Source organism: Pelobates fuscus, chromosome 9, assembly GCF_036172605.1.
Source record: "Pelobates fuscus isolate aPelFus1 chromosome 9, aPelFus1.pri, whole genome shotgun sequence".
NCBI classification, from domain to species: Eukaryota; Metazoa; Chordata; class Amphibia; order Anura; family Pelobatidae; genus Pelobates; species Pelobates fuscus.
The window spans coordinates 22,094,842-22,239,020 of record NC_086325.1 but is presented as its reverse complement, the minus strand read 5'-3'; the positions used below and the strand labels follow the sequence as shown (position 1 = coordinate 22,239,020).

Below are 144,179 nucleotides of genomic sequence, written 5' to 3'. Positions count from 1 at the left end.
GCCGGAGATGGAGTGTTTATGGATGACCAAGGGAATCCACTCTTTGACCCGCGTACCATCCGACACCCGCGGTCTTCCGAATGGAACCTACCAGAACACCTGACAAGATTCATTCACTTCTGGCTGCGCAGACCGCTGGAACGAGAAGTGCGAGCACGCCTCCGGGCCGAATGCCCCAGACCTCTGTTACCCGATAAGGTGGCACTTACGCCTGAATTCGACAATACAGTGATGGTCTTCATGTCCCGCTCAGGCCGAGATCCCCGTAAAGGGGTGGAGAAAGGCATGAAGGCGACACAGGATAAATTGCTGGACTTACTCGGCCCCATTGCAAAAATACTCTGTAGCGGACTGGACCCTGCACCAGAGTCTGCCCCAGTTTCCTGGAGGGGACTGCTTGCTCGCCTCCTGCCCTGTGATTATGGTCCCTGGGAGATATGGCCCTGCAAGTACAATATTTGGGCATAATGGATTATGTATGACCTTACTGGCCCTTTAAGAACCATCTGGGGACATACTGTGGAGTTACTGGGTGACCACCATTTTATGTATCAGAGGCACATGGTGAGAACAATGGATGAAGCACATGTTGAGAACAATGGATGGCGGCCATTTTAACTCACAGACATTGTTGTGACTTTTCTACACGGTGCCATCTCACCGGTATTTGGCACACAAAGACATCGTGCAGTAGTTTTAAACTATACAACAGGGGACACATTATACAGTAATAATTTTTTATATAATCTGTATATGTTCTGCGGAATCTGCATTAAACTGTATCTTCCAAACTACTGAATGGATCTGGAATTTGGGATATGTGGTTCACCCAGATCCCCTGGTTCTGAGGATATACTTTATATGGGGTTATTGCATGTTTTGGGGTCCCTGTGATATTTTTTTATAAAACTGTATTCCTCTGCCTGTGATAATGAGATTACCCATTGTGTTCAGTAATCCTATTACAGGCAGAGGGGAGGATTTTGTGTGGGAGTGTCTGTGTGTATTGTACCGATTGATTGGTTGTTTTGTCCCTCCCTGTGGGCGGACCTGTATTCTCAACAACTGTAATAAAAACCAGGCTGGGAGTGCCAGCCTCAGTTCCTGCTTAACCCTCAAAGTGAAGTGTCGTCTCATTATTGGGGGAGGATTTATTGTATGCTGTTCCAGTTTGACTGCTAGGAGTGTAAACCTATTCGTATGGTTTCCTATTCAACTGTCTACAGCATTCATATGCTTGAGAGGATTTATACGCTTCTCTGATTCGGTGGTTGTGGTGTCTGCTGCAGTGCTTGGAGTCCTCAGGGAGCGCTAGGAGCATCCTTTAACGGAGGTACCCAGTCGGGGTGCCAGGCGATCCGTTACATTGGTGGCAGCGGTGGGATGGCGTCCTAGTGCGAGGTAAAGCAGCTCAGAGACACTGTTTGGATTTACAAATTGAGGGCAACGCTAGCACTCGTGCAGCGCCCCTGGGAGCAGACAAGTATGGAAGGTTCTGGCTCTGGAGATGATTGGCTGGCCGAGGTGAGGCAGCGAGTGGCCGAGTATGGGGATGATATACCCATGGAGACACGCCGGGTGATCTGGAACCAGGTCATGGCCGAGCGAAACACAAGGCTGGCCCGAGAATTCCGGCTGGCGAAAGAGAGGAAGTATGCTCAGCAGCAGGAGCGTTACAGCAGCCGAGTAGAGGCTGCATCCGAGGAGGTTAGCCGTCTTTCCCTGAGGCGGCGGGAGGAACCCGAAGTGGGGGTCCTCATAGACTGGTCCTGTGAGGAACCACAACAGGCAGGTAGAGATGGAACCAAGGTCTCTCCGGCGGCCCAGATCCCCAGCAGCAGCCAGAGTTGCCAGGTGGGGAAGCAGGTGGCCCTTACTCACAAATGTTGAGGGGCCTCACGGATTGGTCCTGGGAAGACCCACAGATGGCAGGTGGAGATGGGACTGCGGTCTCTCTACCGGCCCTACAGGGATGCTGGGCAGTCGGCCCAGATCCCCAGCAGCGGTGTGCGTTACAGGGAGCTGAAGGTGCCATCCTTCCTCCCCAGCGGCAGTGTGTTGTACAGAAAGCTGAAGGTGTCATCCTTCCTCCCCAGCGGCAGTCTACAGTTCAGGGAGAGGAACTTGTTACCCCCTCTCCCCAGCGGCAGTCTACAGTTCAGGGAGAGGAGCTTGTTACCCCCTCTCCCCAGCAGAAGCATAACCCACCAAGGGGAGACACTAAGCCCCTCACCAGCGCAGATGGGACCAGGGTCTCTGCGCCCAAGCTACAGGGAGTACGGATGGTCAGTCCTGCTCCCCAGCGGCCGAATCTTTTACCGGGAGGGAAGGGTCTCGTTCCCCCTCCCCAGCGACAGCCTAGCCCACCAAGGGGAGACAGTAAACCCCACAACAGTGCAGATGGGACCGTAGTCTCTGCACTGGCAGCACAAGGGGTAAGGACGGTCGGTCCTGTCCCCCAGCCACAGAGCTGTGTATCCAGAAGGGAGACAGTCAGTCTCCCCCTCCCACAACCAGGCTCCAACCTGGCTACTTCCGGGGTAGCGCTGGAACCAGGGCAGAGTTCCCCTAGTCTCTGTCCACTCAGCAACCCACCAAGGCAGCCTACCAGTCCCCCACACAGCCGTGGTGAGGCACCTGGACCTGAACAAGTTTCTCCTTCATCCAGGTGCAGTAACTATTTATTGTGGGTGGGCTGTACTGCTGTTTGTGCTTCGTGGGTGGGTTGCTGGACTAACCAGGGCACTGACCGGCAGGAGGTCAGATACCCTGTTAGTCTAGTTGGTAAAGGGGAGAAATGTAGCGGACTGGACCCTGCACCAGAGTCTGCCCCAGTTTCCTGGAGGGGACTGCTTGCTCGCCTCCTGCCCTGTGATTATGGTCCCTGGGAGATATGGCCCTGCAAGTACAATATTTGGGCATAATGGATTATGTATGACCTTACTGGCCCTTTAAGAACCATCTGGTGACATACTGTGGAGTTACTGGGTGACCACCATTTTATGTATCAGAGGCACATGGTGAGAACAATGGATGAAGCACATGTTGAGAACAATGGATGGCGGCCATTTTAACTCACAGACATTGTTGTGACTTTTCTACACGGTGCCATCTCACCGGTATTTGGCACACAAAGACATCGTGCAGTAGTTTTAAACTATACAACAGGGGACACATTATACAGTAATAATTTTTTATATAATCTGTATATGTTCTGCGGAATCTGCATTAAACTGTATCTTCCAAACTACTGAATGGATCTGGAATTTTGGATATGTGGTTCACCCAGATCCCCTGGTTCTGAGGATATACTTTATATGGGGTTATTGCATGTTTTGGGGTCCCTGTGATATTTTTTTTATAAAACTGTATTCCTCTGCCTGTGATAATGAGATTACCCATTGTGTTCAGTAATCCTGCTTGAAGCTGCTTTGTGCGATTGCCGGGATGACCCCCACCGGCAGGGGGGGTGGGAGAAGGTGCTTTAAATAAGCCTCCGGCGCAGCGGGTACCTATCGGCTGGGGGATCGGCCGCCTCCCCCATGCCGCTAGCATAGGCCGCATGCAGGCCTCGGGTCCGTTTTCTGGATGCAGTCGCCGTCGCTGCTCAGTGGAGCGAGATAGCGGTTTCGCCATCGCCTACCACCGTTGCTGAGGCTGGAAAACCGTCTATGAGTGAGTAATTTCAACGTTTTTTGTCGATTTCGGGTTTTTGAGCCAGGAGCTCTACTGCTGTGCGACTGCTTCGTTTGGCTGTCAGGCTCCGCCCCCCCGTGTTCAGTAATCCTATTACAGGCAGAGGGGAGGATTTTGTGTGGGAGTGTCTGTGTGTATTGTACCGATTGATTGGTTGTTTTGTCCCTCCCTGTGGGCGGACCTGTATTCTCAACAACTGTAATAAAAACCAGGCTGGGAGTGCCAGCCTCAGTTCCTGCTTAACCCTCAAAGTGAAGTGTCGTCTCATTATTGGGGGAGGATTTATTGTATGCTGTTCCAGTTTGACTGCTAGGAGTGTAAACCTATTCGTATGGTTTCCTATTCAACTGTCTACAGCATTCGGTGGTTGTGGTGTCTGCTGCAGTGCTTGGAGTCCTCAGGGAGCGCTAGGAGCATCCTTTAACGGAGGTACCCAGTCGGGGTGCCAGGCGATCCGTTACATACTCTATTTCGCAGACCTAGCCCTTAGCCAGGGCTCCCAACTAGATCCCCATATCATACGGGAATGGGCTCAGAGATCGATCTGCCTACTGGGCAACGCTAACACCGCATTATGCACAGAAAGACGCAAATCGGCTTTAATCCGCATCGATAGCAAGCTCCTGGACCTCGGAGCGAAGGAATTTGGGCCGAAAGCCCAAGGACAACTGTTTGGCGATGCCTTCATCGCAGAATTGAAAAAACATGTAAACCTATTCACCACTTTGAATAAAGCCCAAACATCACTCAAACAAGTTTTTCATACTCCAACTACAAGAGGTGTTTTTGGAAGGGCTGGTCGGCAGCGGAACCGTGCCACCAGCCGATTTTGGTCCTCAGGTTCCAGACCATTCACACAATCCCAAAGTTTCTTCCCATCTACGACGCAGAGACCCTATGTGTTCCGAGGAACTGGGAGATCTAGAGGATTTCGAGTCCGAGGACGCGGCCGTTTCTCCAATGGTGAGTTCACATACACCCCAAAATGTTTCACATTTTATTGCAGGCAGCCTGTCCCTTTTCTTTCAGAACTGGGAGTTGATTACCAAGGACCCCTGGGTACTACAGACAGTACGAGGCTTCGTCATAGACTTCTTCGAGGACCCCATTCAAATCGGAACCCCTCCTCCGATCCACATGTCAAAGGAACAAGAACACTTGGTAGACGAGGAGATCCACACACTCTTCAGGAAAGGCGCAGTACAATACGCGCCAGAAGGAGGAGGCTTCATAAGCAACATCTTCCTGGTCAAAAAGAAAACAGGCGACTACAGACCGGTTATCAACCTCCGGCAACTAAACTCATTTGTAGTATACAGGCACTTCAAGATGGAGGGAATCCACCTGCTACAGGACCTCCTCATCAAAGACGACTGGTTTACACGTCTGGACCTCAAAGACGCGTACCTGTCCGTGCCAGTAGACGTACACTACCGACGTTTCCTACGCTTCCTGTGGAGAGGACGGACGTGCCAGTTCACATGTCTGCCATTCGGTCTCAGTTCGGCCCCGTGGTGCTTCACGAAGCTCCTGAGACCGGTGATGGCTCACATTCGAACCCAAGGCATACGATGTCTCGTATATCTGGACGATTTGCTAATTTTCTGCGAATCGGCCTCCAGACTACGATTGCAGACGAAATTTGTCGTTCACTTGCTGGAATCTTTGGGTTTCATAGTGAACAGACAAAAATCGGCGCTCTCTCCTTCCCAGTCAGTTCAATTCCTCGGCTTCGACATAGACTCGAAAGACTGTGTCCTACGCCTCCCCTCAGCAAAGATAGCTTAATAAGGAAAGAGATCAGACGGGTTCTGAGGATGGACACACTACCACTCAGGATGCTCGCCCGGATTGTGGGGCTCCTCTCTTCCTCCATACAGGCGATTTTCCCAGGCCCGCTACACTACAGGGCCATGCAACGGCTGAAGGCGGCATACCTCCGCACCGGACACTCATACGACCACTGGATCCCATTGTCGTCGGAAGTGAGAACGGAACTTCGGTGGTGGTTACTGCACATACAAGCCTGGAATGGCAAGTCGATCTTCGGCTCATCCCCGGATTTCATCGTGGAATCGGACGTCAGCTTGTGGGGATGGGGTGCTCACTGCACAGACGCCTCCACGGGAGGCCCATGGCAGGAGGAGGAGACCAACCTTCATATCAACTGCCTGGAACTGATTGCAGGATCCTTCGCCATCCGCAGCCTGGCCAAGGACAAGTCGAATTGCTGTATCCTGCTCCGCATGGACAACATCTCAGCGGTGCAATACATCAACCACCTGGGAGGAGCGAAGTCTCGAGCATTGACAGAAGCCACAAAGGACATCTACAGCTTCTGCCTGCGACGGAACATCACACTACAGGCGGAATACCTACCAGGAACCTCCAACCTGATGGCGGATTGGTTCTCACGCCACTGGCGAGACACCAGCGATTGGAAACTCAACAAAGAAATGTTCCAAGAGTTACAACGGGGGACATGCCCGCTAACAATAGACTTATTCGCCTCCAGGACCAATCATCAACTACCGAGATACTACAGTTGGCTTCCAGACCCGAAGGGCGAAGCCGCAGACGCATTCTTACAGGACTGGCCCACCCTAGGAGCCTACGCCTTCCCACCTTTCTCCATGATACCACGAGTAATACGATACGTACGCACTCACAGGATTTCTCTCATACTGGTAACCCCCCTTTGGCAGAGCCAACCGTGGTTCCCAGATCTCCTGGAGATGTCCCACGGACACCCCCTACTACTCCCTGTCTTCCCACTACTTCTGACAGGGCCTCGGGGAGAACCACACCCCCTCATCCTGGACGGACAACTAGAACTGGTGGCCTGGACGATTTCAGGGGTGCCTGGTCAGTACACGGCCTATCACAATCGACTAAAGACCTCCTATGGGACTCATGGGCTCCAGGCACCAGGAAATGCTATATATCCCCCTGGGCAGCCTGGAGTGATTGGTGTATGGAACGGTACGCCGATCCCTTTAACGCCCCTATCACGCTGATCCTTAACTACCTAGCCCATCTATTCGCGCTAGGGCGATCCTACCGATCCCTCAACGTGATCAGATCAGCCATATCAGCGGCACACGTCCCGGTACAAGGCAGACCAGTGGGTCAAGATCCACTAGTATGCCGATTACTACGGGGCGCTAAACTAACGAGACCACCAGCACCCAAATACTCTAACCTCTGGCAGGTAAACATGGTGCTGGATTTTCTTAGGACATGGCCAGATAACCCTTATCTGTCTCTGAAGCAACTTTCAGCCAAGCTGACCCTGTTGCTATGCCTCGTCTCGTTCCGACGAGTGTCAGACGTTAGAGCATTCGACGTGGACGGTTTCTCCCTCACTCCAGAAGGAGTTACCTTCTCCATTACAAGACGGACCAAATCGGATTCCACCTCGGTATCTTATCCATACTTTGGATCAGATCCCAAACAATGCGTCGTTAGGACGCTGATGAGATATACGGAAAGCACAGCCCCCCTTCGAAACATTTCGAAGGGTCAACTTTTGATTTCCTACGTAAGACCCCACGGACCGGTGTCTACGACCACACTGGCTAGATGGGTTCGCTGGCTACTATCGCTGGCAGGAGTTGATGCTCATTTCGGCGCACACTCAGTCAGAGGGGCGGCTGCATCCCAAGCCTTCACGGCGGGCGCCTCGCTAACTGACATCATGCGCTGCGCAGACTGGTCACGAGAAAGTACTTTCAGGACGTTCTACTTCCGTCAAACATCTCATGCTTCCTTCACACTAATTAAATCTAAGCTTTAAAAATGCAAATATGAAGCCTCCTGTCATGTGGTAAAATTGAAGATTATATTAACTTTAGTGTACTAATAATCTTAATTTTAGTAATGACAGGAGGCGAATATTTCCCACCCTATAGTATCCCACCCAGGTTATTCTCGGATCTGACAGGATCAGGTATTAGTGCTCAGGTAAGCATACTGACGATTGTCTATATATGTTTTCTGATCTAGACGCTGTTTCTTAACCATGTATGAACTGTATAACCTTCAGACTTCATCAAATAGATGGCGGGTTTGTCATATTGTCTCACGTTGTATTATACAGTACTATATCTAACTGTAGACTAGGCAACCTAATAGTCATTAGTGCTCAGATTAATGTTTTGATATGCGGACATACTGCCACGCCAGAAACCTTTCATTTTTTTCTTTTCCTTTCAGCGTGAAAATCTCTCCTGCGGGATAAAGAATCACCTTCGACACAGCCATATCATGGATCTACCAAAGTTTATCCTATTACCATGTTATTGAATTGTTAACTTGATCTGTTTATATGTTAACTGTTATTTTTTCGCCTCAAAGAAAGAGGAAATGATGTCATAGACAGACCCTTTTATGGGCAGCATATCTTTTTTCTCATTGGTTGTTACTGTTACTATGCTGCTGGAGTTTTCAGTAAAGAAAGATATGCAAATATTCGCCTCCTGTCATTACTAAAATTAAGATTATTAGTACACTAAAGTTAATATAATCTTAAATTTCCCTCCCTGAGGAAACCTGGCAGTGCTGTTTCTCCCCCCCCCCCCCCAAAAAAGACAGAAATTACTTTTACCTTCTACTGGGAGTACAGGATGGCCCACACCCCTGCTTGGTCTATGGAGGTCCTGCTTACCCTATTGCAGGCCTTCCAGAGGACCCATTGGGCTGAATCCTTCAACTCGCTGCTCCACAGTGCCCAGGGCGAGCAGGCTGCTTAGGAGGGGCCGGTGAAGGAAGTGCAGACTAGGAGTGGACTGAACATCCGGCCCACCGTTCCAGACTGCATTCCAGACTGTTCCCTAGTCCAGTGCGGAGGTCCAGGGTCGGAGTACCACAAAAGGGTCCGGGGCCGAGTGAGGCTGGCTCCAGGCGGCAGGATGCGGGCAGCGCAAGGCGGAGGAATGGCAGCAGGTGCTGCAGAAGTCAAGATGGCCGGGATGGGCCTGGGCAGCAAGATAGCGGTCCCCAAGATGGCGCTGGAGGTGAGGTGAGGTCCCACAGTCCTCACCCTTCTCTTCCGGTGGCTGTGGAAGTGACGTCGCATGTGCGGCCGCACGCAGGAAGAGGCAGAGAGCCTCTCGCCGGAACTCGGGGGGCACGTACGTGACGTCTGCAAATCTCGCAACGCAGACGTCACAGGCCCCCGCCGAATCCGGAATTCCCAGAACTCCTTGGACTGGGGAATCGGAGGAGAAGCACAGCTGGCTCCCGGCAAGTGGGGCAGGCCAGCGGGTGGTGACGTGCTGGTGGAGGATCTCACCAGCTTCTGGACCGGAGGCCAAGGAGCACCAGGGAGGGACGCAGGATTCCCCTCCACATGCCTGGCATGGACGGACTGGAACTCCCTGGGGTGTGAGCCTCCGCTCCACTGGCAGAACAGCAGGTAGGCGGACTGCAGAACCCTCACAGCAAGTAGGACCGGAATTATAGCCTGTTATAGAGAGACCCCTTCTCCTGAACCGTGAGTTGGAGTGTGCTTGTGCTTGGCAGGAATTAGGGGGGACTAAGGGCTAGTGGGGGAGGGTCAAGGCGACTTGGTGTAATTGCTGCGCTTAGCGCTTGGCCGGTCGGCACCTGCAGGGACCGTTGGGGCAGCAGACATGCGCAGGGCTCAGCGTTTCCCTCTGGGGCTCCCCCTTTAGGTACAAGTGAGGTGAGTACTTCAGGGGGAACTGTCTGTGACATTGCACCCCTGGGGTTACATGTGTCTTTGGAGGTGAGAGAAAAGATACTTAAGGGTGTGTATGCGGATCTACTATCCTTGGTACCATTCGACAAGGAGTAGGCGGATAGACTGCGTCGGTGTGACGCAGCTGAGGGCGAAAAGGTAAGCAGATCCCCCATACCTCAGGGAATTGGTTGCATCCTATCAGCTAGGTTTCCGGAAAAGGCCCCGTCACGTTTTTTTGCATCTGGACTTGATTTGGGGGGCTTATAAGGTGTACAGGGGGCAATGCTGGTTTAAATATGACCAGCAGTTAAAATAAATAAATATAAAAAAATAAAACACTGCAGTTAGGCCAAACCTATGGTTGCTTCTCATTAATCCCTGTCGTCCGTCGGGTTCTTACTTTCCGTCGTCCGCCGGCACTTCCGGAGGAGCATCGGCGGGTCACAAGAAGGGCATCTGTTGGCTCTTTAACGTTTAAGCATGAGTGCTCCCACTGTGGTGGGGCTCACCCAGCCGTTCGTTGTTTTAAGAGGTGAAAACCCCACCGATGTCGGAGTCCAAGGTTTATGTTCCTTGGGGAGAGGACGCCATTGAGGGCAGAAAGACAGGTGCCATGGCTCTCACTCTGTCTCAGGTGTTCCCATTTACTCCATCGGGGGAGGCGTCGTTGCACCTAGCCTGTCCTCGGTTCGGGGTAAGGAGGGGGTCCTGGCAGCCGATCTAGGGGAGGAGGTGGAGCTGTAGGAAATCTGTCTTATCCGTCGGGGTCCTCGGTTCATGATGGGATTTCACAGGAGGACTGTTGGGTGCGATACGCTTCTTTTGATCGAGCTTTGGATTTGGTTTGTGGAGTAGTACCCGGGGGCCCTGTTGGCGACGTCTGATATCCAGTCGGCTTTTCGGGTGCTGCCAGGTCACCCAGATTGTTTTCATCTGTTGGGGTGTCAGTTTCAGGGTGATTTCTCCTCGACATGTGCCTTCTCATGGGTTGTTCGATTTCTTGTTTTTATATTTTAAGTTTTTCAGTTCCTTGCTGGAATGGATTGTGGCGTAAGTGTCGGGCTGTTCTTCCCTCCTTCACTATCTCAATGACTTCTTGTTTGTCGGTTTTCTAATTGATCACAGTGTAGTGGTTTGTACATCTCTTTCTGCACTAGTCAGGTTCTCAGGTTTGTACGGACTTGTTGTTTCACTTTCATAGGGTTGTGGCGGATTTGGGGGTTCCAACTAGTACGATTTTTCTTCCTGGGGATTTAGATACAGACTAAGCTTCAGGTTGTCATATCTAGGGGGCTCCCTATTGGGCTATTTGAATTCTGCAATCCCAACAGGGCCATTTGATTTTTGGCTGTAAGTCATGCCCATGGGGCGTGCTTTCAGTCACTTACTTTCCTTGACTGTGGTTGGTATTCATCTACCTTTTAACTTTACTTGCCTTTTGGGAGTTTGGAGTTTTGTTCCTCGTGGGTTACAATGGTCAGACATTTTGGCGCAGTAAAACCGTGTCGAACTTGGCCTTTGAGCTGTTTACAGAGGCTGCAACTCAGTTGGTTTTGGTGCTTTTTTCTGAGGGCTATGATGTTGGCATGGTCAGATTCCATTTTGGTGCTATCCCGATTGTAGTGTCGGCCAAGCTCTGGGTCTCAGCTTTGGCAAAGAAGCAGGTTCTTTTCCATGCAAAAAACCTTAGTGTGGTTCATGTCGTTAACCAGTTATCTTTGGGTTCTCTTCTGGGATGGTTTATTGCGACGGTTGGTTCTGCATTGCTTGGAATTTAATATTTGTTTGGGTGCAGGTGCCAGGTGTGTCTAATGTATTGCCGACTCTCTTTCTCGCTTCCAGGAGGATGAATTTCAGGAAGTGACTCCAGAGGCAGAAGCTTGTGGAGGGCCCTGAATTCTTCTGCAACCTCAGTTTTGGAACTTGACTGACTTGATTGAGAGATCCCTGTCTCCTAAGTCTTGGGCAGCATACTTAAAGGTGTGGGATCAATTTGGTTGGTCTTCTTCAGAAAGTAGGTTGTTATCCACTTAGCCTTTCTTTCTGACTTGCGGCATCGAGGGACATCTGTGTCAGTGGAACAGGGTATGTCAGCTCTTTCAATCTTAATGCACTTCATGTGAGGGGAAGATGTGACTAAAGCATTTGTGTTTCAGCGGGTATTGCACTGTTGGAGACGTAAACTGGTGGCGGTCGTTGGGCATCCTGTATTTGTGCACTTTCTGGTAGACATAGGTGGGATCCTGCCTGCTATTTATGTTTTCCCATTGGAGGCAATTCTGTTTCGGGTAGCCTTTTCTGTGTATATAGACAAAAAGTAGACCACCCAGGTGCAGCAGTGAATTAAAAAAAGGGGGGATAGATTACTTCCCTCTGAGTCTAGGCTGTAACAAAGGATTCCTCGGATCCTCACAAATCAATATGTAAAGCAAGATACGCCTAGATAAAATGGAAGCAGAGAACACTCATAGGGTCACACCGTTTAGTGTATATATCCCTACTGCGAATATTATGCACTCACAAAATCAAGGAGTATTTCAAGCCCATCAGATGTCTTTAGATCCTGGAGTATAATTCCTCAGGAGTACATGCAGAAAAGAAAACTGGACATAGTGTGAAATCTTAATTAAATAAAAAATCACATTTAATGGAAAAACTTACAGACAATCAGAAGTAAAAATGCTCATCAAAGATGGTAAATTGAAGAAGCAGGTTACAGGATTTATGAAGCAGCTCTACGCGATTCGTCTAGATACTAGACTTCATCAGGAGCAACAGCAATCAAATGTATAAAAAGCAATAATAAAATACAATACATTAATAACCTTTTCAATAATACAATAATAGCCTTTTCTGTGTGTTTTTATGCAACTCTATGCGTCGGCAGATTGGTGGAGTTCTAGAGCTCAGTCACCCCTTTTTAGGAAGGAGGTTCTTTAGTTTAAAAAGAAGTGAAATTTCTAATTTGGCGATCTAATACTGATCAAGCGGGTAGTGGTAGAGTGATTAGGATTGGAGCGTCCATAATTGGAGATACGTAATGAAATATATTTTATGAACTTTAAATGTATTTAATGTGTTGATATAAATATTATAAGTTTTATTCAGATTGCTTCCAGAACACTGAAATTGAGAAGCCATACCTAGGCCTATAGTATTACAGACTTTCATTGCATAGGAATGGAGACCACATCTGGTTCACTTTAAGAGTGATAGTTGAAGGGCTTGTTTATAGTAACCTTTGACCTAAGCTTTGCAAGATAGACTCCCTGGGATGTCTCACATTTCTAAAGGCATCTATTCATTTACCATGCATATATAACTTCTTTGTGTAGCTTACCGCCAAAAATATAACGTATGGCTTTAATCATAGATTTTAAATTATGCTAAGTAACTCCCCTCTTTCTAAGATAGCCACTTATTTTAAAGTAAGGCAATCTTATGTATACTCCCCTCTGTAACTGAATTTTAAATCCATAAAATTGATTTTAGTTTCGAATTCGTGGCCAATACCTTTAACATCAAAAATGGATAACATCTGGAACATTTCTCTGTATTGGACAAAGACTGTTAATGACTTATGTTGTTACCGGATGATGTGTATGTTTGAATAAACATAAGTTTTTTTTTTATAAATCTTTATTTTTGCAGTGCTTATAGTAGTTACATGCTTACATATGGTACCCCAACGGCATTCCATACGTAGGTTTCAAAACATTTGTTACATTGGGTAGTAGATAGACCAAGCACTTCTTTTTTGGTTTTAACTGTTTTAACTGCAAGATACTTGATTCAATTTGTTAAGAAAACTGGTATGTGACAAACAAAGATCTCACGGAATGCCAATTTCCTACACGTTCCAGTGCATGCATATGGGTTATTATCCATTCACTAGAATGTTTATGTTGGTGTTGCGCTCGTTAGGAGTGGATTATACTGTATTGCGCTTGTTAGGAGTGGACTCCCAAACAAAAATAAAAAATGATAGTGGTTATTCAACTCATTCATTCTGCATCGGTCTGACTCTGCAGGCTAGCAGGTTAGGTCTGTCAGACTCTTCCATTTGGCGGGTGGGTCGGTGGGAATGAGCAGGTTTTCGATTGTATGTTCGGCCTTTAATAGGTGCCTGGGTATGGTTAATGTTCGGTTGATTTCTTTATTGCTAGACATTCTCTATATGTTTGGATCTTTGGGCATTCTTTTATTTATTGGGCAGCTTGTCAGTGTAGCGGAATGCAGTAAGCCTGTCCTGTAACATGCCTGTGTGACTGTATTCGGTATATTTTGCCTGTGTTAATTTTCCTATTTCGTATGTTTTCTGTGTGAATTATATGCTATTCGGTAGTTTCCATCCGTACTATATACATATGGAAACTACCGAACGGAGGGACCACCCCAGAGAGAAGTGTGTTAGCAATTAAGGTTCACATAGATGAAAATCTCAGTGGTGTTTGGTCGTCGAGTGTCTGGAACTCAAATCGGACACTCAAACAACCGAACACCGCTGAGACCTCCAGAGCTCCGTAACTACCGAATGGAGAGTCCTAACGAATCCCCATTCGGTAGAAACAAAGTACCGAATGAGGGAACCAATATCTAGGCAGATGGAAGTATGGATGGCAATTGTAAGCGTATGTTTTAACTGCCGAACGGAGACCGACCGCAGGGCCCAATCTTATGGAACCCTTTTCGGATACCAACTTGTGTGCGGTCGGTCAAACTTTACCTCCACGTAACTACCGAACCACTGGTCCGATCTGGGTGAATTTTGGATATTATAGTCACCCAGATCAGGGCTACCTAGCGGTACCCTAATATTAATGTTATGTGATGGTTTAGGGGTACATCCAGGTTTGGGGTAAATTGCTGTGCCAGTTAAGGGGATTATGAGTCACTCTGAGGGGAGGAGATGTGTGGGAGGTAACAAGCCCTGTATTGGTTACTGTCCTAATTACTGTGAATCCCTCCCTTGCATGGGAGCAGGCTTTATAAGAAACCTTGGAATAAACGATTGTCAGTTCTACTCCTGAAACTGTGTGTCGTCCAGTTATTGGGAGTGTCGTGGGGATATTGCTGTACCTTTTACCTGCTGGAAACTCTGCTGTGGATTTACTAATGACTTGTTCCTGAGCCTCCCTGGGATCTTAAGTGGAGAATAGCTGCGAGAAATCAGCTCTCAGCTACATTCTGCTCCCCCTTGCCCACAAGCCGGCATACACAGTCTGATCCCATACGGATCGGCTTGGGGATGACCGGGGTGCTCACGGATCATTTCTCCAGATCAGTTTGTCGTGACAACCCGTCGGCGTTTCCATTTTGCTTACCCGGGCGGTATTGAATGTTAAAGTCAAAAGGCTGCAGCGCCAAACTCCAGCGCAGCAGCCTGGCATTGTCCCCAGCCACCCGGTTCAGCCAGACTAATGGGTTGTGATCCGTGAGCAGAGAAAAAGCCTGTCCATATAAATAGGGTTGCAACTTCTTCAAGGCCCACACACCAGCCAGGCATTCCTTCTCGATGGCGGCGTAGCTTACTTCCCGGGGTAAAAGTTTGCGACTGATGTAAGCCACGGGATGTTCTCCGCCATCGGCCCCGACTTGGCTCAGTACTGCCCCCAATCCAAACATAGAAGCATCTGTGTGAACAAGAAAACGTTTAGTTGGATTGGGAGCGGCCAAGACAGGGGCATTAACATTAACAAGTGCATCTTTCCTGCTCACACTCCGGGGTCCAGGTTACTTGGCGGGGAAGATTTTTACGTGTCAGGTCAGTGAGGGGTTTGGCCAGGGCACTATAGTTGGGGACAAACTTCCGGTAGTACCCTGCTGTCCCTAGGAAGGCTAACACCTGGGTTTTAGTTTTCGGGGTAGGCCACTGTGCTACCGCCTCTACCTTGGCTGGTTCCGGCTTTTGTTTACCACAGCCCACTCTGTGGCCCAGGTACTGTACCTGGGCCATCCCAATGCTACATTTAGCTGGTTTTAAGGTTAAACCAGCCTCCCTGATCCTGTCTAGAACCGCTCCTATATGGGCCAAGTGCTCCTGCCAGGTATCGCTAAATATGGCAATATCATCGAGATATGCGCAGGTATAGTCTTGGAACCCATCTAGGAGGCGGTCCACCATCCGCTGGAAGGTAGCCGGCGCGTTTTTCATCCCAAAAGTCATGACCTTGAATTGGTACAGGCCGAATGGGGTGACAAAGGCGGACTTAGGGATGGCGTCCGGGGCCAAGGGGATCTGCCAATACCATTTACACAAATCAATCGTGGTAAGGTATTGACCCCTGGCCATCCGGTCCAGTAACTCATCTATCCTAGGCATCGGGTATGCGTCGGATACTGTCTTCTCATTCAATCTCCTGTAGTCTACGCAAAAGCGGGTCGTGCCGTCCCGCTTTGGTACGAGGACCACTGGAGAAGCCCAGGGGCTATCTGAGGGTTCAATTACTCCTAACTGAATCATCTCCTCAATCTCTTTGCGCATATTCTCCCGTACCGCTTCAGGGATGCGGTACAGTGTCTGGCGCATGGGGAGTTGTCCTGGGGTTTCTACTCGGTGGGTAGCCAGAGGAGTGTATCCAGGTATATTAGAAAAGGTTTCCTGCTTTTCGTGCAGTAGTTGTTGTACCTCGATACGCTCCTGTGGGCTCAACCGAACCCCCAATACAACTGCTCCTAAATCCCCAGCCAGCTGTCCGTCTTCTAACAGATCGGGGAGGGGTAGGCTGTCGCCTTCTTCAGAGGTGGGTGCGCAGATAGCTGTCACCTCCTCTGAACGTTCCTGGTAGGGCTTCATCATGTTCACATGGATCATGCGTCGCCCCCCAGTCCCTGCGCAGTGGCCAATTATATAAGTGGTGTCACATCGTTGTTCTACCACTTTATAAGGGCCTTGCCAGGCGGCCTGTAGCTTATCGTGTCGGACAGGTTTTAAAATTAAAACTTTCTGCCCTACCTGAAAGCTACGGTCCCTGGCGCCCCTATCGTACCAGGTGCGCTGACGTGTCTGAGCCGCCTGTAGGTTTTCCTTTACCGTCTTCGTGAGTGCTTCCAGGCGATCTCGGAGGGCCAACACATATGGTACAATAGGGGTGCCGTCGGCGCTACGGTCTCCCTCCCAGTGTTCTCTATGCAAGTCTAGGGGCCCCCTTACCCTCCTCCCGAATAGCGGTTCAAAGGGGGAGAATCCCGTAGATTCCTGCGGCACCTCCCGGTAAGCAAACAGTAGGTGCGGCAGGAATATTTCCCAGTCTCGGTGGGTCTCTGCGAAGGTTCGGAGCATCTGTTTTAAGGTGCCATTGAACCGTTCGCAGAGCCCATTAGTCTGGGGGTGGTAGGGAGCACTAATTATGGGCTTAACTTTACAGAACTTCCAGAGCTGTTGGGTGACTTCTGCCGTGAACTGAGTGCCCTAATCCGAGATGATCTCCCTGGGTAACCCCATCCGGGAGAAAATCTGCATCAGCGCCTCAGCCACCGTCTTTGCATGTATGTTAGTTAGGGCTACCGCCTCGGGGTAGCGAGTGGCGTAGTCCACTACGGTCAAGATATACCGTTTGCCCGATGGGCTAGGCTTCCGGAGGGGGCCTACAATATCTACTGCGACCCTATGAAAGGGTTCTTCGATTATGGGTAGTGGGTGCAGCTTAGCCTTACGTTTATCCCCCCTCTTTCCTACCCTCTGGCACGTATCGCAGGTATTACAATATCTGCGCACCTCCTGGCTAATCCCTGGCCAGAAGAAACTTTGGGTCAGCCGATATCTGGTACGACTGACCCCCAAGTGTCCGGATAGCGGAATATCGTGCGCTATCCGGAGTAATTCGGTTCGGTACCTCTGGGGTACTACCAGCTGCCTTGCAGCAATGGGGTCTGACCCAGCTATCTGTTTACTCGTCTCTCGGTACAATAACTGTCTGTCCCACACAAATCTTTCCCCCTCCACCCCCGGTTGGTTAGAGGTGACCTTGTCTCGGTATACTTGTAGGGTAGGGTCAGTGATCACCTCGGCTACAAACTCGTCAGGAGGGGCCCAAGGGATACACCTCAGCAGGTAATTGTGGCATCAATCCCACTTCTACATTCCCGAACCCCGCACCCCAATGCAAGTGTACCCTGGCTGTGTCTAGCCGATACACGGCTCCCCCTGCAACCCTGACAGCCACAGTCTTATTCAGTTTGGCCTTGTCCGAAACCAAATGACTCTGAACCAAGGTGATGGTGGCTCCCGAGTCTCTGAGCCCCTGCATAGGCTTCCCTTCTAGATACACGGTCTGCCTATGGTGCTGTCGATTGTCCACCTGTGCCTGTAATGGGTTGGCCTCATGCAGCACTTCCCACTGTTCCACAGTCGTGACTGGAACTGCAGAGCTGTAGGGAAGTGGTACCTCATCCTGGTAGTGGTGCGCTGCTGCTCTCGGTGGTGGTGGTGGAGGCCCTGGTCGGATCCAGGTGGTGCGGTCTCTAGACTGCGGACAATCTCGCTGGAAATGTCCCCACTTCTGGCACCGGTGGCATTGCACAGAAGCAGGTGTGCGATATCTCGGTTGCGCTGCTGCTGGTGCTGGTGGAGGGAGTTGTCTTGGTGGGGGCTGAGGGTTAGGGGAGAAGGAATTTCCCCCCAGCGGCCGCATGGCAGGTTTAGTACTCACTGCCTTGGTTTGTCTGCGAGCATCCATAAAATCATCTGCCTTTTTGGCAGCCTCGGTGAGGGAGGTGGGGTTACGATCCCTCACCCATTCCTGCAGTTCTGCGGATATCCCCTCATAAAATTGTTCCAATAGCAACATTTGTAACAAGTCCTCCATGGACCGCGCTTTACTTGACTGCATCCACCCAAGAGCTGCCCTTTCTAGTCGGCAAGCCCACTCTGCGTGCGAGTCTTTGTCAGCTTTTTTCAGTTCCCTGAAGCGCCTCCGGTATGCCTCTGGTGTTATTGCATACCGGGCCAGGATAATTTCTTTTACCCGGCTATAGTTCCTAATTTCAATATCTGGTAGGCTTCAGCTGCCCTCCCTGACAGCCGTCCTGCTAATATGGGTACCCACTCTTCCCTTGGTATGTTATGCAGCGTACATAGTCTTTCAAAGTCTTGGAGGAAGGCATCTATATCCTCCTCTGCTTCCACATACGTTTTAAAAGCTTGATAGGGAATTTTGGGCTTACCCTCTTGTGTCACAGCTCCTGCTGCACTTCTTTCCAGTGTTTGTGGTCTCCTTTTGCTCATCACAAACTCCTGCACCTCTGTCATCGTTTTAGAGATGATCTCTGTTGGTGGGTTTTCTCCATAAAAAGCCAGCCTGAATTGTAATTGTCTTTGGAACTCCTCCTGTTCTGTTTCAGGTCTTTGTTCCGTGGCCTGGACCTCCTCTGCTCTGTATTCTGCCATTACTTCAGTGATAAGTGTCGCTTTAGATTTGCTGCTGGCAGAAACACCTTTCGCTTCCAGAAGGTCTTTCAATGTGGTTCTCTTTAGAGTAGAAAGGTCAATCTCCATTAATCCTTGTTCCTCTGTGAGTCTGGATCCCACCGCTGCCACCAATGTAGCGGAGAGCTGATTTCTCACAGCTATTCTCCACTTAAGATCCCAGGGAGGCTCAGGAACAAGTCATTAGTAAATCCACAGCAGAGTTTCCAGCAGGTAAAAGGTACAGCAATATCCCCACGACACTCCCAATAACTGGACGACACACAGTTTCAGGAGTAGAACTGACAATCGTTTATTCCAAGGTTTCTTATAAAGCCTGCTCCCATGCAAGGGAGGGATTCACAGTAATTAGGGCAGTAACCAATACAGGGCTTGTTACCTCCCACACATCTCCTCCCCTCAGAGTGACTCATAATCCCCTTAACTGGCACAGCAATTTACCCCAAACCTGGATGTACCCCTAAACCATCACATAACATTAATATTAGGGTACCGCTAGGTAGCCCTGATCTGGGTGACTATAATATCCAAAATTCACCCAGATCGGACCAGTGGTTCGGTAGTTACGTGGAGGTAAAGTTTGACCGACTGCACACGAGTTGGTATCCGAAAAGGGTTCCATAAGATTGGGCCCTGCAGTCGGTCTCCGTTTGGCAGTTAAAACATACGCTTACAATTGCCATCCATACTTCCATCCGCCTAGATATTGGTTCCCTCATTCGGTACTTTGTTTCTACCGAATGGGGATTCGTTAGGACTCTCCGTTCGGTAGTTACGGAGCTCTGGAGGTCTCAGCGGTGTTCGGTTGTTTGAGTGTCCGATTTGAGTTCCAGACACTCGACGACCAAACACCGCTGAGATTTTCATGCGTAAGATGGCCGCCGCCATGTGTACGCATGCCGAATGGCGGCCACCCAGATACAGTCCTAACGAGCTTATTAACTTGCGGTTTAGGAAATATGTGAACCTTAATTGCTAACAACACACTTCTCTCTGGGGTGGTCCCTCCGTTCGGTAGTTTCCATATGTATATAGTACGGATGGAAACTACCGAATAGCATATAATTCACACAGAAAACATACGAAATAGGAAAATTAACACAGGCAAAATATACCGAATACAGTCACACAGGCATGTTACAGGACAGGCTTACTGCATTCCGCTACAGTCAGGTAGACCAGAGGTCGTATGACCAGGATCTTGGGATTACTCATCACCAGGTCAATGTTAGGTGGTGTTGGATCAGGGGGTTGCGCTGGCAGCAATTTTATCTGGAGAGATCGCTTCAGCGATATGTGACGGAACCAGTTATACTGCTGATTCTACTGATCCACGCTGGTGGTTATTACCTGGGTCAAGAGCGCGCAACGCAAAAAGGGATATAATGAAGTGGATGTTGCTTCAACATGACAATATCACGATTCGTACAATGCTTGGGTGGATTGGTGATTCCTCATGTTGAACTAGAAGGAGATAACCATAATGCTATGCATACTCATTTGGTACATCTTAATCATGTTGGTTTGGATACATTTAAAATGTGGTTACAAGCAATAATGACACAGGCGCTGGCTTTGGGGGACGCCTCCCCCTCCCTCTAGTAGGGGTGGGGTCTGCGGTGGCGGGTTTCCTGCACCAGCAAGTTTGGTAAATGAATAATGCCCGGACGGGCTTGGGGAGTCGCAGCCTGAATTTGGTTGATGACGAAGGACAGGCTGAAGAGACTCTGGAAGAAGTTTAACGTGAACCTGTCTGCTGGGTAAAACCAGCAGCTGACAGTATTTGGTTATGCTGGTTTAAATAAAGCTGTGGCCGTTGCCCTTACCCACTTAACATGGTGTTGTGTTACTTATTGGGAATGGAAGGGTAACGGGATTTGGTGATCGAAGGAGTCAGCAGTCAAGGCCAACCCCCGCAGCGAATAGGGAGGAGGGAGCATGACTGCTGCCCCGAGGAGTTGGCATAGCAACCAAAAGGATACAGTTGGTTTTACAGTTGAAAGCATGGAATTCTGGGGAAAATTACCAGACTACTGGTGAACAATGCTGAGGGAGCCTGGCAGTGTCTTTCCCCCCCCCCCCCCCCCCCAACAGTTCTGTTCTGGAATTGTTGTTTTGTGTTGTGTTTTCTTTGCTCTCATTTTGTCACAGCTGCGGGTTTCCTGCGCCAGCAAGTTTGGTAAATGAATAATGCCCGGACGGGCTTGGGGAGTCGCAGCCTGAATTTGGTTGATGACGAAGGACAGGCTGAAGAGGCTCTGGAAGAAGTTTAAAGTGTACCTGTCTGCTGGGTAAAACCAGCCGCTGACAGTATTTGGTTATGCTGGTTTAAATAAAGCTGTGGCCGTTGCCCTTACCCACTTAACATGGTGTTGCGTTACTTATTGGGAATGGAAGGGTAACGGGATTTGGTGATCGAAGGAGTCAGCAGTCATGTATTTTATCTACATGATTTCATTCTGTAGAGAACTTACCTGCATTTCCTCATACTGAAAGGCAGTAACCTGCATTACTTCATCCTGAACTTGCCTGAATTACATCTTACCGAAAAAGACTTTCCTTATCAGCTTCCAATAATCCTGATTTGTGGCGTGTTGCCTTAATTGAAGAATCTTAACTGCTTCAATTGCTGCATCACTGCATGATCTCGTAAGCAACCTGCATTATATTATTTTGAAATATACCTACCTGCTTCAACCTCTGCAACTCTGCATGATCCTGTATTGCTTTATCCTAAAAAGGTATTTACCTATAACTAGCTGCATTGCATCCTGGAAATCCTTAACTACTTGGTATAACTTCAAGCCTGCTTGTATACAAAAACTTTATTCATTTACTTTCTAAAGATCTTGTTTGTGGCACATCACCTAAGCCCTGTTTTTTCTCACAAAGTATCCTGTTTGTGGCAGACTGCCCTTTATTCTTTATTTTCAGTAAATTTATGTCTAATACGAGAAATAAAGTTTTAACCAATAACCCTTGCAATCATCTCCTCTCTGACCTGCTCAGGAGCATGACACACACATTTTTTTTTTTAAATTCAATGCCCCCAGCCTCTTTACCTTTGGGAATGCTGAGTGGATTATCACTTTCCCTGGGGTCCAGTGGTGCTGCTGGGCGGCTGGCTGGTCACTGCAGGCGGCGAGGGAGCACTAATCCTCCTGTTCAGCTCGTGATGCCGGAGCCTGAGTGACGTCATATTCCGGCTCCGGCATCACTGCGGTGCACGCGAGGGCGCTGAACAGGAGGATTAGTGCTCCCTCGCCGCCTGCCCAGAAAGTGCTGCCGCTGCCAGCCTGGGGTGGCCACCCAGCCAGCTCCTGGGCCCCCCAGGACAAGAGGCTAGCAATGCATTTGCCAGGGCGATTGAGGGGCGGCTTTTGTTTGCCGCCCCCCAGAAAGTGCCGCCCAAGGCAAATGCCTTGTTTGCCTCGGGGTAAATACACCCCTGCTAGCCACGCCTCCCTGCATGTGACCTACTCAGCCTTCTTAAAAACTTTCTGTAATGAGAGATCTAATGTTTACACTTCCTTTATTGCAAATTCTGTTTCATTTAGAATTAGCGACCCTCCTGTTTGTAATTTTAAGTTTAAATTACAGGGTTATTCATCTAAGTGAGAATTCAAATTTAAGTTCAGAGTAGCTGAATGGAAATAATAGCTGACTTAAAGAATTTTTCTGGTTCAACTATTTTGACCTTCAATTTAAAATCCACTTTGAATTCTCACTTTAGTGATTAACGCTGATAATATTTTTTTTGTTTTGTTTTAAGAGTATAGAACAGTTTATCACAGACTCCGGTGGGAAACGTTCACATTTCCAAAAATATTAGCAACGAGCTAGCACCATTTACTTATACGATAAAACATGGGGGGATAGCATTTTTACTCGCCGGGTATATTCTTATTCCGTAAACTAGGAGTTGTTTATCCCATTGTACAGCGCTACGGAATTTGCAGTCGCTATATAAATGATTAAATAGCCCCCCACCCCCGGTTCCTACACCCATGCATAACATTAGATATGATTCTAATTTTTAATCTATTATGGAAGTAAATAAAATGGTATTGCAAACTTTGCACTTTGTAGGATCTCTTATTCACTTTGTAACCACAAGGAAGTAGGTGATCATTTCTCAACCAATCAGAGCTCTTCCTTGCAAATGTATGAGAAGCAATGAGCATAGTGTTGAGAGAGACACATGCATATGATGTTTGTGAATTCACATGCAATGCACACACATGATTCTTGCAGGGCTATATTTTAACACGGTTATTCACTAAAGTGAGAATTTGAAGTGAATTTAAAATTTGAGGTTAAAATAGCCGAACTGGAAAAAAATCTCTAAGTCAGCTATATGTTCATTTTGGATACTCTGGCCTTAAATTTGAAATGTGTATTGAATTCTCACTTTATTAAATAACTCGGACGGTGTATAATTGTGCGCATGTATTTTAGATAATTGAACTTTAATTACATACAGGAGGCTCCTGTAGGGTCTAGAAGACAATTAACAGAACAGGAGATAAGAAATTCAAAATTAGACCGAATTTGCAATAAAGGAAGTGTAAACATTAGCTCTCAATTTACAGGAAGTGTTGAGGAAGGCTGTGTAAGTCACATTCAGTGGGGTGTGACTAGGGCTGCATGAACATTGAACAAGGTGATTTAAATGGCAGAGAATTTAGCAATCAGACTGTAAGGATATGATCTATACATCAAAACTGCTTCATTAAGCTGACATTGTTTTTGTGACTATAGTGTCCCTTTAATGTCTGAAAAGATCTTCCCAATTGTATTTTCTTAGAGGTAATCTACACACAAAGCTTTGAGGACCCTGAATGGTGATGGCTCTATAAAAAAGATAAATGGGGAAACTGGGGTTTACATTCAGCTCAATGAGTTTATTCCCCAAAACAATGTTTTCATACAATTTTTTTTTAGAATAGAGAAACTGCTAAAAGAGAACGGTTACTATCAGTACAACAGAAAGAAACTGGTATGATAGAAGAAATGGCAGTCCAATCATTGCCATCCAATTGTACAGGCAGCCAAGACTTATTATACTAATGATAGCTAACCATGACACCACCAATCAGGGGTAGGCAACCTTTGGCACTGCAGATGTTGTGGACCACATGTCCCCTGATGCTTTGCCAGCATTATGGATGTAGACGTTTTATGAGAAATGTAGTCCTCAACATCTGGAGAGCCGAAGGTTGCCTACCGTGCCTAGTTTCTAGCTGAGCTTCATGGGAATTGTAGTTCACAAAAATCTAGGGTGCCATCACTGTCACATATAAAGGGCTTCTTTACAATGTATGTCTGCCACTGTGTTTCTCCAAAAATTCCTCCCTCCACCTCTGTTTGTCTCTGATTGTGTAATAAAACATCCACCTCCTGCACAATCACCTGTTGTGAAACCAAAGTGTTTATTTTAGCATTAACGGGAACTGACCTAATCTTCTCTTCCCAAAGTTCATTTCTCCATCCCTCCCCCTCTTTGTAAAAATACATCACCCCTCAGAGGGTGCAGAGACAGTCAAACAGCAGGAGAGAGAAGGTGTGTGTGAAAGTGAGTGCTGGTGAGAGTGTGGACATTATACAGGGAGAATTTCATTTCTATTTGAGAGATTTTTTATTTATTGGAAAAAAAAAAACATATTAATCCAGTATTGGAGAATTGCTGTATAGTCTTCCCAGACATCACGGTCTGCAATGAAGATGCTTCTCATACTCCTTTTCATCCATGTAGCGGGTAAGTAATGGGATTTTCTATCATCTGTAATGCACATCTCTGTCTAACACTCGTAGAGTGTGTGTGTGTGATAGAGATTACCACTCGTAGTGTGCATTATAGTGCTCATAAAGTGTACTACTCATAGGCTGACTATCAGGACTATTCACTAAATTAAGAAGTGAAAGTGAATTTTAAATTTAAGGCCAAAGTAGCTGCACTGAAAGCATAGACAGCTTGGAAAATCTTTCAAGTTCAACTATTTTGACCTTAAAATTGAATTTATTTTGATTTCTCACTTTAGTAAATAAACCCAAATATCTCAATTTTTTTTAATGGGGATCCTCATATAAATCTGCTTACTTACAATGTGCATCTCTCCCATAACCCTGATAATAAAAACCAGCACTTACCACTGCAGCAGAAAACTGAAAATTAGCATACACAAAAAATGGCAAAAAGCTTGTGATGAGACCGAACACAATACTCCCCACAATTTGATCGTTGGTCCTTTTGAGTCAAAACCCATCCCGTAGTTAAGAAAAATGTGTTTCAAACAGTGTTTGCTTGCTAAGTGTGTCTGCAGAACTCCAGCCTGGAGTCGGTATCACGATGTCTGCCGATGTCTGCCTGCGCTCCTTTGCAAGTTAAACTGGGATTATTTGGGATCTCTGTGCTCACGGTCTACATCTCAAAGTCTAAACTGAGATATGCAGGTGAAGCACAACAATAATCTTTATATCTACACAAAAGATCCAAAATAAACTGCAAAATCAGGGAAATAAATATTATTTAATAGCCAGCGCTAAACGAAAAATAATCTAACTCCTCTTATTTCAATTGTGTTAAAAAAAAGATTGAAAGATTGTGTTGAAAATTAGTATTTGTGAGTTAAAAGTGACAATCTGATTTCTCATTGGATCAGCAGCACACTATTTATAATAGCCATACAAATCATTACAGCCCCAAACATTCTAAACATTATGGCAGTGGTTCCCAACCCAGTCCTCAAGTTCTCCCCCACCCCCACCAGTCCAGGATTCAGGGATTACCTTGTTATGTCTAAGGTGTTTTTACATTTTTTTTTCTTTTCTAAAAACATCATGGACTGGTAAGGGGGGCGTGGGGGGAGGTTGGGTAGGGAACCACTGCACTATGGCAATCCTATAGACTGTAAGCTTGTTTGAGCAGTGTCCTCTTCAACCTATCGTTCCTGTAAGTTTTCTTGTAATTGTCCTATTTATAGCTAAATCCCCCCTCTTAGAATATTGTAAAGCGCTACGGAATCTGTTGGTGCTATACAAATGGCAATAATAATAATAATGTTATCCTATTTCCTGATTAGATACATTGATAACGTTAGCAGACAGGTTACATACAGATGAACTCGTTACAATATTTATCCAGATGAAACACTGCCACCTGCAGGCTGATACAGTTCATACACGTAGGAGAGCATCTGAGTGAGAGTCACTACCGGAATTTTGTGTCTAAAGAACAAATCCTGTGCTGCACTGGCCTAGTTTCAAAAGCCATCTGCAAGTAAGAGGCTGAGCTAATTACATGGTGGACCATGCTAGATGGGCACTGGGGTAAAGCTAAATGCGGCCTGAACCCACTACCCGGCTACTGCCGCTCAATGAAGGGTAAGCAGAAAGGAGCCCATGCTTCCCCAACAACTTGACACCAGTGACTGCTGTGACTGTGCATGCCTGGTTTTAAATCTGTGTGTGTGACTGTGTGTGCGACTGCGTATAACTGTGTGTATAAAGAAAAGAGAATTGAGGGGACACCCGGAACATGCATCTTGCAGGAATGGAGCTGTCATAGTGACCGAAATGCATTCATACATAACACAGATTAAGGAAAAGCGTACTTATTTAGCACTAGCACTGTGTGATTTGTCTCCCACGTTGGAATTAATGTAGGAACCACCAATATTGGGGTACTGTGAAGGAGTGGTAGGCTTAACACAATATGGCCACATTGTGGAACTGACTCCCCATATTTGTTTGCTGACATAGACATTTATAAGTAGCCTTATAGAATTAAGAAATTTGTTTTTATGAGTGCTCTGTTCCTTATTATGTCTTACTGTGTGGCTGTCTGTCTGTCTGCCTGTGTGTATGTGACTGTGTGTGTGACTGTATGACTGCATGCCTGTAACTGTGTATGTGACGATCTGCCTGTAACTGTGTGTGTGTGACTGTCCACTTGCCACTGTGACTGTGTGTGACTGTTGACCTGTAACCGTCTGTGTGACTCGCTGCCAGTAACTTTGTGTTTATGACTGACTGCCTGTAACTGCGTGTGTGATTGTGTGCCAGTGCCTATGTGACTGGGGTGTGATTATATTTGACACTATTTGTGTATAACTGTGTACTTCAGATTGTGCATGTGCCACTGCAAAAATACACACCTGCATTCACACATAGACCTTCATGCATTTTTAAAATCTGAATTAAATACCCATCCCAAATATCACAAGTACACCCATAACTGAAGCACAGACCACGTTTCAGCACACTGTACTGCCAGAGATCTGAATGCTCCCTCCCTGCAAGGTAACAGGGAGGGGGAATTATTATATATAAATTGTTAGAATGATTTATGTAATACATTTCTGTGACGAAACCGATCTCGCCACATTGTATTGGAGGAGCCTGGTTGCCCGCCTGCTGCCTTTGGATTATGGACCGGCAGCTAAAGGGTTAATTTTACTGTGCAGAAGGATTTATTTCTCCCTTTCTGCACAGCAGTTCGGTAGATTTCATATACCGAACAAACAGCCGTTCACCAACCTCCCCAGAGCCGTGGGAAGCCGGCCGGCGTTGTTAATTGGCCACCCAGAAGCTGGAGTGTGCCTCCTATTTACCTCCCTGAAGTTGCGGTTAACCGCAGCTTAATTGCTTGTTAACTGTGTGGCCGCTGTTACACTTTGCGGCCGCTAGGTGGCGGTGTTCTGGAGCTTCCCGGGCAGCCAGCGCTTTTCTGCCCGGCTTTCATGCACCAAAATCGGACACTTTTACGTGCAGGCACCGCTGAACCTCCAGCCCCTGGTTCTAATTCGTATGGATTTGGTGAATGCAGGGAAATTCGGTAGTTTGTTGTATGTGAACTGTAGTAACCCAGATAGCCTGCCATGGAGCCTGTTCGTGGAATTAAAGACTTTGGCTCCATGGCAATTAAAATGTATTTGTGTGATCTGGGTGCCATTCACCTAATAATGTGCACCCAGACCTGAGCTATCTGGGGATATGTTACATATCTGTGTTTTGTGTATAAAATGTGTCTGTATATTTTAAAGTGATATACTGTTTCTGTGTCCCCATGTGCATAATGGAGTCTGGCCTTTGTCCTGGGAGATAATTGAATTACTTCATTAATTATCTCCAGGACAGAGAGGAGGAAATCAAGATGCATGGTGGGAAAGTATTGTGGCTGTGTGTACGAAAATGATACATGTCTGTCTGCTGTTTCAGTCTTCCATCTGGTCCCCTAGGGGAGTGTCCATCAGGTGGGAGACCTGCATAAATACAGGGGCAGGTAGCCCTGAATAAACAGACCACTTTTTTTCCCCCTCAACACGGAGCCTTGTCTCGTTCTTGGGGGGATTCACTGTATGCTGCTGGAAGATTGATTGCTAGGAGTGTATGCTGATGTCTGCTTTTCCTGTTCGTCTGCTAGCAGCTATTCGTGAGGTTCCAGTTGGAGTGCTACCTTATTCCCTTGTATGCAGTTCGGGAGTTTGGTGCATTCATTTGTATCTAAATTCGTGAGTTTTGGTGCTTTTACAGTAGCTGTGCCTTTTTGTGAAAAGGGGATTATCGCCTAAACTGATTTTTCCCCTTTTATGCTGAAACGGTCCGTAACAATTGGTGGCAAGCGGCGGGATCGTTCCTACAGCCAGAAGGACAGCTACAGGAGACACCATTGCTTTGGATATTACAATTTGAGGGCAACGCATGTCTCAGTACAGCGACCCTGACAGCACCCGGATGGAACCAGCAGTGGAGTACAGATATTCTGTAGAGGAATTTGACCGTATGATGTGGTTGCGGCTGAACTTCTACGGACCTAATCCAGCTGAGAAATCTGTGAAGTTCGTAAGGGGTCTAGTGTTCAAGACTCTGCTATACCGGGCAGAGGGTGATGGTCAGCTGCCACGTTGGGTGGACCTCCACCGGAAATTACAGTTACGGGACAAAGAGAGCTCAATCTCCAGTCCCCAGCGGCAGTGTGAATTGCAGGGAATTGGGAGCCCAGTTTCCATTCCCCAGCGGCAGGCTGAGTTACAGGGGGCAGAGGTAGTTGTTCCTGCCCCCCAGCAGCAGAGTGATATGCCAGGAGGGCAATGTGAAGTGCAGGGAGAGGAGAGCAGCCTCCTCCCTCCCCAGCGGCAGGCTGAGTTACAGGGGGCAGAGGTAGTTGTTCCTGCCCCCCAGCAGCAGAGTGATATGCCAAGAAGGCAGTGTGAAGTGCAGGGAGAGGAGAGCAGCATCCTCCCTCCCCAGCGGCAGGCTGAGTTACAGGGGGCAGAGGTAGTTGTTCCTGCCCCCCAGCAGCAGAGTGATATGCCAAGAGGGCAGTGTGAAATACAGGGAGAGGAGAGCAGCGTCCTCCCTCCCCAGCGGCAGCGTGATTTTTCGGGAATTGGGAGCCCAGTCTCCATTCCCCAGCGGCAGTGTGATGTGCCGGGAATTGGGAGCCCAGTCTCCATTCTCCAGCGGCAGTGTTATTTGTTGGGAATCGGGAGCCCAGTCTCCGGTCCCCAGCGGCAGAGTATCCAGCAGGGAATAGAGAGCCCAGTCTCCTTTCCCCAGCAGCAGGACTCTGTATTGGGAGGAGAGACAGTCGGTCTCCCTCCGCAAAAACTAGAAGTATGTATGGGAGAGGAGATTGTTACCACCTCTCCCCAGCGGCGGATCATTAATGGGCAGGGAATAAAGAACTCAGTCTCCATTCCCCAGCAGCAGAGTGTTCTATCGGGAGAGGAGCTTGCTACCCCCTCTCCCCAACGACAGCTTAATGTACCAGGGGGAGACTGTAAACCCCCCACCAGTGCAGATGGGACCGTGGTCTCTGCATTCACCACACAGGGGGTAGGGACGGTCGTCCTACCCCCCCACGACAGAGCTGTGTATCCAAGGGGGAGACAGTCCGTCTCCAGCAGCCAGGCTCCAAACAGACTACTCCGGTGGTAGTGCTGGCACCAGGACAGAGTACTGCTGGTCTCTGCCCACTCAGCAACCCACCAAGGCAGCCTACCAGCCCCCTACACAGCCGTGGTGAGGCACCTGGACATGGACAAACTTCTCCTCTACCCAGGTGTAGTAACCATTTATTGTGTACTGTTTTTTCTGCTTTGTGGGTGGGCTGCTGGACTAACAAGGGCACTGACCGGCAGGAGGTCAGGTACTCTGTTAGTCTTTTTGGAAAGGGGGAGAGATGTGACGAAACCAATCTCGCCACATTGTATTGGAGGAGCCTGGTTGCCCGCCTGCTGCCTCTGGATTATGGACCGGCAGCTAAAGGGTTAATTTTACTGCGCAGAAAGCTTTATTTTTCCCTTTCTGCACAGCCGGTCGGTAGATTCTATCTACCGAACAATCCGCTTCGTTTCAGCCTCCCCAGAGCCGTGGGAAGCCGGCCGGCGTTGTTAATGGGCCACCCAGAAGCTGGCGTGTGCCTCCTATTGACCTCCTTGAAGCCGCGGTTAACCGCGGCTTAACAAGCGTGTGCCGGCAATTGACCACCCTGTAGCTTCGGTTAACCGCAGCTTAATTGATTGTTACTGGGTGGTCGCGGTTACACTTAGCCGCCACACAATGGCGGTGTTCTGGAGCTCCCCGGGCAGCCAGCGCTTGTCTGCCCGGCTCTCCTGCACTATAAGTGGACACTTTTGCGTGCAGGCACCGCTGAGCCTCCAGCCCCCTGGTTCTTATTCGGGACTTTGAATTTGTATCGCAATCTATGTGAACTGTAGTAACCCAGATAGCTATGTGTCACGTCTAAACATTTGTTATGAAGGAACACAACTGCAGATTTCTTATAGTTGAATATTTATTATAAAAAGTAAAAGGTATTGACTTTAATTCCAATTTACAGGTACTGTAGCTTTAAGTAATAAACAATAACTGAAGTCCACAATTATATGCACTGTAGCTTTAAGTAGTAAACGATAACTGAAGTCCACAATTATAGGCACTGTAGCTTTAAGTAGTAAACGATAACTGAAGTCCACAATTATAGGCACTGTAGCTTTAAGTAGTAAACGATAACTGAAGTCCACAATTATATGCACTGTAGCTTTAAGTAGTAAACGATAACTGAAGTCCACAATTATAGGCACTGTAGCTTTAAGTAGTAAACGATAACTGAAGTCCACAATTATAGGCACTGAATCAATAAAGAGTCTCTTAGTAGAATTAACGGTTTAGGTGATAAGTAGTTACAATAGCTGTTCCATAGTTTTAACTGAAGCAAGACAGATGCAGCTAACTGATATAAAGTATGAGTTGAAGTTAGCTGTAACGGGTTTGTTTTATCGAAGGACTTTGGAGACAGGAAATAACAGCTTTGAGATGCAACGCTTATCACAGAGGTTTTACTTAGCTTCCGGCACATAGAACACTGGTTCCCGAGATCTCCTCAGAGGCGTATGAAGAGTGTTCAGCTTTAGTCGTGGATGAGGAGAGGTGAAGGGAACTTGCAGAGTCTTTCAGTCCGGTCTGGTAACAGAGGCTTTCACAACGATGTTGCAGCCGGTTCGTGAGTACGGAACGTAGTTCATTAATCCAGCCTCGATCAGCTGGTGCGGTCCGATTAAATAGGGAGACCGTGTCATAAAGAGGTGTGGCTAAGCTCCGTGGAACCAGGAAGTAAGAGGATATCATAATTAAGGCATGACAGTATCCCCTCCTTAATGAGCAACCTCTGGGTGCTATTGACTTGGCTTAGAAGGGTAACGTTTGTGAAATTTGGAAATTAATTTGTCAGCATGAACGACGGAGGAGTTTTCCCATGTATCTTCATCAATTCTATATCCTTTCCATCTGATGAGGTATTGTAAGGAGCCACGATGGATCCTTGAATCCAGTATACTTTGAATTTCGTATTCTTCTTCACCCTGGACCAATATGGGATCAGGAGAAGTAGTGACATTTCTTTGGAAAGGGTCAGGATGATGAGGCTTCAACAAGGACACATGAAAAACAGGATGTAGCTTTAAAGTTGGTGGAAGTTTCAATTTAACAACATTACGGTTGATAACCGATATTATTGGAAAAGGACCAAGAAAAAGAGAACTTAACTTCTTTGATGGACGATTTGTAGAGATGTTCTTTGAGGAAAGCCAGACAAGATCACCTATTTTATAAGAAGGTGAAGGTTGTCTTTTTGTATCAAAAAACTTCTTTTGATTGGAGGAGGCCAATTCTAGATTCTCATGCAATTTCTTGAATAAAGAGGACATATGAGTGATTTGATTCGAATCGGAGAGATTAGATGAAGAAACTGTCTGAGCAGGAAATGAGGAAGGATGAAATCCATAATTGGATAAAAATTGAGTCATTTTACTGCTGGTATGAAAAGAGTTATTGTATGCGAATTCTGCCATAGGTAACCAAGTTATCCAATCGTCTTGTAAGTGAGAGCAATAACATCGTAGATATTGTTCTAAACATTGGTTGACTCTTTCAGTTTGTCCATCTGTTTGAGGATGATATGCAGATGATAGTTTACGTTGGATATGAAGAGTGGCACATAATGCATTCCAAAATTTGGAGGTAAATTGAGTTCCTCGGTCTGAAATGATTTCGTCCGGCAGTCCATGAAGTTTAACTATGTTGTCAAGAAATATTTTCGAAAGTTCAGAGGATGAAGGTAACTTCTTTAAAGGAATGAAATGAGACATTTTCGTGAAGCGGTCTACTACCACTAAAATGGTGGTATGATGATGAGAAGGAGGTAATTCTACCAAAAAATCCATAGAAATGGATTGCCAAGGTCGTTCAGGAATTGGTAAATTCAATAATTGACCAAATGGTTGATGATGGATATGTTTTGATCTTTGGCATACAGAACAAGTTTTGACATAAGATTCAATAGTTTGGTCTTGACGAGGCCACCAATAGTATCTTTTAGACAATTCAAGGGTCTTTTTTATACCTGGATGACCTGCCAGAGGAGAATCATGAATAAATTCGAGTACTTTAATTCTGAAAGAGGGAGGTACGTAAATCCGGTCTTTGAAATAGTAGAGACCGCTTTTCTTGGATAATTTAATTGATTTAGGAAGTTCGAGAGCATCTTCACTGAGATCTTTAATGTCATCAATAAGAGAAGATAAGATTCCAATGACTTTAGGCGAAGGAGGTTCAATTTCAGTGTCTTTATGGATCCTGGAAAGGGCATCAGCCTTTTTGTTTCTAGACCCAGGTCTAAAGACGATTTGGAAGTTGAACCGGGAAAAAAAGAGATTCCATCTTACTTGTCGAGCAGACAGTGTTTTATTGGAGTGAAGATATTCGAGATTTTTATGGTCAGTATATATGATTAAAGAGTTCTGAGCACCTTCAAGAAGGTGTCTCCAGGTTTCTAAAGCCACTTTGATACTTAATAATTCTTTTTCTCCTGTAGGATAATTCTTTTCGGCAGGAGATAATGATCGTGAGAAGAAGGCGACAGGATGAAGAGGTTCTTGAGGAGTTTTTAATACATTTTCTGTAGAAGTTGGCGAACCCTAGAAATCGCTGTAATTCTTTTACTGTAGAGGGAACAGGCCAGTTGATGATACAATCGACTTTTGAATTATCCATACCTATTGAATGAGGGGAGATAACATAACCTAAGAAGGTTAATTCTTTGACGTGAAAAATACATTTTTCGGGTTTAGCGAATAATTTGTGAGTTCGGAGTCTTGATAACACCCATCTGACATGTTTTCTATGTTCCTCAGGAGTGTTGGAGTATATGAGAATATCATCTAAATAAATGATGACACAGACGTCCAATAGGTCTCTAAAGATATCATTTATGAAATGTTGAAAAGTTGCAGGGGCGTTGCAGAGGCCAAAAGGCATCACCAGATATTCGAAGAGGCCATATCTTGTTCGGAAAGCAGTTTTCCATTCATCATTAGCCTTTATCCTGATGAGATTATATGCCCCGCGAAGGTCAAGCTTAGTGTAGATGGTAGCAGTTTTCAATCGTTCAACCAGTTCATTGATGAGGGGAAGAGGATAACGATTTTTAACTGTTATTTTGTTTAAGGCTCTGTAATCAATGATAGGACGTATAGTCTGGTCTTTGTTTCTTACAAAAAACATACTTGAGGCAGCAGGTGAACTAGAGGGTCTAATGAACCCTTTCCGCAGGTTTTCATCTAGATAATCTTTGAGAATTTGTAATTCAGCCTCAGAGAGAGGGTAGATGTGCCCAAAAGGTACTGGGGCACCAGGTATGAGGTCTATAGGACAATCGTAGGAACGATGAGGTGGGAGCGTTTCAGCTTCTTTTTTACTGAAGACATCTGAAAAGTCTGAATAACAAGAAGGTATGGTTGGTTCTTTGGAGATCTGAAGAATAGGAATTTGCTGTAAACATGTTTCTTTACAATAATGTGAGTTAAAGGTGAGAGAGAAAGGAGACCAAGAAATTTGAGGGTTGTGGTTCCTTAACCAGTTGATCCCTATTATGACGGGATAGAGAGGTGATGGAATAACATCAAATACTAGAAATTCAGTATGGATATGATTGGTGGTTACCTTTAGAGGGATGGTTTCATGAAGAATCGGTCCCGAGGAGATAAAGGAGCCGTCAATCACTTTAATAGGAACAGAAATGGCTTTTTGAACACAAGGAATTTTATTCTTTGTTACAAAGGTTGAATCGATGAATACTCCATGTGCACCAGAATCGATGAGAGCTTCAGTCACAATTCTCACCTTATCCCACTGTATTACAAGGGATATAGGTGTGAACGGAGTGGTCGGTGTTGAGGGGAGTGCACTGAAGATCGCAGGGGTATAGGCTCGTCTACCGGCCCTTGTCCGTTTTAATAAGGGACAATCAGAAACCAGATGATCTTGAGAGGCACAATACATGCATAGGTTTAATTGACGTCTTCGGTTCTTCTCTGCAGGAGTGAGAGGACTTCTTATTACCCCTATTTCCATAGGTTCACTTGGTAAGGAAGTCTTTTCTGGAGCTTTTGAGGGAGTAAAAGGTTTACGATCTTTAGAATGAAAAAGGGCTTTTTCTGCCTTTCTTTCTCTTAATCTTCTGTCAATACTGATTGATAAGTGAATTAGAGCGTTCAAAGTAGTAGGGAGTTCTGTTCTAGACAGTTCGTCTTTTACAGCTTCAGATAAACCAATTCGAAATTGGTTGCGCAATGTGATGTCATTCCATTGCGTTTCTACAGCCCATCTTTTAAATTCAGCAATGTAATCTTCAACGGGTCTATTTCTTTGCTGTAGTGTTCTGATTGTTAAATCAGCTGTAGCTTGTTTGTTAGGATCTTCATAGAGAAGAGACATGGCTTCAAAAAATTCATCCAGTGAGTCTAAGATGGGGTCATCGTTTTCCAGAAAGGAATGGGCCCATGACATAGGTTCACCTCTTAGAAAGGAAATAACCGAACAAACTTTAGTTCTTTCTGTAGGATAAGATCGAGGTTTCAAAGCAATTAATAATTTGCAGGTGTTGAGGAACTCCCTGTATTTTGAACGATCTCCAGAGAATTTTTCAGGGTTACATACAGCAGGATCACTAGCCGAGTGCAGAATAGTATGAGGAGTATGAGTTTGTAGATCTCTGACATAAGTGAGAATTCTTTCGTTAGTAACTTGCAGGTCTTGCACACCTTGGGCTAGTGTATCAACTCTTTGATTCAGCGTAGTTATAGTAGAATCGAAATCTGCTGGATCCATTACAATGGCTGGATTAATCTGTCACGTCTAAACATTTGTTATGAAGGAACACAACTGCAGATTTCTTATAGTTGAATATTTATTATAAAAAGTAAAAGGTATTGACTTTAATTCCAATTTACAGGTACTGTAGCTTTAAGTAATAAACAATAACTGAAGTCCACAATTATATGCACTGTAGCTTTAAGTAGTAAACGATAACTGAAGTCCACAATTATAGGCACTGTAGCTTTAAGTAGTAAACGATAACTGAAGTCCACAATTATAGGCACTGTAGCTTTAAGTAGTAAACGATAACTGAAGTCCACAATTATATGCACTGTAGCTTTAAGTAGTAAACGATAACTGAAGTCCACAATTATAGGCACTGTAGCTTTAAGTAGTAAACGATAACTGAAGTCCACAATTATAGGCACTGAATCAATAAAGAGTCTCTTAGTAGAATTAACGGTTTAGGTGATAAGTAGTTACAATAGCTGTTCCATAGTTTTAACTGAAGCAAGACAGATGCAGCTAACTGATATAAAGTATGAGTTGAAGTTAGCTGTAACGGGTTTGTTTTATCGAAGGACTTTGGAGACAGGAAATAACAGCTTTGAGATGCAACGCTTATCACAGAGGTTTTACTTAGCTTCCGGCACATAGAAGAGTAATAACAATAAACCGTGCTTTTAGGCGCTTCGAATATAATGTGGTGAAGAACCTGGTTCCGCTAAGCAGCTCACACACGTGTAGGTACCTCCAAACCTTAACACAATAGCATGCAAAAAAGTGGGGTAATGAAAGTGAGACAGAAGGGTCACAACAAACAGAACCCAGTGGAGCGCTAATTAAATGGACTAAACTCACCCTTAAAATAAAGGGATATGCCAATTGAGAAAATCTAAAAGGAAAAAAATATAAAATGGGAACAATGGTGCAGTATATCTGGACTGGATGTTCTTTACAAAGAGCTGTATATATAACAAACTCACATGGTATAGAGCCAGGCAAAGATAGGCTCAGGTCATAAACGCTGGGGTATTTTAAAGCAAATACCAGGCTTCTTCAATGGCTGAATGGTAGTCCTCAGAGAAAGGGAGAGAAAGGGAACAATGGACCAAAGTCCTAGTGTATTATCCTCACCCAATATGTCAGAAAAACAAATACAAGTACTTGCTCACCTTTTAGAGAGCCAATACAAACTGGGCTCTCAGTGTGATGGATATTGTGCCTTTAAGAGGGCACTGCTCTTCTTTGTTAAGCAGGAAATTAGATGCAGGACGTAGACAGTATAAAATTTATTGTAGTAAAACACTTACATAAAATATAAAATAAAAAGTCCCATAGAATATGGTGAGTCCTCGTCCGAGACGCGTTTCGCCTTGTAGAAAGGCTTTTTCAATCGGTATCCTGCTCAAAAAATCCCGCCGGTTTAAATAGCCCAAACGTCTTTCCCATTGGTGCTTGTCGCCTCCCGAATCAGCCAATGGAGGGAGAGGTGTGCTCGTCATGTGTTGTACATGTTCGTAATTGCGGAAGTGACGTATCGTGCTTGCCGCAACGTCACTTCCGTTTTTCCCATAGCCGCCATTTTGGTCATTGGCAGTTTACTTATATCGCATTTATATGCCCATTGTTCAATGCGTAATGCGAACATAGAAACAAAAAATAGGGAAGAAAGGAGGAATCAAACGTGATGTATTAACTTCATGAACGTTGAAAATTGTAATAAATAAAAAGAAGAAAAGGAAAATCGGAAGAGAGACAAAAGGGTTCATTTCAAGATATATCATAAACGAAATTGTATATTTGCTTTCCTTTAAACAACAGTATTTACTATATAGGGCAACTTACCTTGTTGCCCCCTTGTATAAGGCACATAAATATATATGGGTATAATTATTATCGTTTTTTCCTTAAAGGGATACACATCAAATCTTTGTTTTTGTAAAGTCTGAAATAAACTCAGATTCATGTGGTCCATATATAGAAATTAACCCCATTAACCCTGTACACAGGGTACATAAGTTTAAGAATGAATCTTTAATATACTAGTTGTTTATAAAGGGGTGCACAACCAATTTGTTACATAAATGGATTAAATTGCAGATATTTTATTGGAGACATGTGCAAAGGCTGAGAGGAAAGAAAAAATAAAATAGAATTATAAAAAATGACATGGAATTAAATTAAAATTAAATAAAATAAAATTATAAAAAATGACAAAGTTCAAAATCACAATTGAGACCTCTAGGATGTAGAGTGTCTAATTGAAAAATCCATTTCATCTCAGCCTTGCCCATTTTTTTCACCAAATCGTCACCCCTCCAATCTGTGACAACTTTCTGAATGCCCATAAATGACATACCTTTTGGATCACTATTGTGTACGTTTTTAAAATGGAGTGATACATTATGCTTCGCAAATCCATTTTTTACATTTCTGACATGCTCCTGTATCCTCACCTGTAAAGGGCGTATGGTCCGCCCAATATACAGGAGGCCACATGGGCACCTCAGCATGTAAATTACCCTTTTAGTATAGCAGGTGATAACGTCCTTTATTTTATAATTCTTATTAGGGATGTTGGGATCTGAAAATTCCCTAACTGTTCTCTTATGGTTATTAGTATTCTTACAAGCCCCGCAGACTCCGCATCCATAGAAGCCTTTAGATTCGTTAAAGGGATTCGAAATTTTAGTTCTGGTCGAATTATTGTTAGAAAGGCTATTTCTTAAATTGGATACTCCCCTGTATATGATTTTTGGCCGTTCTGGTAACAGGATGTTTAATGTCTCATCATTTTTGAGAATTGGCCAGTGTTTGTAAATTGCCTTTTTGACTTGTTTACTCTGTACATTAAAGTCACAAATAAAGGCTAATTCTTTATCTGCAGAGGTGGTTGGTTTTGCCTTATATTGCAGAAGGGTTTCTCTCTCCCTAAGGCTTATCTCATCATGAGCGCTGTTTAATAGTTGGTTGTTATAGCCCTTATCTGAGAAATCCGTCTTGATTTTTTGAGCCTGTTTATGAAACATGGCAATGTCAGTACAATTTCGTCTTATTCTCAGCAGTTGCGCCTTTGGTGCATTGAGTAACCAGGGTGAGTAATGACAACTAGTACCTTCGATGTAACTATTTACATCAACCTTTTTGAAGAAGGTGCTAGTCTTGATAGTGTCATTTTCAATAAAGATGTTAAGGTCAAGAAATTCAACAGAATTTTTACTGCTGTTTCTGGTGAGTTTAATCCCCCAATCGTTACTCTCGATATGTGAGAAAAACACATCTAGGGATTCGCTACTGCCCTTCCAAACAAAAAAGATGTCATCAATATCCGGCACATAGAACACTGGTTCCCGAGATCTCCTCAGAGGCGTATGAAGAGTGTTCAGCTTTAGTCGTGGATGAGGAGAGGTGAAGGGAACTTGCAGAGTCTTTCAGTCCGGTCTGGTAACAGAGGCTTTCACAACGATGTTGCAGCCGGTTCGTGAGTACGGAACGTAGTTCATTAATCCAGCCTCGATCAGCTGGTGCGGTCCGATTAAATAGGGAGACCGTGTCATAAAGAGGTGTGGCTAAGCTCCGTGGAACCAGGAAGTAAGAGGATATCATAATTAAGGCATGACACTATGCCATGGAGCCTATTCGTATGATTAAAGACTTTGGCTCCATGGCGATTAAAACTGTATTCGTGTAGTCTGGGTGCCATTCACCTAATAATGTGCACCCAGACCTGAGCTATCTGGGGATATGTTACATGTCTGTGTTCTGTGTATAAAATGTGTCTTTATGTATTTTAAAGTGATAGTCTGTTTTGTGTCCCCATTGTGTAATGGAGTTTTGTCTTTGCCCTGGGAGATAATTGGATTACTTCTCCAATTATCTCCAGGGCAGAAGGGAGGAAACCAAGATGCATTGTGGGGATGTTTTACTTCTGTTTGTCCTAAAATGCTAAGTGTCTGTCTTTTGTTACAGTCTTCCATTTGGTCCCCTAGGGGAGTGTCCACCAGGTGGGAGACCTGCATAAATACAGGGGCAGGTAGCCCTGAATAAACAGACCACTGCTTGACCCTCAACACGGAGCCTTGTCTCGTTCTTGGAGGGGATTCACTGTATGCTGCTGGAGATTGATTGCTAGGAGTGTAAGCTGATGTCTGCTTTTCCTGTTCGTCTGCTAGCAGCTATTCGTGAGGTTCCAGTTTGGAGTGCTATCTTATTCCCTTGTATGCAGTTCGGGAGTTTGATGCATTCACTTATATCCAAATTCGTGTGTTTTGATGTTCTGCAGTAGCTGTGCCTTTCTGAGAAAAGGGGATTATCGCCTAAACGCATTTTTACCCTTTTCTGCTGAAACGGTCCGTAACAATTTCTATACAAACACACACACACACACACTATATATGAATGAGCGACTGTGACCTGGGAGTGGCGCCGTGAAGATTTATTTTGCACAGGGAGCCTGAAGGCCGGCCCTGTTCTTAACACACTCTTTCTTGCTCTGTTTTTGCATTACCTATATTCTGGATGTTTACTTTGACAGGACCACCATTAAAGGACCACTCTAGGCACCCAGACCACTTCAGCTTAATGAAGTGGTCTGGGTGCCAGGTCCAGCTAGGGTTAACCCATTTTTTTTATAAACATAGCAGTTTCAGAGAAACGGCTATGTTTATTAATGGATTAAGCCTTCCCCCTAATCCTCTAGTGGCTGTCTCATTGACAGCCGCTAGAGGCGCTTGCGTGATTCTCACAGTGAGAGCACGCAAGCGTCCATAGGAAAGCATTGTAAATGATTTCCTATGCGACCAGCTGAATGCGCGCGCAGCTCTTGCTGCGCGTGCGCATTCAGCCGACGGGGCGGAGAGGAGGCGGAGAGGAGGAGGAGAGCTCCCCGCCCAGCGCTGGAAAAAGGTAAGTTTTACCCCTTTTCCCCTTTTCAGAGCCGGACGGGAGGGGGTCCCTGAGGGTGGGGACACCCTCAGGGCACTCTAGTGCCAGGAAAACAAGTGTTTTCCTGGCACTAGAGTGGTCCTTTAACTCTCTGGGAGAATGGAATCATCAAAAATAATATTACCGTCCACAAACATAACAGCAGTCCTGACTTCTAGGGTGAGATGGCTCCACCACAGTCTCATTAAGACAACCCATGGGCAGGGGCAGACTGAGAACCCTCAGGGCCCCCGGGCAAAATAAATCAAGGGCTCCCTTACAGGCCCCACCCATACTCCACAGCAAGCGCCACCCATGTCCCGCCTCCATGCACCACCTCCAGCCACACCCTACACAATCTTTAGACAAAAGGAACAAAAGTGCAATAATTCCTTCAAGGCCCCAGTGGAGACTACAATTGAGGGCTAATGGGCCATGGAGGGGGGTCTTTCTAGCAGAGGCTATCTCAGTGTCCTTTAGAGAGTGTGTTAGAAAGAATCCCCTCCAGGCCCTATTAGAGACTACAATGGAGTCTAATAGGCTTGGAAGGGGGTCTTTCTAACAGAGGCCATCTCAGTGTCCCTGCTGGAAACAGTCACCTCCAGGCCCCAGTAGAGACTACAATTGAGGGCTAATGGGCCATGGAGGGGGGGAGTATTCTAGCAGAGGCTATCTCAGTGTCCTTTAGAGAGTGTGTTAGAAAGAATTTCCTCCAGGTCCCATTAGAGACTACAATAGAGTCTAATGGGGCCTGGAGGGGGGTCTCTCCAACACTCTGGTTCCTATTCACAATATAGCAACACAACATAGCTCGCTGATACCTAGGCCAAGTTGGCTCCTCTTACCTTAATTACTGTTGTTGGCTGGCAGTCTGTGGGCTTGCTGGAAGGCTGTGGGCTTACTGGCTGCGGCTGGCAGGCTGTGGGCTTGCTGGCAGGCTGTGGGCTTGCTGGCTACTGCCGGCAGGCTGTGGGCTTGCTGGCTGCAGCTAGCAGGCTGTTGGCTTGCTGGCTGTGGCTTGCTGGCTGGCAGGCTGTGGCTTGCTGGCTGCGGTTGGCAGGCTGTGGGCTTGCTGGCTGTAAGCCTAACTGGTGGCCTGTGGGCTGGCTGGCTGGCTACTGGCCAGCCTGTGGGCTGGCTGGCTGGCCGGCCTGTGGGCTGGCTGGCCGGCCTGTGGGCTGGCTGGCCGGCCTGTGGGCTGGCTGGCTGGCCTGTGGGCTGGCTGGCTTGCTGGCTACTGGGGCACTTGGATATTATTTAAAGAAATAATCCATGTACAATAACTGCTCTGTGTAGTCGTTATGGTGCCAGGAGGGCCGGGCCCCCCTCCCAGAGTAAGTAGTCAAACCGTTTAAGAACAGTTTGACAACTTACCTGGGGTCTGCTGGGATATGAGGCTGTTGTAGGGTATAGGAGCAGTGGTGCAATGTGTAAGGGGTGCAGTGTGTGTGAAAGGTTCAGTGTGTGTGAGGGGGTGTAGTGTGTGAATGTGTAGGGTGTGTGGGGGGGGCTGTGTATGTGTGTGGCAATGTTAGTATGGGGGGCTGTGTGTGTATGGGTGGGCAGTGTATGTGTGTGTGTGTGAGGCAATGTGTGTAAATGTGTATGGTGTGTGTGGGGGCAGTGTGTGTGTATGGGGGCAGTGTGTGAATGTGTATGGTGTGTGGGGGTAGTGTGTTTATGGGGCTAGAGTTCACTCTCACCACTGCAACCACAGTGTTGAGAGTGAACTCTAGCCCGTAGCTCCAGGGCTAGAGTTTACTTTCGCCAGAGCCGTAACGTTGCCGTGATAACCGCGGCAACGATCTGTGCTCGCGCAAGAAGGACCCAGAGGAGATGCAGGCTGAGCTCCCAGGTCCTCTCTTCCTCCCTCCCCTGCCGGCTGGCCGCACGGTGCCTGCGGACAGGGGAAGGGGCAATTGCCCTCCTCTTACTCCCCCCTACCCCTCTTCTTACCCCCCTCCCCCTCTTCTTACTCCCACCTCTTCTTACTCATCCCTCTTCTTACTCCCCCCTCTTCTTACCCCCTCCCCCTCTTCTTACTCCCCCCTCCCCCTCTTCTTACCCCCGCCCCCTCTCTTCTTACCCCCCTCTTCTTACCCCCGCCCCCTCTCTTCTTACCCCCTCCCCCTCTTCTTACCCCCCTCCCCCTCTTCTTACCTCCCTCCCCCTCTTCTTACCCCCCTACCCCCTCTTCTTACCCCCTCCCCCCTCTTCTTACTCCCCCTCCCCCTCTTCTTACCCCCTTCTCTTCTTACTCCCCCCTCCTCTCTTCTTACCCCCCTCTCTCTCTTCTTACCCCCTCTCTCTCTTCTTACTCCCCCTCCCTCTCTTTTTACCCCTTCCCTCTCTTCTTACCCCCCTCCCTCTATCTTCTTACCCCCCTCCCCTTACCCCCTCTCTCTTTTTACCTCCCTTTCTCTTTTTGCCCCCTCCCCTCCCTTTCTCTTTTGCCCCCTCCCCTCCCTTTCTCTTTTTGCCCCCCTCCCCTCCCTTTCTCTTTTTGCCCCCCTCCCCTCCCTTTCTCTTTTCGCCCCCCCTCTTCCCTCCCCTCCCCTCCTTTTCTCTTTTTGCCCCCCTCTCTCCCCTCCCCTCCTTTTCTCTTTTTGCCCCCCCCTTTCTCCTTTTGCCCCCCTCCCTTTCTCCTTTTGCCCCCCATCCCTTTCTCCTTTTGCCCCCCTCCCTTTCTCTTTTTGCCCCCCCTCCCCTCCCTTTCTCTTTTTGCCCCCCTCCCCTCCCCTCCCTTTCTCTTTTTGCCCCCTCCCTTTCTCTTTTTGCCCCCCATCCCTTTCTCTTTTTGCCCCCCTCCCCTCCCTTTCTCTTTTTGACCCCCCTCCCTTACTCTTTCTGTCCCCCCTTTCTCTTTTTGCCCCCCTCCCCTCCCTTTCTCTTTTTGCCCCCCTCCCCTCCCTTTCTCTTTTTGCCCCCCCTCCCCTCCCTTTCTCTTTTTGCCCCCCCCTCCCCTCCCTTTCTCTTTTTGCCCCCCTCCCCTCCTTTTCTCTTTTTGCCCCCCCTCCCCCTCCCTTTCTCTTTTTGCCCCCCCCCCTCTCTTCCCTCCCCTCCTTTTCTCTTTTTGCCCCCCCTCCCCCTCCCTTTCTCTTTTTGCCCCCCCCCCCTCTTCCCTCCCCTCCTTTTCTCTTTTTGCCACCCTCCCTTTCTCTTTTTGCCCCCCCTCCCTTTCTCCTTTTGCCCCCCCTCCCTTTCTCTTTTTGCCCCCCTCCCCTCCCTTTCTCTTTTTGCCCCCCTCCCCTCCCCTCCCTTTCTCTTTTTGCCCCCAACCTGCCCTCCCCTCCCCTTCTCTTTTTGCCCCCCTCCCTTTCTCTTTTTGCCCCCCTTTCTCTTTTTGCCCCCCCTCCCTTTCTCTTTTTGCCCCCCTTTTTCTTTTTGCCCCCCTCTCTTTCTCTTTTTGCCCCCCTCCCTTTCTCTTTTTGCCCCCCCTCCCTTTCTCATTTTGCCCCCCCTCCCCTCCCTTTCTCATTTTGCCCCCCTCCCTTCCCTTTCTCATTTTGCCCCCCTCCCTTCCCTTTCTCATTTTGCCCCCCTCCCTTCCCTTTCTCATTTTGCCCCCCCTCCCTTCCCTTTCTCATTTTGCCCCCCCTCCCTTCCCTTTCTCATTTTGCCCTGCCCTCCCCTCCCTTTCTCATTTTGCCCTCCCCTCCCCTCCCCTCCCTTTCTCATTTTGCCCTCCCCACCCCCCCCTTTCTCATTTTGCCCTCCCCACCCCCCCTTTCTCATTTTGCCACCCCTCCCCTCCCTTTCTCATTTTGCCCCCCCCTCCCCTCCCTTTCTCATTGTGCCCCACCCCCCCACCCCCCCTCCACCTGTAGCGTGGCCGAGCTGCTGTGCGGTACGCGGTGCCCGTCCGGAGTGATAGGAAGGTGCACACTGAGTGTGCACCTTCCTGTCAGTCCGGCCGGGTACAGGAAACAGAAACTCCTGTTCCGCGCAGAACAGGAGTTTCTGTTTCCTGTACCCGGCCGGACTGACAGGAAGGTGCACACTCAGTGTGCACCTTCCTATCACTCCGGACGGCACCGCGGCCACGCTACAGGGGAGGGGAGGTGAGAAGCTGCAGCCGCCTGAGGCTCTTAAGAGAGCGCTCAGGCGGCTGCAGCATTTAAAGGGGCGGCCGGGCCCCCTGATGGCGGGCCCCCATCCCGGCCGGGCGCTCGGACCATGTCCGAAGTGCTCGACCGGTCAGTCTGCCCCTGCCCATGGGCATTAGTTGGCTCATTTCTGATAATGGGAGAGGCTTAGGACAATCTGACATACCAAGCACTGACCTTCATTCCATGTGGGCAGCTACAAACCAGCCCACAATGCACATTAATTAACCCTGACATAGCTGTCTGAGGGGCATCATTCATAAACAGGGCTATACATAGGACATGAGGTCACACATTTAGGCTGGAAGAAAGGAGATTTCATCTAAGGCAAAGAAAAGTTTTTTTTTTTTTTTTACAGTAAGAGCAATAAGGATATGGAATTCTCTGCCTGAAGAGGTGGTTTTGTCAGAGCCTATACAGAGGTTTAAACTGCAATTGGATAAATACGTACAAAAACATACCATACAGGGATATAATTTCCAATTAGTGGGGTAATAGCGGCTTGATCCAAGGAGACATCTGACTGCTATGTTGGGGTCAAGAAGGAATTTTTTCCTAGTTTGTGGCAAAATTGGAAGCGCTTCAGACTGGGTTTTTTGCCTTCTTTTGGATCAACAGCAACAACATATGTGAGGAAAGCTGAACTTGATGGACGCAAGTCTCTTTTCAACTATGTAACTATGTAATTCTGCCATTACCCAACCTCCACCTTGATTTTCTTTTTAAATAACGGTCTCCATGTGTTACACCAAGGGTAGGCAAACCTTCGGCACTCCAGATGTTGTGAACTACATCTCCCCTGATGCTTTGCCAGCATAATGGCTGCCTACCTTCTGCTACACTTCAGATGGAAGTGAGGAAACCGTGTAACAGTGGTAAATCATGTACCTGGAAGAGGAGGGAGCTAGAAACATCTTCTCCCCAGATATTTTATTGAACAAAATACACAAGTAACAACATGTATTAAAACAAAGAGGAAAACAAACTGTTACCAAACTTATAGCATCTAACATAAGCATTCCTTCTCATTATATATATATATATATGTCCTGGTAAAATATTTTATAAATAAATATATATATATTTCACATTTGTAATGTTACAACCTGGAATTAAAATGGATTTTAAAAATATTTTTACTACCTTATTTCCACACAATTTACCTGACAATCTGATGGTGCAAAATTGTGACACAAACTTTATTTATTAACACCATCAAACTGTGCAATACATTTTAATCCCAGCTTGTAACACTACAAAACATGGAAACATCCAAGGGTGTGAATATTTATGCAACACTCTGTTTGTACTTGTAATACCTCCATCTTATCTCACTCAATATCTTCCTTTTTTATCCCCAGCTTCCATTCCTGCTTATAGGGCAAACTGTAATCTCGATAAAATACAAATTTCTGGAGGTAGTTACAGTGTAAATGAAGATGGTAATGTCGTCACATACAGCTGCCCCAGTGGAATGTACCCCCACCCAGGAACCATACGAGAGTGCCTGAGTTATGGATGGACAAAACAGAATGCAAAGTTTGTCTGCAAAAGTAAGTCCCTCCAATGTGACACTGCGGGTCTGAAACTGTTATTGCATTGTAGGGGTCACTGCGGGTATGAAACTATGTTATTGCATTGTAGGGGTCACTGCAGGTACTATGTTATTGCATTGTAGGGGTCACTGCGGGTCTGAAGCCCTGTTACTGCATTGTAGGGGTCACTGCGGGTATGAAGCTCTGTTATTGCATTGTAGGGGTCACTGTGGGTCTGAAGCCATGTTATTGCATTGTAGGGGTCACTGCGGGTCTGAAGCCCTGTTATTGCATTGTAGGGGTCACTGCGGGTATGAAGCCCTGTTATTGCATTGTAGGGGTCACTGTGGGTATGAAGCCCTGTTATTGCATTGTAGGGGTCACTGTGGGTCTGAAGCCCTGTTATTGCATTGTAGGGGTCACTGCGGGTATGAAGCCCTGTTATTGCATTGTAGGGGTCACTGCGGGTATGAAGCCATGTTATTGTATTGTAAGGGTCACTGCAGGTATGAAGCCCTGTTATTGCATTGTAGGGGTCACTGCGGGTATGAAGCCCTGTTATTGCATTGTAGGGGTCACTGTGGGTATGAAGCCCTGTTATTGCATTGTAGGGGTCACTGCGGGTCTGAAGCCATGTTATTGCATTGTAGGGGTCACTGCAGGTATGAAGCCCTGTTATTGCATTGTAGGCGTCACTGCGGGTCTGAAGCCCTGTTATTGCATTGTATGGGTCACTGCAGGTCTGAAGCCCTGTTATTGCATTGTAGGGGTCACTTCGGGTCTGAAACTATGTTATTGCAATGTAGGGGTCACTGTGGGTATGAAGCCATGTTATTGCATTGTAGGGGTCACTGCAGGTATGAAGCCATGTTATTGTATTGTAGGTGTCACTGCGGGTATGAAGCCCTGTTATTGTATTGTAGGGGTCACTGCGGGTCTAAAGCCATGTTATTGTATTGTAGGGGTCATTGCGGGTATGAAGCCCTGTTATTGCATTGTAGGGGGTCACTGCGGGTCTAAAGCCATGTTATTACATGGTAGGGGTCATTGCGGGTATGAAGCCCTGTTATTGCATTGTAGGGGTCACTGCGGGTCTAAAGCCATGTTATTGCATGGTAGGGGTCATTGCGGGTATGAAGCCCTGTTATTGCATTGTAGGGGTCACTGCGGGTATGAAGCCCTGTTATTGCATTGTAGGGGTCACTGTGGGTATGAAGCCCTGTTATTGCATTGTAGGGATCACTGCAGGTCTGAAGCCCTGTTGCCTCAATGAACGGAAACCCATTACTGCTTATATCTGCTTCCAACCTGTTTTTAATTTTAAACATTAAACCAAAATCTAAGGAGCTGAGAAAAGGTGGAAGTATACTGATTTCAGGTTTAGGTCCGACTTACCTCCAGTTAGCCGGTTAAGTACCACTTATCTTCTCATTAGTTCAGCTTAGTAAGTAAAGCACAATTTAATTTTCCCACTTTTCTTCACCGAAGTTCAACATATTGGGTAGAGAATCAAATTCCCATTTTTTTTTTGTATAATTAATGGCAATATATACATGAAATAGTTTTTCCCCTAGTTTGTGTGCCAGCTGTTGAGACAGATTTCAAATTAAACTTATGTGAAAATTACATTTTAAAAAATCTAAATAATATTGTAATAAATGTGTATAATAGTTATAACCTACAGCAAGTAGTACCGAAAGTATTCAGATTTAAAAAAAAATATTTATCCAGTGGTGTATACTGTGCTGGGTAGCTATGGAATCCCATTAGATTGCTCGATTGTTGTGTGTCTGTCCATTACCGTCTGATCTGTCCTCTGTAAAAATTCTTCTTACTATCCAGACATTCGCTGTCCCAGTCCTGCAATGTTTGACAATGGAGAGTATCACCCCAACAAACCTTTATACAATATCGGAGATGTTCTTCAATTTGAGTGCTGGTCAGGATTTGAATTGAAAGGGTCAGTAAACCGTACTTGTCAAGTGAATGGAAAATGGAGTGGAAAAACAGCTATCTGTGAGGACAATGGTAAGACTAAATACCGGAGTGGGGAAGTAGCAAGTGGGGAAAAAAATGCAAACTAGATGAATGAATAGGGGAGGACATGGACAAGTTCCTATGATGAACAATAGACCAGAGGACAGGATGTTGGGCAATTGTCGTAAATGGACATATTGAGATAAACACTCCTTTAGCTTCTTTTTAACTGTGCTTGGTGACACCATTAAACGTTTATGGAGCTTTACTCACAACTATACCTTGAGTTCACAGTAATATCCCTTGACTAGTTGTGGTGGTTAACTATGCAACATTTTACCAAATCAAATTTGGCCAAAAATGGGTCGTCATTTAAGTGCATCCCAAAAGCACGTGTTCACAGTTACATATGGAGCCTGAGAGATTATTCATTCTGTTGCACGACCCTTCACCCCTTAAGGACACAAGTTCTGGAATAAAAGGGAATCATGATGGAATATTTCCGTCATGTGTCCTTAAGGGGTTAAGGAACACTCAACGCTCCCAACCACTTAATCTTAATGTCATTTTAGCCCTGCAATGTTAAAACATTGCCCTTTAGAAGATTGTTTCCAATGTAGAGCTAAACACACCTCTAGTGGCAGTTTTCCTGACAGCTGGCCTCCTCAAATGCTTCTTATAGCATGAATCTGATTGGAGAAGTATGGCGCTGGCTGTGCATGCACTTCTCGTCTCTTCTCTAGGAGGACCACTGGATTGGACAAGAAGACTGAGTACTATACTCTGAAACCATTTTTTAATTTTTGAAAATTATATATTTAGAAGGAGCCTGAATCTTAATGCTGAGGAGAACACTATAGCGTTAGGAATATGGGTTTGTATTCCTAACGCTATAGTGCTCCTTTACCATCTGTTTGTGTGTGGTATAATGGTTTTATTGCAAAAATAAAAATAAAAAAAATTATAAAAATGATCAGCCAACATAATCAACAACATTGGTGTAAATAAAACAAGATATATAGAGAATTATCTAAATAGTGTAATACGCTAATACAGGAATCTTCAACAATAACGGTAAAGGTAGGCTTATAGTTGTTTTTACATTGTTTATTATAACTAACCTTTTTTTGTCACAAAATATACGTGGACAAAGAAGACAGGAGTATAATAATATAACTTGTGGCACATTACTGGGGCAGACAATGTATCAATAACAAATACATTATTAGGTGGATCAACTTATACAGGGTATAGTCATATTACATATTGTAACCTAGAACCATATAACCACACAGTCTTAAAGACCGAAATACTGTCTTTTTTTAATTGGTCTGGCAAATAAATTTAAATAAAATTAAACAAAAAGAAAACCTTGCTTTTCTGAGCACTAACTGAACACTTGCTTCTAACTATAAACAAAACAAACAAAGACAATTGAGCACAGACCTTTTTCCAACTTAAATATTTCTTTTGTCCTTAAGAATACAATATTCCCAGCAGGCACTTTTGAAAAGGCATGCAGTCGCACTCACTGCTTGACCTTCTCATTCTGAATCCCTGACGGGGAAATCTTATATCAGCCTTGTGCTGCTCATTGCCAACAGGTGAGCAACTACCTGGGTGGACTGGATTCCTCACGCGCTGTGCTGACTGCAAACTCTGTAGTGGAACACTGGCCCTCCCTTCACTTCAAATACTCCACCCCAGGAACCCATATTAAATCACAGAATTGCCGTGACAAAAACAAACATCCTTTCTGGGGATATTAGACGATACATTGCATTGCGGCACTTTCACCATCAATAACAATGTACGATGCGCGCTGTCACAATATTAACAACTGGGAACTAAATAGTTAATGAAAACAGGGCAACAAGTGAGAAGTGAAAAGGCATTTAATAAGTGAAACACGGGCTAGCATGTGGCCAGCATAAAGTTTCTAGATTGCAATATAATTTTGGCAAAACTATGACTCTTCATTCTCCTGTGACCATTACCATTTATTTGTTTTAACCTCACTTTTAAGATAATTTTGTCTTTTTTTTTTTCTTTCTTTGCATAGGTGGATACTGTCCTAACCCTGGAGTCCCGATTGGCACCACTAAAACGGGAATTTCTTATGGAGTGGAAAACAAAGTGTTTTACAAGTGTAGTCAAGGATTCGATATGTTTGGGTCAAGTGTGAGAGAATGCACAGAGGACAAGTATTGGTCTGGCACGGAACCTTCATGCAGGGGTAGGAGGATTACAGATCAAAGTGAAACGCTGTCTGAGGCATTGCAACAATAGCACTGGAGAGTGAGGGGTAGTTAATTGCCACTAGTAGAGTTTTAGCATTTTGTTTTTAAATTCTTTATATTCAGCTGACCAATACAGGACAAGGCACATAGACACACTAGTGTCTCAAAGTTTCTAATTAAACTTTAGAAGGGCAAAAGGGACCTCACAAAAGTTATAAGACAAGATAAAGAAGAACAAGGAGAGAAATGAATTGGCAAAGACGGAGAGGAGATCCCCTCAGGAGATGGACGAATAAGACACTCCAGCTATGGCCTCGCTTTAACATTTTTGGATAAGGTTTTCACATTTTTTTTAATTTATTTTTTTACTGAAGTCACCAAATATCAATGGGAATTTTTGTAGATATATAATTTGAAAAGTATTTTTCTAACAGATTGTTAGAGAGCTCAGTGGGCTAATGCGTCATCAGTAGAATCTGTTCAACTCTTGGGTTGCAGGTTTGAATCCCATCAGGGTAATCCCCAGGATGTACTTGAAAACCAGAGTAATCGGAATGTGCTTTTCCTGGTTAAATACTTTGTTATTGATTGAGAAACCTTATCTGAAAATATGAAATCAAGGCCTATGTTTTTATATTCCAACCAGAGACCAAGTCTTTCTATAGCTAGCGGTAGTAGTACGCACTGTTGTGGTCAAGTCACTCGTTAGTCTGGTATCGTCGGTTCTTTGAAGTACTATCTGCATAGTTATGGGAAGTTTTGTAGCCATACCATGGCAAGGGCTTGTCCTGCTGCAAATGCAATTCTGCTATTTTTCATTTTATTTTATTTTAGGCCATTAAAGCCTCTACAAGCTTTAACAGCAAAAAGGAGTAAGGGTTAATGGTTGCTCAAACAACTTGGTTTGTAACTTCTGAATATCGGCCCTATAGAGGACTCCTTTGGGCAATCCTCGTCACATATGTACGTATGTACCTATTTATGTGCATAGTGTCCAGCAATAATCAAGACTCAGCAATTTAAACACACAATTGTGAGAATTAAATAAAACTGAGTAGCCCCATATATACCCAGCTCTACACGGTTTTAATTTAACAAGCGATAGGGAAAACGTTAGTTAGAGCCTGGTGGTCTCAGTAGAACTTATTTAGAGACATTCTGGTGATGACGAGCTTCTTTTATGATGAAAAATCATAAGTGATGAGCAAATTCTCATTTTTTTTCTCTTATCCACAGAGTGGTACACATTTGACACACCAGAGGAAGTGGCCGAGATGTTCTCTGCTACCCTGGCAGCTAATATTGAAGCGGCTGACCCAGATAAAGAAGGGAAAGGTAGGAGAATTAGTATTCAAAGTTTTCTTTTGTTTTTCATTTTCCAAGTTGCCTCATTTCTAACTCTGTATTTGTAAGTCTCAGAGTGTGCGAAAGTACTATTTATCTCCTCTTTTCGTGCAGTTGATCCATACAACCTTATTCCTTCTATTCATATTTTACTCTGAATATCACTAATATTGTAATGTTCCCTCTGCTGACATATATCTTTGCTTTTTGCCAACCTCCCCCAAATTTCTAATGTTCTCATATTCCCCCACCAGATATCAGCAAACGAAAACTTCATGTAAAGAAGGTATATCCCATGAATATATTTATTATCCTGGATGCATCAAAAAGTGTTAAAGAAGAAGACTTTAATACTGCCAAGCAGAGCAGCATAACGTTCATAGAGAAGGTATACTGGCAGAGTAACACTGTATCACAGACTGGGTGTGTTAGTCTCTAACGTTTCTGAAGATTCTATCACTCAGCAATAACCTGCATTTGTGCAGCAGGTGGGAAGTATAAATATGGGAGATTGTGGGATTGCAGTGTCTTTACTTAGAATCAGCAGAAATGGACATTAGGGAACCACCACATACCTGAACCATGTAACCCCAATCCACACATTAAATAGAGTAAACACATATTGCATTCACAGTCGAAGATCACACAATGATACTGCTGGTATGCTATCTGTACCCAGCAAAGCCAGATCATTTATATAATTATAAAGCAATCATTGCTTTCTACCTGGATAGTCTCAGTCTGGTCCACAAATCCACCTACTCAAATCTGGTGATCCAAACCCAACCTGGTGACATGTCATTACATGATGTTAATACGATCACAATCACACGTTAGACATTATTGGATCAGAGAAAATGCACCCTATAGCTTATTGTAACAAACACACAAAATGAAATCCTGCGCTCAAACTCCCATCACTCCTGGGCAGCAGCAGCGGCTATAGTTTCCACCACCCAAATACATAAAACAAAAGAAAAAAAAAGTTACCTGCGCTCTCTATCCCATAGCACTCTATCTCTCTCTTAGCACATTTAAATAATGGGAGGTTTTTAGCGTCACACCAATGGCCATTAAAGTGTAAGCTCACCTGCACCATCAAGGTCAACCTCGTAGGTGAGTGCTACACTAACAATTCAACTTTGCTTTCAGATAAAAGGCAAAATCTGTAATGACACACGGAAAGGGTATTGGGAAAAGTGAATAGTGAATTCCTTCCATTCAGTGTTAAACCAGTTTTAATGTTGTAATGCTAAACAAGAGTCCACAACAGCCAATCCCCTTTATGGGAAACATTAGCCTTAGCTTCAACCTCTGTGAATGGCTGAGAGTGTCAACTGACAAACTACATCCTATACAGAAAATGCACAAACAAGCGTGTGAACAAAACCCAGTGAAAAAATATGAATATTAGCAGACAGGAACTTCCCTGTATTAGGTGAAGAATCCAGATGAATCCCCAAAGACTTCCTCCTGTCTTCAGCAAAACGTATACATACAAAATAGGGGATAATCTGCTAAGTAGAGTATAAATAACATAGCATATAACTGTGTGGAGATGAATCACATAGATGGCGTTAACAAGTGGCCACTCACAGATTTACACTTGTTAAACAGCCTTGAATAAAACTCCTCCTTCTATTCAAATGGATACTTCCATCATCACACTCCCAGAGTAAGGTATAAAATGTATTTAATAACTTACATAGAAGTATAAAACAATCAGCACTGGGCGTCCTACGCGTTTCGTCCTGGATTTGGACTTCCTCAGGGACTTGGTGAGTAGTGAGCACAAAATTCAATAACAATCGTTCCTTACACCCTATCACAGGGCTCATTGCTGGTATGAATTGATATGGCTAGAATAAAGAGTGTAATCTCTGCCTTGCCAGTAGGGGGCACACTGTGAGTGGCCAGGGAACCCTAACTAAACTAGTCAAAAATGGTTTAAAGGAACACTATAGTCACCTAAATTACTTTAGCTAAATAAAGCAGTTTTAGTATATAGATCATTCCCCTGCAATTTCACTGCTCAATTCACTGTCATTTAGGAGTTAAATCACTTTGTTTCTGTTTATGCAGCCCTAGCCACACCTCCCCTGGCTATGATTGACAGAGCCTGCATGAAAAAAAAACTGGTTTCACTTTCAAACAGATGTAATTTACCTTAAATAATTGTATCCCAATCTCTAAATTGAACTTTAATCACATACAGGAGGCTCTTGCAGGGTCTAGAAAGATATTAACATAGCAGGGATAAGAAAATCTTAATTAAACTTAACTTGCAATAAAGAAAGCCTAAAAAGGGCTCTCTTTACAGGAAGTGTTTATGGAAGGCTGTGCAAGTCACATGCAGGGAGGTGTGACTAGGGTTCATAAACAAAGGGATTTAACTCCTAAATGGCAGAGGATTGAGCAGTGAGGCTGCAGGGGCATGTTCTATACACCAAAACTGCTTCATTAAGCTAAAGTTGTTCAGGTGACTATAGTGTCCCTTTAACACTGAATAGAGTGACTGAGCCAGGAGATTCGAGGTACTATAACTAATTCAATGAGATGGTTATAGTGCCTGCAGTGTTTTTTGTACAATCTTTATTGATGTAAAGAGTTTATAAAAAAAAAAAAAAAAATACAAAAAAAATTAGAATAAAGAATCCACTCTGTGCAGGTCTAATATACAGCTTTTGCTGCAGATAAACAGTATATTTCTTCCATGTTATTCATTCACGCCACGATTTGCCCATCAGTTTGTCCAAGCACTTACGGACAGCCGGTGGGTGTAGCTGAACAGGGGCCCGGTCAGAAAGACGGTAAGAGAGCTGCTGCCGACCTCACACACCAGCGGCCAGCCAGCAATTTACGATGCACAATTTTTTATTATTATTATTATTGCCATTTATATAGCGCCAACAGATTCCGTAGCGCTTTACAATATTTTGAGAGGGGGGATGTAACAATAAATAAGACAATTACAAGAAAACTTACAGGAACAATAGGTTGAAGAGGACCCTGCTCAAATGAGCTTACAGTCTTTAGGAGGTGGGGTATTAGAAACATTAGGATAGGAAATATCAAGTAGGAGTGAAGCAGAGCTGGAGGAGAGAGAAAAGCACTATCCCATAGGAGAGAGCAAGAGACAGGTATGTAAGGGAGAGATTACTCTGGGAGGCCATACGCTTTCCTGAAGAGATGGGTTTTAAGGCCCTTCTTAAATGATTGAAGACTAGGGGAGAGTCTGATGGCAGTAGGCAAGTTATTCCAAAGGAGAGGAGCCGCCCGTGAGAGGTCCTGCAAGCGCGAGATGGCCGTACGGGTGCGAGCAGCGGTCAGGAGGTGGTCGCGGGCAGAGCGGAGGGTACGAGGAGGGGCATACCTCTGGATCAGTGAAGAGATATAAGAGGGGCTGGAATTGTTCAGTGCTTTAAATGTATGGGTTAGCACTTTGAATTGACTCCTATAGGATACAGGGAGCCAATGTAAGGACTGGCAGAGGGGCGAGGTGTGAGAGGACCGACTGGATAGGAAAATCAGTCTAGCTGCAGCATTCATTACAGACTGTAGCGGGGCAGTACGGCTTTTGGGGAGACCAATCAGGAGAGGGTTACAGTAATCCATGCGGGAAATTACTAGAGCATGGACAAGCTCCTTGGTAGCATCTTGCGTAAGAATGGGGCGGATGCGGGCTATGTTTTTGAGTTGGAACCTCTATGTCAAAGGGTTCCACTGCAAAAATTAATTGGGAACCCCTGCTCTAGATTAAACAGGGTGTATGTCAGGGTAGTTACTTCTGTAATGACAAAAACACATGTACACGATATCTTAAATATCATTTGAACACCTTAAAGAGACATAAACTGCAATGTCCCTATGGTTAATTGTGTACCTGTCACCTATTAGCAGCATCAATGCATTTGACTGTATATAAATCACTGTATGATTTTATAAATTATTGGCAGGTTTCCAGCTTTGATATCGAACCCCGATACGCAATTATCTCTTATGCTTCTGAGGCAATCCCAGTTGTCCGTCTGTCTGATGAAGAGAGTGTGGAAGCAGATAAAGTGATAGAGAAACTGTATGAGTTTAAGTATGGAGGTTAGTACTGTTCGATTTCCTTTAGTAATGTATAGCATACTGAGTTAGTCCATGTTATACAGAGGTAAATTATATTATACCAGGAACTAAATGAAGAGAGACACTCTACTCAGGGTTGGTGACACAACTTTTGCTACGCAGGCAAAGATGCATTTTTCTGCTCTCCCTTCTGCAAAAAAAGCAAACAAAAACCGTCTTCACCTGTGTGTCTCTTAACCCCCCTTTTAAACTGCTTATTCCCTTTTGTGTTTCTCATCCACTTTTTTGATTGTATTTTCCGCTCTAGTGCATCTTTCCCCCCGATTTTCACCTTTGTGTGTCTTACACCCCCCCCCCGTGTGTGTTTGAAACCCCCTCTTGTGTATCTCTTACTCCAAACCTTTGTGTATCTCTTACTTTCTCTCAGCACCTTTGTTGGTCTCTCTCCCCCCAGCTCCTCTGTGTGTCTCTTCTCCCCTCTAACCCATCTGTGTGTCTCTTTCTCCCTCCAGCCCCTCTGTGTGTCTCTTCTCCCCCCAAACCCCTATGTGTGTCTCTCTCTTACTTATGGACTGGTTTCTAGGTAAAGAGAAAAAAGGTTAACAAGCACAAAATCTAAATACATCCTGTAGAAAAATGTGCATAGTATGGATATGTCACTAAAGAAAATCTCAAGACATATCAACAATCAATAAAAAGAAATCTAAAGGCCAGAGACATGATAACAAAAAATTATGAATCTTTATAGTGCATGTTTTCTTCAAATACAGAATTCACATATCAAAAATTAATTTAAAACTTTAGAGCAAAATTAGGATCCACACTCGCTCATAGACTTACATTAAGATAGACAAACCATACAGTCACCCATAGACTTCCACTGATATAGCAAACACGCTAAATTCACCCATATACTTCTATTGAGATAGCAAACACCCTAAATTCACCAATAGGCTTCCATTGAAACAGCAAACATTCTGCATTCAGTCACAGACGTCCATTGAGGTAGCAAACATCCTACATTCACCCATAGACATCCACTGAGATAGCAAACATCCTACATCCACCCATAGACATCCATTGAGATAGCAAACATCCTACATTCACCCATAGACATCCATTGAGATAGCAAACATCCTACATCCACCCATAGACATCCATTGAGATAGCAAACATCCTACATCCACCCATAGACATCCATTGAGATAGCAAGCATTCTACATTCACCTATAGACATCAATTGAGATAGCAAACATCCTACATTCACCCATAGACTTTCTACATTCACCCATAGACATCCATTGAGATAGCATACATCCTACATTCACCCATAGACTTCTATTGAGATAGCAGACATTCACCCATAGACTTCTATTGAGATAGCAGACATTTTACATTCACTTATAGACAGTGGCGTACACACAACCCATGGGGCCCCGGTGCGAAAACTGATCCGGGCCCCCCCCCCTCCCCCTGCGCAGGCTGGGGCCGCAACACATGGCGGCGGGCACCTGTTCGCAGGGCTGCGACCCGTGCGACCGCGGTATGTATGCCAGTGCATGCATAAACACATACACTTAAAGGACCACTACAGACACCCAGATCACATCAGCTCAATGAAGTGGTCTGGGTGCCAGGTCTCTAGTTTTAACCCTGCAGCTGAAAACATAGCAGTTTCAGAGAAACTGCTATGTTTCACTGAGGGTTAATCCAGCCTCTAGTGGCTGTCTCATTGACAGCCGCTAGAGGATTTTCTGCGATTCTCACTGTGAAAATCACAGTGAGAAGACGCTGAACGTCCATAGGAAAGCATTGAGTAATGCTTTCCTATGGGCGGTTTGAATGCGCGCGTGGCTCTTGCCACGCATGTGCATTCGGAGCTGAGAGGCGGATGGGGATGGAGAGATCCCCAGCGTTAAGGGAGTCCGGAGCTGGAGAAAGGTAAGTGCTTAAGACACACACACACACACACTCTCATGAACAGACGCACACATTTACTGACAGACACACACTCAGTGACAGACGCACACAAACATACTCAGTAACAGACACACTCACTAACACACTCACTCACTAACACACACACACTCTAACACTAACTAACACACTCACTAACACACACACACTCTAACACTAACACACTCACTAACACTAACACACACACTCTAACACTAACACACACACTCTAACACTAACACACACACTCACTAACACTAACACACACACTCACTAACACTAACACACACACTCACTAACACTAACACACACACTCACTAACACTAACACTCACACACTCACTAACACTCACACACTCACTAACACTAACACACACACTAACACTAACACACACACACTCACTCACTCACTAACACTCACTCACTAACACTAACACACACACTCACACACTCACTAACACACACACTCACACACTCACTAACACACACACACACACACACTCTCTAACACACACACACACACTCTCTAACACTAACACACACACACTCTAACACTAACACACACACACTCTAACACTAACACACACACACTCTAACACTAACACACACACACTAACACACACTCACTAACACACACACTCTAACACTAACACACACACTCTAACACTAACACACACACTCTAACACTAACACACACACTCACTAACACACACTCACTAACACTAACACACTCACTAACACTAACACACTCACTAACACACACACTCACTAACACTAACACACACACTCACTAACACTAACACACTCAAATGTTTTTTTTTTTTTTTTTATTTAATCCCCCCAGCCTCCTTACCTGTGGGAGAGCTGGGGGGATTCCCTGGGGTCCAGTCGTGATGCTGGCCAGGCTGTCACCCGGCTGGCTGGCGGGCGCGCGAGGGAGCACTGTCCCCTGGGTCCCTCGCGCGCCGCGTACTGATGCCGGAGCCGGAAGATGACGTCATCTTCCGGCTCCGGTTTCAGTGCAGTGCGCGAGGGAGCTGAAGAGGGGGCACCCAGGGGACAGTGCTCCCTCGCGCGCCCGCCAGCCAGCCGGGTGACAGCAGGGTCAGCCTCGGGGGGCCCGGAGGTGGCCGGCTCCTGGGCCCCCCAGCAGAAGAGGCTGGCCCTGTGGGTACATACCTGGGTCGCAGGGCGGCCGGGCCCCCTGGTATGTACGCCACTGCTTATAGACTTCTATTGAGATAGCAGACATCCTACATTCACCCAAAGACTTCTATTGAGATAGCAGACATCCTACATTCACCCATAGACATCCATTGAGATAGCATACATCCTACATTCACCCATAGACTTCTATTGAGATAGCAGCCATTCTACATTCACCCATATACTTCTATTGAGATAGCAGACATCCTACATTCACCCATATACTTCTATTGAGATAGCAGACATCCTACATTCACCCATAGACATCCATTGAGATAGCATACATCCTACATTCACTCATAGACTTCTATTGAGATAGCAGCCATTCTACATTCACCCATATACTTCTATTGAGATAGCAGACATCCTACATTCACCCATATACTTCTATTGAGATAGCAGACATCCTACATTCACCCATATACTTCTATTGAGATAGCAGACATCCTACATTCACCTATTACCCTAATTATGGTAGCCTACAATAGGCTGTTAAGGAAATTAAAAATATGGGAAAAATAAAAAACTTGTATTTTAGGATTCCAGATTAGAAAGTAGGGTATTGAGCTAGGATTTAACCAAGTCAATTTTTCACTCAGTCCTGTTGCTATAACTCTATATTAGAATCCGATAATAAAAACGAAATTAAAAATAGAACAATGTTTCCAACTGCTCTTATCTGTCTCACCTTTTCAGCCCATGGAGATATGAAGGGAACTAACACCAGATCTGCCTTTCGTAGTCTATATGAGATGTTGGTTTTGCAGGAGCTGAGAGAGAAAGCTCAATTCATGAAGATCCGAAATGTCATTCTGCTCTTGACAGATGGTAACACACCTCCTATAGTTATCAATCAAGTAACGAATGGCTACAGCAGTGTCTGATACAGCATGTTACACCAACACCCACACCAACAATGATTTCCAAACAGTACCATTCACCACTACCTGGCTTTCAATCTTTGAATTTTAAAAGCACATTAACAGGGAATATATACCACAGTTAGACATCAACTCTTACTAACAAGCCTCCACCTAGTTTATATAGATAACCAATAATAAATACTGCACTCTGGGGCCCTTTAAACAATTATCTCAGATCACTTGTCTCCGAGTGAGCAGCTCTGAGTAGAACAAAGCTGGATAAGAGTTCTGGGCTGCTAATATCAGTTCTGTGCATAAAAGACATCCGTCATCAGCACACATAGCCTGCTGGTAATTAACAACCAATGACAGCACACCCCTCACTGTGGGTGCCTTGGTCTTTCCTCAGCCCAGCCTCCAGGACAACCAATCCCCTGTTGCGAGGGACATTTAATTTTAAAAATTATATAGGACAAACTAAATATTTATCTTGGTTACTAGAATAATTCTTGTATTTTACTTAATGCAGAGAGTGCCACAATACATTTTTTGTTCTTTTATATTCAAAGTACCTCACATAATTATTCATTCCCTCCCCACCGATATTTTGTTAAATTCAGCCTGGAATTTAAATAAATATAACTGAAATGTTTACCATTTTATTTGCACACTATAATTAACACTTTAAAGGGGCAAAGCCTGTTTTATTGTAATGAAAACAATAACATGAAATTAACTTGTTTGATGCACAATTCTCTTTACCCACGGGTACTCAACTCAGATCAAACCTCCTCTAAACTCTCAGATGCCTAATTACACCGCTTACTGTTTGTCTTTTCAGGAAAGTATAATATGGGTGGAGATCCTAAGGTGGAGCTAGAGAAAATCAAACTTTTCCTGGAAATTGGAAAATCACGGGAAGACTTTCTGGGTATGAAAAGAATCATGTGCCAACAATCGTATAATACTATGTATTCTATGCGGAATATTATATAAAATCTACCATGTAAGATACAATTGCACAGCCACTATGTGTATAATACAATAACACAAAAACCGTATACTGTACAATAAAATATATAATATAAACTATACCTCATGCAATAAAATATAGTATATAAACTATGCTTCATACAGTAAAATATATTATATAAACTGTGCCTTGTACAAATAAATATATTATATAAACAATACCTCATACAATAAAAGGAAAGACAAATATGTTGATAGGGCCTGATGGAATACACCCAAAGTTATTAAAAGGGGTTAGTGGTGTACTAGCAAAACCGTTAACGGATTTATTTAATCAGTCATTAACAGGAGTAGACCCAGAAGATTGGAAATTAGCAAAGTTGTGCCAATTCACAAGAAAGGTAGTAGGGAGCATCTGGGCAACTATAGGCCAGCGAGCCTTACTTCAGTAGTGGGCAAAGAAATGGAAACCATGTTAACCCCTTAAGGACACATGACATGTGTGACATGTCATGATTCCCTTTTATTCCAGAAGTTTGGTCCTTAAGGGGTTAAAGGATAGGATTGTTGAACATCTAAAATCACATGGATTTCAAGATCAGAGACAACATGGGTTTACTTTAGGGAGATCATGCCAAACTAATCTTATTGATTAGTTTGGGATACAGGGAATCAACACAGTAAAGGAGGAGACTATATTTAAAAGAAGAAAAACTACCACAACAAGAGGACATAGTCTTAAATTAGAGGGACAAAGGTTTAAAAATAATATCAGGAAGTATTACTTTACTGAGAGGGTAGTGGATGCATGGAATAGCCTTCCAGCTGAAGTGGTAGAGATTAACACAGTAAAGGAGTTTAAGCATGCGTGGGATAGGCATAAGGCTATCCTATATATAAGATTAGGCCAAAGACTAATGAAAGTATTTAGAAAATTGGGCAGACTAGATGGGCCGAATGGTTCTTATCTGCCGTCACATTCTATGTTTTTACAATAAAACATATTATATAAACCATGCCTCATAAAATTGTGTAACATAGACACATTGTGTATATTATATAAACCATACCATGTACAATCCAATAGCCCAGGTACACTCTGTATATTGTATGAATCTAATGACCGCCCGAGCGTGTTATGTATATTCAGAGCAGTCTCCTCTCAGATTGTAGTAATGTATAAACACCTCCTGGGGGCACCATATGTATTTTTCATGCCTTGTCAGCCCCGAATACTGGATTCTACTACTAGAAAATATTAAAATAGACCAGTGCAAGGCTGGGGAACATTGAGATGGATAATTCTTCATGCTGCCTCCCTCCTGTAGTATTGTACCAACAGGCATCCCAATGTAACACTTGTTATTTCTACACATTACAGAACGGTGTGAGTCAATTTTGCCACCCCCTTGCAAACCCTCTCATGGCTCACTCTTGTCTGATATTATTTGCTATTTAATTTACAGATGTGTATGTCTTTGGTTTGGGGGACGGTACCGATAACAACGAGTTGAACGTTCTTTCATCAAAGAAGCCTAATGAACAGCACACGTTCCGCCTGCAGAATATAGACCACATGAAGAAGGCGTTTGACAGCATAATAGGTACAAATAATATTGTATTCCAACCTGTTACGTGGCCTGTCTTTCCTGGGATACATTGTCTGAAGTTTCTGTATCTAAGCTCTCTCCTTACTGTGTCTCTCCCATCTCACATGCACACTCCATACAGCCTTAAAGGGACACTCTGACCCCTAAAGCACATTAACTTCAATAGAAATTGGCACTTTTATAAATTAACCTTGTTACAGTCCCCTGGCTTTCAAGCAGAGTACCGGTCCAGTTACTTCCTGGTTTGGTTAGCTCAGTGGAGAGCCAGCAATTGCTCAGACTTCTCATTGAGCTGCATTGGGAAGCCACGGAAAGTCTGGACCGGGTTAAAAGGGAAGGGTTTGCAAAGGCTGCAGACAAGATTTCTGCAGCTTTGTAAACTGTTTTCGATAAAGTCCCAATAAAAGACAGCATACTTAAATGCATGCATGTTTTCATATATTATTATTATTTTTGGAATTTATAAAGCGCCAACTTATTATGCAGAGCTTTACAATATTAAAAAGGCAAAATTTGACAAAAAATGACATAAATATAAAAAAATGTTACAGAAACAACTGGTCAATGAGGGTCCTTCTCCCACGAGCTTACAATCTAGAGGTATATCTACTAAATAGTGATTTTTTTAAAAATGTGGGCAGTGTTGTTTCCTTTTAATATCCCCTATCACCTTTATATATATATAGAAGGCTTGGTCTGGAATTGTGGGAGGTACAACTTGCCCTATATAAACGTAATACTATCCTACTACCTGTCAGCGACGATCCCGGAAGTGCTTAGGTTCTTCCGGTTCACAGCCCGATACTGTTTCCCGCCCGGCAGTCCTCCTGAAAGTTCTCTGCTCTGAGTTTTCGTCAAGCAGCTAAACATCTTTGCATTCAATCGAACGTCTAACAGTGAGTTTTGAGCTGTTCTCAGCTCGATATCGGTCTGTCCTGCCGTGCACATTACCTACATGGGTGGCTTACACTTACACGCTATCGGCTTAAAATTATTTACTTTTCATCAGCTGCTACCAGGCTTACAGCTTACTTTGCAAAACATATACGATACGGACGAACTTAGACATTGCGGGGAGTCGGGCAGCTCCATTTATTCTGACTCGACTGTCAGCACGCATAGTTACAACGGTATTTCCACATTCTAAGTTAAGTATAAACGGCCGGTTAGGTTCTTTGGTTGTTTAGTTACTTCCCGGTTTTAGCTTTTAAATGATAAGCTCGGCATGCTTTAATTCAGGGGCATTAGACCTACCGTCACTCTTTCGTACAATCCTGGTCAGTGGTACAGGGCTGTGTCGGCGAAGTGTTCTATAGCTCTGCTTTTCTCCGCTGGCAGGCTGGTTTCTGTCAGCGTGTATTTCAGTCAGTAAGTTTGGCTGAATATCGCCACCTTGTGGCTATGTTGTATATGGATTAATTTTCATTCTTCTGTAGGCTTGTGTAACTGTATATGCAATTTCCTTGTTATTCATGGTCAAGAACTGTTTTGATTGCCAGTAGGGTTATAAACTGTATTATTTTTAACCTGCTACTCGGGTCACTCGCACGCCAGTAATAATAACGTATTATTAAATCCTGTAAGTTAAACCTTTTAATTGTTATAGGTTAAAATTTTATGTTCAAATCTGGATTACCCTAACTTTCTTTCCCCGCTCTACCGGTAATCAGTTAAGTCATATCATACATGTTACTCGGTTATTAATTCTTAGGTTTAATACTAATACTACTAATAATAATAATATATATTTTAATTACCCCTCTGTTACCGCAAACTATCATTTTCGTGGGGTGTAAACATTCATTGGCTCAAAGGTTTGATACATATGTATATTTATATGCGGGTTTTACTCAGTACCGTTAATCGGGGTACTCAAAGTGCCCATGGTTAACTACGGACAGTCAATTTACAGTCTCGCACTGTTCATATTTATTACTACTTGATACTACTTTATTAAATGACGTTGTTTATATGTGTTTTCCCTCCATTTTTTAAATCAAAATATACGACACAGCGTACAAGCGGAACCTGTCACTAAAAGCATCTAATACTTGGTTAAAGTGCTGGCTTTCTCCTGCCAAGTCTTCGCTAAAGCTTTTACGCATACGGTTAGTATACAACTTTTGTTGGGAATAAATAGTACGTTTCTACAGCTGCTCCCAGGCTTAGGTCATAATTTAAATCTGTAAAATGTTCTAGGTTCAAGTAAGAATTTTGTTAACTACTTCAGGATACTTCAGCCAAGTCATTTATCAGGTATGTATACGGTTCAAACACAAACTAGGTTACCCTTTAATTCCTCGCCAAATTAGGAAATCCCATAGGCCTCTTCGCCTAACAGTCTAGTGGTCCCGCAAGGCATACCGACTACCGCTTCGTTCAGAGGTTCAGGCCAATCGTCCCATTTCATAGTTAGAGCCTTGCATCATCTCATAGTTAGGGCCTCACCAGTCATGGCCATTCGTTATTACTCTATTAACCGTCACCGAGAGGCCAACACCCCGCCACCCACCTCAGTGGCACAAAGGCCCCACGAGCCAAATCATAGGTAGAGCCTCTCATAGCCACTTGGCAAGTAGTCAGGGCCTCACCTGTCACCAATAAATAAGCTAGTTAATATAATTTCGCCAGTAGGCATTAGCATAGTAAGCTGGGTCACTACAGTTCCATACAGTACTATACTAAACTTATCCATCTACCTCACTTCCCAGCATGTCTAACCAGTCTACACAAGGAGATGATTTGTCGGTGGCCAGCACTCCACTCAGATCAGGCTCACAGAGACGTACCGATCCACCAAGTCCAGCTTCCAGCTATCGGTCCTGGACTATCCCCAAGATCACCTCTGAACTTAAAAGAAGGAACATTCCTTTCCCGGCTACAGCCAGGAAAGCTGAACTGTTTAGACTATTAAACATTACTGATGACAACGAGAGGCCAGGCCCTAGTACGGTTTTCAATGTGCAAAATAGCCTGGCAGAATTACACAATATGATGACCTCCCTTGTTTCCTCGGTAGCAACAATTAACAATAGGTTAGATAATCTTGAGGCAAACAGTATCACGACCGTTCCAGAAGTTCCCGTGCCAGCTACTGAGCCCACACCTAACTTAGGTAAAGATAACCCTCTACCAACTAGTAGAGCCACCAATATCATTAACCCTATTCACCTCATTCCTCAGTCCCTAAGACGAGACATTATAGAGGGGAAGGACGTAAATCTAGCATCACTACTGATTGCTTCACAAGACGTGGTAGAAAACAGGGCCTATACCTTCGAGGACCTGTCAGTAGTGATGAAATCTAGAGACCCGAGACTTAATAGGAAACTCAATATCCCCGAGTTTGTCCTCGCATTTGGCTTATACAGAGATGTCATCTGTACAACTTTCCCACTAAGGAGAGAGGAGCTTGACTTGTATCTTCATAAAGTGATTGAATTAGCATACAAGTACGGCGGCTACGCATTTTACGACTATCACAAGTCATTTTCTTCAAGATCCGCTGCTTCTCTCTCCCAATACAATACCATTACTGATTGGGCACAGCTAGACACAGAGTTGTTCCTGATGCATTTTGCAGGTCTTAAAACCCCGTCCTGCGCTATATGCTCATCTGCTGCTCATTCAGTTAACTTCTGTCCAGAGAACGTAGCGACCCCTTCTACCAGTAACGCAAATTCTGGTTATCAATCTAACACTTCACAGAGGGAAGTGAAAGACAAACTGGGTAGGCCTATTGTTTTCCTAGGTAAAGCTCAAGTATGCAACAATTTTAATGCAGGTGGTTGCAGTTATAGTGCGTGTAGGCTGTTACACGTATGCTCAATATGTTTTAGAGCACATGCCAAAACAATGTGCCCCAACAGACTGTACCCTAACAAATCTGCCACGCCAATAAACGTACCTAAGTTGCAACGCTACCTGTCTAAGCATCCTTCTGTTCATTTGGTTAATTTTCTCACGGCAGGATTTACTAATGGGTTCCACACAGGCTTCGTGTCACTCCCCACAGGGGTTTTAGAATGCCCCAACTTGCAGTCGGCACTCACAGACCCAGACAGTATATGCGAACTGTTACACAAAGAAATTTCAAATGGTTTTATGATAGGCCCATTCTCTACTCCTCCTTTCACTTCCTGGAGGACAAACCCACTAGGTATCGCCACAGGCAAATACAACAACAAAAAGCGTTTGATCATTGACTTCTCTGCTCCACACTCGTCCCCAACTCCTAGCCTTAATGCTCTGATTCCTTCAGAGGACTTTTCCCTGCAATACGCCAGGATTGACGATGCCATCCAAGCAATAATTCATGCCGGCAGGGCGGCTTGGTTAAGTAAATCAGACATCACAAACGCCTTTAAACTGCTCCCCATCCACCAGTCACTCTGGCATCTGCATGGAGTTAAGTGGGAAGGAAGCTACTATTTCGCAACAAGACTGACCTTCGGATCTAAAAGTAGCCCCAAGTTATTTGATATATTTGCCGAAACTTTAACCTGGCTCCTACTCAACTCATGCAGATGTCCAGTAGTCATTCACTACCTAGACGACTTCCTAACCATCGAACCTCACCAACACACACCCCACAGCCTACAGCACATGCTCACTCTTTTCAAAGACTTAGGAGTCCCCGTTGCACAAGACAAAACTGAAGGTCCCAACACAACTATCACATTCCTGGGTATTACACTCGATTCAGTTTCTATGCAAGCCAGCCTGCCTCAAGAGAAAGTAGACCGGATACTTTCTTACATAAACACTTGCACGTCACAAGGCACTTGCACTAGGAAACAACTGCAATCACTACTCGGTTCACTAAACTTTGCCATGAGAATTATTCCTCAGGGTAGATCCTTCATATCCAGAATCCTCTCTCTGTTACACGGCCTACCCGACGACGACTCCACGACTTCCCTTAACGATTCGGCTAGAGCCGATCTGCAAATGTGGCAGCTATTCCTATCTTCTTGGAATGGCAGGTCCCTGTTTGTTCCACCCATATCTGACGATTCCCCTGTTATTTGGACCGATACTTCAGGTGCGTTAGGGTATGCAGCCATTTTCGGTGATGAGTGGCTATATGACTCTTGGCCAGTTGAGACCACCTCTCTCGAAAATTTCAATAACACCTCCGCTCTTTTTGAAATTTATCCTATTGTAGCAGCCGCACACGTCTGGGGTAAAGAATGGAGTGGTCAGTCAGTCACGTGTTTTTCAGATAACATAGCTACCTGTGATATAGTGAACAAAGGCCGCTCTCAATCACTAACAATTATGAAATTAATAAGGAGACTAACCTGGCTGGCGGCTAACCTACAATTCTGTATTACTTGTTATCACGTTCCGGGTGTTCAAAATAACGCTGCTGATGCTCTTTCACGTTTAAATTTACAGGAATTTTTCAAGTATCACCCAACAGCAAACCCGCAACCCAGGGCGGCACCAAGCTTCCCAGAACTAATTATGATATAAGTTCTCTCTTACAGCATAGTAAATTTCTCGCTCAGGCAGGCCTGTCAACTAACACAAGGAAAGCCTACTCTAGAGCTTACAAATTGTTTAAAGATTTTGTTCGGGATTATCACATAATAAATGTTTTTTCTGTTGAAACTGTTGTTGCGTTCACATCTTTTTGCCATATTTCTCTTAAATTAGCATACAACACTATCAAACTCTACTTAACAGGCATACAACACTACATGTTAACCAACCATCCCAACAAAACTCCATTTCTTACGTCTTACCCAGTTAAAAGCATATTAAGAGGGGTTCACAGATTATCAGCACACAATCCCATCAAAAGACTTCCCATAGACAGTAAACTTTTTAAAAGTATCTCCGATGTTCTCGACACAACCCCTTTTGAACACACCACAAACTTAATTATAAAATCAGCAGCTTACTTGGCTTTCTACGGCTTTTTTAGACCAAAAGAGTTCTCAGTGGAAAAAGCAACCGATTCTGAGCTTTGCCTCCAAAAGAAACACCTACACAAAGAACAAGACCACTATGTCTTATCCATTTCCCATACTAAAACTAGCCAAACAGGTCCTCCGGTAGAAATTAAATACTATCCTACCTTTACCAAATGGTGTCCTATACCACTTTTAGATAGTCTAGTGAGGTCCCAAATCACTTCCAACCCAGCTAGTCCACTATTGGCCATTCAAGGGAAACCCCTAACAACCAAGCAGTTTATGTATTACATTCGTACTCTATTACTCAGGCTTGGACATAACCCACACGCATTCACGGGTAATTCCTTTCGCATTGGTGCCGCTTCAGCTGCCTCAGGTAACCACGTACCGACACACATCATTAAAAACATGGGAAGATGGAAGTCTTCTGCAAACAATAGGTACATTCCTAACCCTGAAAGTGAAATAAGAATGGCTTTCCATAATATGTCTAAATAAAGTTTGTATTTAAATAAACTTGTATGAATTATCAAGAAATCGCTTCTAATCATTTTTGCCCTCTTTTACAGGACTAACCTCACGGCACACCTTTTACCTTTTACGGCACCTTTTACGGCACACCTCAACTGACTTGCTAGTACTAATACTGCTTCTTTTTATTATCAATGTCTAACGTCCTCGTAATGTGCCGTACACAAATAGAAGGCTTGGCCTGGAATTGTGGGAGGTACAACTTGCCCTATATAAACGTAATACTATCCTACTACCTGTCAGCGACGATCCCGGAAGTGCCCCTCCCACCGCACCCTCAATTTATTATTTCTCCTAGGTGGGCCCTCTTTTACAGGCCTAACCTCACGTCAGTTTCGGCACACCTCAACTGACTTGCTAGTACTAATACTGCTTCTTTTTATTATCATTGTCTATCGTCCTCGTAATGTGCCGTACACAAATATATATATATATATATATTGCCTTTAGACATAATGGTCATTTTATATGTTCGCATAAAGTAACTTAACAAGTTACTATAACCCTTTTGAGAGGGGGATCCTTCCAGTGTAACATGCCCTCCTGGGCACTATGAGGCAGTGGCGGATCCAGAGACTGATCTTGGGAGGGGCACTTGTAGATTATTTAAAGAAATAATCCATGCACTATAACCACTTTAACTATGTGTAGTGGTTATGGTGCCAGAGTAAGTAAGTGTTAAAGACGTTTAAGAACAGTTTGACAAACTTACCTGTCGTCTGCTGTGATATGGGGCTGTAGTAAGGAATAGGAGCAGTGGTGTGTGAGTGGTGCAATGTGTGAGGGGTGCAGTGTGTGTGAAAGGTTCAGTGTATGTGTGTGTGGGAGGTGTAGTGTGTGAATGTGTAGTGTGTGTGTGTAGAGCAATGTGTGTATGGGGGCAATGTGTGTATGGGTCACTGTGTATGTGTGTGGGGGGCAGTGTATGTATGGGTGGGCAGTGTATGTGTGTGTGACAGTGTATGTATATGTGGGGCAATGTGTGTATGGAGGGCAGTGTGTGAATGTGTATGGTGTATGTGTGTGTGGGGCAATTTGTGTATGGGACAGTGTGTGAATGTGTATGGTGTGTTTTGTTTTGTAGCCATACCATGGCAAGGGCTTGTCCTGCTGCAAATGCAATTCTGCTATTTTTTTCATTTTATTTTATTTTAGGCCATTAAAGCCTCTACACGCTTTAACAGCAAAAAGGAGTAAGGGTTAATGGTTGCTCAAACAACTTGGTTTGTAACTTCTGAATATCGGCCCTATAGAGGACTCCTTTGGGCAATCCTCGTCACATTTGTACGTATGTACCTATTTATGTGCACAGTGTCCAGCAATAATCAAGACTCAGCAATTTAAACACACAATTGTGAGAATTAAATAAAACTGAGTAGCCCCATATATACCCAGCTCTACATGGTTTTAATTTAACAAGCGATAGGGAAAACGTTAGTTAGAGCCTGGTGGTCTCAGTAGAACTTATTTAGAGACATTCTGGTGATGACGAGCTTCTTTTATGATGAAAAATCATAAGTGATGAGCAAATTCTCATTTTTTTTCTCTTATCCACAGATAACACACCAGAGGAAGTGGCTGAGATGTTCTCTGCTACCCTGGCAGCTAATATTGAAGCGGCTGACCCAGATAAAAAAGGGGAAGGTAGGAGAATTAGTATTCAAAGTCTCTCTTTTGTTTTTCATTTTCCAAGTTGCCTCATTTCTAACTCTGTATTTGTAAGTCTTAGAGTGTGCGAAAGTACTATTTATCTCCTCTTTTCGTGCAGTTGATCCATACAGTCTTATTCCTTCTATTCATATTTTACTCTGAATATCACTAATATTGTAATGTTCCCTCTGCTGACATATATCTTTGCTTTTTGCCAACCTCCCCCAAATTTCTAATGTTCTCATATTCCCCCACCAGATATCAGCAAACGAAAACTTCGTATAAAGAAGGGAGATCCCATGAATATATTTATTATCCTGGATGCATCAAAAAGTGTTAAAAAAGAAGACTTTAATACTGCCAAGGAGAGCAGCATAACGTTCATAGAGAAGGTATACTGGCAGAGTAACACTGTATCACAGACTGGGTGTGTTAGTCTCTAACGTTTCTGAAGATTCTATCACTCAGCAATAACCTGCATTTGTGCAGCAGGTGGGAAGTATAAATATGGGAGATTGTGGGATTGCAGTGTCTTTACTTAGAATCAGCAGAAATGGACATTAGGGAACCACCACATACCTGAACCATGTAACCCCAATCCACACATTAAATAGAGTAAACACATATTGCATTCACAGTTGAAGATCACACAATGATACTGCTGGTATGCTATCTGTACCCAGCAAAGCCAGATCATTACATGATGTTAATACGATCACAATCACACGTTAGACATTATTGGATCAGAGAAAATGCACCCTATAGCTTATTGTAACAAACACACAAAATGAAATCCTGCGCTCAAACTCCCATCACTCCTGGGCAGCAGCAGTGGCTATAGTTTCCACCACCCAGATACATAAACCCCCCCCTTTGCACTCCATCTCTCTCTTAGCACATTTAAATAATGGGAGGTTTTTAGCGTCACACCAATGGCCATTAAAGTGTAAGCTCACCTGCACCACATGCTACACATGCTACACTAACAATTCAACTTTGCTTTCAGATAAAAGGCAAAATCTGTAATGACACACGGAAAGGGTATTGGGAAAAGTGAATAGTGAATTCCTTCCATTCAGTGTTAAACCAGTTTTAATGTTGTAATGCTAAACAAGAGTCCACAACAGCCAATCCCCTCTATGGGAAACATTAGCCTTCGCTTCAACCTCTGTCAATGGCTGAGAGTGTCAACTGACAAATTACATCCTATACAGAAAATGCACAAACAAGCGTGTGAACAAAACCCAGCGAAAAAATATGAATATTAGCAGACAGGAACTTCCCTGTATTAGGTGAAGAATCCAGATGAATCCCCAAAGACTTCCTCCTGTCTTCAGCAAAACGTATACATACAAAATAGGAGATAATCTGCTAAATAGAGAGTAAATAACATAGCATATAACTGTGTGGAGATGAATCACATAAATGGTGTTAACAAGTGGCCACTCACAGATTTACACTTGTTAAACAGCCTTGAATAAAACTCCTTCTTCTATTCAAATGGATTCTTCCATCATCACACTGCCAGAGTAAGGTATACAATGTATTTAATAACTTACATAGAAGTATAAAACAATCAGCAATCACCACTGGGCGTCCTACGCGTTTCGTCCTGGATTTGGACTTCCTCAGGGACTTGGTGAGTAGTGAGCACAGAATTCAATAACAATCGTTCCTTACACCCTATCACAGGGCTCATTGCTGGTATGAATTGATATGGCTAGAATAAAGAGTGTAATCTCTGCCTTGCCAGTAGGGGGCGCACTGTGAGTGGCCAGGGAACCCTAACTAAACTAGTCAAAAAATGGTTTAAAGGAACCCTATAGTCACCTAAATTACTTTAGCTAAATAAAGCAGTTTTAGTGTATAGATCATTCCCCGCAATTTCACTGCTCAATTCACTGTCATTTAGGAGTTAAATCACTTTGTTTCTGTTTATGCAGCCCTAGCCACACCTCCCCTGGCTATGATTGACAGAGCCTGCATGAAAAAAAAACTGGTTTCACTTTCAAACAGATGTAATTTACCTTAAACAATGGTATCTCAATCTCTAAATTGAACTTTAATCACATACAGGAGGCTCTTGCAGGGTCTAGCAAGCTATTAACATAGCAGGGGATAAGAAAATCTTAATTAAACAGAACTTGCAATAAAGAAAGTCTAAAAAGGGCTCTCTTTACAGGAAGTGTTTATGGAAGGCTGTGCAAGTCACATGCAGGGAGGTGTGACTAGGGTTCATAAACAAAGGGATTTAACTCCTAAATGGCAGAGGTTTGAGCAGTGAGGCTGCAGGGGCATGTTCTATACACCAAAACTGCTTCATTAAGCTAAAGTTGTTCAGGTGACTATAGTGTCCCTTTAACACTGAATAGAGTGACTGAGCCAGGAGATTCGAGGTACTATAACTAATTCAATGAGATGGTTATAGTGCCTGCAGTGTTTTTTTTTTTTTTTTGTACAATCTTGAAGTAAAGAGTTTATAAAAAAAAAAAAAATTAGAATAAAGAATCCACACTGTGCAGGTCTAATTACAGCTTTTGCTGCAGATAAACAGTATATTTCTTCCATGTTATTCATTCACGCCACGATTTGCCCATCAGTTTGTCCAAGCACTTACGGACAGCCGGTGGGTGTAGCTGAACAGGGGCCCGGTCAGAAAGACGGTAAGAGAGCTGCTGCCGACCTCACACACCAGCGGCCAGCCAGCAATTTACGATGCACAATTTTTGTACTCTATGTCAAAGGGTTCCACTGGAAAAGTTAATTGGGAACCCCTGCTCTAGATTAAACAGGGCGTATGTCAGGGTAGTTACTTCTGTAATGACAAAAACACATGTACACGATATCTTAAATATCATTTGAACACCTTAAAGAGACATAAACTGCAATGTCCCTATGGTTAATTGTGTACCTGTCACCTATTAGCAGCATCAATGCATTTGACTGTATATAAATCACTGTCTGATTTTATAAATTATTGGCAGGTTTCCAGCTTTGATATCAAACCCCGATACGCAATTATCTCTTATGCTTCTGAGGCAATCCCAGTTGTCCGTCTGTCTGACGAAGAGAGTCTGGAAGCAGATAAAGTGATAGACAAACTGGATGAGTTTAAGTATGGAGGTTAGTACTGTGCGATTTCCTTTAGTAATGTATAGCATACTGTGTCAGTCCATGTTATACAGAGGTAAATTATATTATACCAGGAACTAAATGAAGAGAGACACTCTACTCAGGGTTGGTGACACAACTTTTGCTACGCAGGCAAAGATGCATTTTTCTGTTCTCCCTTCTGCAAATAAAGCAAACAAAAACCATCTTCACCTGTGTGTCTCTTAACCCCCCTTTTAAACTTCTTACTCCCTTTTGTGTTTCTCATCCACTTTTTTGATTGTATTTGCCGCTCTAGTGTCTTTCCCCCGATTTTCACCTTTGTGTGTCTTACACCCCCCCTCGTGTGTTTGAACCCCCCCCCCCCCTTGTGTATCTCTTACTCCAAACCTTTGTGTATCTCTGACTTTCTCTCAGCCCCTTTGTTGGTCTCTCCCCCCAGCTCCTCTGTGTGTCTCTTCTCCCCTCTAACCCATCTGTGTGTCTCTTTCTCCCTCCAGCCCCTCTGTGTGTCTCTTTCTCCCTCCAGCCCCTCTGTGTGTCTCTTTCTCCCTCCAGCCCCTCTGTGTGTCTCTTCTCCCCCCAAACCCCTATGTGTGTCTCTCTCTTACTTATGGACTGGTTTCTATGTAAAGAGAAAAAAGGTTAACAAGCACAAAATCTCAATACATCCTGTAGAAAAATGTGAATAGTATGGATATGTCACTAAAGAAAATCTCAAGACATCTCAACAATCAATAAAAAGAAATCTAAAGGCCAGAGACATGATAACAAAAAAATATGAATCTTTATATAAGTAAAGTGCATGTTTTCTTCAAATACAGAATTCACATATCAAAAATTAATTTAAAACTTTAGAGCAAAATTAGGATCCACACTCGCTCATAGACTTACATTAAGATAGACACACCATACAGTCAACCATAGACTTCCACTGATATAGCAAACATCCTACATTCACCCATATACTTCTATTGAGATAGCAAACACCCTACATTCACCAATAGGCTTCCATTGAAACAGCAAACATTCTGCATTCACTCACAGACGTCTATTGAGGTAGCAAACATCGTACATTCACCCATAGACTTCCATTGAGATAGCAAACATCCTACATCCACCCATAGACATCCATTGAGATAGCAAACATCCTACATCCACGCATAGACATCCATTGAGATAGCAAACATCCTACATTCACCCATAGACATCCATTGAGATAGCAAACATCCTACATTCACCCACAGACTTCCATTGAGATAGCAAACATCCTACATTCACCCATATACTTCTATTGAGATAGCAGACATTCACCCATAGACTTCTATTGTGAGAGCAGACATTTTACATTCACCCATAGACTTCTAGTGAGATAGCAGACATCCTACATTCACCCATAGACTTCTATTGAGATAGCAGACATTCACCCATAGACTTCTATTGAGATAGCAGACATCCTACATTCACCCATAGACTTCTATTGAGATAGCAGACATTTTACATTCACTTCTATTGAGATAGCAAACATCCTACATTCACCCACAGACTTCTATTGAGATAGCAGACATTCACCCATAGACTTCTATTGTGAGAGCAGACATTCACCCATAGACTTCTATTGAGATAGCAGACATTCACCTATAGACTTCTATTGTGAGAGCAGACATTCACCCATAGACTTCTATTGTGAGAGCAGACATTTTACATTCACCCATAGACTTCTATTGAGATAGCAGACATCCTACATTCACCCATAGACTTCTATTGAGATAGCAGACATTTTACATTCACTTCTATTGAGATAGCAGACATCCTACATTCACCCATAGACTTCTATTGCAATAGCAAACATTATAAATCCACCTATTACCATAATTATGGTAGCCTACAATAGGCTGTTAAGGAAATTAAAAATATAGGAAAAATAAAAAACTTGTATTTTAGGATTCTCGATTAGAAAGAAGGGTACTGAGCTCGGATTTAACCAAGTCAAATTTTCACTCAGTCCTGCTGCTATAACTCTATATTAGAATCCGTTAATAAAAACAAAATTAAAAATAGAACAATGTTTCCAACTGCTCTTATCTGTCTCACCTTTTCAGCCCATGGAGATATGAAGGGAACTAACACCAGATCTGCCTTTCGTAGTCTATATGAGATGTTGGTTTTGCAGGAGCTGAGAGAGAAAGCTCAATTCATGAAGACCCGAAATGTCATTCTGCTCTTTACAGATGGTAACACACCTCCTATAGTTATCAATCAAGTAACGAATGGCTACAGCAGTGTCTGATACAGCATGTTACACCAACACCCACAATGATTTCCAAACCGTACCATTCACCACTACCTGGCTTTCAATCTTTGAATTTTAAAAGCACATTAACAGGGAATATATACCACAGTTAGACATCAACTCTTACTAACAAGCCTCCACCTAGTTTTTATAGATAACCAATAATAAATACTGCACTCCAGGGCCCTTTAAACAATTATCTCAGATCACTTGTCTCCGAGTGAGCAGCTCTGAGTAGAACAAAGCTGGATAAGAGTTCTGGGCTGCTAATATCAGTTCTGTGCATAAAAGACATCCGTCATCAGCACACATAGCCTGCTGGTAATTAACAACCAATGACAGCACACCCCTCACTGTGGGTGCCTTGGTCTTTCCTCAGCCCAGCCTCCAGGACAACCAATCCCCTGTTGCGAGGGAAATTTAATTTTAAAAATTATATAGGACAAACTAAATATTTATCTTGGTTACTAGAATAATTCTTGTATTTTACTTAATGCAGAGAGTGCCACATTACATTTTTTGTTCTTTTTTTATATTCAAAGTACCTCACATAATTATTCATTCCCTCCCCACCGATATTTTGTTAAATTCAGCCTGGAATTTAAATAAATATAACTGAAATGTTTACAATTTTATTTGCACACTATAATTAACACTTTAAAGGGGCAAAGCCTGTTTTATTGTAATGAAAACAATAACATGAAATTAACTTGTTTGATGCACAATTCTCTTTACCCACGGGTACTCAACTCAGATCAAACCTCCTCTAAACTCTCAGATGCCTAATTACACCGCTTACTGTTTGTCTTTTCAGGAAAGTATAATATGGGTGGACATCCTAAGGTGGAGCTAGACAAAATCAAACTTTTCCTGGAAATTGGAAAACCACGGGAAGACTTTCTGGGTATGAAAAGAATCATGTGCCAACAATCGTATAATACTATGTATTCTATGCGGAATATTATATAAAATCTACCATGTAAGATACAATTGCACAGCCACTATGTGTATAATACAATAACACAAAAACCGTATACTGTACAATAAAATATATAATATAAACTATACCTCATGCAATAAAATATAGTATATAAACTATGCTTCATACAGTAAAATATATTATATAAACTGTGCATTGTACAAATAAATATATTATATAAACAATACCTCATACAATAAAAGGAAAGACAAATATGTTGATAGGGCCTGATGGAATACACCCAAAGTTATTAAAAGGGGTTAGTGGTGTACTAGCAAAACCGTTAACGGATTTATTTAATCAGTCATTAACAGGAGTAGACCCAGAAGATTGGAAATTAGCAAAGTTGTGCCAATTCACAAGAAAGGTAGTAGGGAGCATCTGGGCAACTATAGGCCAGCGAGCCTTACTTCAGTAGTGGGCAAAGAAATGAAAACCATGTTAAAGGATAGGATTGTTGAACATCTAAAATCACATGGATTTCAAGATCAGAGACAACATGGGTTTACTTTAGGGAGATCATGTCAAACTAATCTTATTGATTTTTTTTGATTGGGTAACTAAAATTATAGATCAGGGTGGTGCAGTAGACATTGCTTACCTAGATTTCAGTAAGGCTTTTGACACTGTTGCACATAGAAGGCTTATCAATAAACTGCAATCTTTAAGTTTGGATTCCAATATTGTTGAATGGGTAAGGCAGTGGCTAAATGACAGGCAACAGAGGGTTGTAGTCAATGGAGTATATTTGAAGCTTGGGCTTGTCACCAGTGGGGTACCTCAGGGGTATGTACTCATTCTCTTGAATATTTTTATTAGTGATATTGCAGAAGGTCTTGATGGTAAGGTCAAAAGGTAAAATGTCTTTTTGCTGATGATACTAAGATATGTAACAGGGTTGATGTTCCAGGAGGGATAAGCCAAATGGCAAATGATTTAAGAAAACTAGAAAAATGGTCAGAGTTGTGGCAACTGACATTTAATGTCTTAAGGACAGAGTATAGAAATTTTGATAGAGTCCTAACCTCAACATCTGAGCACAAGGATTTAGGAGTAAATATTTTAGATGACCTAAAGGTAGGCAGACAATGTAATAGAGCCAAAGAAAATGCTAGCAGAATGCTTGGTTGTACAAGTAGAGGTATTAGCAGTAGAAAGAGGGAAGTGCTCATGTCAAAACTGATTCATAGATTGCAAGGTAAAATTTACCAGGAAAGGTTAAAGGATCTTAACATGTATAGCTTGGAGGAAAGACGAGACATGGGGGATATGATAGAAACATTTAAATACATAAAGGGAATCAACACAGTAAAGGAGGAGACTATATTTAAAAGAAGAAAAACTACCACAACAAGAGGACAGTCTTAAATTAGAGGGACAAAGGTTTAAAAATAATATCAGGAAGTATTACTTTACTGAGAGGGTAGTGGATGCATGGAATAGCCTTCCAGCTGAAGTGGTAGAGGTTAACACAGTAAAGGAGTTTAAGCATGCGTGGGATAGGCATAAGGCTATCCTATATATAAGATTAGGCCAAAGACTAATGAAAGTATTTAGAAAATTGGGCAGACTAGATGGGCCGAATGGTTCTTATCTGCCGTCACATTCTATGTTTTTACAATAAAACATTATATAAACCATGCCTCATAAAATTGTGTAACATAGACACATTGTGTATATTATATAAACCATACTGTGGTGGAATCTCGGTAAAAATAAATTTAGTAGGCCGAGATTACCACGTGGCATGTGTACGTGCATATGCTGACGTATCGATCAGTTGGTTGCACGAGGCAAGATACGATCAGTAGTGTACGGAGCATGTGCAAGAATACAGGATATAGTATTCCCCCTCCTCCATTGTGCTGGACAAGCCATGCGGTCAAACAGGAAGTTAATTCTTATTGTGTTGATTGGTTAAGAGAATGTGCGGGTGGAGCTTAATATGGGAGGAGTTATATGCCTATATAAGGAGCCTGCACTATTGTCCGGGGCTCAGAACTTGCTGTATTTTGGTGACATTAGTCCCTCTGAGTCCCGATCGGTGATCCAATAAAGAATCTCTTCCTTCCTGAAGAAACCTGTGTCCATCTCTCTGTGCTTGGCTTCCGTCAGTTTCTCCGGTATCATTTGGTGCATTGGCCGGGAAACTCATCGTTCAACGGTAGCTGAGAGGCAGAGGCGTGAGACGGTCTATCTTTGCCCACGTTCTCTACGGCTGCACCCCTGAACTTCTGCGTGGACCTCCCTTCGTCTCGGCGCCACTGGGCCGTTGTCCAGGAGATCATCGGCCTCTACGTGAGAAGTGCTGGGGTGTCCCCGTCGATGAGTGTGAACTCAGGTTCAGGAACGAGGAGGTAAGACAACTGCTGTTTTAGACGGCAGGACCCACTAGGGGTATACCGATTGTGCGGTAGGCCCAAAGGGGTTTTGAATCTGTGTATCTGCCCCCTCTGTCGGAGGGAAGGAGCGAAGGCGCACCGCTCGATCGAACGCTCTTTAGTCAGACCGTTTGATTTGGTTAGTCAGGCGGGGTCCTGGTGTAAATAGCCCTAGCCGGACACCGGTGTCTTGTCTAGACTAGCGTTCTAGGGTGTACATTTTGTTCGCTAGGTCGGAGAGACCGGGAGACTAAGCGGCGCCTGTGTAAATTCGGTTCGCTAGTTCTCATCCTATCTGGGCTAAGTGGGAAGGCGTGTAAATTTGGAACCCACTAGACTTTTGATAGTGCGACTAAGAGGCGCCTGTGTAAATTCGGTTCTCTAGCTCGCTATATATGTGGTGATTGGGCAGTGTGGCTAACCAAAACGGGTGTATATAGTTTTAGGTAGTCCATTCAAGGTACTGGCCAATAGTTTAGTTGGGAATTGTAAATGTGTTAACGATTGTTTTAGTAAAGTGTATATCTTGTTAGATAGCGCGAGCTCAGCCGTCTAGCGAGAGTGTTAATAGTGTGTTGCTGTATTATAGTGCACGGTACCATAACCCTGTATATTTACTGACACTGTATATAAGTACTAATCATTGTCGTCCATTGCATGTTTAACACCATAACCACTAATAATTGTATTGTGACCTTAACTTGTGCTTTGACCTATGCTAACCGTACTGTAACCGCTATTTGTAAAAGACGATGTTACTGGGGTGTGTTATAGACGGGTAATTCGTATATAGAGAATTATAGCGTGGGTGACTGTATAGTTACGCCAAAGGGCATAATATTGATTATATAGTGACTGGTGTAACAGCTGTGTGTGTACGGGAATTCCCTGAGTGTTTATTGTTATTGTGTACGTTTCACTTGGTAACCGTACCACGTGGTGCTGTTGCCAGAGGAAACGGGTGTGATTGGTGAATAGTACGTGTGTATAGTATTCGTTGTCGACGACGTTCCATTGTTAAGTATGGGTGCGTCGCAGTCAACGATTCCGGATCCCTTAGGTTGTATGGTGAAGAATTTTAAAAAGGGATTCAAAACTTGTGATTTTGGGGTTAAGATGTCTCCTGTGCGTTTAGTTACTTTGTGCACTAGGGAGTGGCCTACTTTGGTTGCGGCATGGCCGCCACGTGGCAGTTTGGATCTAACTCTGGTACAGCGCTTACACGTGGCTGTATCAGGTAGGCCTGAACTTTACGGCCAGTTTCCTTATATTGACTGTTGGAGACAGGCCGTAAATGACTCGCCAAAATGGCTCCAGACATGCCACGAGGAGCAGTGTCGCCTCATGGTAGCTAGGACTTGTTCGTCCACTAGGACTGGTGTTAGGCCCATTTTGGACACGCCCCCTGAGTCCGAGATCCCTTTGCCGCCCCCTTACTTTCCGTTAAGAAGAAGTGACGCAAGCGCAGGAAGCCCTGCACCCCTCCCCTCATTACCCCCATCCACTTCCGCTTCCTCCTCCAGTACAGGATCCACCCCCCCTCGTACTAAATCTCCCCTTCCGGAACCAGAACCCACCCCCATTAGAAACGAATATCCTGATTTGGCGCCACTTCAGACTTCCGGTCAAGCTTCATCTAGCTCGGCTCGAAGTGTTTTATTTACAACCTTTTCCCAAAGCCAACCTCCCACATCCCCATACCCTATCTCTCCCCGACCGGAACCCATGACTGACGCCTCTCTACGTAGCCCCATCCAAACCCGACAGTTGACTGGTGCCCAACAATTAAAGCACTATCAGATGCCTCTTCGTCTGAATCCCGGGTCAGCTTATATCGATGCCGCAGGTCAAATGGCACACGCTGACCCAGTCTTCGTATATGTCCCATTTACCACAACCGATCTTTTAAACTGGAAGACCCATAATTCCTCGTATACTGAGAAACCACAAGCTATGACTGATCTGTTCACCTCAATAGTACAGACGCATAATCCGACATGGGCTGATTGCCAGCAGTTACTAATGACTTTATTTAACAATGAGGAAAGGACAAGAATAAATCAAGCAGCCATAAAAGCACTAGAGGATAGAGCCCGTGCTTTGAACCAAGCTAATCCAGCAGCATGGGCCGCAACACATTATCCCAATACTGATCCCGATTGGAACGTAAATGGTGCTGATATGGTTCAACTCAGAGCCTATAGAGACGCTATAATTGCTGGCATGAAAGCAGGAGGAAAGAAAGCCATTAACATGTCGAAGACAGTTGAGGTGATTCAGAAAAGTGATGAAGCGCCCAGTGTCTTTTATGACCGATTATTGGAGGCATACCGCTTGTATACCCCCTTTAATCCGGAAGACGCAGACAATTCCCGAATGGTTAACTCCGCCTTTGTCAGCCAAGCATACGGAGATATTAAGCGCAAGCTACAAAAGTTAGAAGGGTTTGCAGGTATGTCCATCACCCAACTAATGGAGGTAGCAAATAAGGTCTATATGAACAGGGATACAGAAAGTAAGAAAGAGGAAGAGCGCAAGATGCGTAAAAAGGCTGATATGCTAGCGGTAGCGATCGCAGGCGTAGATAAACGGGGCCCAGATAGAGGCAATAATAGATGGAGTAGGGAGCCTTTGAGTAGGGATCAATGCGCGTATTGCAAGGAAGAAGGGCATTGGAGGAACGAATGTCCGCAAAGAGAGCAGTACGAGAGAGACCAACCCAGGGCAGGCTACGGAAACTTTAGAGGCAGAGCGAGAGGTAGAGGAGGCCCCGGAGGGAGTAATGGTTATAGAGGGAGTAATGGGAACAGAGGAAGTGTTAGGGAGGACAGGTATATTCCAGCAGCGCAAAGGTCCCGCGATAGAGAAGGTAGGGACTTCGTAGGATTGGCTGACACGGTCATGGAGGACTATTGATACCGACCGGGCTCCATCCCCCTTGGTCGAGCGGAGCCTATGGTCGATGTATCAATAGGGGGAAAAAGGAGTGCGTTCATGATCGACACTGGTGCTGAACATTCAGTGGTGACTAATCTAGTTGCTCCTCCATCTGGAAGGACTATTACTGTGATAGGAGCAACTGGAAGAAGTGCTGAAAAACCGGTTCTTAAAAGTCGACTCTGTACATTGGGAGGCCACGTAGTAAAACACCAATTCCTTTATATGCCTGAATGTCCAGTCCAATTGCTGGGACGTGATATGCTATCAAAATTACAAGCGCAGATTACGTTCCTACCAAATGGAACAACATCCTTAAAGTTTAATGGACCTTCAGGTATTATGACTTTATCCGTACCAAAGGAAGAAGAGTGGCGACTTTATACAGTGTTGACTAGCCAAAACCCTAGGAGTGATGAGACATTATTTAACATACCAGGAGTTTGGGCAGAGAACAACCCACCAGGACTGGCCCGCAATATTCCACCTATAAAAATTGAACTGAAACTTGGGGTTTATCCAGTAAGCCTAAGACAATACCACATCCCGCAGAAGGCTAAGAAGAACATCCAATCCTATCTGGATAAGTTCATACGGTATGGTATCCTAAAATTCTGTACTTCCCCCTGGAACACCCCATTGCTGCCTGTTCAAAAGCCTGGTACAGATGAGTATCGACCTGTGCAGGACTTGAGAGCAGTCAATGATGCGGTTGTTAGTATACATCCAGTTGTACCCAATCCATATAACCTGCTTGCTTTAATTCCGGGCGGGGCTACTTACTTCACAGTCTTAGATCTCAAAGATGCCTTCTTTTGCCTCCGAATTGCCGCAGAAAGTCAATGTATTTTCGCTTTCCAATGGGAGAATGCTGTAACGGGCTCAAAACGCCAGATGACTTGGACAAGACTGCCCCAAGGGTTTAAAAATTCACCTACCCTATTTGGTTCAGCCCTAAGTCAAGATCTATTGGATTTCGAGTCCATCCCAGGAGAGTGTGTCTTGTTGCAATATGTAGATGACTTGTTGATAGCAGCAGTTACAAAAGAAAAATGTCAGCAAGCAACGCACGATCTACTACATATTCTCTGGAAGGCAGGATACAAGGTGTCCAGAAAGAAGGCTCAGTTGTGTTTGCCAACTGTCAAGTATCTGGGATTCCATATCTCTGAAGGTCAAAGGATTATGGGGCCAGAGAGAAAAGAAGCTGTCTGCCAAATACCAATACCCAAGAATAGAAGACAAGTGCGAGAATTCTTGGGGGCAGCAGGCTTCTGTAGGATATGGATTCCCAGCTATGCGATACTAGCAAAACCTCTGTACGCAGCCATCAAAGGTACAGAGCACTACCCCTTCTTATGGACTCAAGAACAGCAAACGGCTTTTGAAGATGTGAAGAAGGCTTTGATGAGTGCCCCAGCATTAGGTCTACCTGATCACACACGACCATTCTACTTATATGTACACGAGCAAAGAAGAATGGCTGTGGGAGTATTGACACAGTACTTGGGATCATGGCAAAGACCTGTTGCCTACATGTCTAAGCAACTGGATGCAGTGGCCAGCGGACTTCCACCTTGTCTAAGAGCCGTAGCTGCAGCCGCCCTGCTAGTAGCTGAAGCCGATAAACTCACTCTGGGTCAAGAACTTTATGTACGAGTCCCACATGCAGTACAGACGTTGTTGGATTACAAAGGAAATCATTGGTTTAGTAACAGCCGTATGACCAAGTATCAAGCAATGTTGTGTGAAAACCCAAGAGTGCATTTAGAGACTGTAAACACCTTAAATCCAGCTACCCTTTTGCCGCAACCTACTGAAAGTCAACATGATTGTTTGGAAGTAATGGATGAAGTATTTTCAAGTAGACCAGATCTTCGTGATTTTCCCATCCAGAACCCCGATGTTCAATATTATACCGACGGCAGTAGTTATGTGAAAGAAGGGATCCGCTATGCAGGATATGCAGTAACAACAATAGACAAGGTGATAGAAGCTCGGCCACTGGCGAAAGGAACATCAGCACAAAAGGCAGAATTAATAGCACTAACACGAGCGTTACAATTGGCTGAAGGTTTAAGAGTAAATATCTATACGGACTCTAAGTATGCGTTTTTAACCACTCATGCCCACGGAGCTTTGTATAAAGAAAGAGGACTACTGAATTCAGAAGGCAAAGAAATCAAGTACGCAGCCGAAATCCTACAACTATTGGAAGCAGTGTGGGAGCCGAAAGAAGTCGGTATTATACATTGTCGAGCGCATCTGAGAGGGGATGGTGATGTAACCAAAGGAAATCGGATGGCAGATAGTGCAGCTAAGCGTGCTGCTGAATCAGGAAGACAGGAGTATGTGGGGCATATAGCTGCTCTAATACCAACCCCACCGTCTCAATGGACTCCAGTTTATACAACTCAAGAAGAGGAGTGGTTAAAGACTGAACCGGGAAAGTATTTGGAGAACAAGTGGTATCAGCTAGAAGATGGAAGAATAGTTATACCAGCATCACTAGCAGTAGAAATTGTCCAGAACTATCATAACGGGACACATTCTGGGAGAGACAGTACAGAAGAATCTCTCAGGAAACATTTCTACATACCAAGATTGTCCAACTTGACTCAGGGCATTGTACGAAGATGTGTAACGTGTGCTAAGAATAATGCAAGACAAGGACCAGTAAAGCCACCAGGAGTCCAGTTTATGGGGGGACTCCCCATGTCCGATCTACAAATAGACTTTACAGTGATGCCTAAATCGGGTGGACATCGTTACCTGTTGGTAATTGTGTGCACCTATTCAGGCTGGGTAGAAGCATGTCCTACTCGTACAGAGAAAGCAGGAGAAGTTGTGAGATTCCTGCTACGAGAAATAATACCCCGATATGGACTACCCTGTTCTATAGGATCGGACAATGGTCCAGCTTTTGTTCATCAGTGCCTACAACAACTGACTCATATGCTTGGTATAAAGTGGAGGCTTCATACTGCATATAGACCCCAGAGTTCTGGTAAGGTAGAGAGAATGAATAGAACTATTAAGAACCAGTTGGCTAAAATGTGTCAGGAAACCCAACTTAAGTGGAACGTTCTCTTACCTATAGCTCTATTGCGAATCCGCAGTACCCCTACCAGAAGGATGGGCCTCTCTCCTTTTGAAATTATGTATGGGCGACCACCTCCCGTACTTGGTAACTTAAGGGGGGATTTGAGTCAGTTGGGAGAAGGAATTACCCGGCAGCAGGTTGTAGAGTTGGGTAAGACTATGGAGGAGGTACAGAAATGGGTACAAGATAGATTACCTGTGAATATTTATCCCCCTGTTCATAGTTATCATCCAGGAGACCAAGTGTGGATTAAAGAGTGGAATAATGTACCGTTAGGGCCCAAGTGGAGAGGTCCTTATGTTGTTCTTTTGTCTACCCCTACAGCGATAAAAGTAGCCGAAGTGACTCCGTGGATACATCACTCCAGGGTTAAACCAGCAGCAGTCGATTCTTGGCAAGTTACAGCAGATCCAGAGAATCCCTGCAAGATCCGGTTGAAACGCACTACTCAGTCGGAGTAACGAGGAATTATTGTGGATTACAAATTTTATTGTTACAGGTGTGAGTGAGAAGGCCATAATAAAGCCTGTCCGCTTACCAACACATAGTGTATAAGCCAGGAAAGTCTCGAAGGGACACCTGTGAAGACGAGCAGAACTCCATTCCCTGCAGCCCTCACATCCTGGAAGCTGAGGTTCCATCGCACGGACGAAGACTGAGGATGACGGCGAAAGATGTGCTTTTGATTGTGTTTATTTACATGTGTTTTTATATTCAGGAAGGTAGAGGTACCGACACTCCTAGCTGTGAGGTATGCATTAAGACTACGAGAACAGGTAACCATATTTCCCAAACCCTAATTTGGCATTCACAATACGAGTGTAAAGGAGATGTATCGAGATGTAGATACTTAAATATAGACTATAGTGTGTGCCATTTAGGAGTAGGAGAACCTAAGTGCTTCAGTCCGGAGTATCAACCTCGTACAATTTGGTTGACTCTCAGGAATGGAGATCCTCAGGGGACCCTAATTAATAAGACGGTGTTAGAATCCGTACATTCTTCGGGTGTTCTGCTATTTGATGCGTGTAAAGCAATATCGAGTGGTAGAAAACCGTGGAATGTATGTGGGGATCTTAGATGGGAGAGGACGTATGGGTCTAATGATAAATATATTTGTCCCAGTAGTAAAAATAAATATGTAAGTCCTAGATGCCCAAATAAAGACTATAACTTTTGCCCATATTGGTCTTGTGTGGGGTGGGCGACTTGGGGACAGACAGTAGATAAAGACATGATAGTGACTAAGTTGCCGACTAGCCCATATTGTAAGTCTATGGAATGCAACCCAGTCCATATACTTATTAATAACCCCGACAAGTTCTTAGATAAGTATGGAAATTTATTTGGGTTTCAGATATACGGGACGGGTTTAGATCCTGGGACATTATTGTTTATAGGAATAGAGACTGATACGGTATCCTCCCAGACTCATCAAGTATACCATTCCTTTTATGAAGAGATGAGTATAGATAATAAGATCCCCCATAACGCTAAGAACCTGTTCATTGACCTAGCTGAAAGTATTGCCGGTAGTCTTAATGTTACCAACTGCTATGTGTGTGGAGGTACTAACATGGGAGACCAATGGCCTTGGGAAGCAAAGGAGGTAATGTCCGGTTCTGAGGCAGTTGACCAACTAATATCTACACAAGCCGATTATCATATGAGTGTTAGAGGTAAATCTGAGTGGAGATTAAAGACCTCCATCATAGGTTATGTTTGCATAGCAAGGAAAGGAATAATGTATAACACTTCTGTAGGAGAATTAACTTGTCTAGGGCAAAAAGCTTATGATGATGATACAAAGAATACAACTTGGTGGTCAGCTTCAAATGTCTCAGAACCATCTAACCCGTTTGCTAGATACGCCAATTTAAAGGACGTGTGGTTTGATTTATCCATCACATCTACCTGGAGAGCCCCAGCAAATTTGTACTGGATCTGTGGTAAGAAAGCCTATTCGGAGTTGCCACAGGACTGGGAAGGGGCATGTGTGTTGGGTATGCTCAAACCATCTTTCTTCTTGTTACCGATTGAAACAGGTGAGACTTTAGGTGTTAAAGTGTATGATGTGAATCATAGGAAGAAAAGGGGACCCATAGAGATAGGCACCTGGGAAGATAATGAATGGCCTCCCCAGCGTATCATAGACTATTATGGGCCAGCCACATGGGCTGAGGATGGTACCTTTGGTTATAGAACCCCTATTTATATGCTCAACCGTATTATAAGATTACAGGCGGTGGTTGAGATTATCACAAATGAGACATCACAAGCGCTCAATCTTCTAGCGAAGCATAACACCAGGATGAGGACAGCAGTATACCAGAATAGATTAGCCTTGGATTACCTTTTGGCAGTAGAGGGAGGTGTATGTGGGAAGTTTAACCTAAGCAATTGCTGTCTTCAAATAGATGACGAAGGTGTAGCGGTACTTACCTTATCCGGGGGCCGGCCGCGGTCCTCTCTTCAAGCCGCGCGCGGTCCTGCGGCTGCACGAGCCGCGCGCGGCTCATCCGACTGCTCAAACAGGAAGGCGGGCAGTGACCGCGAGAAGCGGTCACGTGTCCCGCCTGCAGCTAAGAGCGCGCCGCGAATCTCGGGCGCGCTCTTAAAGAGACAGTGGGAGCCTAAATTGCAAAAAGGCTCCCATTGGCTCCTGTCACGCCAATCACCCCATACACTTACCTGTTGGGGGAGTGGAAGTGACAGGAGCCAATCACGTTAGTTTGAAGGCTACTTATACTTACCCTTTTCCCTTAGTTCCTTGCCCTATCGTGGTTTCTGCTACAGTTCCCTTTAGTGCTTGTTGTATTCAGTTGTGTTTCTCCGTACTTGACCTTGGCTTTGTATTCTGACTTCGTTTTCGCTTTATCCTTGTCTGTACTGTTTGCCGGCTTGCTGATTCCTGTGTACCAGACCCCGGCTAGTTCTCGTTTACGCTGTCTCTTTGTGCCCTTGACCTCGGATCGCTCCTGACTCTGTACTTCTCCTTTACGTCGAGTCCGGCCACTCTAAGGTCCGGTAGACGTATCTCTCCTCTGTGCTGTCTTCTGTTTTGCTGGATCCTGCGTGTAGGGGTATATACACGTTACATTACGATAGGGCCATGGACCCCGCAGATTTAGCTCAACAGATGGCGACCCATGAGGCTAGATTTGTAGAGCAGGATCACCGTATGGATCAAATAGCTCAGGCTCTCCAGACGCTCTTAGCTAGAACCATTCCAGCAACCGCACCTAACCCTCCTGCACCCCTGCTTCCTGAAGTATCGACTATGCCTAATGCTACAGCACATTTAACGCCTCCTCCTAGGTATGGAGGGGATTCTAAGACATGCAGAGGGTTCATTAACCAAATAGAGTTTCATTTTGAAATGTATCCACGTTCATTTCCCACAGAGAGGTCCAAAGTTGGGTTCTTTATGCACCAACTTACCGACAAAGCACTTGAATGGGCAAACCCTATTTGGGAGGCTAATGGACCTATGGTGCATAACTTTCACAGTTTCCTAACAGCTTTTCGCAGAACTTTTGACACTATGAAAAGGTCTAAGAATGCCGCTAGAGCATTAATGAGGGTTAAACAGGGTTCTAGGTCTGTGGCTGATTACGCTATACAGTTTCGTACCCTTGCCTCACAGGTCGATTGGACCAATAATGGGTTAACTACTGCCTTCATGGAAGGCTTATCAGATTCTATATTGGATGAGGTAGCGGCTAAGGAACTTCCTGTTGCCTTAGAGGACCTTATTGACTACCTCATCGATATAGATAATAGGATTCGGGACAGGCTCTATACCAAGAACAGGAATAGACGTTTTGTTACGCCTATTCACCCCAGAGTTAATCCACCGGAGAGTGTAAAAGTATCTGAAGAGGAGCCAATGCAATTAGGGGTTGCCAAACTCTCTGATAATGAAAAATTACATAGGAGAAGAGAGGGACTCTGCCTATATTGTGGTAGGAGAGAACATATGGTAAAGGAGTGTCCTCTGCTCCCGGAAAACTCTCGCACCTAAGACCTTATAGGGGACTGGCCTTGGGTGTGATTTCTAAGTCTCCTACATTGCCTCCTAACCGACTGCTTCTCCCTGTTTCTTTACATATGGGAGAGAGTTGTATAGTTGAAAACATATACGCCCTGGTTGACTCTGGGGCAGCTGAGAATTTTATAGACTCTGGTTTTGTAAAGAAAAACAATATTCCCATCAGGGAGAAGGAGATACCCTTGGCCGTTGAGGCCATAGATGGTAGACCATTGATATCTCCAGTTGTTACTCACGAGACTGCACCGCTACACATGTACACAGGGGTTCTACACTATGAAACCATTCGGTTCCAGGTCATCACCTCTCCCTCTTCACAGTTGGTATTAGGGTATCCATGGTTACGTGCCCACAATCCCATTTTTGACTGGGAGACAGGGCAGATAAAATCATGGAGTGAAGCCTGCCATGAGTCATGTACTATTGAAGTCACGCCTGTGAATTCTATTAACGTTCCTACTGTTCCTCCTTTATCTACGGCTATACCCTCTCAGTATTTAACTTTAAAGACTGTCTTTGATAAAAGAGAGGCTGACAAATTACCGCCTCACAGACCCTACGATTGTGCTATTGATTTGTTGCCTGGTACTATACCTCCCAAGGGCAGGGTGTACCCCCTATCGGTTCAAGAAAACCGTGTCATGGAGGAGTACATTAAAGAATCATTAGAAAAGGGATTTATTCGGAGATCCTCTTCTCCGGCTGGAGCGGGGTTCTTCTTTGTATCGAAGAAAGAAGGTGATTTAAGACCTTGCATTGATTATAGAGGTCTTAATAAAATCACCATCAAAAATGCTTACCCTATACCGTTAATAACAGAATTGTTTGACAGGCTCAAACATGCTACGGTATTCACCAAATTAGATCTTAGAGGAGCATACAATTTGATACGTATAAAAAAGGACCACGAATGGAAGACAGCCTTTAACACTCGGTCAGGTCATTATGAGTATACCGTCATGCCATTTGGGCTTTGCAATGCCCCAGCAGTGTTCCAAGAATTTATTAATGATGTCTTAAGGGACTTTATTCACTCATTTGTTATTGTGTACTTGGATGACATTTTAATATATTCTACAGACATTCACACTCATCACAGACATGTTACGACAGTTCTGAAGACCCTTCTTGCTAATGGTCTTTATTGCAAATTAGAAAAATGTCTATTCGACCAATCCGAGGTCCAGTTTTTAGGGTATTTGATTTCCGCTGAGGGTTTTCGGATGGATCCCCAGAAGCTCGCTGCGGTCATAGAATGGCCTCTGCCACAAGGTCTGAAAGCCATCCAGCGTTTTCTGGGTTTCTCTAATTATTATAGACGTTTTATCAAAGGTTTTTCGTCTATAGTAGCGCCTATTACTCGTATGACTAAAAAGGATGGCAATACACGTGTCTGGTCTACTGAGGCACTTCAGGCTTTTGACTTTCTTAAGACTACGTTCGCCTCTGCCCCTATTTTACAGCATCCTGTCCCCTCATTGCCATATATACTTGAGGTTGATGCTTCCGATATAGGGGTAGGTGCTGTCTTATCCCAAAGAGAGTCTCCTGACAAGCCATTGCATCCTTGTGGCTTCTTTTCTAAACAAATGTCCAAAGCAGAAAGGAATTATGATGTGGGTAATCGCGAACTCCTTGCTATCATTTTAGCACTCAAAGAATGGAGACATTTGTTAGAAGGCACTAAGGATCCCATCCTCATATTTACGGATCATAAGAACCTGTCCTACCTTAGCGAAGCTAAAAGATTGTCTTCCAGGCAGGCTAGGTGGTCATTGTTCTTGTCTCATTTTAATTATATAATAACCTATAGGCCAGGCGACCGGAACACTAAAGCGGACGCTCTGTCCAGACAATTCGAGACTATTGACAAACAGGAGATTGATGTCACTCCTGTCATTCCCCCAGACAGGATAATAGCAACTACTATATTGTCTATTTCCTCGTCCCTCTTGCAGGCCATACAAGCGAAACAGAGCATGGCACCTGGCGAGAGGCCTAATGATAAATTGTTCGTTGACGTTCCCGAGAGACGGGATATTCTGTCACTGTATCACGATACTAAGACTGCTGGACATCCTGGTATTTCCAAAACAGTGTCAGCCGTTTCTCGGTATTTCTGGTGGGATACCTTACGTAAGGATGTTACTGACTATATAAGTGCTTGTTCTACTTGTGCATGTATGAAAACCTCTCGTAGAGTTCCTTGTGGGCTGTTGCATCCGTTACCCGTTCCCGAGAGACCTTGGTCTAATCTATCAATGGATTTTATTGTTGAATTACCCCCTTCGAATGGTAACACAGTCATCCTAATGATAGTAGATCGGTTTTCCAAAATGGCTCACTTTGTGTCTCTTCGCAAGTTGCCCACTTCCAAGGAACTGGCTCTTATCTTCGCTAAAGAAGTGTTTCGATTACATGGTATTCCCTTATCTATTGTATCCGATAGGGGTAGCCAATTTATTTCCAGGTTCTGGAAAGCCTTTTGTTCGGAGATGGGTATTTCCCTCTCATTTTCTTCCGCTTACCATCCCCAGTCTAATGGAGCTGCTGAACGTGCCAACCAGTCTCTGGAGCAGTACCTCCGTTGTTTTGTGTCTCACCATCAGGACAATTGGTCTGACCTGCTTCCTTGGGCTGAATTTGCTCGGAATAACGCCACTCATGATTCTTCCGGCAAAAGCCCTTTTTACGTTGTCTATGGCCAGCATCCCGTTGTTCTTCCGGCTGCATTCTCCTCACAGGGCATGCCAGTTCTGGATGAGCATTTGGCTGGTTTGCGTAATACTTGGGAGCAGGTTCAGCGTTCTTTGGTGGACTCTGCTGCCCGCCAGAAGGCTCAGGCTGACAAGCATCGCAGAGCGGCTCCTTCCTATGTTGTGGGGGACAGGGTTTTGCTTTCCACACGGAATATTCGCCTCCGGGTGCCTTCTATGAAATTGGCTCCCCGCTTCATTGGTCCTTATCGCATTATACATAAGGTTAATCCCGTTTCTTATGCCTTGGGTCTGCCTAAAAATCTGCGTATACCCAATGTATTTCACACCTCGTTGTTGAAGCCTTACGTACGCAACCGCTATACCCGGAGTACACCCCCTCCCCCTCCTGTCTCTGTGGAGGGTCATGAGGAGTTCGAAGTGTCTGCTGTTATTGACTCTCGTTTCCTCAGGGGTCGGCTTCAGTACTTGGTACATTGGAAGGGTTATGGGCCTGAGGAGCGCAGTTGGATTTCTGCGGATGCTGTTCATGCTCCCCGCCTTGTACGTTCTTTCCATTCGCGTTTTCCTGCCAGACCTGGTCCTGCCCGCCCGGAGGGCGTGTCCTCAGGGGGGGGTACTGTAGCGGTACTTACCTTATCCGGGGGCCGGCCGCGGTCCTCTCTTCAAGCCGCGCGCGGTCCTGCGGCTGCACGAGCCGCGCGCGGCTCATCCGACTGCTCAAACAGGAAGGCGGGCAGTGACCGCGAGAAGCGGTCACGTGTCCCGCCTGCAGCTAAGAGCGCGCCGCGAATCTCGGGCGCGCTCTTAAAGAGACAGTGGGAGCCTAAATTGCAAAAAGGCTCCCATTGGCTCCTGTCACGCCAATCACCCCATACACTTACCTGTTGGGGGAGTGGAAGTGACAGGAGCCAATCACGTTAGTTTGAAGGCTACTTATACTTACCCTTTTCCCTTAGTTCCTTGCCCTATCGTGGTTTCTGCTACAGTTCCCTTTAGTGCTTGTTGTATTCAGTTGTGTTTCTCCGTACTTGACCTTGGCTTTGTATTCTGACTTCGTTTTCGCTTTATCCTTGTCTGTACTGTTTGCCGGCTTGCTGATTCCTGTGTACCAGACCCCGGCTAGTTCTCGTTTACGCTGTCTCTTTGTGCCCTTGACCTCGGATCGCTCCTGACTCTGTACTTCTCCTTTACGTCGAGTCCGGCCACTCTAAGGTCCGGTAGACGTATCTCTCCTCTGTGCTGTCTTCTGTTTTGCTGGATCCTGCGTGTAGGGGTATATACACGTTACAGAAGGGCAAGCAATAGCTGAGCTTACTAGCCATATGGTTAAACTAGCGCATGTGCCTACTCAGGTATGGAAAGGGTATAATCCAAGTAGTTGGTTTGGTAGCTGGTATGAGTGGTTTGGAGGGCTTAAGGCAGTGGTAGGTGGAGTCCTACTGATTTTACTGTTGTGTCTACTCCTACCGTGTCTTATACCCTTAGTAGTTAGGTCTGTGCAAAGCCTGATAGGAAGTATAGCAGAGAGGAAGGCTGCTGCACAGATAATGGCGATATATAAGTATAAGGCTCTAGATCAAAGAGAACCAATGCAGGAAGATGAGTGTTAAAAGATTCACATCATAAGATAAGTCTGGTCTGGTTCAAGGTAACTTGCGGTGTAAGCAAAACTAAGGGTATGTGATGCCTCAAGTAATTGTAAAATATCAAGAGGCATCAAAGGGGGGAATGTGGTGGAATCTCGGTAAAAATAAATTTAGTAGGCCGAGATTACCACGTGGCATGTGTACGTGCATATGCTGACGTATCGATCAGTTGGTTGCACGAGGCAAGATACGATCAGTAGTGTACGGAGCATGTGCAAGAATACAGGATATAGTATTCCCCCTCCTCCATTGTGCTGGACAAGCCATGCGGTCAAACAGGAAGTTAATTCTTATTGTGTTGATTGGTTAAGAGAATGTGCGGGTGGAGCTTAATATGGGAGGAGTTATATGCCTATATAAGGAGCCTGCACTATTGTCCGGGGCTCAGAACTTGCTGTATTTTGGTGACATTAGTCCCTCTGAGTCCCGATCGGTGATCCAATAAAGAATCTCTTCCTTCCTGAAGAAACCTGTGTCCATCTCTCTGTGCTTGGCTTCCGTCAGTTTCTCCGGTATCAATACCATGTACAATCCAATAGCCCAGGTACACTCTGTATATTGTATGAATCTAATGACCGCCCGAGCGTGTTATGTATATTCAGAGCAGTCTCCTCTCAGATTGTAGTAATGTATAAACACCTCCTGGGGGCACCATATGTATTTTTCATGCCTTGTCAGCCCCGAATACTGGATTCTACTACTAGAAAATATTAAAATAGACCAGTGCAAGGCTGGGGAACATTGAGATGGATAATTCTTCATGCTGCCTCCCTCCTGTAGTATTGTACCAACAGGCATCCCAATGTAACACTTGTTATTTCTACACATTACAGAACGGTGTGAGTCAATTTTGCCACCCCCTTGCAAACCCTCTCATGGCTCACTCTTGTCTGATATTATTTGCTATTTAATTTACAGATGTGTATGTCTTTGGTTTGGGGGACGGTACCCATAACAACGAGTTGAACGTTCTTGCATCAAAGAAGCCTAATGAACAGCACACGTTCCGCCTGCAGAATATAGACCACATGAAGAAGGCGTTTGACAGCATAATAGGTAGAAATAATATTGTATTCCAACCTGTTACGTGGCCTGTCTTTCCTGGGATACATTGTCTGAAGTTTCTGTATCTAAGCTCTCTCCTTACTGTGTCTCTCCCATCTCACATGCACACTCCATACAGCCTTAAAGGGACACTCTGACCCCTAAAGCACATTAACTTCAATAGAAATTGGCACTTTTATAAATTAACCTTGTTACAGTCCCCTGGCTTTCAAGCAGAGTACCGGTCCAGTTACTTCCTGGTTTGGTTAGCTCAGTGGAGAGCCAGCAATTGCTCAGACTTCTCATTGAGCTGCATTGGGAAGCCACGGAAAGTCTGGACCGGGTTAAAAGGGAAGGGTTTGCAAAGGCTGCAGACAAGATTTCTGCAGCTTTGTAAACTGTTTTCGATAAAGTCCCAATAAAAGACAGCATACTTAAATGCATGCATGTTTTCATATATTATTATTATTTTTGGAATTTATAAAGCGCCAACTTATTATGCAGAGCTTTACAATATTAAAAAGGCAAAATTTGACAAAAAATTAGATAATATAAAAAATGTTACAGAAACAACTGGTCAACGAGGATCCTGCTCCCACGAGCTTACAATCTAGAGGTATATCTACTAAACAGTGATTTTTACAACATTTGGGCAGTGTTGTTTCCTTTTAATATCCCCTATCACCATATATATATATATATATTACTGTAACGGAGCTCCAGTACTCCGACCGAGTACCTCCGCCAAGTCTGCTTCCTTGTAGCTATCAGGGACCCTGAAACACTTCAGGCCCAGACGCCGAGGATTGACTGGGATCACTTAGGGCCTTTTCCACCCTGGACCAAACTTCAGACGACACAGGATGAAGGTTAAACAGCAACCCCTTTATCAATCAGCACACATGCAGCAAAACAACTCCTCCTCAGAGGAAAACAAAATGACAGTTAAAGACAGACAGTGTTTGAAAATATGACAGTTATTAAGGGTTTTAAACTGGTGTTCTAGGAGGGAGGGGAATAAAACAGTCAAACTAAGTCCATAAAACAGGGTTTTCTCTTCACACTCTGCATCCGAAGTGCATAGCAAAACTGCAGATCCTTTGTCAGAGCATTTAAAGGGCCAGAACCAGTCTAATAAAATCCACTATGCTCAAATAACATACAGTTCAAATACAGGCAATAATCAACGCAAAAGTCTCTTGTGGCTGCTTCTGCCACAATGCTCCCCCAGAACCAAGCCGGCATACACAGTCTGATCCCAACGGATCTGCTTGGGGATGTCCGGAGGAGTGCTCACAGATCATTTCTCAAGTTCTGTCTGTCTGGACAACCCGTCGGCGTTACCATTTTGTTTCCCTGGGCGATACTGGATGGTGAAATCAAATGGTTGTAGTGCCAAGCTCCATCTCAGTAGTCTAGCGTTGTCCCCTGACACCCGGTTTAGCCACACCAACGGGTTGTGATCTGTGAGCAAGGTAAATTGTTGTCCATATAGGTAGGGCTGTAGTTTCTTGAGGGCCCACACCACCGCCAGGCATTCCTTTTCGATGGCGGCATAGCTTACTTCCCTGGGTAGTAGTTTCCGACTTAAGTAAGCGACTGGATGCTCGCTGCCATCGGCCCCAACTTGGCTCAGCACTGCTCCCAATCCAAACATAGAAGCATCTGTATGAACGAGAAAGCGTTTAGTTGGATCGGGAGCGGCCAGTACCGGGGCATGAATTAGGGCAGTTTTCAGTTCTTGGAATGCCTTCTCACACTCTGGGCTCCAGGCCACTACTTTGGGTAAGTTCTTTTTGGTGAGGTCAGTAAGGGGCTTGGCTAGGGCACTATAATTAGGTACAAATTTACGGTAATACCCGGCGGTCCCTAGAAAAGCTAAAACCTGAGTTTTCGTGCGAGGGGTTGGCCACTTAGCTACGGCCTCTATCTTAGCGGGTTCTGGCTTTTGCTGCCCACTGCCCACCCTGTGGCCTAAGTACTGCACTTCGGCCATCCCTACGTGGCACTTGCTGGGTTTTAACGTGAGCCCTGCCTCCCTGATGCGGTCGAGGATGGCCCCTATATGGGTCAAGTGCTCGTCCCAGGAGTTGCTAAATATTGCTATGTCATCTAAATAGGCGCAAGCATACTCCTGGGATCCGTCCAGTAACCGGTCCACCATCCGCTGAAACGTAGCCGGCGCATTCTTCATCCCGAATGGCATCACCTTGAATTGGTATAGCCCAAACGGGGTGACGAATGCGGACTTTGGGATGGCATCCTCGGCTAGTGGGATCTGCCAGTACCCTTTGCACAAGTCTATTGTGGTGAGATACTGGCCCCTGGCCATTTTATCCAAGAGCTCATCGATTCGGGGCATGGGATAGGCATCTGAAATTGTTTTATCATTAAGTTTCCGGTAGTCGACGCAGAAGCGGGTGGTTCCGTCCCGCTTCGGTACCAGCACTACCGGAGAGGCCCATGGGCTATCTGAGTGTTCTATCACTCCTAGTTGTAACATTTCGTCAATCTCCTTCCGCATATGATCTTTTACGGATTCGGGTATGCGGTAGGGGGTTTTTCGAAGAGGGTGTTGCCCTGGGGTTTCTACCCTGTGGGTAGCCAGCGGGGTATACCCGGGCTGGTTGGAGAAGGTATCCCCTTTTTCCCGGATCAGCTCTAGTATTTGAGCTCGCTCTCTAGTGCTCAGCCTGTCTCCTAGCTGTACTTCCCCTAATTCGGTGTTGGCCCCCCCTTGGGCTAATAGGTCTGGTAGGGGTAGATTATCCGGGTCCTCGGCGGCCGAGGCACATATGGCAGTTACTTCCTTTTGTCCTATTTGAAAGCTGCGGTCTCTGGCTCCCCTATCGTACCATCTGCGCTGTCGTTGCTGGGCCGCCTGGAGATTAGACCGTACCGTCTGGATTAGGGTCTCCAAGCGTTCCCTGAACTCTAGTACATATGGGACGATAGGGGTACCGTTACTGGTGACCGTTCCCTCCCAGTGTTACCTAATGAGGTCTAAGGGACCCCGCACTCTCCTTCCGAATAGTAATTCGAATGGCGAGAACCCCGTGGACTCCTGGGGTACCTCTCGGTACGCGAAGAGCAGATGGGGAAGAAACCTTTCCCAGTCCTTCTGGGTATCCATGAAGGTACGGAGCATTTGCTTTAAGGTTCCGTTGAACCGTTCACAGAGCCCATTGGACTGGGGGTGATACGCTGAGTTTACAATAGGTTTCACCCCACATGTTCTCCATAACTGATGAGTGACTTCAGCTGTGAATTGGGTACCCCGATCTGAGATAATCTCTTTGGGAAACCCCATTCTGGAGAATATCCGGATTAGGGCATCTACTATAGTCTCCGCATGGATATTAGTTAGGGCTACGGCCTCTGGGTACCGGGTAGCATAGTCTACTACGGTTAGTATATACTTTTTCCCTGACGGGCTGGGTTTTGCTAGGGGTCCGATTATATCTACTGCCACTCTACTGAAGGGTTCATCTATTATGGGTAGGGAGTGCATTTTTGCCTTGTACCGGTCCCCTCTCTTCCCTACTCTCTGGCATGTGTCACAAGTTTGGCAATACTGCCGAATATCTTTGGAGACCCCTGGCCAAAAGAAGTTTTGGGTCAAACGATGCTTCGTCCTACTGACGCCTAGATGTCCTGATAAAGGGATGTCATGGGCAATATGTAGTAATTCTTGCCTGTACTTTCGGGGCACGACTAATTGTGTGAGGGTCATGGGTACAGATCCTGCTACTACCTTCTCAGCATATCTATACAATAATCCTTTCTCCCAAGCGTATTTTTCCCCCTCCAACCCTGCCTGATTCTGTGTAACCCTATCCCGGTATACCTGCAGGGACGGGTCGGTGACTACTTCAGTACCAAATTCTTAGGGGGGAGCCCAGGGGACGAAAGGTAGGTCAGTACTGTTACTTACCGGAGCCTTAAGAGTGTTCAGAAGATGCGGTGGTGCGGGCCTGCTGCCGGGTTACCACGGGAAGTGCTTCCTGCGCGGGGTGCTGAGAAACAAAAGCGGAGGTCAGCTCCCCTAAGTCGTTACCCAGGATGACATCAGCTGGTAAGTCCTGCATGAGGCCCACTTCCACATTCCCCGAGCCCGCTCCCCAATACAAATGTACTTTAGCAGTGGGAATTTTGTAAATCGCTCCCCCTGCCACCCGGACTGCCACATATTCTCCAGTGAGCTGGTGCTTGGGGACTAGGTGATTGCGAACCAGGGTTATGGTGGCCCCAGAATCACGCAGACCCTGAAGGCGTTTTCCCTCTACGTGTACCCCTTGGCGGTGTCCCTGTCGGTTGTCTGCAGCTGCTTGTACTGGGTTAACCTCGTGGAGGGTGCCCAAAGATTCTTCATTAGACCGGGTCCCGAAGAAAGGTTGTCGAGGCTCACTCTGGTAGCAGTGTACTGCTGCCCGGTTTGCAGGGGAATTAGTTGGAGTATTCCACGTGGAGCGGTTTCTGTTTCTGGGACAGTCTCTCTGCATGTGGCCCTGCTGGTTACACGTGTGGCACCTGATGAAAGATCGGGCATTGTTGTACCGTGGAGGGGTTTGGTAGTTCCCACCACCCGGACACAGTGCTGGGGTGGGGTTAATGGTGGGAGGTGGGTTAGCAGCTCCCAAGATGGACCGTGCCTGTGCCCGCTGTGCCCTCCTGGCATCTTGGTACTCGTCTGCCCACCTGGCGGCGTCAGTTAAGATGCGCGGTTTCCGATTCCTCAGCCAGTTTTGTAAATCCGGGGTTAACCCCTGGAAGAATTGCTCCAGTAGCAGTAATTGTAGCATGTCCTCCACTGTGGTTGCTTGTGCGGCTTGCACCCAACCTTTGCCCGCCCTAGTTAAGCGGTGTGCCCACTCCATGTGAGTATCTTTCTCCGTCTTTCGGCTTTCTCGGAACCGCTGCCGGTATGCCTCCGGGGTAATTGCATACCTGTCCAGGATGGCCTGCTTTACTTTCTGGTAGTCTCTGCTATCCTCGTCTGGCATGGTGCGGTAGGCTTCTGCTGCCCGGCCCGCTAGCTTACCCACCAACAGGGGTACCCGGTCGGCGGCGTTGATCTCATGTAATTGGCATAACCTCTCAAAGTCATGCAAGTAGCCATCGATGTCTTCGGTCTCCACATAGTTTTTAAAAGCATGGTACGGGATTTTAGGCTTCCCCGGTACTATGTGTGGTGTGGTTAGGGACCCCTCTCTGGACCTCCGGTCTGCCCGCTGCTTTTCCATTATGTATTCGTGGACATCTGCCATAATCCTTTCCAAGGTTTCTATGGGAGGCGTACCTGGGAAAAAGGCCAGTCTGCTTTGGAGTTCTCTTCCAAACTCATTCTGTGTGCTGTCCATAAGAGGTGCTGCAGCAGCTGCCCGGTCTCCCTCCATGAGTTCAGCAATAAGGGTAGCTTTGGTTTTATTGCTGGCAATAATTCCCCTGGCTTCCAATAGTTCTTTTAGCGTGGCCCGTTTCAAGTTGGTATAGTCTGTCCCCATTCACTATCCGTTCGGGTATATTCACATACCCTTTCCTTTCGTTTCCATACGAAATAGCAAATTTCCCCAATGGCTGTAACTGCCGAACAACGGTCTGCTGTGCGGTTCGAATCCTGTCGCTTGCCACCAATTGTAACGGAGCTCCAGTACTCCGACCGAGTACCTCCGCCAAGTCTGCTTCCTTGTAGCTATCAGGGACCCTGAAACACTTCAGGCCCAGACGCCGAGGATTGACTGGGATCACTTAGGGCCTTTTCCACCCTGGACCAAACTTCAGACGACACAGGATGAAGGTTAAACAGCAACCCCTTTATCAATCAGCACACATGCAGCAAAACAACTCCTCCTCAGAGGAAAACAAAATGACAGTTAAAGACAGACAGTGTTTGAAAATATGACAGTTATTAAGGGTTTTAAACTGGTGTTCTAGGAGGGAGGGGAATAAAACAGTCAAACTAAGTCCATAAAACAGGGTTTTCTCTTCACACTCTGCATCCGAAGTGCATAGCAAAACTGCAGATCCTTTGTCAGAGCATTTAAAGGGCCAGAACCAGTCTAATAAAATCCACTATGCTCAAATAACATACAGTTCAAATACAGGCAATAATCAATGCAAAAGTCTCTTGTGGCTGCTTCTGCCACAATTACCAAATACAAACAATAAAAAAGGAGGGATATTGAAAAGAGTGCTCAAATCACCAAGTGTGAATCACTCCAAATCACACACAGAAAGTGTAAAACAGTATTTTAAATAGTATAGTGAGAGCATAAAATTATACACCAAAATATAAAATATATAAAACAGGCAATATTACCATCTGTCTTGAATTTCCTAAAAATATAAAATAAAAGACATAGTATAGCCTGTAAAACCAATTTAAAATGAATTAAATAAAAGGTATATCCACTCACGTGGTGCTGAGCCTTAGACTTAAAACGCCTTGTAATAATTTCCTGGAGACCACAATGCTGGAAAAGCAGGTTAAGTTGTTTCTCTGTCAGGATTCCTTTGTTTTTAAATAAAAACCAAGTCCGGAAATACAGGAACAAAAACTTTATTGCACAGCATATAGTGGGATCTCCCAAATATTGCACTTTTCGACCGTGTAGGTCTTTATCAAACGCGTTTCGACCGTGTAGGTCTTTATCAAACGCGTTTCGACCGTGTAGGTCTTTATCAAACGCGTTTCGACCGTGTAGGTCTTTATCAAAGTGCACAGCAAAGGAATCCTGACAGAGAAACAACTTAACCTGCTTTTCCAGCATTGTGGTCTCCAGGAAATTATTACAAGGCGTTTTAAGTCTAAGGCTCAGCACCACGTGAGTGGATATACCTTTTATTTAATTCATTTTAAATTGGTTTTACAGGCTATACTATGTCTTTTATTTTATATTTTTAGGAAATTCAAGACAGGTGGTAATATTGCCTGTTTTATATATTTTATATTTTGGTGTATAATTTTATGCTCTCACTATACTATTTAAAATACCATATATATATTGCCTTTAGACATAATGGTCATTTTAAAGGTTCACATAAAGTAACTTAACGGGTTACTATAACCCTTTTGAGAGGGGGATCCTTCCAATGTAACATGCCCTCCTGGGCACTATGAGGCCGTGGCGGATCCAGAGACTGATCTTGGGAGGGGCACTTGTAGATTATTAAAATAAATAATCCATGCACAATAACCACTACAACTATGTGTAGTGGTTATGGTGCCAGAGTAAGTATTAAAGCCGTTTAAGAACAGTTTGACAACTTACCTGAGGTCTGCTGGGATATGGGGCTGTAGTAGCAAATAGGAGCAGTGGTGTGTGAGGGGTGCAGTGTGTGGGAGGTGTAGTGTGTGAATGTGTAGTGTGTGTGTGTGTAGAGGTCACTGTGTGTATGGGGGGCTGTGTGTGAGGGCAGTGTGTGTATGGGGGCAGTGTGTGAATGTGTATGGTGTATGTGGGGGCAATGTATGTGTGTGTGTGGGGCAATTTGTGTATGGGGAAGTGTGTGCATGGGGGGCTGTGTATGTGTGTGTGTGTGGGGGCATTGTGTGTATGGGGGGCTGTGTATGTGTGTGTGTGTGTGGCAATGTGTGTATGGGGGACTGTGTGTGTGTGTAGGGGGGCAGTGTGTATGGGGTGCAGTGTGTGTGTGTGTGGGGGCAGTGTGTGTATGGGGGGCAATGTGCATGTGTGTGTGGGGCAGTGTGTGTGTGTGTGTGGGGCAGTGTGTGTATGTGTGATGAGGAGGGTAGGGCGGCTTTTTTATAATTTTCTTTTTTTTTTTTAAAGAAAAATAAATAAATGTATGATTCCCTCCCATCTTACCTTTATAGAGGGAGGAGGGGGGACATTTCTCGATCCCTGGTGGCCCGTGGGGAATCCCTGGTGGTCGCAGTGGTGAGAGTGAACTCTAGCCCGCAGCTCCAGGGCTAGAGTTTACTCTTGCGAGATCCGTGCTCGCGAGAGAAGGACCCGGAGGAGCTGCAGACTGAGCTCCCTAGTCCTCTCTCCCCTGCCGGCTGCCAGCATGGTGCCTGCGGACCGGGGAGGGAGATCTCTGATTTCTCCCCCGGTCCGTGAAGGCACATTGCAGGGGTGGCGCTTGGACAGTGCCAGCCCTGTATTAGCTGGCAGGGGAGAGCCTCAGGGGTTCAATTAACCCGTTGCCCTCCGCCCCCCCCTGGATCCACCAGTGCTATGAGGATGGTCTCTCCTCCCAACTTCCTGTAAACCTGAAATAAAATCAAATATAAAAAGGTTTTACTCACCTTGAATCCAGCGCCTGAGGTCACTGAAGCAGCACGCTGTTTAATCACATGCTTCTCACAGAGCATGTGATTGGACCATTTTGCTGGCTCAGGCCAGCGAGGAGACTGAGGGATCGGAGATGTTGCAGTGCATACAGCAAACAATGAACAATAACTCTGTATGTGCAATGTTTCATGCAGAAACACGGCACATACTGACTCATACCACCATGACCTCGTCAAATCATTAAAGTGGTCATGGTGCTTGGAGTAACCCTTTAATCACTGCAGAGAGCTAAAGCCTGTTTTAAACACTCAAATCCTTCTTCCCTAGTGACCTATCTGATTTCCTTCATTTCTACAGTCTGTCATTGACCATCCTCCCACTAGAGATTGCCACTTTCTCCCCCAGGTGAGACAGACGCTATGGATATGTGCGGACTCAACAAAGAGATTATAGATGACGTTTTTAATAATCCAAATACTGATGAAAATAAGAAGAAAACTCTTGTCAATGAGAAGTTCCCTTGGATTGCTAAAATCACCATAACTGTATGTATTCTGGAGAAATCGTACTAACTCATGACCAGTTAAGTCCTTCCCTAATACCCATACTATTGGTCATTCTCTTCAGAAAGGGGGGTCGACAGGCTGAAGTGGGTAGAACAGTGCACCCCCCTGTCTCGATAGTTTGTGCTTGTGGGGGTGTTGCATGGCAGGTGCTGAGGCTGTTGTATTGGGCTGCTGATCACTCTGCAGCCCCTGCATCAGTAAAGACCGTTTGGGAGTTAGACAATCAGTACAGATAGATCCCAGCAACGAAGCCTTGTACTCCGTGGATGAGGTTTCACTCAAACTCCCTTTCAAGGTAAGAAAATGGAGGCTTGGTTGACTTCTTTGTTGCCAAAAAATTAAATAAAAATAATGTGTTTGTAGAAGTATCTGTGTGTGTTTGTGTATGTGTGTGTGTGTGTGTGTTTGTATATGTGTCCTTGTGGATGTGTGGATGTGCATGTAATTTTCCCCTCCTTTTTGGGGGGGGGGGGGGGGGGGGGAGGGGCAGGGAGTGCCAAAATACATTTTTGTCCTGGATAATCTAGGTACACCTCTGACCCACAAACTCACCATCTCTTACATATTTTAACATTAATTGGTGATTATACACCAAACTCAGAGGCCTTGATTTTCATTTGAAATTCAAACATTTTATAAATCTGTTAGTAAACCCTTTTCTTATTATTTACTTATAGATATACCCATACAGTATCTCACAAAAGTGAGTACACCCCTTACATTTTTGTAAATATTTTATTATATCTTTTCATGTGAAAACACGGAAGAAATGACACTCTGCTACAATGTAAAGTAGTAAGTGTACAGCCTATATAACAGTGTAAATATGCTGTCCCCTCAAAATAACTCAACACACAGCCATTAATGTCTAAATCGTTGGCAGCAAAGGTGAGTACACCCCTAAGTGGAAATGTCCAAATTGGGCCCAATAAGCCATTTTCCCTCCCCTGTGTCATGTGACTCGTTAGTGTTACAAGGTCTCAGGTGTGAATGGGGAGCAGGTGTGTTAAATTTGGTGTTATCGCTTTCACACTCTCATACTGGTCACGGGAAGTTCAATATGGCACCTCATGGCAAAGAACTCTGAGGTTCTGAAAAAAAGAATTGTTGCTCTACATAAAGATGGCCTAGGCTACAAGACGATTGCCAAGACCCTAAAACTGAGCTGCAACACGGTGGGCAAGATCATACAGCGGTTTCACAGGACAGGTTCCACTCAGAACGGGCCTCGCCATGGTCGACCAAAGAAGTTAAGTGCACATGCTCAGCGTCATATCCAGAGGATGTCAGAGGATGGGAAATATCGTATTTCACCGCATAATAGTCGCCACCACATAATAGTCGCACCCTGTTTTTTCAATCCAAAAATTGGTTCAAATCTAATTCATCACGTAATAGTCGCATACATGACCATTGCTGTTTTTGTTGTAAGACATTCATATTCTTAAAAATGATGGCAAACCTCATACTGATCTTATACTCAAGATCATTCTTTCCTATCAGTTTATTGTATTTTAGTGCATTTTATCTACGGAATGCATTAGGAATGTGTATGTATGTTCTTAGTTAAAATGACAGGAGGACAGAGCATGTAATATGCATGTTCTCAGCAGCTATGTTATTAGCAACTATAATATTATCAGCAACTATTAAAAAGCTGTTTTAAAAAAAAAAAAAAGTTTCACATAATGGTCGCACCCCCATTCAGCCTGTCAGTGCTCAGACCATACACCGCACACTGCATCAAATTGGTCTGCATGGCTGTCATCACAGAAGGAAGCCTCTTCTAAAGATGATGCAAAAGAAAGCCAGCAAACACAGTTTGATGAAGACAAGCAGACTAAGGACATGGATTACTGGAACCATGTCCTGTGGTCCGGTGAGACCAAGATAAACTTATTTGGTTCAGATGGTGTTAAGCGTGTGTGGCGGCAACCAGGTGAGGACTACAAAGACGAGTGTGTTTTGCCTACAGTCAAGCATGGTGGTGGGAGTGTCATGGTCTGGGCCTGCACAAGTGCAGCTGACACTGGGGAGCTACAGTTCATTGAGGGAACCATGAATGCCAACATGTACTGTGACATACTGAAGCAGAGCATGATCCCCTCCCTTTGGAAACTGGGCCGCAGGGCAGTATTCCAACATGATAACGACCCCAAACACATCTCAAAAACGACCACTGCCTTGCTAAAAAAGCTGAAGGTAAAGATGATGGACTGGCCAAGCATGTCTCTAGACCTAAACCCTATTGAGCATCTGTGGGACATCCTCAAATGGAAGGTGGGGGAGGACAAGGTCTCTAACATCCACCAGCTCTGTGATGTTTTCATGGAGGGGTGGAAGAGGACAACCTATGAAGCTCTGGTGAACTCCATGCCCATGAGGTTTAAGGCAGTGCTGGAAAATAATGGTGGCCACACAAAATATTGACACTTTGGGCCCAATTTGGACATTTGCACTTAGGGGTGTACTCACATTTGTTTCCAACGGTTTAGACATTAATGGCTGTGTGTTGAGTTATTTTGAGGGGACAGAAAATTTACACTGTTACACAGGCTTACTACTTTACATTGTAGCAGAGTGTACATTTTTCAGTGTTATCACATGAAAGATATAGTCAAATATTTACAAACATGTGAGGGGTGTACTCATTTTTGTGAGATAATGTATATAATAAGACATACTGCACGAACAAGGTCATATTTACACACGAGCTCCTGCAGGCACAGAATTTGCACACATATAGATTGAGGGTGTATTTGTATATATGTATAGCGTGTGCTTATTTGTAGCAGTGTCTTATTTGTAGCTGTGTCTGCATGTATTTCTGTGTATGTTCTTGTGTACAGTGTGTGCAGTAGTGTGTTTGTAACAGTGTGAAGAGCAGCATGTGCAGTAGTTTGGGTATCAGTGTGTGTGTGTACAGTGTGCATTGTAGTATGTGAGTGTCTATGTGTAACAGTGTGGGTGACAATTTGCAGTAGTCTGTGCAGCAGTATGTGTGTAGTAGCAATATGTGCAACAGTGAGAAGTGTGGGTAGCAGTATGTCTGTGTTTACAGGTTGGGTAGCTGAGATGTGTATGTACAGTGTGGGTAGGTGTGTGTGTGTGTGTGTGTGTGTACGGCATTGGAGCTGGGATGTGTGTGTACAGTGTGGGTAGCTGTGTGTATGGTCAGCATCAGAGCTGAGATGTGAGTGTACAGCATGGGTAGCTGTGTGTGTGTATACAGAACTGGAGCTGAAATATGTGTACAGTGTGGGTAGCCAAGCTGTGTGTACAGTGTGGGTAGCTGAGCGGTGTCTGTACAGTGTGAGTAGTTGTGTGTTTGTGCACAGTGGGGGTAGCTGTGTGTGTACAGTGTGGGAGAAAAGCTGTGTGAGCACAGTGTGGGTAACTGTATCTGTGTACAGCGTTGGAGCTGAGATGTGTGTGTACATTGTAGGTAGATGTGAGTACAGTGTGGATGGCTATGTGTGCGTACAGTGTGCAGACATCCTAACTCTTGCAGAGGTTCTGGGAGTCTCCCACACACCCGCAAATAATATACAATATCCAGGAAATCATACACATACAATGTATGTCACATTGTGTGTGTGTGATTTACAGTTAATTGTGTATGATTTGCGGCCACCCGATGATACTCGCTAAACAGGGGTGAATCCAAACAAGAGAGGATACCAGATATGTAGTCTAAACCCCACTACCTAGAGGACAGAAATATTTATGTCTGTTAAAAATGGTAAAATTGCATTAGTTGCTGATTTAGTTGTAAGCACAGCAGATCTAAATAGTTAGTTAATGGGAAAATCTTACAGGTCTAGTAGGCTAATGGCGTTGTCCCCCAGTTCTGTTCCAAACCATCATCAAACCATCCGCAGGCTCCCCTGGCCCGGCTCCCTCTTTGCCATCATTGCCATAATGAAGAATTGACAGTAACTCATTAGCAATATGAACATTGTCCATATTTGGATGCATTGATTGTTGTGTGTCAGCTGACAGTCTAAGCCAATCATTAGCATCCAAATCTGGACAAAATTTACGTTACTAACGCTAAAGTTACGCAGGTTACCTTTATGCTGACAGATATAAGACTTAGATTGACAGACATTACTGAACTCACTGACGGCCATACATTATTTTTATACCTTGTCCTCAATCCAGCGTCCTGGGTCTCAAGAAACTTGCAAAGGATCAATTTTGACCAAAAACTTTATCCTGACGGCTGCGCACTGCTTCCATTTTGATGAAGAAACAAAGCATATCAACGTGCAAGTTGGGACTGGTGAGTGCCCATTCTTTTTTATCCATTCAGCATGTCAACATACAGTCATAAACAACTACTAACATGGATTTACAGCAGGACCATTAATAAATATGATAATGTGTTGAAAATTCAGAGTGAATTCAAAGTGAATTTCAAAGTTTGGAAAAAACAAAACATTTTATATATCCACTTATTTTGGCCTAACAAAAATAAGCAAATAATCTTCTATCACATCAAAATCAGTAAAATAGTCAATGATTGTATAGGTTTTTCCCTTAATACTAAGGTACAAAATCTCAATGAAAAATTGGAGCTACAGTGAGGGAAAAAGTATTTGATCTTCTGCTGATTTTGAACGTTTGCCCACTGACAAAGAAATGATCAGTCTGTAATTTTAATGGTAGGTGTATTTTAACAGTGAGTAACAAAAAAATAAAAATAATCCAGAAAAATGCATGTCAAAAAAATCATAAATTGATTTGCATGTCAATGAGTGAAATAAGTATTTGATCCCCTACCAATCAGCAGGATTTTTGGCTCCCGGGTGTCTTTTATACAGGTAACAAGCTGAGATGAGGAGCACTCTCTCTTAAAAGGAATGTTCCTAATCTTAGCTCGTTACCTGTAAAGAAGCTGTAAAGAGCTGTCCAAGGATGTCAGGGAAAAGATTGTAGACCTACACAAGGCTGTAATGGGCTACAAGACCAGCGCCAAACAGCTTGGTGAGAAGGTGACAACAGTTGGTGTGATTATTCGCAAATGGAAGAAACACAAAATAACTGTCAGTCTCCCTTGGGTCTGGTGCTCCAAAATCTCACCTCATGGAGTTTCAATAATCGTGAGCATGGTGAGGAATCAGCCCAGAACTACACAGGAGGATCTTGTTTTTTTTGTCAATCTTTGTTTTTATTGAGGCAAAAGATGGATCAATACAGAAAGGAGAACATGAGGTTAATGCATGAGAAACATACGTTACACAGAACAGGTTATACAATGGTTACATGCACCCTCAGGCGTAACGGCCTCTTTATGAAAATTTCAATTGTGGCATCATACAGGTTAAACAAGTTATTTATGCAAAATACTGAGGGTTCACTTAGCTAAGTCAGATTCAAATTTAAACGTTACCTCGTTGGTATGTCGAAGCATGGAAATGGGTAGCTATAGCTAGTCAACATGCTAGTTTATCAACCGTGGTTTGTCCCTCCACCTATGCGTAGCGGTGTATTTGAGGGGGCTTGGGGGCTAGGAGCCTATCTGATAACACAAATATTTAAGGCTTGTGAGGTGCATGAGACTAAGCATACTAAAGTTAATTAAACACCGCTATGTAGAGTGGACTAGCGAGAACACCTAAATGTTTGTTCCAATATAGGGAACATGAGCTGAGTCCTATTAAACAGAAAAAATAGTAGACTTAGTGGTTACAGGGTCAGGGGATACCATGTTTGGAGTGAAGACATGTATTACATTTTTAAGGTACAGCTCAGAGGCATGCTAGCGTTACTTGTTAGGCAACATTGAATGAACATTAATCGTAGGAGAGAGTCCCAATGTGTGAGTGTGTGGGCTTAATGATGAGCGTAGGCACATGTCATCCAGCTAGCCTGCCCCTCATGGTAAGGGGCTGATGCTTCTATGGTGCGACAAGTTCAGCCAATGCCCCGCTTGTGCTGGAGTGTGTGTGCTGCGGCAAGCTTGAGTCTGCCCGGGCCTTCCTGGCAATCAACTCTCTGCTCTGCGGATCTCCCTCTGTACTTCCTGGGTGCACGTCGTCCGGGAGCCGTGTCTCTTCGCCCGAGGCCTTAGTAGGGGCCTGTGCCTCATGTCCATTGACCCCATCAACAGGGTCGGGGGCCCGAGGGTATGTCGGAACACAACTAGCCCCTCGGGTATATGGGCGGCGTAGGAGGGTCACCTCCAGGTAAGCCCCCAGCTCGGAAGAAGGGTACATGGTCCCAGTATCGATGTCATCCTTGTGAGTGTTGATGGGAGCCATTCGGCCCTTGGTTGGTTTCCGTGGATACCTCCGAGTGATACCGCCACGCAGGGCTGTTGTAGAGGCCGTGACCGTGCGGCAGCGATGGGTAGTATGTCCGCCTGTAGCCCGCTTTTTCCACCTGTGAGTTTTATGTGGTAGTGGTTGTCCCTTTAGTGCTACGAGGTTATTGTAGCTTGGTTGTCGGCATTTGGGAGGCCGTTGAGGTCTCCGCTCATTGCGGTTTTGTTCACCTCTCTCCGGCTTCTTTGTAGCTTGTGCTTGTCTCATGCGTCCCTGCAGCTTGGACCAGAAATTGTCAAATATGGCCCCCAGTGTGTCCGGGACTTGGCTCCTGGGGTCTGCTTTATCCGGTTGCGATATTGTCTGGTCCATCATCGCAGCGCCTGGTGCGTCCGCCATCTTGAGTGGCTCCAGACCCGTGCAGTTTGATAGTTCTGCCGGGGACACAGAGGCATTTAGACCGGAGGCAGTACAGGTCTTTGGGAGCCGGGATAACCCCCACCGGCAGGGGGGGGGGAAGGGTAGGATGTGTGTGCCGTCCCTCCTCGGCTCCCACCCGCACAGGCCGCTTGTCGCACGTGGTCCGCCCGGCACCGGAGGACCAAGTGTCTGGTATCCCCGGGTTCAGGTCGGTCTTTTGCACTCGATTAGTGCTATCAGCAGTCCGTGTGCTCGGGCGTTGTGCCCTGAATCTTGAGTCCAGACTCGGGAGCCCACTCTTTGCACGTCTTGTCCGTTTGGCAGTCAGGCTCCGCCCCCCCAGGAGGATCTTGTTAATGATCTCAAGGTAGCTTAGACCAGAAAACAATTGGTAACACACTACGCTGTGAAGGACTGAAATCCTGCAGCGCCCGCAAGGTCCCCCTGCTCAAGAAAGCACATTTACAGACCTGTCTGAAGTTTGCCAATGAACATCTGAATGATTCAGAGGAGAACTGGGTGAAAGTGTTGTGGTCAGATGAGAGCAAAATTTAGCTCTTTGGCATGAACTCAACTAGCCGTGTTTGGAGGAGGAGGTGTGCTGCCTATGACCCCAAGAACACCATCCCCACCGTCAAACATGAAGGTGGAAACATTATGTTTTTGGGGTGTTGTTCTGCTAAGGGGACAGGACAACTGCACCGCATCAAAGGGATGATGGACGGGACCATGTACCATCAAATCTTGGGTGAGAACCTCCTTCACTCAGCCAGGGCATTGAAAATGGGACATTCCTTAATTACAATGACAATGACAATGACCCAAAACACACAGCCAAGGCAACAAAGGAGTGGCTCAAGATGAAGCACATTAAGGTCCTCGAGTGGCCTAGCCAGTCTTCACACCTTAATCCCATGGAAAAATCTGTGGAGGGAGATGAAGGTTCGAGTTGCCAAACGTCAGCCTTGAAACCTTAATGACTTGGAGAGGATCTGCAAACAGGAATGGGACAAAATCCCTCCTAAGATGTGTGCAAACCTGATGGCCAACTACAAGAAACGTCTGACCTCTGTGATTGCCAACAAGGGTTTTGCCACCAAGTACTAAGTCGAAGGGGTCAAATACTTTTTTCACTCAATGACATGCAAATCAATTTATAACTTTTTTGACATGCGTTTTTCTGGATTATATTTTTGTTATTCTGTCTCTCACTGTTAACCCCTTAAGGACCAAACTTCTGGAATAAAAGGGAGTCATGACATGTCACACATGTCATGTGTCCTTAAGGGGTTAAAATACACCTACCATTAAAACTATAGACATATCATTCCTTTGTCAGTGGGCAAATGTAAAAAATCAGCAGGGGATCAAATATTTTTCCCCTCACTGTAAATGCTGAGTCATTCGAGTATGGTCATTTCTTTATACACATTCAAGGGAATAAATACTAGAACCTTATAAAACTATCAAGTCATTTCGGTAAATATTGTTAAAACCTTCCATGTAGTGAGACTTTGACAAATATACTCGTTAAGGCTAAGTTCCCAAGAAACCAATAAAAGAAAACATATTTAAGGCATTTTTTTGTTTATTTTGTTTACAACATTTCTTATTTCATTATTTTTGTAAATTTTTCATGTAAAAAAACATATACACGTAATTTAAAATAAATGAATTTCACTTTAAATTTATTTAACCACATGTTTTGTCTAATAAAGGAGGACACTTTAACCACCATAACCACTATGGCTGTGGGAGCCATCCCACATTTATTTTAATGGTCTGTTGGGGAGCAGCCTCTCCCTGGTACCCATAGCCAGCCCTCTCTCCAACCTCATTGATAATGTGAAAAATGTAGACTCCTGTATTACAATTATCCATTCAGTTCAACATGGACAGGAGTGAGAGGCTGAGAGCACTGGGCTAAGTTGCCCTCTTCTGCCCATTGGAGTGGTCTGGGTGCCAACTCCCATCACCCTTAACCCTGCAAGTGTAATTATTGCAGTTTCTATAAACTGCAATAATTACCTTGCAGGGTTAAGTCCTCCTCTAGTGATTGTCTATCAGACAGCCACTAGAAGGACTTCCGGGTTCTTAAAACATGAAAAGTGTTTTATATGACGCTGGACGTCCTCACGCTATGCATGAGGACCTCCAGCGTCGCCGGAATCCTCATAGGTCTCCCCCGCCGACGTCAGCTGGCGGGGGAGGAGCGTGTGCAGAGCCTGACCCAGCGCTGAGAGACATCGGCGCTGGATTCAGGTAATTTACTGAACAGGTTTTAACCCATTTAGCAACATGGGATGGGAGGGATGCGTGCAATACAGGATGCTGTAGTGGCAGGAACACTGGTTTGTTTTCCTGACACTGGAGAGTCCCTTTAAGGACGAAATATTTAAATAATAATAGGGCAGTCTTTAAAGATATCCTATGGAAATAGTATGCCCAACTCTTTATCATTTCTCAATAGCAGAGCTCCACAAAGATACCAGATGATCTTATATAAGAGAGACGTTCCATGCTTTAATGATGGTTATGGCAGTCTAAAGTATGATTGGTCCTTAAGTTAGAGTTAAGAGTGAACCTATCAAAAGGTATCCACATCTCATGCATTCTATTTGTGATTGCACGGGGTCCTATATATTGCAGGGTGCTGCCAGGCCATCGGTAGTTTGGTAGTGCAGGCACAGGCTTGGACTGTCAGTGCTAGGATACATCACTCGAAGGACTGGAGGCAAAGGGGACAAAGGGATTAGAAAGTGAATAAGATTTGGCAACAATGGATTTGAGCCATATATCGTTGGATTTTTTCCATGTCTCTACTTTTGTATCATTCCTTCTTTCTCACACATGTTCTTGGTTTTCTGTTTTACAGAAAGCCTGCCGGTCAAAAACCTTTACCGACATCCTCAGTTTGACCGAAATGCCAAGAAGGATAAAAACATAAACAGTACATTTGACTATGATGTCGCACTTCTCGAACTAGGTCGGAAGATTTCCTATTCATCAACAGCCAGGTAAGAGATCAGCCAAATTCAACCAGCAGTTAAGATGATCAGTTATATCAGAGTCAGTTATAATTAAATAGTATGGAGGAAGTTACATCGTTTTGCTTTTGTAAGTCCATATAAATGTGGCACGGAGTTTACATGCTATTTATAGATGGCAGCAGAATCCTCCTGGACATAACTTGTAATTTAAGGTTTAAGTTCTAGAGCCAAGCATTTTCTCACATAATTCCCCACATTCCCATAAAATCCATGGAGCTGTTTGTCAATGACTTTTACTTTTGCTCACTGTGGCTTTTCATTGGGCTTATGGCATACTTGCTGGGATTTTCTGGCAAATGAAACACTCAAAGCATGGCTTTCGCAGGTAGGGCAATGGCAATGGAAATGTGGCTGGATTTGTAAGCTGGACATGGCTGTAAAAAATGGGTATCCTGGCAAACGATCTTCATAGTTTCCTACTGATCTGAGCTGTAGGAGATTCCATTGGCTGTAACTACTGTGTGCTTCTTGCTACAGAAAAAGTCCATGGACGGCATCTGGGCTTTTTGTGAGCAAGCACAGGAAATCTCTGTAATTGCAAACAATAAATTGCTCGCAATTTTACAGATATTTATCGTCACAGAAAAACTGTCTGACTCAAAATGTCATTTTAAATGCAAACGGTGGGAGTTCTCATGTATGATCCATGCATTTTGCTATACAGTCTAAATAAAGATGCATAATTGGTTGAGTGCTGGCCCAGAATGGCTATTGGGCAAACTGAGTGAATGGCCAGTAGGCAGCGATGGACATGGACTGAGACCGACAGGGCAGATCAAATGATCTACTCAAGTAGGGCTGGCCCATAGAGGGGGCTTAACATCTCGTGAAGAGTTCAAAGCCCATACCTTCAGGAGTGTTGTGGGAGAGATTGGACCTCTGGCGGGTTTCTGCACTGGCTTTCAGACCAGAGCATCACTATGGTTTCCAATAGTTTCCATGAGTACACACAGCTGTCAGGATCCGCAGTGGGTGAAGACGAGGTGCCTTTCCCACTGGACCACTAGGATAGATTTGACCCCCTCCCTGGCTCAAGGTAGGAAGAGGGGAATAAATGTTTGATTCTTTAAAAAAATTTTATATATTTCAGTTTTATATTTACACATCAGCAGAATTTCAGCCACTGCTTTCTTCCCCACTCTGCAACCTGTATTCAGCATATTTGACAGCCCTTATCTCCCACATACTACAGCCCCTGACTCACCACACACTTAAGACCATGTTTCCACAAACACTACATGCCATATCCCCACATACATTACAGCCTTTATTGCTGCCATATACTGCAGCCCCTGTCCCTCAAACACTACAACCTATATTAAAAAATGGGTCGCAAGAGAATACTGAGAACGGGCAGCAACTGAAATAGCCTGCCCTTCGGTCGGTCACCGCTCAGTTCTCAAGCTGTTTTTTGCTCATCTTGTGCCATTACAGAGAGAACTTCTCTGAAACATATCAGACTGGTCCCACCCATACGGGCAGTCCAGATCCGAAATGCCAGCAAGTTCCCTCTGCACGAGAGACACAGCAACCCCAGACGATCGTTTCAGCCTTGTAAGGCATCATCAGTGAGGCATAGCTGATATCTCCCTAGGCACCGTGAGCAAGGGGTCCACCTCTGGATTATCCCTTAAACTTGTGGAGAGTAAAAAATGGGTCACAAGAGAATACTGAGAACGAAACGATCGTCTGGGGTTGCTGTATCTCTCGTGCAGAGAGAACTTGCTGGCATTTCGGATCTGGACTGCCTGTATGGGTGGGACCAGTCTGATATGCTTCAGATATGTTCTCTCTGTAATGGCACAAGATGAGCTAAAACCAGCTTGAGTTCTGAACGGGGACCCACCGAAGGACAGGCTATTTCAGCTGCTGTCCGTTCTCAGAATACTCTTGCGACCTGTTTTTTACACTACAACCGATATGCCCCATATACGACCGCTCTTATCCTCCTAACACACCTCCTATACTCACATACACTATGGCCTTTATCGCCCCCGTATATCACAGCCCTTCTCGCTCCCACTTACTACTCTATACAAGCAACATCACAAGCAGTCTTCAAACACATACAAAACCACAGGCAGCCCACAGACATTCTCCCAAAACTTACCCTCTTGTCCTCTGGCAATCCTGTCATGGGGACACCAAACACAAGTTGCCAGAAAAAGCATAACAAGGGTGTCATTAAATTTGCTTCCACTAGAGAAAGTGTATGTACTTGGTGTGATGTATGCTTCTGCGTAAATGTCCATACCAACATTGTGTCTTATGTCCCTGCATGTTGTTTCCCTGATTGTTTGAAAAAAATAACAAAATATTATACATTTAAAAAAACAAACACACTAAATAAACACATTCAGCTCTTCAGTAGGGCTCTGTGCATGAGCTGCCCTGGAGGGGAGTCTAACTGACATAATGTCACGACTAGTAATGTGGTCCAGCACGCAGAAACTATGTAAACATATACATAAGTAAGAAAAGGAAAATAATAGGAAAGAGCGTAAACCGGTCCTTAGAATGGCCGGACTAATACGCTAGAGACAGAGAATGGTCAAAGGGAAAGCCGAGGTCAAGGAAGCCAGAAAATACTCAATACCGATAAACAAGCCAAGTCAGGGAAACCAGAGATCAGAATAACCAGGGAAACGCCAAGGATCAGGATACCAGGAAATCAGAAACACGAGAATAGCACTTTCAGGAAACCAGGAAACTGAAACCACGACATGGCAACGTAATGGGGAAAGCTAGGGGTTTAAATACCCCTCTCTAGGCTATGATTGGTCAGAGGGCGACCTCTGACCCCAAAACGTGCGTGTGCGTTGACGTCGTGACGTCACGCACACGTTGGTATAATTCTCGGGGGCGGGGCTAGCAATAGACGCGACCACGCGGTCGGCGCCATCTTGGATCCGGGCGCGATGCCCGGAAGAACTATGTGCGCGGTTCCCGGCTCGCCGACGAGCAGGTAAGCTCGTGTAGTCGGAGCGGTCGTGCCGGTCGGGCACGACCGTGAGGCTCGGCGGGCCGGCGACCGCAACACATAATCACTTTGGGAGTGTGCGCGCGTCATTGGTGATGACACGACATGCCCCACATATTGGGCTGCTCTGACTTTAAATACCCAGGCTGAAGTTCTCTCGGTCCACTCCTTGGTTGGGTGCAGAGGTACAGGATGGCCTACTCAGGGTGGAAACATGGAAAAGAACACATAAAACACATCTATCACAGGCCGTTTGGGTCACGGGGATAATATTTTTAAATGAAAGATAAGAATAAATGATGATGTTTGTTGTTGTTAATGTGACAATCTAACCTCTGTCTTTCAGACCCATCTGCATTCCCTGCACTAAAAGCTCATCGTGGGCCTTAAGGATGAAGGGAGAACATATAACATGCAAAGATCATAGTGAGTTATACAAAATGGAATAGTGATTGAATAAAGGAGAATGGAGACCAGGAGCATAGGGATTGAATAAAGGAGAATGGGGAACAGGAACATAGTGATTAAATAAAGGAGAATGGAGAACAGCAACATAGTGATTAAATAAAGGAGAATGGAGAACAGGAACATAGTGATTAAATAAAGGAGAATGGAGAACAGGAACATAGTGATTGAATAAAGGAGAATGGAGAACAGCAACATAGTGATTAAATAAAGGAGAATGGAGAACAGGAACATAGTGATTAAATAAAGGAGAATGGAGAACAGGAACATAGTGATTAAATAAAGGAGAATGGAGATCAGGAACATAGTGATTGAATAAAGGAGAATGGAGAACCGGAACATAGTGATTGAATAAAGGAGGATAGAGATCAGGAACATAGTGATTGAATAAAGGAGAATGGAGAACAGGAACATAGTGATTGAATAAAGGAGATGGAGAACAGGAACATAGTGATTGAATAAAGGAGATGGAGAACAGGAACATAGTGATTGAATAAAGGAGATGGAGAACAGGAACATAGTGATTGAATAAAGGAGGATGGAGAACCGGAACATAGTGATTGAATAAAGGAGGATAGAGATCAGGAACATAGTGATTGAATAAAGGAGGATGGAGAACAGGAACAGTGATTGAATAAAGGATGGAGAACCGGAACATAGTGATTGAATAAAGGAGGATGGAGAACCGGAACAGTGATTGAATAAAGGATGGAGAACCGGAACATAGTGATTGAATAAAGGAGGATGGAGAACAGGGACATAGTGATTGAATAAAGGAGTATGGAGAACAGGAACATAGAAATTGAATAAAGGAGGATGGAGAACAGGAACATAGTGATTGCATAAAGGAGTATGGAGAACAGGAACATAGTGATTGAATAAAGGATTGAGAACAGGAACATAGTGACTGAATAAAGGAGGATGGAGAACAGGGACATAGTGATTGAAAACAGGATGATGGAAAACCGTAACATAGTGATTGAATAAAGGAGATGGAGAACAGGAACATAGTGATTGAATAAAGGAGAATGGAGAACAGGAACATAGTGATTGAATAAAGGAGATAGAGAACAGGGACATAGTGATTGAATAAAGGAGGATGGAGCACAGGGACATAGTGATTGAATAAAGGAGAATGGAGAACAGGAACATAGTGACTGAATAAAGGACAATGGAGAACAGGAACATAGTGATTGAATAAAGGAGGATGGAGAACAGGAACATAGTGATTGAATAAAGGACAATGGAGAACAGGAACATAGTGATTGAATAAAGGAGGATGGAGAACAGGAACATAGTGATTGAATAAAGGACAATGGAGAACAGGAACATAGTGATTGAATAAAGGACAATGGAGAACAGGAACATAGTGATTGAATAAAGGAGAATGGAGAACAGGAACATAGTGATTGAATAAAGGACAATGGAGAACAGGAACATAGGGATTGAATAAAGGAGGATGGAGAGCAGGGGAGTAAGTGTGTGAAGAGAGACAGGCACCACAATTTTGAAGATAAAAGTGGTAGAAAAAAGTGAGGTGGTAAAAAGAAAGCAGCCGGAATAGAAGGAAGTTGGTCAAATAGTGAGATTAAAGGAGAGAGAACCTCAGCAAACAGACACCATTAATAAGAAATGAAGCTAAGATGAAATGGTGTTAATTCCTTGACTAATAATAATATTTTCTCCCACAGAGGACTTTTTATTTAAGGAAGAGCAGATCAAGTCACTATTTATAGCGGAGGAAGACAAGAAATTAATGGAGCAGAAGGATGTGACAATAAAGTCAGGAAATACGGTAAGGGCAGAGTTAAGACACACGCTTTCGTAAGGAATCCTCTAGGTTTTTATAAACTTTTTATCAATCCATAGTCCTCAGTGGTGGGATTGTCAAGGAGGCATATAGGATAGTTTGTCCCTGGCTACTAAACGCTGAGTAAAATTGGTCTGAAACTTTACTCTGTATTCAAATCTGATTCAACTTTGTCCTAGCACAAGGAAATTGTATGGTAAATTATATTTTTATATCTTAGAAAAGGAATGTAGCAGACATGTTAGATTAACAATATATAGTTTTTAGAATAGAAACTTTAAAGTAAGCAATAGTAATTGATACAGGTTTATTAACCCATAAAATGATTGATCATTTTCCTTTGTGATCACATACATCTTCCCCAATTTCCCAGATCTCTTTGGTCGTTTCTCATATTCCTTTCACATTCACACATCACGCAGCTGACTGCCTTTCTTTTGTACTTGAGTGCAGAGATTAAAGGACCACTCTAGTGCCAGGAAAACACTCGTTTTCCTGGCACTAGAGTGCCCTGAGGGTGCCCCCACCCTCAGGGACCCACTCCCGCCGGGCTCTGGGGGAAGGAAGGGGTTAAACTTACCTCTTTCTCCAGCGCCGGGCGGGGAGCTTTCCTCCTCCTCCTCCTCGCGACGTCATCGGCTGAATGCGCATGCGCGGCAGAAGCCGCGCTCGCATTCAGCCGGTCGCATAGGAAAGCATTCATAATGCTTTCCTATGGACGCTTGCGTGCTCTCACTGTGATTTTCACAGTGAGAAGCACGCAAGCGCCTCTAGCGGCTGTCAATGAGACAGCCACTAGAGGCTCTGGAGGCTGGCTTAACCCTCAGTATAAACATAGCAGTTTCTCTGAAACTGCTATGTTTATTAAAAAAAAGGGTAAAAGCTAGCTGGACCTGGCACCCAGACCACTTCATTAAGCTGAAGTGGTCTGGGTGCCTAGAGTGGTCCTTTAACCCCTTAAGGACACATGACATGTGTGACATGTCATGATTCCCTTTTATTCCAGAAGTTTGGTCCTTAAGGGGTTAAAGGCATGTTTCCATATTTTAGTTAACAAAGAAAATCTGTTACGTAGTGTTAAGACTAACAGTAGGTTCATATAGTAGCTGTGAAAATGATAGATTTCCTTGGTCCAGCACTGATTTTAATGTTTGCTAAGCACCACTCTTGTCTTTTTCCAGTGACACCGGCCACCATTCAATAAATGGACACTATAGTCACCAAAACAATGTTTGCTTAATGAAGCAGTTCTGGTGTATAGATCATACTCCTGCATTCCCACTGCTCAATTCTTTGCCATTTACGAGATAAATCACCCTGTTTATGCAGCCCTAGGCACACCTCCCTGAATGTGACTTACACAGCCTTCCCAAACACTTCCTTTATTGCAAAGTCTGTTTAATTTAGAATTTCTCATCTCCTGCTCTGTTAATAGCTTGCTAGACCTTGCAGGAGCCTCCTGTATGTGATTAAAGTTCAATATACTGTGCAGGAGATATAAACTTTTAAAGTAAGTTTCTATCTGATTAAAAATGAAACCATTTTGTTTTCATTCAGACTGTGTCAATCACTGCCATTGGAGGTGTGGCTAGGGCTGCGTACATAGAAACAAATGTGATTTAACTCCTAAATGGCAGTGGATTGAGCAGTGAAACTTCAGAAGCATTATCTAGTAGGGAGGAGTCGGCCAACTATAGGCCAGTAAGCCTTACTTTGGTAGTGGGGAAAGTGATGGAAACCATGTTAAAGGGTAGGATTGTTGAACATCTAAAAACACATGGATTTCAAGATCAGACACAACATGGGTTTACTTCAGGGAGATCATGCCAAACTAATCTTTTTTTTGATTCAGTAACTAAAATAATAGATCAGGGTGGTGCAGTAGACATTGCTTACCTAGATTCCACACAGAAGGCTTATCAATAAACTGCAATCTTTAAGTTTGGATTCCAATATTGTTGAATGGGTAAGGCAGTGGCTGAGTGACAGGCAACAGAGGGTTGTAGTCAATGGAGTCTATTGGAAGCAAGGTCTAGTTACCAGTGGGGTACCTCAGGGATCTGTACTTGAACCCATTCTCTTTAATGTTTTTATTAGTGATATTGCAGAAGGTCTTGATGGTAAGGTGTGTCTTTTTGCTGATAATACTGGAGACCGTATCTCCAGAAGGATATTGATACTTTAGAGAGAGTTCAGAGAAGGGCTACTAAACTGGTTCATGGATTGCAGGATAAAACTTACTAGGAAAGGTTAAAGGATCTTAACATGTATGTAACGGACCGTTTCGCTCACAAGAGGATAAAAACCGTTTAGGCGATAATCCCCTCCAGACAGACAAGCGGCTACTGCAATCACCAACCTCCCGAACTCCAAACTGCACGAAATCACCAACTCCCGAACAAGAAACACACGAACCCTGGAAGCAGCCGAACAGGAAAAGCAATACGAACAGCTTACACTCCTGGCAATCGGCATACAGTCAAATTCCCCCCAAGAATGAGACAACACTTCACTTTGAGGGTTAAGCAGGAACTACTGATTTATTCACACAAACTGTCTTATCAAGGATTCTCCCATGCAAGGGAGGGATTTACAACAATTACACAATACACCACAAGGGTTACCTCCCAATCCCTCCTCTCTGCCCTGGAGATAATTGGGGAAGGAATCTAATTATCTCCAAGGACAGAGGCAAAACTCCATTACCCACATGGCAGACAAAAGGACAGTAAAAGACATAAAATTGCATACTGATACATTTAGTACATAAGGCACACATTTCTACATATCCCCAGATAGCTTAGATCTGAGCGCACATTATTAGATGAATGGCACTCAGATCACATACATACAGTTTAAATGCCATGGAGCCAAAGTCTTTCATACAGTCTTTCAGTATACGGCTGGGCTCCATGGCATAGCTATCTTGGGTAGCATGGCTTTAACAGTCCGCAGAAAGGCACAAACCAGGGAAAAAGAACAGGGGCCATAGTCTAAAGGCAAGAGGCGGGCAAGCAGCCCCCTCCCAGGACACGTGGCGAGGTCGGTTTCGCCACACTTCACCCCCAGACTAACAGGGTATCTGACCTCCTGCCGGTCAGTGCCCTGGTTAGTCCAGCAACCCACCCATGAAGTACAAACAGCAGTACAGCCCACCCACAATAAATGGTTACTCCACCTGGATAACGTGGGAACTTGTCCATGTCCAGGTGCCTCACCACGGCTGTGCGGGGAGCTGGTCGACTGCCTTGGTGGGTTGCGGAGTGGGCAGAGACCAGCGGTACTCTGCCCTGGTGCCAGCGCTACCACTGAAGTAGCCTGGTTGGAGCCTGGTTGTGGGAGGGGGAGACCGACCGTCTCCCCTCTGGATACACAGCTCTGTGGCTGGGGAACAGTGCCGACTTTCCCTACCACTTGTGCTGCAAGTACAGAGACTACGATACCATCTGCACTGTTGGGGGGTGTAACATCTCCCCTTGGTGGGTTAGGGTGTAACAAGCTCCTCTCTCTGAACTGTAACCTGCCGCTGGGGAGAGGGGGTAGCAGGCTCCTCTCCCTGACACTCTCTGCTGGTGGAGAGGGGGACCAGCTGTCTCCTCTTTCAATATTTTGTCCTGCTGCTGGGGTGCGAGACTGACGGTGTCTGATCCCTGCAGGACACTCTGCCGCTGGGGCACCTTCAGCTCCCTGGGGTACACACTGCAGCTGGGGAGGAAGGACTGCACCTTCTGCTCCCTGGGGTACACACTGCCGCTGGGGAGGAAGGACGGCACCTTCAGCTCCCTGGGACACACACTGCCGCTGAGGAGGAAGAACGACACCTTCTGCTCCCTGGGACACACACTGCCACTGGGGAGGAAGGACGGCACCTTCTGCTCCCTGGGGTACACACTGCCGCTGGGGAGGAAGGACGACACCTTCATCAGCTCCCTGTAGCTCACACTGCCGCTGGGGAGGAAGGTCGGCACCTTCTGCTCCCTGGGACACACTGCAGCTGGGGATCCTCGCAGGACAAGTCTAGGAGGTCTGCTACCTCGGGTACCGCTGGTTGCTGTTGGGAAAGAGGACCGGTTGTCTCTTCCCTGGCCTCATTGATGAGTCGCAGGTAATCCCACTCCAGGTTCCATTCCTTGGTGACCAAATACTGTATGTCTGCCTCGAGGTCAATAGCGCTAGGGAGCCCCAGCATGTCTTCTCGGTCGTAACACAGGTCCCAAAAACGAGAGTCGGTAGCTTTCCCAAAGTCCTCATCGTCAATATTATCCCAAAATAGGCCAGGGCCAGCGTAACCTCCGCCTTCTGGGAACTCATACTCTGCCATCTTGGGGACACACTGAGCTGCGTACCACTGTATCGCCTGGTATGCGTCGTCGAGCGCAAGTTCTGCATATACTAAAATCTCGAGTCTAATCACCCACGCTTCTTCGGTCTTTTTCCTCAGGACGGTCTTCCGGACAGCCACTAGAGGTGCATCTGCGACGCTGGAGGCATTTAATGCCTCCTTCACGCATAGCATCCATAGGAAAGCATAGATGGTCTGAATAGTTCTTATCTGCCGTCACATTCTATATTTTTATGTTTCTATCTATACACAAAAACTGCTTAACTAAGCTAAAGTTGTTTTGGTGACCATAGTGTCCATTTAAGGAAACAACAAGCTTGTTTTGCAATTCATTGTCATGTAAGCTTATTTGGCTCTTTACCTAGTGTTCCCGCATGCTAAACATATTTTGTTAGTATTGTTTCTTGGCTACCTATTATACAGAACTGCAGAATATGGTGCGATAAAAATGGCTTTAAATTATAATGTCACTAACTTTTCTACTTTACACTTAGCTGAAGTAGATGTTAAAGGGATCCTTTCCTGGAAAAAAACAACTTCAGCTTTTTTTAAAAGAGATTAAAATTGCACCTAACATTGTGTTAGCAGCTTTGCTAGCAAATGTCTAGATTTTTAGGATAACCTATTTAAAATAGTTTTTTCTCTCATCTGTCTCCCAATTCCTTGGCATCGGGAGACAGGGAGAGCCAGGAGAGCCAAAGAGACCTTCCACAGGAATCCCTCTGCAATCCGCCCACAGCAACCATAGTGCATGCGCTGTGAATGCTGAGCTAACTGCCTAGCCGGCACTGCTGGAATGGAGTGACATGAACAGGAATGTTCCCAAGCAGGGCAAATAAACAAAGAACATGGTAAGGAGATCATGGTGGGGAGCGGAGAGCCATGTTAGTGCTGACACTTTCCTAAAATTTGAATGAGCTGGCTACTGCATCCCACCTGATTGAAATGTTTTACCAACGTGTAAACTTTGTGTTACTTAGCATTTTGCATTTCTAATTCATCTTTATGGGCTTATGGCATCAGCTACCTGGTTAGCCATTCCGTTTTATAGCATAGTCATTTTACTGAAAAAAGACTGATCATTTAGTTTTCTGTTCCTGTTTGTTGAGCTTTTTTTGTACCCTCAATTTACACTGTATCATTCCACAGAGGTTGGCCTGCCTCCGAGCTACAGAACAAGTCAAGGAATTCAAGGATATAGCTGACATTCGTGACATGGTGACTGATCAGTTCCTCTGCACAGGGGGGACAGATCCACATGTGGAACCCCCAACATGTAAAGGTAATGCCTTCTATTTGTTTTACTTAATGTATAATTTCATTTATTTCTACTTGTATAGTTACATAGTTACATAGCTGAAAAGAGACTTGTGTCCATCAAGTTCAGCCTTCCTCACATATGCTTTTGCTGTTGATGCAAAAGATGGCAAGAAAAACAGTGTGAAGCACTTCCAATTTTGCAACAAACAAGGAAAAAAAAAATCCTTCTTGACCCCAAAATAGCAGCCAGGTGTCTCCTTGGATCAAGCAGCTATTACCCCACTAATTAGAAATTATACCCCTGTATGTTATGTTTTTGCAAGTATTGATCCAGATTAAACATCTGATAAACATCTGATAAAACCACCTCTTCAGGCAGAGAATTCCATATCCTTATTGCTTTGTTGACTGTAAAATTTCCTTACCGCCCACCAGTGCTGCAGTAATTGGTGGGAGGTTTGAAAAAAACAAAAAAAGTACTTAAATTAATCTATTTTTTCCCTTTTTTTCTATTCTACTTTTTTTCTATGTGTGTGTGTGTGAGGGTTGCTGTGTGTGAGGTGCTGTGTGTGTATGAAGGGTGCTGCGTGTGTGTGAGTGGGGCAGTGTGTGTGTGTGAGGTGGAGAAGTGTGGGAGGGGCAGTGTGTGTGAAGAGTGCAGTGTGTGAAGGGTATTGTGTGGGTGAGGGGTGTTGTGTGTGGGTGAGGGTGGCAGTGTGTGTGTGAAGGGTGATGTGTGTGTGTGAGGGGTGCTGTGTGTGAGGGGTGCAGTGTGTGAGGGGTGCAGTGTGTGAGGGGTGCAGTGTGTGAGGGGTGCAGTGTGTGAGGGGTGCAGTGTGTGAGGGGTGCAGTGTGTGAGGGGTGCAGTGTGTGAGGGGTGCAGTGTGTGAGGGGTGCAGTGTGTGAGGGGTGCAGTGTGTGAGGGGTGCAGTGTGTGAGGGGTGCAGTGTGTGAGGGGTGCAGTGTGTGAGGGGTGCAGTGTGTGAGGGGTGCAGTGTGTGAGGGGTGCAGTGTGTGTGTGTGTGTGTGGGGTGCAGTGTGTTTCTTAGAGGTGATGTGTGTGTGTGTGAGGTGTTGTGTATGTGAGGTCTCCCAGGCCCTTCCCTCCCTCTGCTGGAACTAAGTGCCAGTGGGCCGGTGAGGGAGATCTTTGATCTCCTCACCATCATGAGAGGGCTTACCGCAAGACTCCAAAAGAAGGCAAAAAACCCAGTCTGAAGCGCTTCCAATTTTGCAACAAACTAGGAAAAAAATCCTTCTTGACTCCAAAATAGCAGTCAGATGTCTCCTTGGATCAAGCAGCTATTTCCCCACTAATTATAAATTATATCCCTGTATGTTATGTTTTTGCAAGTATTTATCCAATTTCAGTTTAAACATCTGTATAGACTGACAAAACCACCTCTTCCGGCAAAGAATTCAATATCCTTATTGCTCTTACTGTATGTAGCGGAATGCAGTAAGCCTGTCCTGCAAAATGCCTGTGTGACTGTATTCGTTATATTTTTACCTATGTTGAAATTGCTATTCGTCTATTTAATATATGTGAATTGTATGTTATTCGGTAGTTTCCATCCGTACTATATACACTTATGGAAACTACCGAAGAGAGACCACCCCGGAGAGAAGTGTGCCAGCAATTAAGGTTCACATTCTTTCCAAACCGCAAGTTAACCGGCTCATTAACATTGTATCTGGGTGGCCGCCATTCGGCATGCGTACACGTGGCGGCGGCCATCTTACGCATGAAAATCTCAGCGGTGTTTGGTCGTCGAGTGTCTGGAACTCAAATCGGACACTCAAACAACCAAACACCGCTGAGACCTCCAGAGCTCCGTAACTGCCGAACGGAGAGACCTAACGAATCTCCATTCGGTAGTAACAAAGTACCGAATGAGGGAATCACTATCTAGGTGAATTTAAGTATAGATGGCCATTATAAATGTCTGTTTTAACTGCCGAACGGAGACCGACCGCAGGGCCCATTCTCATGGAACCCTTTTCGGATACCAACTCGTGTGCGGTCGGTCAAACTTCACCTTCCTGTAACTACCGAACCACTGGTCCGATCTGGGTGAATTTTTGATATTATATTCACCCAGATCAGGGCTACCTAGCGGTACCCTAATATTAAGGATATGTGATGGTTTAGGGGTACATCCAGGTTTGGGGTAAAGTACTGTACAAGTTAAGGGGATTATGACTCACTCTGAGGGGAGGAGAGGTGTGGGAGGTAACAAGCACTGCATTGGTTACTGTCCTAATTACTGTAGTTCCCTCCCTTGCATGGGAGCAGGCTTTATAAGAAACCTTGGAATAAATGATTGTCAGTTCTACTCCTGAAACTGTGTGTCGTCCAGTTATTGGGAGTGCTGTGGGGATTTTGCTGTACCTTTTTACCTGCTGGAAACTCTGCTGTGGATTTACTAATGACTTGTTCCTGAGCCTTCCTTGGATCTAAAGTGGAGAATAGCTGCGAGAAATCAGCTCTCCGCTACACTGTAAAAAAGCCTTTTCTTTGCTTTAGATGAAATCTCCTTTCTTCAAGCCTAAATGTGTGACCTCGTGTCCTATGTATAGCCCTGTATATGAATAGATTTCCAGATAATGGTTTGTACTGGCCCCGAATATATTTGTATAATGTTATCATATCCCCTCTCAGGCGCCGTATTTCCAAACTAAAGAGATTTAAATTTTTTAACCTTTCTTCATAACTAAAACGCTCCATTCCTTTTATCAATTTTGTAGCTAGTCTCTGCACTTTTTCTAGTGCCATGATATCTTTCTTTAGAACAGGTGCCCAAAATTGCACAGCATATTCAAGGTGTGGTCTTACCAGCGATTTATAAAGAGGCAAAATTATATTTTCATCTCGAGAATTTATGCCCCCATTTATACATGACAAAACCTTACTGGCCTTAGCAACGGCAGATTGACATTGCATATTGCTACCTAATTTGTTGTCTATAACAATTCCCAAATCCTTCGTGTGTGGTTATCCTTCGTTCACTACCATTTAGGGTGTAAATTGCTTGTGCATTCTTAACGCCGAAGTGCATAACTTTGCATTTTTCTACGTTAAATTTCATCTGCCATTTTAGTGCCCAGTCCCCCAATCTATTCAAATCCCTCTGCAGCAAAGCAATAACCTGCTCACATTTTATTACTTTACAAAGTTTTGTGTCATCTGCAAACACTGATACATGGCTTTCAATGCCCATTTCAAGATCATTTATAAATATGTTAAATAGAAGCGGTCCCAAAACAGAACCCTGAGGGACACTACTTACCCCTTTTGTCCAGCTTGAAAATGTACTATTAATGACAACTTGTTGTACTCTATCCTTAAGCCAATGTTCTACCCAAGAACAAGAATATTCATCTAGACCAAATTCTTTTAGTTTGAAGACTAACCTATTGTGAGCAACCGTATCAAATGCCTTGGCAAAATCCAAGTAGATCACATCCACTGCAACACCCTGATCTATACTTCTACTTACTTGTATATTATTTCATTGCTTCCATTTCTCGCCTACATTTTTTTGCCATTTCATTCATTGTTCTTAGTCCCTCTATGCCCATAGAACACATTATTTTCCATTAGAATCCCGTGATTCCCATGAATCCTTCACTGCATTAATTCTATCCTATATCACACATAATATCTGCCACTCTGCTTTTTCCTTGATTTGTCTGACTTCTCAATACTTACCATGTTCCATCGTATCCACTTGTTACAGGAGATTCTGGTGGTCCCCTGATCATTGAATATAAAAAACGATACATTCAGGTAAGACCATAACAAGGCATCTTTCTATCTGTATGTGTCTCTGTTTAGCTGTGAGAGATAATTTCCCCATTTTTTTCTCTTTGGAATTTGAAACTATAAAATCCAGTAGACTTGCTCGTGGAGAAACAAAAATGGCTTGTCAGAATCATTTGTTTCTAATTTTTCTTGGTTCATCTAAATTTACATTAATGCAGAAAACTGGTGTATTATTTTTATTACAAGCTTGAAGGGACACTGAACAAATGAATGTCAAAATATTGTGTGCTAATGTGGAAATATGCATTCAGCTTTAGCATAGCTTTGAAGATCAGAATGACGGTGAGTGTCTGACAGAGCCAGGTAAGTGTCAAACTGTTCATAAATTGTTTGACAGCTTACCCTACGATAGCTCCAGGGACTCCTGGCACAATAACCACTACAGCAGTGCTTATGGTGCTTAGAGTAACCCTTTAAATGGGTGTCCAACCTTTTGGCTTCCCTGGGACGCATTGAGCACACAGGAATTGTTTTGGGCCACACATCAAATATATAATACAGATAATGTATACAAGTAATAAAACTTTAAAAGCTCTTTTCTTAATGTTGATATTGTAATTATTTAGTAGATAACTCCCTTATTTGTTAACCTTATGTGGGATTGGCATATTTACCAACTTAGGGAGCTAGCTACAAAACACTGACACATGTATATACATAGGCACACACAATCAATCAATCAGACCTATACACACAATCACAAATCTATACACACACACAATCACAGACCTATACGCACAATCACAAATACACACACATACAATCACATACATACACAATCAATCACAGACCCACACACATTTACAGACCTATACAGACAATCCCAGATATACCAACACACAATCACAGACCTATACATACAATCACAAACCTATACACACAATCATACACACACACAAACATGCAAACCTATACACAGAAAATTACACACCCACACACACATACAATCACATACCTATACACCATCACATACATACAATCACAGACCCACACACATACAATCAGACCCACACACATTATCCCAAACTTACACACACAATCAGAGACATATCCACAGACCCCCCCCCCCCACACACACACACAATCACTGACAAAACATACACTAAAATCACACACATCTAGTACTAAAGAGGTCCACCCAGCCTCCCTACCTTGCTCAGGGAGGGCTGGAATGGATCCTCTGCTCTTTGTGACAAATGGTTGCTGCTGGGCTGGGACCTCTGCGTTTTTCCTGCCCAGGCCCCCCACGCGCCCCCAGCAGTGATGCCGATGGCGGGATGACATATCCTGGCAGCCGGCTCACTGCAGTGCACAAGAAGGAGCTGTCCAGGAGGAGCACAAAATGGAATGGGCTCCCTGCCTCCCATGCTGCCCTGCAGCGTGGACGGCAGCCGGGCCACACTGCTAGCAGTCCTGGGCCTCATGCGGACTACAGGCCATTGGTTGGACACCACTGATTTAAAAGCTTGCAACAGACCCTTACATTCCGAGTCTAGTTCTGTGAATGCCTTCAATAAAAGAAGCTCTAACATTTATAAATGCAGTATCAATAAATATTACAAACTAATATAGCCGAGTATGAAGAAATAGGGCAAGGATATTTGGAAAAGAGGGACAGGGGCGGGGAGGCAGGGAGGAAGTGAGGGGAGTAAAAAAAAAATGTATTTATAATAATCTAAAGAAACAACATGCCCGAGACACAAAAAGAACAAGGTTACAGTACCATAGTTATGATAATGGGTGGCATGTTTGTCTGTAAGATATTGTGTTCCAAATTAACATTGGTATGTGTGAATATTTCTTTAAGCTTTCAATCAGACGTTTTCGATATAGTATATATTTTTCTAGGTTATTTTGTTGTTAAAGGGCTTATTTGTCCTTTAGTTGGCTTAACTGATTGACATGCAGTTGTTAGTAAAGGTTTGGTGGCATTTTTTGCACATATTCTCAACTCGGAGGAGGTACCTGTGGTGTTTGTTCAAACAAGGGCTGTTACACTGATCTGATAATTGAAAAAGCCATGCAGGTACAAAAGTATTGGAACAGTGGGATTGTATTGGTGTCAACATTGTTAACGACATTGTTAACGACTAATAGACAACCATTTACATGTTGATAATAATCAAACAAGTGACTGTAATTGAACCCTTAGTAATGTTAACAGATAAGAGTCTCTTTAAAATGTTATATCTAGCCTTGTTGGATTACTCCAACCAACATAACCACTACAGTCCAGCTAAAAGTATCCTGGCCCTGTCTCCTGTAATTGGGCAAACTATTTTAGAAACGTACCCTTACCCTTACGCATCAACTGACTGCTCTTGGTCAATAAATGTAACTGTGCATAGAAAAATGTGAATAAATGACATTAGCCAGCCTGCAACTCTTGTCCTGGGATGATTAATGAGGCCCCAATGAAACTGCCTGAGATGGATTTATAAGGCAGAATAGGGATAAAACACTGTATGTGCTTCATAGCAAACCGCTGCACATACAGACTCCAGGCACCATGAACGCTTCAAACCACTGAAGTGGTCATGGTGCTTGGTATAAGCCTTTAAAAAGTAATGGCATCATTATAGTGCCATCTGTGATGGGCATCATTATAGAGGTTGAGAGACACTATTGTACCTGGTGCTGTAACGTGAAGGGATAAAACAGCAATACAGTGTATCCTGTCCTGTAGGTTTAGGGAGAGTTAGGGATTATAGTTAGCAGGTGTTTATTGTTTAGTTGGCTTGTTTATGTTGTAAATGCCTTAATCCAGTGAACTATAGAAGCCATAGATGAGCTTCAGACTGCGCAGTGAGACGATATCATTCGAAAACTCTCGCGTTTCCTTAATTCCCAATCTGTCTCCTGTCTCTTTCTATAGGTAGGAATTATAAGCTGGGGATCTGTGAACCATTGTATTGGCACCAAAAGGAAAACAACTCCTGTCCCAGAACTTTCCCGGGATTTCCATATCAGCATTTTGTCCATGCTGCCCTGGATAGAGAAGACTGTGACAGAAGAACTTACCTACCTTCCCAAATGAACACCATGATCTTGGACATCCGGGTGACTCTGTGATGGAAGGAATGAAAATGGAGCCATGTACTTTCTTTTTATAAAACGGCTTCCAAAAAATCTATATTTTGTGCTTATGACATATGTAGTAACAATTTAATAGTCACTTACAGTTTTGCCAGTAAAAGGTATGTGAGCTCAATTGTATATAAAATTATAATAAAAATAATTGGTTATAAATAAATACATTGGTTATCCACTAATAGTAAGCACACGTGTGGAAGGTATCCAGAACTTTCAAAGTATATTATTAACTACTAGAAGCAGTGTTAGAAAGATCTGTCCTTTAGAGACTGGAATTTGCAGCAGAGAAAAAAAAATTGGGGGTAACTGACTCTTTCCCAAAACGCAAGAAAAAAATCAAATGAAAACAGCCGCCTACTGACAATTTGGCTAAACTATAGAATTTGATTAGACAAAGACAAAACACCCAAAGGTAGTGGATGTTTTCATATGTTTTTGCTATCCTATATTTTTTGTTATTTTTGAAGTCATGAAATGACAGACAAGTATTAATCGGGATCCACCTGTGAGTGCTATCTTCTTCAATACAGGTAGGGCTGGTAGTATCTCCACTTGCTACATTAATTAGCCTTGTCAAACACCATTAACTCCCAGTGCCCTGTCCCTTTTATTAAAGGCATGCTGTAGGCACTTTAATAACTTTTTTGAACTTTATTGAAGTTTTCATAAAGTTTGCAGTGCTGGCCTCCCTCACCTCGCCCCCAAAACCCTGTACTTGCGCCGCTTCAAGCCTGACCTCCAAATTCTCTGGCTATGAGAGCCTGGAATATTACTTCCTGGTTCTCATATTGTAAAATACCGTGGTGTCATGTGAGCATGCACAGTGCCATCACAGTCGGCCATAATGAATCATTGTATTCAATATTCTCTAAGGCAGAATCTTAGGCGGATCGTGGCGAGCACTGCACGTGCGCCTAAGGTGCCCAATGCTACTCTGTCAGGAGCATTGAGTTGGCCCATAATCCTGGAATCATATCTCCAGGATGATATCACTGTAAGAGGAGGCTGCGGCAGCACAGGGAGCGACTCTGTGCTGGAGAAAAGGGGACTAATTTGTTTAAATTTTCATTATTTAGTTTTTTTACTTCTGTTATTATCTGTTAATATCTACAGTATTACTTAATAGTGCTTTGTTTTTCCTTCGAATATCAGCATGGCCCCACAAATAATGGATATGTGCCTGGTATCACAGTAACCCAGTTAGTTACAGCTCACGCTATTTTTTTTTTAGAAGAAAATGGTATCTGGTGGAAACAGTCACTTGTATCTTTCTAACATATCTCTCTATGTTGACTTTACCTTTGATTAGCACCATATATACAGAGAAGCAAACCACACACTGTCAGTTATACTGCTCTATAACTGACCGTTTACAGCCATCAGAGACCTGAACTCACTCGATTCACTATGTAGTGATTTGCTGTAGTTCATTATCTTTATGGCCATATTGAGATAGTTTAGTAAATATGCTATAGAGAATAGCAGGAATCAGAGAGTCAGAGAGATAATCCTCCAACATGTCACAACTTTGTGAATCTCTTCCCAGGACTTAGACAATAAATGCCAACACTGTTACAATGTACCCCTCATTCACAACAGAAACTGTTCAGGGACACTATAGTCACCTGAACAACTTTAGCTTAATGAAGCCGTTTTGGTGTATAGAACATGCCCCTGCAGCCTCACTGCTCAATCCTCTGCCATTTAGGAGTTAAATCCCTTTGTTTATGAACCCTAGTCACACCTCCCTGCATGTGACTTGCACAGTCTTCCATAAACACTTCCTGTAAAGAGAGCCCTATTTAGGCTTTTATTGCAAGTTCTGTTTAATTAGGATTTTCTTATCCCCTGCTATGTTAATAGCTTGCCAGACCCTGCAAGAGCCTCCTGGATGTGATTAAAGTTCAATTTAGAGATTGAGATACAGTTATTTAAGGTAAATTACATCTGTTTGAAAGTGAAACCAGTGTTTTTTTTTCATGCAGGCTCTGTCAATCATAGCCAGGGGAGGTGTGGCTAGGGCTGCATAAACAGAAACAAAGTGATTTAACTCCTAAATGACAGTGAATTGAGCAGTGAAATTGCAGGGGAATGATCTATACACTAAAACTGCTTTATTTAGCTAAAGTAATTTAGGTGACTATAGTGTTCCTTTAATACTGGAATACATCAATACGTAATGTCTAGTAAATGATTAAAGTATTATGGTTCCTTTTCTAACATTAAATTCTGCCATGATAAGTTGTTATTTTTATTTTTATGACTACACGAGCCATATATCTTACAAAGCTAATGGACAAAAAGGAAGCTGTGTGTCTGTCCATTTTCCAGTCATAGCAACTCACATTGTCTTTCACAAGCTGGGGTTCATTAATAACCCCTCCGCACCCCCACCCCATCGCAGCGCGATGCTGGTGGTTCCTATTTGTTGCTCACACATGACTCGCAGTCCTATTAACCCTACTGCTGCCAGAGTACTCCGTGGCAATAAAAGGTTAAATACGTGTATGTATAGGTCCTCATATTATTTTTATTACCGTATATTGAAAATAGTGTACCTTAACCAACATCGATGATTAATAAAAAATTATGAACATGAGTTGCTTCGTATTATTTTTGCATCTGATCTTCTGAGACGCACCTTAAAGGGAAACTGTCACTTCCGAGGATTTGTTATATTATGTTTACTAATCTCTATGGGTGCCACCATCTTAGCTCCCTGTCTATCATTGTTACAGGCTTTGTACTTGGCAGTCAGTGTAGAGAAAGAGAGTAGAGGAGAAATAAAACTGTGCTTTACGATGTAATATGCTAAATCTGTAATATAATTTAAAAGTAAATGTAACACCTCATGAAAAAGATTTACACAAGATATAGGTGTGAGTGTTTTATTCAATGGTGTGTTTTCTATAGAAGTGACATTTCCTCTCTTTAGGATGAGCTTTATACATTAGAACAAAACGAGAGATAACTAATGGTTTTGTCAGCTCACTGAACAAGCTGACACATCATGTGTAAGTAAATACATTTTATTGATGAAACCATATATCCAGTTTATCTTGGTGGATTGCATCATTAGTGGTGTTCACCAGGAGTTCATACTCCACTTGGACAAATGGCAAGGTCGATGGAAAATGCCTTTGATAAATGAACATGTTCAGGAACAGGCATCACACAATCAAGAACATTATGAATCAGGCATGTAATGTATTATTCTTGCAGTCAGGAATATGACATCTCATCAAAAATAACTGGACGGGACTAGACATGTCACATAGTCAGGAACAGTCACCAATTCAGAATCGACAGATGGGATCAGACAATATTTGAAGCAACTTGGTGTCAAAGAACACGATCAGACAAGACTTAGGGTCAGGAGTCAGGACAGATCAGGCCAGGGATTTGGAATCGGCAAACAGGACAAAGACATGCTTATAACAGGTAAGGTCAGAAGCTCAGTATCAACAAACTAGTCACTATATCTAGTAAGGCCCGGTCAGCAACTAGTACAAGCAAACAGAATTGGCCTTAAAATATGAAACAAATAAACTAAGGAAACCAGACTGCAAACACAACCTCCTATGGTAACAGCCTTGCAATATATATTGATGGTAAACATATGTACAAAGGATCAGCGCTAATATACTAGACCTTACAGAGATAAATATAAGGCAGCACACCTGAAAAATAGGGCTCCCTCACAGGCCCTATAGAGTAGACAAAGCAAAAAAGGTGGAGGGGAGGCAGCGCCACAGGTGAAAAAACCTGATTTAAAACTATACAAGCACATATACAAGACACTACATAAGAGAAAATATATACAAGATAAAAAACCAAAAAGAGTTCAAAATATGGATAATGAATAATAATCAGGAGTCCAAAAAGTAAGTCCAAAAGAGCCTATGCCTGATAGATAAAACAGTCTAATATAAAATCTTGTATAAGAAGTCAATCACAATCTTGTCAGGGGAAGTATTCCTCAGTAAAGTATAGACATGGGATATTCGTGAGATCCGTATGAGTATGAAAAATTAAAAAGACAGCAAATAATGGTGCAGTATATCCCAACAGGTACTAAGTACTATTTTGTAAGAGGTCTATATGGTCCTACTCACGTTTTCCAGGGCAATAAGACTAGCTCTAGTGTGGATGGCATACAGTGGTACAATCCCCACTTATGGGATACGTGAAGTTTTGTAGTAGATAGATATCTTGTTGGTATAAGGACCATATGAAATATAAAAGAAACAATAATACTGCTTATTGTATAAAAACCAGAGGTGAAATAATAAAATTAATTTAATAAAATACAGCAATTAAAATACCACAACACGTTTCTCAAGTGGATAAAAACATGTACCTGACAACACTGGCTTTATGTAGGCCTCAGATTACTTTATTTTGGCGCCTAAATGACATCATGGTCACATGACCACTTTTTTTTTGTATAACTTCATAATACATGTTACAGCCATATTAGGGAGGGCAATGAAAGTAAGTGGAGGGAATGAATTAATAAAATATATATGTGACAAGTAGCAAGTGCAAATATGGTTACTCAGACCAGGGTTTTTTTTGCATACATTTTAAAATATAATATTAGAAAATTACAATATAGATATAAAAAGGCCAAAGGTATATAAAAGGTAAATTGCAAATGTCACAGAAAAAAAAATATATGAAGGTTTAAAAGAGCATATGTAAATATAAGGTAAGAATAACATAAAATAACATTAGTATACTTGTATCACACTATAAAAAAAACAGAATATGCAAATTTATAAAAAGTTAAAAAGATCAAAATCGACATTTAAACCTTCATGGGCAAGCGTTTTTAACTGGAATACATTTCTTTCTGACCCAAAGGTTTTTTTAAATCACCTCCCCTCCACGGTATGTTACATTTTTGAATTCCAATTAGAGATGTCGCGAAACACGAAATTTTCGGTTCGCGAACGGGAACTTCCGCAAACGTTCGCGAACTGCCATTGACTTCAATGGGCAGGCGAATTTGAAAACCCACAGGGACTCTTTCTGGCCACAAAAGTGATGGAAAAGTTGTTTCAAGGGGACTAACACCTGGACTGTGGCATGCCGGAGGTGGATCCATGGCAAAACTCCCATGGAAAATTACACAGTTGATGCAGAGTTTGGTTTTAATCCATAAAGGGCATAAATCACCTAACATTCCTAAATCACAATGGATATGGATTGACACCTGACATATGACATATTGACACCTTGACATATGGATTGACATCTGTCCTCAGAGACCCTGATACACACTGACACAGAGCAGAATAGGGACTGTTCACCCTACATAGGGTCACTTGGCAGGTATGGATTGACACCTGTCCTCAGAGCCCCTGATACACACTGACACAGAGCAGAATAGGGACTGTTCCCCCTACATAGGGTCACTTGGCAGATATGGATTGACACCTGTCCTCAGAGACCTAATTGTGTAATAATGGTAATACTATTACCTATTATATAATATTGGCAGGGGCAAGGAAATTCCCTCTAAATAGATGGGTATAGGCAGAGAGTATGGAGACCGGAGTGACAAAGTGTCAATAAGGTGATATAAAGTTAAATGTATCACAGACAAACAGCCACCCTTTCTCTTAGCTAGTTTCCAGAAATGCTGGATAGGTAGAAGGGCTATAAAGACTCAGAGAGGTCTAAGAAGAATCCTCTAAACAAGCCATAATCTCCTTAAACACCTTCAAGGGTGTTCTAAGCTAAAGCTCAATCTAAACGTTTAGATGACTGCCTGATTTCCCATCACAGATGCTGGCTAGGAATAACAGTGTGCAAGACAAAGAGTGGGTCTAAGTGCCCATAGTGCAGTAAAGTGTCGCTAGTGTAGTGAAAAAGAGAATAACAAGCTGGCGCCCAAGAGAATAACAAGCTGGCGCCCTATCAGGGGACGTGTATATGGCATCGATTTTAGGAACCGGGAGATGGAAAAAGATGCTTGGTCGGTCCTATTTCAAATTTGGGGCACTGCGCGTGCAATCTAATGTGCCACCAGATAGGAGTGGTGTGTTAAGTAGTACTATTCTATCAGTTTAATCCCTGTTATGTGCCTTTTTTTTGGTTTGCTTTTGAAGCCACAGTGCAGCACCAGAGGGCCTAAAAATTAGGCATGTACACATGCCTGAAAAATTTGGTATTGTTGCAACCGCTGCTGTAGCAGCGGCCATAAAAATTGAGGTTTGTTTCCCAGGCAGAAAGTGCCCTAAAACATTGCAGCTTGAACCCTAGTTGGTGGTGGATAAGTCACGCAAGTCAACCGGCATTCACAGCTAAAATACAGCAGCGTGTGGACCATCTTTAGCCCAAGGCAGCTCATCTCATCAGGCCTTTTTTAGTCAAATGTATCGCCCACTGTCAGTCCCTTCGGGATCCATCCCTCATTCATCTTAATAAAGGTGAGGTAATCTAGACTTTTTTTACCTAGGCGACTTCTCTTCTCAGTGACAATACCTCCTGATGCACTGAAGGTCCTTTCTGACAGGATACTTGAAGCGGGGCAGGCCAGAAGTTCTATCACAAATTAGGATAGCTCAGGCCACAGTTCAAGCCTGCACACCCAGTAGTCAAGGGGTTCATCGCTCCTCAGAGTGTCGATATCTGCAGTTAAGGCGAGGTAGTCTGCTACCTGTCGGTCGAGTCGCTCTCTGAGGGTGGATCCCGAAGGGCTGTGGCGATGCATAGGACTTAAAAAGCTCTGCATGTCCTCCATCAACAACACGTCTTTAAAGCGTCCTGTCCTTGCCGGCGTGGTCGTGGGAGGAGGAGGATGACTTCCAACTCTCCCCCTGTTAGATTCCCGTTGTGCTGTGACATCACCCTTATACGCTGTGTAAAGCATACTTTTTAATTTATTTTGCAAATGCTGCATCCTTTCCGACTTGTTGTAATTTGGTAACATTTCCACCACTTTCTGCTTATACTGGGGGTCTAGTAGCGTGGACAGCCAGTACAGGTCGTTCTCCTTCAGCCTTTTTATACGAGGGTCCCTCAACAGGCACGATAGCATGAAAGACCCCATTTGCACAAGGTTGGATGCCGAGCTACTCATTTCCCGTTCCCCCTCCTCAGTGATCTCAATGAAGGTATGTTCTTCCCCCCAGCCACGTACAACACCACGGGTACCAGATAGGTGACAATGAGCACCCTGGGATGCCTGTTGTGGTTGGTCTTCCTCCTCCTCCTCCTCAAAGCCACATTCCTCCTCTGACTCCTCTTCCTCACAATCCTCGTCCAGCGTTGCCGCAGGTCCAGCAAGCGATGCTGATAAGGCTGTTTCTGGTGGTGACGGTGACCACAACTCTTCCTCTTCCTCTTCACGCTCATCTACGGCCTGATGCAGCACTCTTCGCAGGGCACGCTCCAGGAAGAAAACAAATGGTATGTCGCTGCTGATGGTGCCTTCGGTGCGACTGACTAGGTTTGTCACCTCTTCAAAAGGACGCATTAGCCTACAGGCATTGCGCATGAGCGTCCAGTAACGTGGCAAAAAAATTCCCAGCTCCCCAGAGTGTCGGGATCCCGCGGGCGGCTGCGAGGGGAGGCTGCACTCCGCTCGCGGTACTCACCCTCCAGCCGTCCGCGGTCCCCTCCTCCTCGTGGGCTCGGCAAGCGGCATCCTTCCAGCCTCGGATGCCGCCCGCGTTTTCCTCCACGTCCCCCAGCAGCAGCATGCATGATGCTGCATGCTGGGAGACCGCCCAATATATTACACGCCGGGGTCAGTCACCTGACCCGGCGTTAAAGGCACAGTGCCTCAATCACAGTGGGAGGTTTAGATATCTCCCACGTGTGATTGTTAATTCTGATTGGAAATTATCCAATCAGAATTAACCTTATGGTTTAAATACTTACCTTTCCTGTTCCCCCCTGCCCTGTTGTGGTCTTTGCTTGCTAGTATTGCTACTGAACTTGTGTTTCTGGTTACGTACTCTCTGGCTTGTTAATCTGACTTTGTGACTTTCTCCTACCCTTTGACCTTGGCTTGTTTCTCGTTATTCTGTCTTCTGGTTCCCCTTACTCGGCTTGTCTCCTGACTATTCTGTGTGTGCTTAGTCCGGCCACTCTAAGGTCCGGTACAGCGCCTTTTCTGTGTGTGTGTGTTAGCATGTTGGGTTCCCCGAATCGTGACATTACAACAGGGCCATAATGGAACCTGCTGACATACCACAGCTCCTAGTTAATCAGGAGGCTAGAATGGATGTCTTGGACCACCGTATGGATCAGTTCAGGAGGCTGCTGCTGCTGTGCCCGAACCCATTCCCACTCCAGTACCCGTTCCTGCTCATGTAGTTCATATGACGCCGCCACAGCGCTACAGCGGTGACCCAGCATTGTGTTGTGGTTTCCTCAACCAAATCGACATCCATTTGGTGATGAATCCACGTTCCTATCCCACTGACAGATCTAAAATTGCCTTTTTGATAAACCACTTGTCCGGGAGAGCTTTAGCATGGGCCAACCCCATGAGGGAGAAAACGTCTCCTATGTCGTTTGCAGAGTTTCTGGCAGCTTTCAAACATACGTTTGATCAACCCGGTAGGGTTGCTTCTGCTGGCAAAGCTCTGCTTAGGGTCCGACAGGGTAACAGATCTGTAGCAGATTACACTATCGAATTCCGCACTCTAGCAGCTGAAGTGGTTTGGAATAATGACGCCCTAGTAACAGCCTTTCAGGAGGGTTTGGCCGCTTATATACTGGATGAAATAGCATCCAGGGAATTGCCTGTTCTTCTAGATGATGTTATAGACTACATGATTCTTATTGATAACCGTATTAGAGAGAGGCGTAGTGAAAGATGGCTGGATACACGGGTGTTACCTGCTCTACCCAGTACTGCACTACTAGCGTTACCCACTCCTAGGCAACCATCCCCATAACCCATGCAATTGGGTGCTACGGGGTTAACTGAGGCCGAAAGAGCATACCGTAGAAGGGAGGGGTTATGCCATTATTGTGGGAAGAGGGGGCACCACTGTAATGCCTGCCCTAAGGTACAGGGAAACTGCAGCACCTAAGGCCTAGAGAGGGGTCGGCCTCGGGTGTTATGATTTTGTCACCTCATGTGTCCATCTCCAGACCGTTTATTACGATTTCTCTTTTGGTCAATAAAACCACTATAACAACCAAAGCCTTGATCGATTCAGGTGCGGCAGACAACCTTATGGATGAGAACTTTGCCAAAACCGCAGCCCTGACTTTGATACGAAAGGCCACACCCTTGGCCGTTGAGGCCATAGATGGTAGACCACTGGAGAAACCTCTGGTGACCCATGAAACCCAGGATATAGTTATGTCTGTGGGTGCTTTGCACAAGGGAAGGTTAACCTTCCAAATAATTGACTCTCCTACAGCCTCCATTGTTCTGGGTTTTCCCTGGTTAGTTAAACACAACCCTGTACTTGATTGGGGTTGTTTAGATATACTCTCCTGGGGGGATTCTTGTCAACGAGACTGTATGGCTCATGTACGTCCTGTTTGTTTACTCAACGTGCCCACGGCTACACCACTTTCAGTTTCTGTCCCTTCTGTATATGCAGACCTTGCTTTGGTTTTTGAAAAAAGGGAGGCAGATAAGCTACCTCCACATCGTGAGTATGACTGTGCCATAAACCTGTTACCGGGTACTATGCCTCCTAGGGGAAAGGTCTACCCTCTTTCTGAGAAAGAAAACCAGATCATGGAGGAGTACATACGGGAATCCCTAAATAAAGGTTTTATTAGAAGGTCCTCCTCTCCTGCTGGTGCTGGTTTCTTTGTGGCAAAGAAGGAGGGCAATTTGAGGCCATGTATAGACTACAGGGGTCTGAACAATATAACGATTAAAAACGCCTACCCTATCCCCCTCATTAGTGATGTACCGAACTGTTCGCTGGCGAATAGTTCCTGGCGAACATAGCGTGTTCACCACGGCGGGCGAACACATGGGCGGTTCGATCCGCCCCCTATTCGTCATCATTGAGCAAACTTTGACCCTGTGCCTCACGGTCAGCAGACACATTCCAGCAAATTAGCAGCAGACCCTCCCTTCCACACCCTCCCAGCATCCATTTTAGATTCATTCTGAAGCTCAGAGGCGGCTCTCTAATTAGGCGATTTAGGCGGCCGCCTAAGGCCTCGCGCAGTCAGGGGCCTCGCGGCCGCCTAAATCGCCTGAGGGCAGACTGACATGTCGGGTTCTCGGTCTATGACCGAGGACCCGACACAGGAGGGGGCCCGGCGGCTTGCCCTTAGTGCCGCCGGGTGCGAGGCCCCTCCTTTCAGTCCGCCCGCGGAGAGAGTCAGCCTCGGTCTGCAGCTCCGCCAATCAGAGCGTTGCCGCGGGTTACCACGGCAACGCTCTGAATGGAGATCGCGAGACTTTCCCCATGTGGTCTGCAGCTCTGCATCCGGCGGAGCTGCAGACCGGAAAGCCCACTGGACCACCAGGGACAGAATGACCCCACTGGACCACCAGGGACAGAATGACCCCACTGGACCACCAGGGACAGAATGACCCCACTGGACCACCAGGGAGCCATCCAGGTCACTGGACCACCAGGGAGCCATCCAGGTCACTGGACCACCAGGGACAGAATGACCCCACCGGACCACCAGGGACAGAATGACCCCACCGGACCACCAGGGAGCCATCCAGGACACTGGACCACCAGGGACAGATTGACCCCACCGGACCACCAGGGAAAAAGGTACATTTTGACCCCCCCTCACCCCGTCACCCCCCCACCCCATCTCACCCTGTTACCCCCTTAGCCCCATCTCACCCTGTCGCCCCCCCTCACCCCATCTCACCCTGTCGCCCCCCCTCACCCCATCTCACCCTGTCGCCCCCCCTCACCCCATCTCACCCTGTCGCCCCCCCTCACCCCATCTCACCCTGTCACCCCCCCACCCCATCTCACCCTGTTACCCATCTCACCCCGTCGCCCCCCCTCACCCCATCTCACCCCGTCGCCCCCCCTCACCCCATCTCACCCTGTCGCCCCCTCACCCCGTCGCCCCATCTCACCCTGTCGCCCCCTCACCCCATCTCACCCTGTTACCCCCCCTCACACCCTGTTACCCCCCTCACCCCATCTCACCCTGTTACCCCCCTCACCCCGTCGCCCCCCCTCACCCCGTCGCCCCCCTCACCCCGTCGCCCCCTCACCCCGTCTCACCCTGTTACCCCCCCTCACCCCATCTCACCCTGTTACCCCCCCTCACCCCATCTCACCCTGTTACCCCCCCTCACCCCATCTCACCCTGTCACCCCCCACACCCCATCTCACCCTGTCACCCCCCTCACGCTGTCACCCCTCTCACTCTGCCATCCTGCCACCCCACCTGTCACCCACTCACCCTGCCACCCCACCTGTCACCCACTCACCCTGCCACTTCACCTGTCACCCCTCTCTCACACTGCTACCCCACCTGTCACCCCGTCACCCTGCCACCCCACCTGTCACCCCATCTCACCCTGCCACCCCCTTTCACCCTGTCACCCCCTCTCACGCTGCCACCCCACCTGTCAGTCCCTGTCACCCCACATCTTACCCCCCTCTCACCCCACCTCTCACCCTGCCACCCCACCTATCACCCCCTCAACCTGCCTCCCCTCTCACCCCACATCTGACCCTGTCACTCACCCTGCCACCCCACCTGTCACCCCCTCTCACCCTGCCACCTCACCTGTCACCCCCTCTCACTCTGCCACCTCACCTGTCACCCCCTCTCACTCTGCCACCTCACCCTGTCACCCCCACCCTGTCACCCACCTTACTCTGTCACCTTACCCTGTCACTCCCCACACACTGTCACCCTCCTCTCACACATTAGGTCTCCCCCCTCACACATTAGGTCTCCCCCCTCACACATTAGGTCTCCCCCCTCTCACCCTGTCAGCCCCTCTAACACTATGTCTCCCCCCTCACACATTAGGTATCCCCCTCTTACTCTATCATCCCCTCTCTCATGCTGCCACCCCCCCTCTCATGCTGCCACCCCCCCTCTTACTCTGCCACCCCCCCTCTTACTCTGTCACCCCCCTCTTACTCTGCCACCCCCCCTCTTACTCTGCCACCCCCCTCTTACTCTGTCACCCCCTCTTACTCTGTCACCCCCCTCTTACTCTGTCACCCCCCTCTTACTCTGTCACCCCCCTCTTACTCTGTCACCCCCCTCTTACTCTGTCACCCCCCTCTTACTCTGTCACCCCCCTCTTACTCTGTCACCCCCCTCTTACTCTGTCACACCCCTCTTACTCTGTCACACCCCTTACACTAATGTAACCCTCTCACACTAATGTCACCCCCTCACACTATGCCACCTCCCTACACTATGTCATTTTCTCCACACACTGTCACCTCTCTCCACACACACTGTCACCTACCTCCATACACACTATCGCTCCCTCTAAACACACGGGCACCACTCTGCGCACTCTGGCACCCTCCTGCTCTTTTACACTCACCCTGCCACAGTTACTCCTTTACTCACCCTGTAACCCCTAAAGGCAATCATTCTACACACTGTGATAAAACATAGCGTCGCCATGAACTTAATGCCAAAGGCCACAGGCAGTACACAAACATACACATGCTCAGGGAAACATACATACATATACAAAGATACTCACTGCCAGACACACACAGGTAGACAGTGCAACGATGTATACAAAGACCAGTTCTCTATATCCAGTACTGCAAGCTTCCCCTTCAATATATCTACAGCTTCTTATACACACACACACACACACAAGTCAAATGCTATTTTTTTTTTCAAATAATGGTGTTAGTGGGGGCCTCATGTATGAATTTCGCCTAAGGCCTCACCAAGTCTAGAGCCGCCACTGCTGAAGCTGCATGCCTAGTGAAAGGAGGGAAAGTGTAGCTGCTGTTCATTAGATAGGGAAATTGATAGCTAGGCTAGGGTATTCAGTGTCCACTACAGTCCTGAAGGACTCATCTGATCTCTGCTGTAAGAACAGCACCCCAAAAAGCCCTTTTAGGGCCAGAACATCAGTCTGCTTTTTTTTTTTTTTTCTGTGTAATGTAATTGCAGTTGCCTGCCTGCCAGCTTCTGTGTCAGGCTCAGTGGATACTGTGCCCATTTGCCCAGTTCCACCACTCATATCTGGTGTCACAATAGCTTAACCCC

General features: G+C 44.7%; 1 protein-coding gene across 1 annotated transcript; it reads left to right on the top strand.

Moving 5' to 3' along the window:
• The first annotated feature begins 24,348 nt into the window (after positions 1–24,348).
• On the top strand, positions 24,349–131,163 carry LOC134573609 (uncharacterized). Its single transcript, XM_063433393.1, has 27 exons — positions 24,349–24,585; positions 45,880–46,071; positions 47,896–48,081; positions 50,093–50,266; positions 51,507–51,605; positions 51,869–52,002; positions 55,571–55,709; positions 59,546–59,677; positions 60,554–60,643; positions 62,151–62,302; positions 64,525–64,550; positions 65,006–66,024; positions 66,265–66,633; positions 70,307–70,393; positions 70,658–70,791; positions 73,384–73,522; positions 75,613–75,744; positions 76,618–76,707; positions 94,539–94,676; positions 103,328–103,467; positions 107,653–107,773; positions 113,053–113,194; positions 116,554–116,633; positions 118,364–118,467; positions 123,974–124,106; positions 127,825–127,874; positions 130,786–131,163. The coding sequence occupies exons 1-27, from the start codon at positions 24,546–24,548 to the stop codon at positions 130,945–130,947; spliced, it is 4,404 nt and encodes a 1,467-aa protein (XP_063289463.1). The 5' UTR covers positions 24,349–24,545; the 3' UTR covers positions 130,948–131,163.
• Positions 131,164–144,179: the final 13,016 nt, after the last annotated feature.

Excerpts from the sequence above, each read along its gene's own strand:
- LOC134573609 (XM_063433393.1), top strand. The coding sequence starts at position 24,546 with ATGAAGATGCTTCTCATACTCCTTTTCATCCATGTAGCGG. Across the intron at positions 52,003-55,570 it reads GCATAACGTTCATAGAGAAG|GTTTCCAGCTTTGATATCGA; the intron begins GTATACTGGCAG and ends AATTATTGGCAG. Across the intron at positions 59,678-60,553 it reads CATTCTGCTCTTGACAGATG|GAAAGTATAATATGGGTGGA; the intron begins GTAACACACCTC and ends TTGTCTTTTCAG.